At 39.8% G+C, this 144,179-nt stretch overlaps 2 protein-coding genes across 3 annotated transcripts in view; one reads left to right on the forward strand and one right to left on the reverse strand.

Moving 5' to 3' along the window:
- Positions 1–15,463, forward strand: part of PHF13 (PHD finger protein 13) — an 18,745-nt gene extending 3,282 nt beyond the window's left edge. The window contains exons 1-4 of one of the 2 annotated variants that reach the window (XM_072426273.1): positions 3,075–3,578; positions 5,142–5,243; positions 8,547–9,141; positions 11,052–15,463. In XM_072426273.1, the coding sequence (XP_072282374.1) occupies positions 3,426–3,578; positions 5,142–5,243; positions 8,547–9,141; positions 11,052–11,278 (1,077 nt within the window). In that variant the 5' untranslated portion in view covers positions 3,075–3,425 and the 3' untranslated portion in view covers positions 11,279–15,463. Of the gene's footprint in view, positions 1–3,074; positions 3,579–5,141; positions 5,244–8,546; positions 9,142–11,051 lie in introns of those variants that run through there. The other variant, XM_072426274.1, reaches the window with a different exon arrangement.
- Positions 15,464–28,812: 13,349 nt separating this feature from the next.
- DNAJC11 (DnaJ heat shock protein family (Hsp40) member C11) lies at positions 28,813–113,401 on the reverse strand. Its single transcript, XM_072425555.1, has 16 exons — positions 113,253–113,401; positions 88,583–88,712; positions 81,871–81,944; positions 77,241–77,342; positions 54,616–54,744; positions 53,269–53,391; positions 46,703–46,776; positions 41,655–41,844; positions 38,852–38,937; positions 36,409–36,525; positions 35,083–35,238; positions 34,191–34,260; positions 33,257–33,314; positions 32,431–32,573; positions 31,595–31,724; positions 28,813–31,049 (listed from the first exon to the last, which is right to left on the reverse strand). The coding sequence occupies exons 1-16, from the start codon at positions 113,322–113,324 to the stop codon at positions 31,024–31,026; spliced, it is 1,680 nt and encodes a 559-aa protein (XP_072281656.1). The 5' UTR covers positions 113,325–113,401; the 3' UTR covers positions 28,813–31,023.
- Between the last annotated feature and the right edge of the window lie 30,778 nt (positions 113,402–144,179).

The following is a 144,179-nucleotide window of genomic DNA, read 5'->3' on the forward strand; positions in this document are numbered from 1 at the left end:
TCATCACTTACTTATCAACCTTTAGGAAGAGAAAGGGTTAAAGTCGGATCGTCTTTGTGCATAACATTTCAATGTCCTATAGGATTGAAGTTATTGGGGTTCAGGACCCGCACGGGCCGGGGTGACTGACCAGGTTAGCAAGCAGGGGGCTCATTCTTGTAGTTTGTAAGCTTGTCCAGCGTCGCCATTGGCCGGCATTCTAAAACAGATTTCGGTTGATCCGATAAAAGTCCTAGCATCTGTTGCAAGTCAACCATTGAGCTCCGTCCTTTAAGAACCCAATGGCGCCGGGGATGCATGCGAATTGTTTGCATTTCGGCGGATGGGCAAATGCAATCTACAACCTCTAAATCCGAATGTAATAAATCCAGATCCCACGTATTGATAGGATCCGACCTGGGTGCCTTGCTATGGCATCGGCTGGCATTTTATTCTTAGATCTCTCCGTTTGGACAAACGCCTACCCGTATATTTGTTTAAAACTCGCTGGCACCATCCTACGTTTCCGCGCTGGTCTGACCATTCTGACTCCTCAAGCTGCTGGGTATTGAGTAGGTTTTCCTGCTTCCCTATTTAATGTACAGCGCTGTGTAATATGTTGGTGCTATTTAAATCCTGTATAATAATGATAATATGGCAGCCCCCCCCCCCCCCCCATTCGGTGCAGCAATCTTGGCAAACAAGGGCCAATCTGTCCTTTGTGAAAAGGTGTTGAAGATCTTCCTATGTAGAAGCTATACCATGCACAGGTTCTGCTGCGGTTGCGTGATCGCTCTTATAAAAAAAAATCACCCCTATAATATAAAGAAAGCAAACAATGGATCCCAAGGCTTTATTTTGCTCGCCAGTCCTGCTTATCATCATCCCGCTAACCCCCATTAGGTGCCATCGTCACATTAGGACCGTCGCAGGAAATTTGTTTTTTATTTTCCCATTGTTCCCCCCGACTTTGACCGATCTTCCAAGTTACCTTGTTTCCGCCCGGATTAAGGTATCCCACCATCTCCCCCGCTCTCTACGGGGTTGCTATTGTCTTTGGGTATTAATCTAGCTTGGTTCATGTGGGGGTCTTGAGGAATGAAGAGGCTTTTATTGTGTAGCCGTGTCACAATGGTGCCATTCTTCGCTCAGCTCTATGCACACCCAGTTACGGTCAGAGGGCCAATAAACATAATCGGTGGAAGGGGGGGTATGACCGAACCGTTGATAGGAGCCTTTAATTGCACTTCATAGGGGTATTTTCAGCAGATTGCCACCAGGGGGGTCATTGTGGTCGTCTGGCTGGGTCAGGACTGGATTTCTGGAAGGTTACTTATTCCTTTTTATTGCTGATCTGCTTGTTGCATGGATGAATGTCTTTACATCTGCATGATCTGTATCGCTGATTATACAAGGGGTGCAAATCTTGTGATATTTGGAGAGTTTATGGGACGGTATTTGGGTCAGCTGGAGGGCGGTTGCTCATTCAATACGCAGCATTGTGTGTTGGAAATAAATGCAGAGATAATCTCTTTGGGTAAACTTTCTTTGCATGTGAACAGAGGTCGCCGACCATTAGGGAATGATCACGGATGAAATAGATCGGTTAATGACTTCCTGTGGCCATCGGCCAGTTTGCTGCAGGCCACAGGTGCTGCGACATTTACAGATGAATGCGATTGGTTTGTAAAACCTCTCCAGTCGCTTTTCTTTCCCCCGTGGCCCATATGCTTATATTTTAATCTGAGCGTTCATGTTAATGGCAGACGCTCCAACAAAGCACACTATGGGGTGATTAGATTGCACATACACATCTGATCCCCAAGGGCGGCGATATCGGAGGGTGGTCGGGCACACAAGAACGATCTGACCTCCCTCTGGCTCTCCGGTCTCAGGCATGTGAGCAGGAACATTCTGCTTGACCAAACATTCCTGGTATTGTGTATAGAAGAGGAGGGGGAGCAGGCTGGAAGATAACGACACAGCCGCTTACCTTAGGGGGGAGCGATCATTTTACAAACCGTCCGTTTTCATTTCCATCGGTTGGGGATGTAAGTGGGTCGGGGTGGTTCACAGTATATATCCAGTATATAAATAAAGACCCCGATACATTTTTATTGTCACCATCCAGTTTGCTAAAAATACATTTTTGTTAGAATGGCTTTGCAAACTTTAAATTATTTCCACCCCCCTACTATTTACCCCTGGACTTTGTTCCCTGAATGCTGAAAAAAAAAAGGGCAACCTATTCAAAGATGGCTGCCTGTGTGCACCTATTTATAATCATTCCATCCTATTGGTCAGCCATTGCTGCTTCTTTATGCTATGAGGACGTCCTATAATTAAGGCACTCCCCCCCCCTCCGCTATGTCACTGCTCACCTGCCGCCTGGTATCCGGGTGCTGCAATATATAGGTGTGAGTAACTTTATTATTATTGAAGAATGTTCAGGTGTTTGGCAAAGGGCCCATCATGCAGATCTATAATTCTCAATGTGGCCCCGGCTTGTACATATTATTATAATTATTATTATTAAACTGTATTTATATAGCGCCAACATATTACGCAGCGCTGTACATTAAATAGGGGTTGCAAACAACAGACAGATACAGACGGTGACACAGGAGGAGAAGAAGAGCTTACAATCTAGGAGGTGAAGGAAGTAACACACAATCCTGGTTCTGTATGGTACATAGTGGGTGAACCTCTCCAAAGTGATTTTAGTTTTGAGTGAATGCTGATTGGTTAAAGATCTCTGTGCCGTCTCACTACTTCTGCTGCACTCTCTATGCCTTGCTTGATGGATCCTAAGTTATATCTGGAGTATTATATGGATGGGATTGGTATAGAGTTCATCTGAAGCCATACTTCTGTCTGGTGAACGAGAGCAGGACCTCTCATGGGGGAAGGTGAATGTCCCCTCCATGGGTTCTCCTCTAAAATAAGTGTAATTTGTGATTATTATTATTATTAATAAATAGGATTTATATAGCGCCAACATATTCCGCAGCGATGTACAATAAATGGATAATGGTGCCATATGATGGGCAGATCTTTGCAGGGACCTCAGGGTTTTCTCTATCCAGTGGTGGTGCCGCCATATTGTTGTAGATTCCTTCTGCCATTTTGGTGAAGCCTTCCCTTTGTCCCCAGGAGGAATTCCATTATTCGGAATTCTTTTGTCAATTGTAAACTGCGTAGCATAGACATGCTAATTGAGGAAGGAAAACCAACAGGAACAACTGAATATTAGAAGGGAGGGAGGGGGTGACTTGGCTGCTTGATCTGCTGTTATCTGTGCTCAGCATTCACAACCTCAAACCTCCCACCAAGCAAGAAAAACTATTTCAGCCTTCAGCAAAAATCTGACAAATATACAAAGTGCTGAGAAAGTTTATCTCAAAGTTGGAAACACTAGACCGAGCATTGGTTGCAATGAGGGGATCATGGTCATGTGCATTGGGGTAATGCCCCAGAATCCACCCTTGGTATTATATTTTTTGGAAAGTTTATGGAGAACCGTGAACGTCCTGTGTGATAGCTTCATATACAGATCTCCCCAGAAGAACCGAGCCATCTTTGTTCAGGCATCGTCCGAGGTTAGCATTTGGTTCTTGGATGGAGATATTGGCTCTGCAATGACTTTTATATACAGCCTGGTGACTGTGCAGTTTGTGTTCACAAACATGGCCCAAATAAGCCCCTGCTACCTCCTGATCTAATGTACAGTCCTTAGTTATCTAGCATTTCTCTATGAGAAAAATCATTGCCTACAGCAACCAATCACAATTGTCCTTGTGAATCCTTTTTTTTTTTGCTCTGCATGGAACCCAGTGTTTATTTTCATGGTCACAGTTTGTTTTGTGATGAGATCAGAGACTTTGCTAGAATTAGTTTTGTTCTGGTTTGGATTTCATGTTCCACAGTTCCAAATGTGACCACAAGAGGCACCACAGAGCTCTCATGACTGTAATTGTGATTGTGTATGGTCAATGTGTTTTGAGTGAATATAAATACATTCACATGGTAATGAGGGTGCCATTGTTTTATGTATTTAATTAGTATGCAGGCGCTTGGCACGTTTTTGTTGCTGTCTATGATCAATCATTGCTCACGCTCTTGATTTCCTTGTGTCAGGATACACAACATCATATATGCATTGAAGGCCAAATCTGTAAATCAAGTAACCCTGTAGGTAAATGAAACAACTGCAGATAAATGTATTAAATATTATAATGTTTTTTTCTTTACATTTTTTTAATTTATTTGCAGTCTGGCTTTGTGAGTTCCCAGGTCTGTACACCCGCAGTGCCTATTACAATGGGTGCCATGCTCTTTACAATCCATTTGACCATTGTCGTAGTTTATGGCATGGCAGAACTGCAGATTTATTTATTTTAGAGAACACCTAGATTCCTGTGTTGCATACTAAGGTATTTTAGGAGAATCTAATGCAATGCCTAAACTGAATTGAATTTTATAGGCGGTGATTTTGTTTTCTATTCTTGCATACGTCGCACTGTGTCATCATAAACGCAGCAATTGTTTCTTTTGCTTCTTCCTCTATACAAGGCCGGGGAAGATCAGTGACACGTTAAGCCTTTGGCACTGAAAGGGTAAATGTTGAACACTACTTGTGCACAGGGGCTCCCCTGGTGGTAATTCCCAGTATTGCACACAGCACAAGTCAGGTTCAGATTTCTCCACCACCTTCTTAATCCCTGAAATATTTCACAGTTCCAGTCCGGTGTCTCTAGGCATCTGCAGCTACAATTTTCTACAATGGTATCGGTGTCTAGAGAAAGCCGCAGCTTGCATTTGATTACTTATTTCCATATTTAGTAAGGTAGCTGTAGATCTCTAGAAAAGTAAAATAGCAAAATAAATAGTACAATAGTAAAACAAATGGTGCGTTGTGACTTGGGGTGATGTCAGATGATTAGCAATGGTTATAGATCACTTATCTTATTCCTATGGAGTAACTTCCTTTTGATAGATGAGCTAGCAAAGCAGTTCACCCCCCTCCGTCCCAATTCCCATAGTGATCACAGTGCAGTTGTAAAAGTTTTGTTTTTTGCTCCCGTCTTTACCAGCATGTATCATGTCAGAGCTCTCTATCCATGTACAATTGGATCTCACCATCTGACTTTGTTTCTTTGTAGGATGGAACGCCAAACTACCGGCGAAGAAGGACCGTGGAGGATTTCAATAAATTCTGCACTTTTGTATTGGCCTATGCGGGCTACATACCATACCCAGAAGAGGTAAGCATGGATAATGTTATTCCTAGACATTGTTCTGAGATATTTACTGTATATTGCTTCCATGCAAGGTGTCATTATTATTAATATTGACACCAACCTAATATGCAGCGCTGTACATTAAATAGGGGTTGCAAACAACAGACAGATACAGACAGCGACACGGGAGGAGGAGAGGACTCCGCCCCGAAGAGCTTACAATCTAGGAGATGGAGGAAGTAACACACAATAGGAGGATAGGGATAGATATGACTATAAAATCCTGGTTCTGTATTGTACATAGTGGGTGAACCTCTCCAAAGTGATTTTAGTTTTGGGTGAATGCTGATTGGTTGAAGATCTCTGTGCCGTCTCACTACTTCTGCTGCACTCTCTATACAGATAGAACGTTATAGCTATTGTTTTACCAAAGGCCTCCCTGAAACCAAAACCAGAAATGTTTAAGCCCGGTTAGGGACGGTACAGAGGAGGGGGGTTGCCCGGTTAGGGACCGTACGGAGGACGGGGGTTGCACGGTTACGGACGGTACAGGAGACGGGGGTTGCCCGGTTACAGACGGTACAGGAGACGGGGGTTGCCCGGTTACAGACGGTACAGGAGACGGGGGTTGCCCGGTGATTATTGCTAGAAAAATCATTGTGTAGAGCTGTCATTAGTCGATCAATCAGTCTTACTTATCTGTGCCTTTCCATATAATCCAATGATCACAGATAATACTCCTATATCTCCTGTACTTTGAAGCATTGTGCCTGATATGGTTGTAGGTTTGTTTTTCCAATCTGTTCCAGTTTGCTGGGGTTCCCCTGAACACACTCATAAACCTTTATCATTAGGAAGAGGAGAACGATTGCAGGTATTGGGCCTGTTTTATTAAAGCTCTCCAAGGCTGGAGAAGATACATAGTCATGGGTGAACCAAGGTGATCCAGCAAACCTGGAATGGATCTAGTCCAGGATTGAAAACATTTTCCAAATATCAGCAATAGCAAAGAAATCTTTTCCAGATTTGCTGAATCACCCTGGTTCTCCCATGATCGCTTATCTTCTCCAGTCTTGGGGAGCTTTAGTAAATCAGGCACCTAAAGAATCAGCAGATACACAGAGGAACCTGCAAGGTGCACTATAGATAATACATTCATGTCTCCTCTCTGCTGTTACTACAACATTAGTTTTACAAGTTCACTTCAAACAAGCCTGGTGTAACGAGATGCTGCCCCGACTCCTATTTGTAATGCAGAAAGATTACAGTAGAGTTGTAAAATAGCCGTCATTGACATTCTTGTGCGGTGAGGTGGCTGTGTAGCATTGATGAAATTACCGCGCTGTTGATTTCATTATCTCCGGCTCTTCACATTGGAGGGGGGGAGATAGGGGGAGGGTGGTATTCCATTTGTGGTGACCGATATACATTTTATGACACCCTGCTATAAATGGCTGTGCAGGGATTGATAACTGGGACTTAATGATTTCAGAATACTAGGAAAGTTTGTAGTTAATTAATCTCGGGGACTAAGGCTGCGTACACACGTCAGATGATTCTGATCCAATAATCGGCTCAGGGCTGATATCTGATGAGAATCTGGTGTGTGTACAGCGTTCATTGTTTATGCAGCGCAAGCTATGGATGACAAATGATCATAATGAAAGTGAAGGGGGAAGAGCAGAGCGGAGTGCTGCTCCGTCTCCCCCCATAGAGCAGAACGGCCCTGTATGTACATTGCATTGTTCAGTCTTTTGTCCCTTGAAGTATCCTTTCCAACGAGAATTATTGCACGTTTCTACGCAGCCTAAAACTGCCAGAATGCCCCTACATAGCCAATTTAATTTTGAATGAATCCAAAACTTATTTAATGTACAGCGCTGCGTAATATGTTGGCGCTATATAAATCCTGTTTAATAATAATAATAATAAAACTTGAAATTGTAAGAAGCCCACTTTATACATAGAGGTCAGATAACTGCAACTCCTTCATGCAACATTGTCCCAATGAAAAAGACACCACCATCAAAAAGAAAAATCAGATCCCACTTTTCCAAGTACAATCAAATATGATTGGGCGAGATCTTGCATGACCCTCTACAATGTAGTCGTGTCACAAGGCTGTTGGCACAAGAAATGATTTGCAGGAAGTAAGCTTCAGTCTTCTGACCCCATGTTTAGTAGAGGAATTGTTCTGCAAAGTTCTTTTGCAGGTCAGTATACCCGGTGTCCATACAAAAGCCCATTTCCTCTTTCATCCTTCTGAGCTATATTGCTACGTGAGTCTTATCTTATCTGAGGAAGTTCTGAAAATTCTGACGTAGGCTTATAGGAGTCCTTTCCATGTTGCAAGACATCAAGTCAGATATTGTTTGCCTCCTGTTTTAGTGTTTTAAAGCAGTTGATAAAACAAGATGGCTGCTATTGGGATAAGAGCCTTCAAAATGCAAAGTCTGACTTTTAGTGATAGAGAATCCAGTTTGTTCCAAGTCACTGACCTCCTTCATCCATCTGTACAACCTTCATAAGGTCCGGAGTTCTGAAGTCCTTATATACATGTGTCTTCTATTTAGTGGCCCAGATCCAAAAATAAAAGGGGCACAGATGGTTCGGAGGACGATAGGTAACCATAACGTGCTTCCCTATTGGATGATTTTACTCTATTATTATAGATATTGGAGGATTTCTCATCACTTGAGGAGACAGCAGTTTCCATGACCAATAAAAATCTTGATCCTAACTGAAATTTGATGTTTTTTGGAGGACAAAGCTCTTATATATGGATGTTAATCTGATAATCATAAACAAAGTGCATGCGATGACGCATCCGATAACCCGCCGCTCTCCCTGTTGTCCGCCATAACACAGCTGAAGATTTAGCTGCTTCGGTTGTTATCGGAGGGCTGTGATACCTCCACTGGGAGGTGTGAAGGAGTGAGGCGGTGAACGTGGGGCTTCTCGTATTTCTACATAAATTACCAAGCATGCGGCTTGCGAGGGAGAAGAAAAAAAATAGAGAATGTGTGCGGTTGAACCTTTCTGGCAGACGTGAATGTAATCATTCAACATGGGGAGTTATCCCACCGGGGAAATCTGCTCATATTTGCAGCTTGAGAACGAGAAATGTGTTTGTTTTGTGAAAAGAGAAGAGATTTGTTCTTTAAATATTTCTATACAAAGTGTTTTAGAAAGGAAACGTCTAAATATTTGGCTTTTGGGAAACACATTGTGGTAGAAGAGAATTTGTCATTTTCTTTATGCACATCGATCATGGCAAATATAAATTTTAAGCAATAATTTCTAATCTTTAATGTTTGTCTTTTCTAGGAGTCTCCACTCCGAGCTGGATCAAGCCCACCGAACAGCACTGGAAGCACCGTGGACAGTGACAGCTGGGATTCCAGGTACCAAGACCTTCCTAGTACGGAGGCTCTGCCTATCAAAAAGCGGAGAAGTTTTGGAGACATGAAACACGAACGCTCTTATCCTTCCATGCTGAAACGCTCCAAGCTCAGCAGCTTCCTCCTGGAACGAAAGAAACTCGACAAAATCAAGAAAAAGAAAAAGCAGAAGAAGAAAGAGCAGCAAGCGGTGAAGGAAGAGGAGGAATACCTGAAAACGGTCATAAAGCAGGAGCCCGAGGAGTTCTGTCTGGAAGAGCCCATGCCCGCTCCTATCATGGACCATGCACTGAATCTCAAGATGTCCCCTCCACACGAGCCAGCAGAACCAATATTCGAGAGTTGTAATAACAGTATGGACAGCGTATCCATGACTATGGCCTCTGATGATACAGAGGAGATAAAGACAGAGTACACAGAGGTGAACCTGGGCAAACGAACAGTCATACGGCAAGGAAAGCAGGTTGTGTTTCGGGATGAAGACAGCACAGGCAACGATGAAGACATCATGGTGGATTCAGGTAAATGTGGCTTCTTGGACAGCATGGCTGAAGGGGTGCAGAATTCTGGGAGTTGTTTGAAGGGCCAGCTTGGCCGATACGTCCATTTTGTGTGGTTACTGGTTGGGTAGATTTTACATTGGCCTTTTGGGGGTCCAAATGGTGAAATGTTTACCACCAGAACAACCAGTTTTGCCCAACTTCTACAGCAATGGTATCACACTAGCATTTTGGACATATTAGGCTATGATTGAGAGCCCGGTATTATGCTGTGTCAGAGGCAAGATGGCGGCTCCCAATGGGGGAATACCTGTAGTAATCAGAAGGTCATTGGCCACCCTTTGTGGCCAAGGCTATTGTTCCGAATACCTAAAAAAGCAGCAGCAGCCTCCCCAGTGTCTGTTTTCCATTATAAATAATGGTCTGCTTTGTAAAAAAATTCCTCCTGACCACAAAATGTGCTACCCAGCAATGCCGATTGGACTTTCCAAACCATGTAAAGTATATAAAAAGCAATTTTGTTACGGCCATCAACACCCAGAGGTGCTCTGATTGAAGAAAGACTTCAGGGCATGCTGGGGTTTGTAGTACCTATACAACGGAGGCGTTTGCTATTTTAATCTCTTATTACAAACAGATGTTCGCTTGGTGCAGGAAGTGTACTAGACGGCACTTTCATCCATCAGAATAAGCAGAAGTAAACTTATCGGAAATTGTGGCAAGATTTGTTGCCTAACTTTATTTTTTTTAGCTGCAGCATTGTATTCACTTTATTAGTCTGGAGTTGTTTAAAATCAATTGTAATGTCTAACCAAGTTATGTATGAAGGGGTCGTATGCAGTCCAATGTGTGACACCATGGAAAGTTTGGGTCACTTAACTCCTGTTTTTCTTCAGATGGCTGGCACACTTTAGCAGGTTGGCCCATTTGGTGAATAGATTTTTAATGGAATCAATCGATTTCTGATATATTTGGCGGGATCTGAATGCCAATGGCGAGTCAGGTCTTCTTGTCTTCCATCAGTACCCAACCTCACCATCGCTCATTTCCCACCAACAGTGGAGATCATTAGAACTACAAAGAATGGTGAAGGTGGTGCAACTTTCTATAATGGCCGTGGTTTTGGAATGGAATATCCAACAATGTTCAATGTTCTTACATGTGCTATATAATTTATATTTTACAAGATACAAGATTTATATTTTATGTTAATCTTCAAGGTTTACCATCGCTGTAGTTCTGCCTGTTTATTATTCCACAACTGCCCAGTATAATGCCCACTGGCATTGAACCAATCTACATTTATAGAAACTTCCCAGGGACCTGCCTTATCCCCCATTTTGCTCTCTTCAGCTAACTTTAGCAGCCACGGAAACCTTTTTTTATGGGAATGGTCAACCTTTCCCATCATCATCAGGTCGCCTCTCCCATTTATAGAATAAATATCAGTTTTCCTATCACTTGGTTAACACACCGTTAATGTGGACACGGTAACAGGGTGCACCATAGGTATTGGTGGAATGTATCGAGATTTCTGTTCCTTTTATGTCTGAGTAGATCCCAGGTGAGAAGGAATTCCCAATCGGCTTCTTCAATCAGGGAGGGCATGAGGGAAATATCCATCATCATCTTTGTATAATGCAGGCCTGGGCCAGAACACCATTCACCTTATTTATTAAAGTCTGATAAAATACTTTCCTAAAGCGTGGATATCTTGTTTCAGACCGGATAAACAAGGCCTGCAAGACGGCAGCCATTTTGTGACTTGGCTGTTTTGTCTCCATAGTGCATTTTAATGTTTTCACGGACTGTTGTAATATTATTATTAATAAACAGTATTTATATAGCGCCAACATATTATGCAGCACTGTACAATAAATCGGGACAACGACAACATTCCTAACCCCCTCCTCTTCCATTTTTTTTTCCAGATGATGAATCTTGGCATCTTGTCACATGCTTTTGCATGAAACCATTCGCGGGTCGGCCGATGATCGAGTGTAACGAATGCAACACCTGGATCCACCTCTCCTGTGCCAAAATCCGCAAGTCCAACGTTCCAGAGATTTACGTTTGCCAAAAGTGCCGAGACACCAAATTCGACATCCGACGATCCAACCGCTCGCGCATGGGTTGCAGGAAGTTATTCCTAGACTAAAAAAAAAATAAAAATTTATAAAGGGATACGGGCCGATCCGCGTGCACAGAAATGCTAAACCTCAACACAAGCACACGGGCCGATACAAAAACAAAGGACATTTAATGTTCCTCGGGCACACTTTACAGACAATGCTTCGTTTCCGGTTTATTTTTCACAGCCCAGACAGAAGTCCATGGCACCGGCTGCCTGTGCTGAAAAAACAGACGGCCAGGGGTCCTATTTTAAGCGGTTTCCGTTGTGCACTATGGGTTATATATTAGACTATAATAATCCCCCATATCACCATCGGGCCAGACCAAAATGATCCACGGATTTCAGTCTAACGGACGTAACGTGCTTGTCGCCGAGTAAAGTTTATTTTGGTAACCTTGCAGTTGAACTTTAGTTTTGTAGTCATATAAAAAGCCACAGTTGGCTGTAGAAGACCAGGTTATATGAAGAAAAAAAAGTTCTGATTGTGTGAATGTGTTTTTTTATGTTATTTTATTTGTTTTTGTTTTTTTGAACCTGCCCAGAAGACATTTCTTGCACATGGGACCGAAAGATAACAGCTTGTTGTAAATAAGGACAAAAGAAAAATCTATAATTTCACAATAAATGTTTATTTTCGCTCCCTCATGGGTGGTCGGTAACATTTTATATGGCTGTAGATTAAAGGGGACCGGTCACAAGGTGAGGGGTCATAGTCTTTATCCTATGCGCCGGGGACTGTTTGATTTTATATCTCATTAAGCAGACAGGATTAGTCAGGTAGAATGTGGATTTTGTTTTTTTTTTCAGAAGTCTTCCAGGAAAAAAGGGTAATTGGTACACTCCTGCACCCCTCCATTGCAATATCCTGCATGAAACTTTTCTCTTCTTCGAGTGATATTGAGTAGCTCCCAGGTCCTCATTTTCTGGGGTATCACTTCCCATTATCCATAGTCAGTTAGCTTTCCTTTAACGTCCACGTTAAGCAAACAAAAAGTAATTAAAAAGCTTAAGGGTGGCTAAGGATAACAGCAATGTTTGAACCTTTATTGGAAGGATTTCAAAGTGGAAGATTGCTGTTTATTGTGAAATATATTTCATTGCAACTGTGATATTGGAAACCCCTCAATGACCTGCCCAATATTTTGTGACATGGCTTCGCTTAGGTATATGTTCATGGCCGTCTGTTCTGAATAGGGATCCTAAGTGTATCCTAAGTGTAAGGGATCCTACTTGTATACTGTAACCTCCGCACATAGATATAAATATGAGGAATAATTAGAGCCCATTCATGAAATTGCTGCCATTCAGAAGGGTGAGTGGGCCATCCCTATACAAAGGCCTGCCTAATATTTGACTTCTTTGGTGCAAATAAATTTAAACTAAATAAAGAACATTCTTTTATCTCATTTTGATAGGTGCACTTTTAGACTTTACCAGTAATAAGATTTAAAGATCCAGCGTTTTTCTTATGCTTGATGGAGTATTGGGTTCATTAAACAAAAACCTTTCCTGTGCACTTCTGCTCCCTGGGATAGGTTGGTGCTGGTCACCTTCATACACCCCCATTCATATAAACCCATTAGAACCACACAATTCACCTTTTATATTCTTATAAAATCCCATATCTGACCTTGAAGGATGAGCTAATACACAAATGAATGACCGCTTAATAAGTCTATGGCTCTTTTAGAAGCTTTATATTGGCCATATAACAAAACCATTGCTTGGGCAGAACAACAACTGGGAAAGTAAGCATGTAGGAATAGTAAAGGTGCCCATGGCATCCCAGAAATGCAATTTAACTTTTAGCCCTGTGTTCATACACCAATTATGGGTCCAAAGCAGCTCCAACAGACACAAATATGAGAATATAGGACCTCTGAAGCCTATTTAGAAACATCAGTTCCAAACCAAGGGAATGAACCAGCCATAGAAGCTTCAATTATGTGTGCAAACCAAGCTGATATAATGGAGGTGATGGCACAGCTGGCATACAAAGCAGCCACCATAGAGGACATAAAGGTTGGGTCAGAACATCTTGTGTGCCCTAAAGAACCCAAACTATACATACTCCTCACATTGTAATTCTATTTCTTTTGATCATTAGGGGCTTTTTAATGCTCAAATCCTGACCCCAATGAGTCAGTTTGGGCCAATATGATGGAGGTGCAGTCAGCTTTTTAATTTTCCTCCATGCATGTTTATTAGGAACATGTACAAAGCCGGTCCTATAATTATGAAAATAAGGGTTTGGTTGGTTCTAAGGGATTGATAATTACCATGCAAATTTTGGGTCCTGAAGGAAAATGTTGAGCAGGGCCCAGTAATCAGCAATTAGCACCGGTTTAAAGTATTAGCCATTGTTAGAGCCGGAACAGATTCTGAAATTGGGAAGATGTGGCCAACATAAGAATGGGGCACAGATAATGGAGATCATAGAAGTAAATGTCTCTATGGTGCCCCATTGGGCTCTGGGATGGCTGAGGGAACATGGCGGGCTTGAGAACTCTGTACAGCTTTATATCTGGGATTGTTTGGCTTTCTGAGTGCACTGAACAAGCTTAATGTTACATTTATTGGAGCTGCCATTACTCTTTGGTATTTTAAATCAAAGATCTGGGCCAAGCACGTGAACCAGAAATCAGAGACCAATCCTTATTTACTGTATTTTGAATCAATATTATATGGGGTTCAGCTTCACTGAGAATATCAAAGGAAGAGGTTTTCGTGTTATTCTTGTGACAGGTTCACTTTAATTATGATTATACCTGAGCATGCTAGTGAGGCCCTTCCAAACACAGTAGGCTTCATTTAGGAGATAAATACCTAAAGCAGATTTGCTTACCATAGGCATCAATATAATGTCCTTAGACGTGGTAGGCTGCTATGGGCCTGGGTTGTAATTGGCTCCTGCTGCCCCTACCATTGACTCTTCTTTCTGTACTGGGAGCTTGGGGGTGGCAGCCCCTGTATTGTAACCCAACTCATCAGTAACCCAAAAACAGCCGGGTGGTGCGCCCAGCTAAAAGGGGCTAGGGAGAACACTGTTGATTACAATGCAAAGACCCCACTGCGTCCAAAACGGAAGCTGCTTGTGATTAGTTGCTGGGGCAGATTTGGGCTGTGTTTCCTTCGCTCCAGTTTCCAAGGCCTGTTATGTTTTAATATGGATAATGTTCAGGATAAATGCTTTATTGGTTCTGTAAACGTCATGACATATCCATTGGTTATAGAGACATTTCAAAGGAAGGCGACTAATTTTTTTTTCAGTCATTTTGGTACATTCAGTCCTCTCTGTTTTCAAGGGGAATGTCCAGTTTAGTCCCTGGGGACTTTTGCATTTTTGTAGTTGGCACATATGTAGTAAGGGTTTAATTCACCATGCAGAATGTTTTCAACAATCTGCTACAAAACCGGACGCCATTGTGCTAAACCAACAAGACTCCATGTGAGCGCAATTCATCCATTATTATGGCACTTCTACAATAATGATACACCATAGCCAGGTCACATGACATGGGTCACCATAGCCAGGTCACATGTGGGTGCTGCAATATATAAAGGCACTGCCGATAATAAATACCCTCTGAGTGCTCCTATGTGCTAAGTAAAAAAAAAAAAATGTCGATCTAACAATACAAAAGGCAACAATGAGAGCTTAGATTTGGTCAGGCTTTATGGGTTATCACGGAACCCTGCTAAGCACTTGTCGTTTGTATATATTAAGAATATAATGAACATCAAAATGTGCAAATTATATCACACCGATCTATAGATTCCCCCCTGCGTCTGAGCGCCCATTATTGAAACCACAAGAGTTTTTTCCTAAAGTTACATCACCCATTCATAGTTGTCGGCCTATCAGAGTGAGAAAGTTTTGTTTCGTTATTTTATTTTATTACGTTGAGTGAGTTTCTTATGACTTTTAGGATCTTTTGGTCTCACATTGTTTAAAGTTGTCCTGCATAAAATCCCGAAGTGTTCCTTGGACGTATGTGGGTGTAGTAATATATCTGCTGTATACACATTAATACATCTAATCGTGTGGGATTTTATTTTCCGTTGGTGAATGAGAGACGTTGAACACAATTTATAGAGCACAGACCAGGAAACATTATGTGATGTACAAGACTTGTGTATCTGCAAAAAGATGATGTTTCTGTGAAACTCTGTACATTTGTAAATAAAGATATTGATATTTTACCTTCACTTCTGGCCTTGGTTGGTTATTGGCTCGTCTGGGGGCAACTGGATCGATATGGCAATGGGTGGAAGTGATGGTGATGGCATCCACAATTTTTTTTATTATTGGTAAAATCTAAAAAGTCAAAGTTGGTGATATTGGAAAACCAACAACATTGGGTGATATATAAAGAATTGTATACACATGCAGAAGTGGGAATTGTCTACACGTCTATCGCGGTGGTACGCCACCATTCCAATGATAGGAAAAGGCACCACGGCATAGCGGGCCCCTATAAATACCATCATTTCCATGTGTTAAAGTGTCATATACATCAGTCAGCCATATCACTAACAGGTGCGTGGTTTATCACTAATTCTCATTACAATGCCACCCTTCAGGAGGTTGGGTATAGGAAGCAGCAAGTCAACAATCCGGTGTTTAGAGGCTATGACAAAGGCCAGTTAGTGATGAATGGATGACTAGGTGAGAACGTCTTCAAAAAAGCCGGCCATTAGGGCGTTTCTGATATGCAGGGGTTGATAGCCACCCAAAGTGGTCAAAAGAAGGACCACTGGTGCACAAAAATGGTTTTATGGGCAGCCAAGGCGTATTAATGTGATCTAGAAGAGCTACTGTGGTACAAATTGATTAAAAAAACCTCAACACTGGCCATGAGAGGGGATGTGAGAACACAACGGGCCTGATTTATTAACAATCACCTGGGAAGATAGACTATCATGAGAGAACCTGGGTGATCCAGCAAATCCGGAACTGATTTCTTAAAGATAATTTGATGTTAGTTTTGGAGAGCTTTATTTATCCAGGCCCAATGTGTAGCTAATGGAGCTGTGTAGCTACAGATCAATCAGAGACCCCATGCTGACCCCTGAAAGGGCCTACAATGGGCACATGAGTATCAGAACTGAACTATTGGGCAATAGAAGAAGAAGGCAGCCTGATCGGATGAATCAGATTTTCTTCTAGGTCTCATGAATGTCCAGGTGCTTAATTTTCCTGGGAAAGAGATGCATTAAGGGAAGAAATCGGGCTGGCGGAGGGAGTGTCTGATACCGGTGTTTTGGTGCTAGATACCACATCGGAGGTCAATGCCTTAATGGATAAGAAATGTTGTGATGATACATAGGGTACCTACATATTATTATGTTGGTGGTTTAAAGGTTTTGGCTATTCAAATTATTTGAATAGAAATTTAAAGAAAACCATAGGCCCGTGGCACCATTCACTTTAAAAAGCTCCCCAACACACGAGATGCAGATACATACTTTGCATTGCAGAGTAACCCTCAATAACACACTCAGACATGCAGCATTTGCAAAGAATGACTCGTGTGAGCATTGCAAAAATGGTGCATGTCTGATTTTTTAGATTCTTTGCTGGCTCGGCAGCCCATTCATTGCAATGGATAGGACAGGATAGTCCAATCCTAACACATTACACATCAGCATAATACACCGGAGTGCCCAGATATAAATTGGCCATAGCTGTTCTGGGTGATATTGCCAGATTCTCTACACATTTTTATAATAGGGGGGAACAATTTTACAATTCCTATAAAGCAAAAGAACTTCCAGTCTGTTAGTTCCAGGTGCACAGTTGGATTTATAGTGCAAGTTACACAGGACAAGAGTACATTTGGAGTTCATACACATAATAAAAACACCAGATTGAGCTAAAAATGCAAACTGTGCAACTATCATTTCTAAGCAAAAAATACCAACCCTTATGGTCTCTTTACTGGTAATAATATTGGCTATAAATTCCATTTTTACCAGCCAAGGGGCAACACTCTGTGTATTTAAATGGCTAAGCTATGGATAATAGCAAGTATATTTCTACCTGCTGGGATTTGCCAAAGTCTTATATATGCAAACAAGTTGGCCTGACAAAGCAGACAAACACAATATTTGGAGGAAGGAGTCATGGATTGCCAGGAGGGGAAGGACAAGAAGTAAAGTGAATTCCCAATATTCAAGCTGCATGCCATAGACTTGCAGTGTGCATAGCGCCATCTGGTGGTGGATAGGGAGATGTGCAGGCTATTCATTTTGGAGAGGTAGCAAGGGTCCTCTTGTATGGGGAGGGGTAGTTTAGGGTGCATAACGTAAAGCAACACAGACCCAAGGGGTAAGCAGGATCCCTGTTTTTTTTAATTTTTTTCATATACTATAGACTGCTAGAGCAACCTGGACTCAAAAAAGTGGCTGATTGATACATTTTTAGCAGAACTCGGATATCTGCAGCTTTTCTGCTTTATTTCCAAGTCCATTTAATCTATTAGACTGTAGACCATTTTTGGTTATATCAGATTGCAGCATAATAACAAAACATAACAATATCAGATTTGAAAATCTATTTCAACCCCATCAATATAGTTTTAGCCCAGCATTGTTTATGAGGAATCAAACTAGTAATTTAAAAAAATAGAATAAAGATGTTTTCCTTCCATTATTTTTCTGATAGTCTGTTTCTTAATCCTACTTTAAGACTTAAGGCTCCAGGGGATGATTTGACCCAAGCATGGGGTCCATAACCAAAAATCCCCAAAAGGGCGAATCATTTGATAAAAAAGAAAGAACTATAACAATGTTACCGGATGAATTCTCGTTCTTTTCCTTTGGTTTCATTTATGTGATTCCAGTGCAGCTCAGATCCTGGAGATCTCTTGGAAGATTCACTCTTTGCCCCCCAGCATGAACTTACCCCAACTCCATAACAAAAACAAGAACAAGACGCTTTCTTTTACCCATCCACCCAACAAAATGTTCACTCATGTGTGTAATGGGATAGCTGTGTGCTTTGTACCCCCTGGGTGCTTCCTTAATTAACATCAATAATCAGCAGCTTAACCATCAATTTCAAATCAGTTTATGGAAAAAAAAGTTTAACAATGGTCAGACTCTGTGTGAAGGTTCTCATTAGTGGAATTCATAGTATAGCTGCCCTGATACACTCCATGGCAATTTAATTAAAGGACAGCTCTCTATTTATATTATAAACCCTCCTGTAAATATATACAGGTAGTCCCTGGGTTAAATACAAGATAGGGACTGTAGGTTTGTTCTTAAGTTGAAATTGTATGTAAGTCGGAACAGGTTCATTATTTTAATAAATGCAATTAGGACAGATGTTCGTCTAAACATATTATTAGGCAGTGTGGTGTCAGTTACTGTATAAAATCCTCACTGAGAGTTAATCACAAACAAAGCATAAAAAAAAAAAATCTTTGTGAAGCCTAGACATTCATTAACTTTTTGAGCAAGCTGTGCTTTGATATGCAAAAAGAAACAGCTGCAGAGTTTGTCTTGTTCATTAAAGAGTTACAAGAGGTTGTAGAAAGAGCTCACTGCCCTAAGATCAACCACAACCTCAGCTGTGTTTAGCAAAAGATTTCTTCTGCAAGTCATGCAAACTGCCCCTTTCAAGCCTCCATCCTGCACACGAGTGAGCAGGGAAGCCCCATTGGTATCGGGGATTCATGCGTATGTGGGATGTCCTTAACTGCTCCCTCTGCTAATGACGTGAACACTCCAAGACTGCTGAGGATAGACTATCATGGGAGAACCTAGATGATCATGCAAACCTACAATGGATCTCATCCAGGATTGAAAATATTGGCCAATTCATAACAAATGATTTTTAAGAAATAGATTCTAGTTGTGTTGGATCACCCAGGTTTACCCATGATAGTCTATTTTCCCCAATCTTGTAGGCCCTCCATGCTTGCTTATGCTTGGTGTGCCAGTCCTGTCATTGCTTGGCATTCTATTGTCCTATAATTAGGGTGGCTACAATACCTCATAGAGTCCCATGGTCACTTCCAACATAGTCACCCTTCTGAGTCTGTTTCAGATTGGAGGTAAAGTAGAACCCATGTGCTGTCTCTAGCTGGCACTGCGGATGATGGGATTCATCAGGAATGCCGATGTGAATCTACTATGCAGTGCTTAGGGCTCCTGTCCCAGCTGAAAATTCATTGGCACATGTTCTTGGTTGCAAATTATACAATATTTATGAAGGTTCATCTTTTGTGAAACATGAAAACTTGGCACAATAATTCATCAAGTCTAAAGAGCCTGCACAAGCAAGGATTTTAATCTCATCTACCTTAGGCTCAGAGTGGTGGTAAGGTTACTGCTTCCTTATGCTGGAGAACTGCTGCCTGTACCTTCTACCCAGGGCAGCCCCATACAGAATGAATAGGGGTGGCAGTGAGTGGTATCAGTACTGGTGACTGTTAAATTTGTAGAGGCTAATGTGAGTGACGGAATGGCTGGAAAGGAACCGGCTCTGGTTCTGGCTCTGGATCCTGCTGCAGATCTGAACCTACCTCTAGGTTAGAGCTACATAAGCTGTGCCATCAGGATTAATATTGTCACATGACTATGGCAAAGTTTTCTGCAACTTTTGTTCAGATGATAGTTTTTACAGGCGGTCAGTGTTCCCCAGATTCTATTGTATACAAAATCACATAAAACACATTGCATTCTATTATTGTCGTTTTACTTACATTAGAAAAATGTTTTAGTGCACTTTTGGACATTAGCATAAACCAAGACAATGCCCAGTGTAGAGAAATGCAAAGCAACAAGTAAGAAAATGCAGTGTGAGTACTTATTCCGGTCTTGTGAGATGGTCGGGGAACTCCGCTGACACAGGTACAGCCACATGTTCTGTCTCCTGAGCAGACACAATGCAATGTGATGGAGTCATTCCCAACCAATGCCATACTCTATAATTACCCTGTAATCGGCGCGGAAACTTCTGCAGCTTGGAATGTATACATCATCTAGTATAAAGGCAAAATACACTCCCCTGCCACGCCTCAGGTTATGGGAACTATGGGGAACTACCCTGTTTCCCCGATTATAAGGCACTGTCTTATATTTTTTGAAATGCCAAAATATGCCCTAGGTCTTATTTTCAGGGGATGTCTTATTTTTCCATGAAGAAGACTACCGTACACATTTATTGTTGAAAGTCACTCATGATCACTCATGTTCCATTGATTGTTCCCTTCTGATCACTCATGTGCCATTGATTGTCCCCTTCTGATCACTCTATGCAATGATTGTCCCCTTCTGATCACTCTATGTAATGATTGTCCCCTTCTGATCACTCTATGCAATGATTGTCCCCTTCTGATCACTCTATGAAATGATTGTCCCCTTCTGATCACTCTATGCAATGATTGTCCCCTTCTGATCACTCTATGCAATGATTTGTCCCCTTCTGTTCACTTACCAGTAATTAAGTGTAGGGATCTCCGTTAGGGCAGGGATCAGCAGCTTGCTTCCTGGTGCAGAATGCCGGCTTGTTACTTTCAGTTTCACTCTGCACTGCAGCCAGGAGCAGACACGCGCTGCAGCCAGCATCAAGGAGACACACACAGGATCGGATATCAGGGGATGTCTTATTCACGGGTGAGTGTCTTATTTTAATTATTTTTTCAAAAATCGGGGGTGGCTTATTTAATGGGGATGTCTTAAAATCGTGGAAACACGATATGAAAAATGAATGCACACAAATGATTGGCTATAATCACAAGGGATTTTTTGCACCTCTGAAATGTAGGCAGGTCCATGACCCCCTGCATTCATAGTGGAATCCTCGGTGAGATTGGGTGTCATTCAACACATAGGACTGAGGACATCTTGTGGCGAAGAAGAATTGCAGTGGGAGGTTTGCCGTAAAAGTGTTTTTGCTGTCTGTGACCCTGTTGGAGATATTTCATCTAACTTCCTGACATCTGTCAGTGTGATGGCAGGGCAAGAAATGAAGAGATTGGTTGTCACTGGGATAGAGGTTCTAACTAAAAAAAAAATAGCATAAGTGTTAAAAGACACATGATGGGTTGGTTAGTGCTAAGGTCAGCCAAGGGTTCTCAGCATCCTATGGCTGGTTTTAAATTTTTCCTGATTTTCTTCCTCTGGTTAGGACTGGAAATGGTTAAATGAATACATAACAGCATGGAATGTCTTTGTTACATAGCGGTGTGTAATTCAGCATTCACATAGCTCAGCTCTTCCAGGATTCTCATCCTTGGAATGTGCCATTATGTCATCTGTATCCGCAGCAGCACATGATGGTGAGCACTGCACCCCGTGTGCCTTTATTACTAATACTATTAGTCACAAAGTGCTGGGTGTCCCTGTGACGTCACCATGTTATTTTGTTTTCTGACAATACCGGTTTATGTTTTATAATGATGGCTCTGACAGCAGCCAAAGGCAAAGAATTTGATGGCTCACCTGAGCCGTGCGCCCTGCGTGCTGTCATAAGGTTACGGTTCAGAGAGGTTCCTCAATGATGAGGCATGGTGAGCATGTGTCACGGCAATCATAATTGTCTTTGATCCACATTCATGTATTGTGTGGTATTTATAAGCATAGCGGTGGTAGGTACAGCTGGGTCAGGCGTTTATATTAGGTTTGGCTGATAAAATTCCACAGGGCCAAAAGTTTGTGGTCACCTGATCATCAGACCTACATGAGTGTGGTAGACATCCCATGAGCTCAACAACACCATGAGCTTGGTGGGCTCCCCATGAGCTGGACACCCCATGAGTTGGGTGCTTGGGTTTGGTTGATGAAAGTCTACAGGGCTAGAAGTTTGTGGTCACCTGATCATCACACCTACATGAGCTTGGTGGACATCCCATGAGCTCAACAACACCATGAGCTTTGTGGACACCCCATGAGTTGGGTTCTTGGGTGTGGTTGATGAAAGTCTACAGGGCAAGAAGTTTGTGGTCACCTGATCATCACACCTACATGAGCTTGGTGGACACCCCATGAGCTCAACACCACCATGAGCTTCGTGGGCTTCCCATGAGCTGGACACCCCATGAGTTGGGTACTTGGGTTTGGTTGATGAAAGTCTACAGGGCAAGAAGTTTGTGGTCACCTGATCATCACACCTACATGAGCTTGGTGGACACCCCATGAGCTCAACACCACCATGAGCTTAGTGGGCTTCCCATGAGCTGGACACCCCATGAGTTGGGTGCTTGGATTTGGCTGATGAACTCTACAGGGTCAGAGGTTTTTGGTCACCCAATCATCAAACCTACATGAGCTTGGTGGACACCCCATGAGTTTGACAGCATCATGAACGTGGTGAACATCCCATGAGCTCAACAAGACCATAAGCATGGTGGACGCCTCATGAGTTGGGTGCTTGGGTTTAGCTGATGAACTCTACAGGGCCAGAAGTTTTTGGTCACTCGATCATCACACCTACATAAGCTTGATGGACACCCCATGAGCTTGACAGCACAATGAACATGGTGGACATCCTATGAACTCGACAAATTATAAGTGTGGTGGACATCCCATGAGCTGGGTTGTTTGGGTTTGACTGATTAAACTCTACATGGCCAGACGGTTATGGTCACCTGATCATCATACCTACATGAGCTTGGTGGACATCTTATTCCAAAATCATGGAGTTGCTCCCTTGCCATATCCTGGTGGGTCACCATTGATCCTGCTGAAAAGACTGCACAGGATATTGGAGCGCATCTGGGGGAATTTGTGGCTTTTCATTCAAAAAGATTATTCACAAGTTGTTGAGGGGAAGACCTGGCTCAAAGTTGGCATCCAATTTATCCCAAAAAAAATTTGGAATGAGGTCATGGCTTTATGCAAGTTTCACCACCCCCAACTCATCAAACCATTTCTAATTGAAGAGGCCTGGATCATGGGTATGGTTAAGGTGGTGGCAATAAAAGATTAAAGAGAACCTAAACTTTTAAAACTGTTGTTTTGTATTGATCTTCCATCATATATATATCTTTGATTTACAGATCTTCATCTATAACAGGACAAAGAATTCCCAGAGCAGCGCAGGTTACCCAAAAGGTCAAGCACAGCAGAGCTACTTGCTTTACTGCTCCCTTTGTCCCATTAAAACCCCCACTGACCGATCTGATATAGGAGGAGTCATTATTTAGATGCTTGAGCTCTGTACAAGTTGCAAAGAAATCTGGCCAAACCTTTAAGGCAAGAGCAGACTTTTGAATTTGCAAATTGTAAAAATACGGTCACCCCAACCTCCTTTATAATAGTCTTGTTGCTCTTTTTTTTCTTTGTGCATTATGCTCTGAGCATAAATAAATATATTGAAAAAATATAGTGAAAGTAATGTGAAAAGAGATTGGAGCGCCCTCTGCTGCCTTGTCTGAAGATTACAAATATATGCAATTACCTATTTTTTTTAGTACTAACCATACTGAAGAAAACATATGAGCAAACCCATTACAAGGGAGGGTGAAGTGACCAGAGATATTTTTTTTATTTTAGATAAAGAAGTAAAGAACATAAAACTCATCACATTTTTGCAAAAAATAGGGAGATATCATAACTTCTTGTCTTATGCAACAGGAAATGAGGGAAAATCTATCTGAGGTGAGAGAAACCTTCTTAGACAAATCGGGGAATACCTAGAAATGTATTTCTGTTATATCATGTTCCATTATGGCTCTATTGGGTAAAGAATGCCCAAATAATGTACGTTTGCGCCATCTGGTGGACATTCATGAATATGACAGGCACATGTTTATAATGTGTTTTTTTAATTCCTTTTTATTTTGATGGAACAGCAGCAAACTCCAGCCAGATATGAAAATCAAAATAATTGTTATGCATGTACTTTTCAATGCAGGTGCAGAAAATACCTGAATATGCTTAGGTGTCCTCCTGCTGCAGTCTTTCCTGAAGCACTCAGATTGGAAGATGGAGTCAACACTAGAAGCCAATCGGGCCTTGCTGCACTTCACATGTGCTCATTGTAAATTGTATAGCAGGTGAGCATGAGGTTGACCCAATTCCTGCTGCTCCTTCATAGACCAATTAGCAGGCTGCAGCTGTGTTCTGTACATTACATGCATTTTTAAATAGCCAAGGCCACCTGAAATGTTTTTTAAAGGATCTTCAGTGGTTATAAATAGTTATGGAAGGCTGCACTAGTCTAATAGAGTCTTTACTCTACCCAAGCCAATCCTAGGAGTAGGCTCTTACCCCTAGTGTTAGTGCTTGCTTGTATGGTTAAGCGCGGGCATGCCGCCCAGTAACCCCAATTCCATACCTACATGTGATCAAAGCCTAGATGTGCAAACACAGACACTATGGGGCCAATTTATTTATGTTGCCCCTACATTCCAGTCTTCTTTAAGCAATGGGGGTTAATGTGCATAGTCACAGTAGTGACATGGCATTGCATTTGTGTGATTTAAAAGCCAAGTGGAAAAAAAAAAACACATCGACATCCATTTTACAAGTAGGTCTTATGATACCACACACACAACAGGTGTATCTTGTAAGAGCCCAGAGGAAGGCGATTATTATCTGTTATATAGAAGTCTGCAGGGAGCTAATATCTGAAATAACGGTCATATGGTGCCATCCAGTGGCCATTTATGATCACTACAAAAATAGCTTATTTATAGAAAAAATAAATAAATTACAGTACACGTTTTATCTTTTCAAAGTACAGAAAAATACTCATTTACTGAAAATACAGTTCTTCAGTGGGCTGGAAATAGACTGATGTTTTGAGGATTGAGTGCTGTAAGTCCTGGGCAGTGTTTATTTATTTAGTTTTACCAAAACACTCTGATTTCTGCAGATAAAGGATTATCATTCTGCAATCCCTAGACCAGGGGTGTCCACACTTTTTTGGCTTGCAAACTACTTTTAAAATGACCAAGTCAACAATAAAAACTAGGACTTATTAACTTCTGTGTGCGGTAGAGTTTATTTTGAAAGGCAGGGTTCGCGATCCACTCGCCTTGCCTTTGCGATCCACGTGTTGGGCACTGGTGTTGGTGTTCGAATTCGGGTTGTACTTATATTCCACCCGAATATGGCTGTTCAATATCAGATAGGCCCGACCCAAAAAACACGAGATTCGACTTTGCAAATCCGTGTGTAAAAAAATGTGTTAAAAAAAGAGGCTTTAATGTTAAAGTAATTTATTGAATGTAAGTGATTTGTGTAACTAACTTTTATTTTTCTGACAGGTTATCCCACAATGACAAGATGATTCCCACGGGTGCACAGCCATGGGAATTCTCCTGTCAGTATGGGATCCCTAGGCCCTAAAGGTTAAATGAGGACAAATCTCTCCATTCATCACCTCTAGTGCTCCGTGGTTGAGGAAAGATAAACCCTGATGATAGCTCAAGCATCATCGGGATTTTCCTTTCCCCAGCCAATCACACAGCACTAGAGGTGAATAAATGTGGAGACTTGTCCCCATTTAGCCTCTAGTGCCCGGGGATCCCATGGGACTCCTCTATCCAAGAACACATACTATAGCTACACTAGGGCTGCAAGAGAAAATAAGGAAACGGAGCTGTCAGCTTTGCTCCTCTTATTGCTCTTGCAGCCCTAGCAGAACTGTATGTGACTCCATGGCCTGTGACACAGGCACAGCCATGGGAATCCTCCTGTCAGTGTGGGATCCCCAGGCAATAGAGGATAAATGGGGACAAGTCTCCCTATTCATCACTGCTAGTGCCCTGTGATTGGCTGAGGAAAGGTAAAACCCTGATGACAGCTCAAGCGTCTTCAGAATTTTCCTTTCTGTGTGAATCCTCCTGTCAATGTGGGATCCTCTGGGACTAGAGGGGAAATGGGGACAAGTCTCCCCATTCATTATCTGTAGTGCTCTGTGATTGGGTAAGGTAAACCCTAATGACAGCTCAAGCGTCATCAAGATTTTCCTTTCCCCAGCCAATCACAGAGCACTGGAGGTGAATGAATGGGGAGACTTGCCCCCATTTAGCCTCTAGTGCCTTTGGATCCCGTGGGACTCCTGTGTTCTTGGATAGAGAATCCCTATCCAAGAACACATACTATAGTTACGCTAGTGCTGCAAGAGCAATCAGGAAATTCTGCGATGGCAAAGAGGCATTTTTTTTAATGAAGAGATATAACAAAACATTTTGGTAAATCTAAGTAGTTCTGATCACTTTCTCCCTGATTAGTGCAGAATCCTGTATACACGTGTGGAATGTTTTGGGGCATACAATAGATCACTGAATATCGATTAGACTGGTGAGATCTGCTCTTTTGTAATAGCTCCCAGTTCCAAAAACAAGAAAATAAAAATAGTGAAATGCTGATGTTTTCATGTGGTCACTGGTATTTGTATTACTATTCTTCCTCTCCAAATAGTGGTCGAGTTCTAGCATCCTACCCTATACAGTTAAAGAAAACTGCAGAATTTCCAAGCTTGGCAAGATGGATGTTGAGGTCATGGCCTCACCATTCACATTGATAGGGAAGCGTAGATCTAAGGATGGACAATGGAACTACCAATTCATCAGTGATCAGTACCAACCATACATAGGGAGGGCTTTATTCCAAACATCACTTGCAGAATCAACAGATAACTGTTATGTGTAGCATGAGCAGTTTAAATTAACTTACCAATCACTATGGTGTCATGAAATGTGTAAAATAGATTTGTTAGTGGAGCACTGAATCAGGATTGCTCTTTTAGGTAAAAGGCTGCTCTCTAAGATCTGATATGGCTGAAGACGGGGTCTCTGAACTACCAGTAGTCATTGTGGTACAGAGAAAAGTGTACAAGGATGTCCAGTTTTTATTACTAAAAATGGAGAGCCAGGGATGCGTAAACAACCCCCCTTTAAACAGGTGTGGGTGTAGGGGGAAAAGAAAAAGAGCTTAACTGATAGATATTCTGGAAAAGATATTTCTAGCATGGAATAAAAACTCTGGTCATTGATCTAGCGAGCTTTAATCGTCACAGCAGCCATATGATTATATATAGATTAGATTGTAAGCTCTTCTGGGCAAAAATTGACCTTAGACTACATATGACTATGGTCCGGACATTAGATTGTGAGCCCCTTTGAAGGACAGTTAGTGACAGGACTATGTACAGCGCTGCGAAAAATGTTGGTGCTAAATAAACACTATATAATAATATACAAATTGCTCCTTGCTCTACATTAACAAAAAAAAAAACAAACAAAAAAAAAACAAATAAGCATGATCAAATTGTCCTTCAAGGGATAAAGTGATTTTTGATCGAGAGGGGGAAGAATTAAGAGACTGCTTGTTGGGTACAAGTAGTGTATGTAATAAGTATAAAAGTGATCCAAAGAGACATTGTCCATCAAAACCATAAGCTTCTTAGATAAAGGCTCCGCATTCAAATATTTTACAAATATTTCCTCCACATGTGTACAGACATGTTAGGCAATATAAGAAAACAGACACGATGGGGTGAAGAGCAGGACTTAGCAAGCCAGAACAGAGTTCTAGAAAGGGCTTTTAACATATTGTCAGTTGGGTCCTTGGGTAGAAGGGTGCATGCTTTATCAGTACGGTAGTCACTTTGTTAAGGCAAGACACTGCCAGATCTATAGTGTTGGTGGACAAAAAACAAAATGTTCTTGAAATGCATACATGGATTGTAAGCATCACTGTTACCAGTCACTGTAAAAACTTGGATGAAATGCCTTTGTGGTGCTTTTAGGTGCAGAAAAGACTGAAGAAAGCATCACTTGGCATACTTAGGGCCCATGTAGTCAGGGTCTGATTAGGGCTTGCATGACTGTAGTAAACACCAGAGGAGACTCTAATGAGGGAATAGAGCCTATAAAGACAACATGATTCAAAGCTGTATAAGGCGGCAAATTGCAAGCAGCACCGGATCCATTAGAAGAACGTGAACTGAGGGGGACATAAATATAGCTGGACTCCCCCCCCCCCTTTGACACCCTCTTTCCACTCGATTCTTGACTCATATGTTGTAACCACCACGTAAAGCAAGGCCTTAGGTACTCGAGCATGGAAGATATTCCTTCAATGCTAAATCTAAAAAATCAGATCATGGGGAGCGTATTACACTCCAAACACACGCCAGAACTTTTTTTTTTCATGTTAATTCTTTCTGTCGTAAAATGTGACCAGCAACCCATTCTTCTAGGTCATAAACAAAAAACATGGTGAAAGGAGGGGTTATTTTTGGATGGCCTACAGGTTTGTTTCCCAGTGCCCGATCCTCTGGTAGAAGACTGTATAACTAGTAACTAGTACACTAGTGGCCAACATACTGCACCTGGTACATTGACTGTTAAGGTAAAATTAGCTCTGGTTGAGAAAGCATGGTGTTCATGCACTGACACAGGACCCTGCCAAGATATGAAAAAAAAAGATAAAGAATCCTTCAAAATTAAGGCAGTTTTTGTGCAACAATTGAATTTCTTACAAGCAATCATTAACGACTGGTTCTTTGCAAGCTAATCTCCCCAATAAGGAGCTCAATGTGTCCAAAGACATACCTTAACATATTAGAGTTTTCTTCAAATCAACACAACTTTGAAAAATATTTTTTTATTTCACATTGTATTTATTTGTGTGTGTGGCATAGTAGAAAATGAACCATTGCCATGCATATTCTGGTTTCCATTCCTCTGATGAACCTACATGAAGTACTTGCTTGGCGGAGTAACAAGGAGGAAGAAGGGGGGAAAAAAGAAAATAATGGAGCACAGATAGGCACGGAGCAGATAATGAAATGTATCGCATTGAAGGAAAAGCCCTGTGGTGGTATCTGGGGAGTCCTCCTCATATATACACACACAAAATATGACATCTTTAATCTACTCTTAGCCTGGAGGATCACAGCCAGCATAAACAGATCACAAGGGAGACCCCGAGGAAATGTTTCGCCTTGCATTCAACAAAACACAACAAGATGTTTGACGACACAGGGATAAAATATTGAAGAGGAATATAAAAAAAAAAAGAGCAAAATCAGTAATCTGAAGCTGCTGTCAGAGTAAATAGTTTTGACCGTCCCTGTATGTGAGGAAAAGAATATGGAATAACAAGACAGACGTAACCTGTTAACTGAGCAGCTATAAAATACAAATAAAACCCGTATGTGTTGTTTTTCTTAATAAATATGTACTGATGTTACGTCAAGTGATGCCTTGTTGCTGGGAATTCTGGGTGTGTAGCTCACTTGGAAAAAAGGAAAGATGAGGTCCAGTCAGTTCTTTGTAGTCAAATATCAAACTGACAGCAAAACACAGCTTGTGGGAATATGCATGGAGACCGGGCATTCCTTTAAACATAAAACATGGAGGATGGTCATTCCCCAACAATGCTAATCCCCTGACTATCATGATGATCCAACAGCAAGTCAATGAATAGGGACAAAAATGTAAATCACTTTGACTTTCTAATTTGCATGCTTGTTCAAAGAACTGAACCCAGACACAGCCAATCAATCAGCTTTCCGAAGGAACGCAGCAACGCAAGGTTATATATTTTAGGTTAAATTGAGTTGGAAAAAGTTAAAACCTATGTAAGGAATTTTTACTAATGTCTGTGTGCCCATTAAATGATTTGTATAAGCAGAACCCACAATTAACCTTATAAATACCTTTACCCACCTGTTCCAGCATTACATTTTGTTTTTTACTTTTATTGTCATGCCATAACTAGGCTTGCAATGTTCTTGCTGGGGTGGCTGCTGGAAATGCAGTTCCTTTTTAGGTAGTCAAGACTCCAGAACTACATCTTCCAAAAATCCTTTTGTTTGTTTCGGGAGAAAGAAATTAATGTATGGATGTGGAAAGGGACAGAGAAGGGTGCGGACAGGTTGAGTTCTGTAGTCCAGCAAGCAGGGCTGACAAAACTGATTTGGGTTTCAGTGCAGAAGGCACAATGTTAGCCCAAACAGAAAGTACTGAATTTATAGCAGAGGTATGTCTGTACTTTTTTAAAGAAATAAAACATGAGGATATAGCAGATGCACTTGTTATGTTGCTCCCACTTTGACATAAACTTTAAAGAGATGTGTCACCTGTTGGGTTTAGGTGACCACCTACAACACAGACAGCAACAAAAAACCCATAAAGGATCTAACTTATTCCACCTGTACAAAAAAAAGGAAAAATATTTATTAATCCTTTTCTGTCCTAGTGAGCACTTTTCACCAACACAGGGTACGAAGACAAACTGTCCAATAGGAACATAGATAGTGATAACTAATACTATTTCTCATCTGCATATTACCCGTCTTTTTGCCCCCCGTCACTCCATTTGACTGCTTGGACCTTAAGAAGATTTTACAATACAACATTTGGAACCAGAAAATCCAGCCCTAAAGTAAGCTGAGTGACCTAACATAACAATGGTTTCAAGACAAAAAGGCTCACAAATAATGCTGATGGGTTATCAGGGACATTCTCTGTTCAGTGCCTTCCAGCTTCAACCCAGGAAAAGGTAAAACCGGGAGACAAAATATTATATGGCTATAATGTTAAATTCGGAAAACTGAACTCATTTGTGACGCGTCCATTGATCAAGACTTAATTTGGCCATGATAAAACAAGAGTCATTTATATGCATATCGTTTTTAAGATATATTATATCTTGACATCCATTTAATATGTATAACCTTAAAAAAATGGGGGAAATTCTATTGGAACATTCAGACTCTGGTGAGGAGAATCCTGGGAACGTTTCTGGCCTGGCACAGTTTTAGCCCCATGTCTCTGATGAGTATCTGGAGAAGGCTAGCCATCCATATCGATCTTGTGAGCTAAAAGAGAAGAAAGGCACATTACCTGGATTGTTAGTTGATTGGCAGTTGTCTCAGGGGGGCACGTGCCTACCATCTCTCACACTGCCAGACGTGGCCTAATGTTTTAATGCTGTAGTTATGAAAGTGTAGGAGGGAGGTGGATCTAGAGTTGATTTCATTTATTATGTTTTTTAAGTGTTAGGATGAATCTACCCTGTGGATTGGGACAACTATGGTTAGACAGAAGTTGCCCACAGCATTGTAAGTGAATACAGGAAAGTATAATGAAAAAAATACAAGTACCGCGTCAGAGGTTTAGCAAATCTAAAGGAACAATCCTACACGTTTCAGGGGCAAAAATATGCCATTCTCGCTTCATCAGGGCTTCAAAACAGACCCTGTGTATAAAATTCACAAAATGATTACAGACACTTTCTGTGCCAGCATTCCAAACATTATCAAATAAAGGTGCTGTCCGGGGGTAGCACTTTTGCCATACATATAGGAGTCTAGGTGGTAACTCTGGTCTAAGGCATGCTTGGAAATATGAAGAGATGACTTACATTGCTTTGGTATCCTAAGTGGCTCATTGTCTGAGGACATGACCTGATGGAGCACTCCTCTAAACTGGTAGAGGATCTTCAAGCTTTTTTCTTCCCCAACACATGGATCGTAAAAGCCAGGTAGACCAGCCTGAGGGAGACATGCATACGGTGATTCAGAGATTGTAGGCAAAAACAGATACATTTGTAATGCTGGTAATTCATGTTGTTGAAATATTGACAAGGGCAAAAGGCAAGTGGCTAGTAACGGTTACAGTTTTAAATTTAGGGGTCCCTAGAAATGTTTTCATTTTTTTTTTTATTGCTGCCCTATCTCTTTGGAAGTCAAAGAACATACCCCAAAACATCCAGGTATAGAATATAAGTCACCCCTGTGACATTACTGGACAATCTATAGGGGAAGACCTTTCATACTGTGTGAGCTACTCTTAAGGCTCCCAGCCTATACACAGGGTATTCCTGATGGTTGAAGAGTGTCCCAGCTCAGGATATTTACCTATTCTAGACCTAGTGTACACAAGGAGACCCATTGCCAATTTTCCACTAAACAGACACCAAAAAAAACCAAAACAAAAAAAAAAGACCAAAAACAACAAAACAAATGAAAACCTTCAGATTCGTAAAAATTCATACATTTTGAGCTGTTACTAAAACAGCAATTGAGGGGCAATCCTCAAATGAACTAGTTGAAGTTCATTGAGAGACGTTCAGAAGAAGAACAAAAACATTTATCCACACTGGCCAGGAGGTGCTCATACACTGTTCACAATTTAAAAATCAGACACAGATTCTTTGTATCCCCTGTGTGGTGGAATTAGAGGTCGAAGTCTGCTCACCTTTGAAGCCTCTGTGAGGATTAACTTTGAGTCTTTCACCAAACACTGCAAGGGGACGGTCACATCAATAACCTTTACTCTCTCATTCCTCCGACTATTATCCGTGACAAATTTACCATACCAGGCGTTTAATATGATCAGTCCTGCAACACAGAAGAGTAAAATCAGAAAAAGACCATTAGTTTATTAGGTCTGTCCCTTTGATTTCTTTTTGTTTTAACCTTCTTGCCCAAGTATAGATCTAAGTTTGTCATGTAAAATAATGCTTCCTCGGGTTAAATTTTAAACATTCCCTCTGCTACTTGATCTCACTGAAAACACTGCCCTACTAAACTTTATTTAAGCGCTTTTTGTATTAAAGATTTAGAGTTCCCATGGCCTAACATATTTTCTTGGTCTTTCTTGAGATGCTTTATCCTTCCAAACGTTTTTTATTTTTATTGCCCACTCCTGAGCACAAACTCATTTGGTTAATATTTCCATATGAATAGCTTGAAAATTGTTATATCTGTGGACAAGCCTAAGGGTGGCTACAAATGAACAGATATCTTACCAGGGTAGGTGTTTAGACATGCAATGCTGACCAGGCAGGTCCTTGGCCAGTTACTTCTTCTCCTCTGGTTACTGAGGACAGGTAAAGGTTAATCCTTCCAGTATAAACATTAACTGGAATATCTCTGTATGTAGCAGAACCTCTGCTTTTTTTCATTCACTGTACCATAAAAGAGATCCTAAAGAGCCACTTAAGTACTGAACAATTCCAACAAAGCTGTAATATCATTGGGCTGATTATGGTCAAAGTGTTAAAAATAAATATTGGATTTACCCATTCGGGACTCTTCAGCCTCAATTATTCTCCGTACAGACTCTTGCATTAGACGCACCTGAAAAAAAAAAAAGGGGGGTGTGTAAGATTTAAATTTTACAACATAACATACTATCGTTTGTTAAAGAAGTGAAACGGGAAAATCTTTATTGGAAACACCATTTTAATATTTTCCCCCCACTTTTTGTATGTATACGAACATGAACAACAACGCACAATAATCTAGCCTACTGCTCCCAAAATGTAAAGTGGGAAGGTTCTTTGTCAAGCACCCAAACTTCCTAATAGGTAGATCTGTAAGGTCAGTACAAGATCCGGAAGACCTCCCGTGGTGGTGTAGTGATGGTGGATTCAGCGGGCTTAGGACGGCTTACGATGTGGTGCATTTTGTTGTATTGATACCAATAATGGGACACAATGGGATGTTATTCCTTTAAAGTTTTACTCCAACTGATAACCAAACTTTGGGCATTGTGTAATTCCTTTGATGCCAGGGCATTTTCTTCTCCAGCAGTCAAGCACCTCTAAATTCTGAATAACAGCAGTAGGCTAGAGTATTGTTGTTTGTGAGGTGTGTGGGTTCCCTGATTGGACTTTGATTTATAAGGTGCCAATCTACCCCATTTTATTGCTCTCAGCAAAGCCAAGCTTACAGATAACGTTCTCTCTCTCTTTTTTTTTTTACCACAAGCGTATACCTAAATAAACAGAGGTTATGCACTGAGTTTAAGACCATTTTCATTTAGGATTTAGTCCCACCATAAACACATGAAAGCTATTAACGGGCTGTATTTAAAGTGCTGGGCAGTGTGTTATAAAGCAGCAAAATTGCATTGGAGAGCTGTGTGGCAGGTACTCTTTAATGTCTTTTCCCCTGGCTTTTTATCACTGTAATATTTACATAGTAAAAAAATTATGTAAATGAAATACTCACAGCTGCCTCCGCCTCTTGCTTCTTCTGTAATATATCGGACGCCGAGCTTTCCCGCTGCTTCTCCAGCTCCCTAATTATTGAGATATAAACACATGGACACTTTTACCTGGGAGATCAGGCTGCTCATGGCAAATCATTCAAACATGTGCAGCAACATCCTCCAAACTCTAAGCCTCCTATTAGATTCAATCCCAGCTTAAATTCCCTCCAAATTCACTATTTATTTTCTTTAATTCTTTGTGTACATATATCTTTTCTTTAATTACATGGCTCCATAAAACATCATCCTCTGGTGGTGGATGATCCTAAATACTGCAAAGATCTCATATGACATAAATGCCATTCTACCCAGGAATATTGGAAGCTGTATTGTTCCATTAAAAGTCAAATATGGCTCTGATTGGAGCTATTGTGACCTTGGATCGGAGCACAGAAGTTCAGCAAATCAAGTGTACACCCCATAGTTTTCTACAGCCAGCAATTAGCATGATGACCCACTGGGTCCCCCAACAGTCCTGCTCTCTACTAAAGTATGTACATACTTCATGGCTATTAAGGAATATATGTATATTAAGGTTTTTTTGTCTGGAGTTAAGCTATAATTATTTGAAGGATAGAACACAAATATGTGCCTCAGCTTAAAGTTTTTAATTGGAATTCTACTTTAAGAAAGGATAAGATATACATATGGGTAAAACAGACTACAGAGAAGGCTGTCATATAAAATCTCCAAATCTCATTTGTTTTCTGGACGACACACAAACAAAACACTTTACATAAAATGATTTGGCCAGTTTGATAACAAATAACCAATAAATCAAAGCTTAATCCATGAAACGGGCCCGGCGCCTGTCTGGCTGAATTATTTGCGGAATGGCTGCGATGTACTCACTGCTCCTTCTGTGCCTTGAGGTACGGCTTGATAATAAGCCGGTGCATGGCCACATAGATAACGAGGGGCCCTATGGTGGCATAAAACACGGCGCTGGGAAGGAGCTGATCCGTCAGGTGGATAGGGAAGAAATATGTCTGACTGGCTCTATTCAACCTGGAACAAAGAAGAAGAAGAATAGATTAATGCAAGGAGTCTGCTGAAAGACCAGCGAGGAAAAACCCATTATTTATACATGCTGGATTTCATCTGACCCCGGAGTGCATCACTTGACACATCTATTATCTCCTAGCTTGTGATACGCTGCCATCTAATAAGCAGCCGCTGCCCAGCCTGCACAACACCACCGTTCACTTCATACGGATGGCCAGGCTGTGAATTCGGCCTTCTATTACAAACTTCTGACCAGCCTGAAGTAAGGAAAACCAACCAAGCAGAAAGCAACCAAGAAGAAATTCTTTAAATGCAAACTTGAGCTTTGCCTTATCAAAGCACAGCAACAGGTTCATTTTAACCCCCTTTTGACTTCTGCAGCAAACACACACCTTTTCTTTAATATCCCACTGCTGAAGGAAATACTCAATACTTCTAGATATGAAGGAACATGTAGTTCAATCCATATGGCAGCAGGGGGGCAATTCAATTGGAACGGGTCCATTTCCTATGCCATTGACCTAAAGCTTACACCAGGCTTTTGTTTTAAGCTGGCAGCTAAACTATAGAAAGGTATGTGCTGCTGGGGTGTGAAAAAATTCTAACCTTGTACACAATTAACTTACCATGGTGAACACAATAAAACCATTCATTTCCTTTAAAAGTAACCTCAAACCCATGCCCTGTCTCCTAAACGTTTCAAAATTAATTGTTTACATGCCAGGGTTAGTACAGCTCTATACTTTTAGGCCATTCCGATGTAAGCGCTGTGTTCTCACTGAAATGCTGCTCACGGACATTCAAAAAAATGAAGCCTAGGGCAATATGTTTTGCGAACGTCCAGGAGGCTACTATAGGGCAGCAGCACTGGGGTCTATGAGACCACCTGTGTTTACATCAGTGCCGCCCAAAAAATACATACAAAATGCAATTACATATGCATGCTGTGCTTGTTGGTTTATCTTATTTTCTATTATCCTGTTAATCACAAGAGTTATCTTTCTAAAAAAAAAAAAAAGACGAGATTTAAAAATCCAGTAGTACAAAATACAAAAAAAAACCAAAAAAAAACACAGAACAGCAGTTTCCACATTTAATCTATTATTACATTATATATCCCTATATGTGAGCTTGTCCACCCACTTCTGTGTCCCACCAGAAATGATGACTTACTTGACCTTTAGAGACACTCCCTGCGGCACGCCAATACTAACGGTAGCACCTAACACGCTGTGTCTGGAAATCTTCCTCTCTGCTCCATACTCAACCAAGGTCCCGAAAAACCCAGCCCTAAAATAAAAGGGAAAAAAAAAATAATTTTTAACAAAACTTTACTTAAATCAGTGGAGGACCAAGGCAAGGCAGATGTTCCGTTTTAGAAAGACACTTTTGCCATAGCATCACACCTGAAAAAGTTTTAACATGCAAAGATTGTGGAACCTTGTGGTATCTGGAAGCACTAGAGTTGGTCCTAGATTGATCTTAGGGTCCGTCCCTATCTTATTCTTTAGCCCAGCCCCATTCCAATAAAATGATATAAATACACAAAGTAAGTTGAGGCTTTATGTTATAGGACCAAATATACAAGAGGTGACCACAGGGATTGATGCACTTGTAAGCACATCAAGGTTTCTCATTTTACCTTAAATTAATGTCTTTGAAAATATAGAAGATCCACTACTGTTTGGACTGGATTGTATTTGACTATGTATCCCTTTATAAATATAACAAATATTAGCATAGAAAAATAAATTAAAAGGGTCTAACCCTTAGAGTAATCAAAACAAAAAAGTTCTTCCATTACAAACCCTTAAATAAAGGCTGTTTCCTTAATATTTCTCTTGAGTTTTCAAATGCATTTATTGAATAATATTCTTTTTTGTCTATTGTGAATGATATTTTTCAAAGTTTTTCTGACCAGAGTTCAGCTTCAAAAACATTTTTGAGGTTCGACCAAGTCATCTTGAGGACAAATAACATCTAAGACACTGGTAGAAAACTCATCAATTGAAAGTTGTTTTGCCTTTTGGGTCAGGTGATCTGCTCTAAATGCACCCAATCCCTCAGAGCTCCAATGGTTCAATACACAGTGTCCCAGGGGTCCGTGGCACCTGTCTGCTCTGCTCACCCTTCTGCCACCAAGATGATTAAGCAACAAATAAATCAATGGGTGTAGAGAGAAAATAATCAGAACATTATTAGTGGATCACCACAGGGTTAATCCTAATTGGATTGCAACAGGCTCATAACTCACTGTCAGAACATCGACTGCTGTACGGGGCGAGAAAGCAATGGGGGAAAAAAAAAATAGCGGCTTCCATTCTCGTTTTCACAGCCTTGACATGGTGTGATGAAGTGAGCAGTTTGATAGCACACTGCGAGCAAGAACTAATCCCCAGATGTCACGCTCATTCACTGCGGGTACGAGACTTCGAGGATAATGCCTGTTTGAATCTCGTATATCTGGCTCAACTACAGCAATGAAAGCTGGATAAATAAAAGGTCGGGAAATGCCATGTAACAAGGATGGGGGATAGATACTATATATCACAGATAAATCATACATTTGCTTTATTCCCACATCAGGGAATGCAAGGCTAGCCACTGAAATGGCAACCTTTGGGCTTGTCTATGAAACTGGGAGAAACTAACATTTTGCTCACAGCACCCAATTAGATTTTAGCTAAAATATTTCTGCTACAGGACTGGAGTAAATGAAACAACTGACTGAATATTTTAGATTTAGAAAATAAAGCTCATTTTTGGCTGCAACAAAGATAAACCCTATTAGTACAGTGAACTTGTAGACTAAACATTACTGCTAAAATGTAGCTCCCTCAGTGCCTGCTTACCAACAATGCTTGGGAATCTCCAAAACTTTTGAGCACAGACATTTATAAACTACAGTTTTTATGGTTGATCCCTGGAACATAACTACTGAATGTACTGGATAATCAAAATAAACCAAGCATGGGCAGGCATCTGAAAGTGTAATTTCCTTAGACACAGGACCCTTTATAAAAGTAATGAAGTCTAGATAAACAACTGATGCATTTAGGGGAATGAGTATAGCTGCCAAAATGTCCTCTTCTCCAGTCTTTAGATTTATACAGCTGTTCCGCACAGTAGAGACCTGTATGGCAAGATGGAGGACCAGGTATTTACATTTACAGGTGTAGTCCCACCTCCAAACTGTGACTTGACAGCAATAGGGGATGCAGCACACTAAAGAGCTCATGCCTCTGCTCTCTCCTTCCTCCTGTGTGTTCCTTCCAAAAGATTGCAACTACCATATCAAATTCTTACTTACATTGCTTGGAAAAAAAATTACAGAAATACATTCATTCATCTGTTTTTTTTATATTCGTCTGGAGTTTAGGATTAAAGGAAAATTTGGCCCAAATAGCTTGTTAAAAAAAAAATGAAAAACTACTGGCAGGTCTGGATTACATTTAAATCAGACCTGCAGATATAGTAAGGGAATCAGGCTGAAAGCTTCTATTGAGGCAATGACTGATTAGTATCATGTATATACCATGAAGTGCTGTTGACTTTGCTGGCATACACTGAAGAAGCGTAGTAAGGATGAAACGGTGTCAGAGAGCATTACACTTACTTTATGGATCCTTTCACTCGTGTCTGCTCTTCGTCCTGAAATTTGTGCTGGTAGCTGACCATTACAAAAGAGTGCGGAATACCAAGCTGAAAACAAAATACTCCGTTACTTAAATCAAACTTTGCAAATGTAACCAGTGATAGATAACATTGTTAACTGTTACTGCTTCACAGCCAACATACATAAAAAATAAAGGGGTCTTATAAATGATTTTGCCCAGGATTCAAAGAATCTTTAACCAAAATCCACACTTCTTTTTATATTACATTTCCTTCCTTGTTCAGGAGACATTGTGGGTCTTCGGTGTGTAGAGAAAATCAATGGGACAGTAAGAGAAGAAATTCTTTTGCAATATCAACACTGTACATCTAAGCTAGTTTATTGATTTGTAGTATTATATCTGGGATAAAAATTTGGGGGGACTGTAAGTTATAAAAGAATGCTATAAGATTAGATGTATAGGAAGAGTTACAGCTTTGTTTGCAAAGTAAAACCCCTGCAACAGAAACCATCAATGGGATGACCCTTGTGATTAGAACTAGCATGAACAAAAACCCAAGATGGTGGACAGTCAATTTTGAGCCAAAAATATTAGACACTTGCTTTATCCACCCCATTAACAGTTTGTGAACTATTATGCTTATATAGACTTTTGAGTATACTTTAATGGACAATCTGCCTAATGACAATTAGATAACAGCTTAACTGCTGAGCTTTTTATTTTCTGTACTGCAACAATAAATGTTCTTAATTAGGATCCACTATCTCATCTCTCACGGTCCGTTTGGAGACCCCCCTCAAAGAACCGGACAGATCCTATACTTTTTGTATGTGCAAAACCTTTAAGAAATGCCTTAAATCACATAGAAGAGGCATTCTACCCACTTAAGATGGTTTTTCATCAATGCAATGCAAATGTTTCTTTAATTTTTAAATCAGCAAGCATGAAATTCTAACATTCTACAGTTCTTTAGTTTTAGTATAACTACTTTGACTGAGCTGAGGTGGCATCCTAATGCGGCAGTGACAATTCTTTGGCTCATTCTTACTTGCGTCACCCCCACTAAAGGCTTATTTTCTCCCCCAGTGATCAAACTGTTAAGTGAGAGGCTTAAGTGTGAGGGGCTAATTTGCGTCTGATATCAGGGAAAACGCCTAAAAATGGCACAATCATTAGGATTTACTGTGACATCTCTGAGCCAGGATCTCAGTAAACGGTGTCCCTGGACATTACTGGAACCAAGATGATGGTTAATGACATCCTTTTTGAATGCAAAGCAAATTATTGCATTGTTAAGACCTCGGTGGGAGGTAAAATATATACATATATATGGACAACGCAATGGGGACATTGCAGTCAACTCCAAAGGGGGAAGTCGCAGTCATCCATTCTGCTGGAACCAGCTCAGGATTTGTACAAAGCCTACAGCCATATCACTGGCCATGGATGGCTTGCCGAAAGATCCCACTGAGGATGCTGAATAGCGTGTAATCCCCAAAAGGCCTATAAGTGCAACTTTTATTCCTTTCCTGTACACAGTTTCCACTTTTTGTTACTAGGTCACTTTGTGCTTTGTTTTGTTCTTTTTACATTAGATTGTGAGCTCTTTAGAATGACAGAACTTTAGACTCTGTAAAGTGTAGAATAATGTGACAGTGCTATATAAATCAAGAATAACCTATACACACATAACAAAATAGTTATGATGTTCAAAGTTCAAAGTCAAAGGGTCAGTTAACCTAGAATTTCCTTGGCTCTGATTTGTGGAAATCACTCTTTTAACAGCTAAGTATCGGTTAACTTTTCCTTGTTAAGGAAACTTAAATCTTTGATTCAGTGGATCTTTTTAAAACAGCCTCTAGCTAGTAACCATTTAGCAGTGAAACGAAGCAATGAAACCTCTGGCGGACATCTGTGCAGAGTATTCTGCATTAAGTATTTTTAATGTAGTGCACTTCTATATTTATGGTTTTGCAAAAGCTATGCATCAGCCAAAAGAGCCAAAAAAGGCATCGTAAAAAGTACATTTATTAAAAAGTATAATTGAATGGCATAAAACATTCATAGAATGGTTATAATGATTTGGGTTTTAATTATACCGGCCTCAAGAATTCAGCTTAAGTGGAGTGGAACGAGCTCTGTAAGATGAAATTTGGTGCGGAAGTAAAGTCTGGGGCATTTCCTGAAAGCCTCCAGTAAGTCATGGATGGTATGTATGGGCAAAACACAAACTTTTCTGTATAAGAATGAGCAATTAGGTGGTAATTTAGCCTTGTAAAATTTATAGGTTTATTGTAAAGGAACATTATAGACGATTCTGCTGATGCAGACTCCTGGTACACTGAGGATTATTAAATATGCACTCACCGCTTTCTTCAAGTTGTACATTAAAAAGTAAAAGAGGAAAGCTCACCTCTTTAATAATTTTAGTATTCTGCATTTCTTGTAGAAAGTTTAAATGTCAACCCAAGGTAAAAAAAAATGAAACAGTCGAAATACCTACTGTATATTGGAAACACTTAACCTGCCAAGGAACTTTTAATTTTGTTTAGCCAGTGAGACCCCCACTTCCAATCTGCTGATTGGACAGCAGCAAGAAAAGTGATGGGGTTGTCTTTCTAGACTATAAAAGTGAATAGCGACTGGTGTTTATGGTTTTACTTCTGAAAACTTGGAGCTTGTTTTTTTTATGCTGCTTTTTAATATCTCCTTGTCATTAGGTAGACCAGACCAGAGTCTAGTTCTCAAGATGGCCTTTGCATTGAGCCCCCAAGTTAGCCTAGAAAGGCATCAGTGCGTTACCTGTAGAGCCAATGTAAAATGGCTGGTTTTTGTGTCCCGCACAATACTGGTGTTCATGGCAGACTGGATACCCCATCGCCATTGCACGTAACCCATTGTGTTTTTGTCTAGATGCCGCGCCAACATTGTCGTGAGGCCGGGCCTGATGCCTCGTGAGGAGAACTGCAATATGCAGTTTGTAGTGAAGAAACTGAAAAAAAAAAAAAGAAAGAGATATTACAAATGGAAGCAAAAGCCTGTCAGATAGAAAATAATAAAATCCATGCTTAGCAAAACCCTGCTTATGGGCTACAAATGAGAACATTAATGAGGCTGGGGCATGGGGACACAATGAAAGTTCCTCCCACTCTGCAGTTCAGATGAAAGGAAACTCTGGACCTGGTGTATCACATGCCTGAAAATTTAGGTAAATGGAACTTTTAGTGTTGCTTTTGTAATAGGGGGATTAACTGAAAGGTTTTGTGTGGGTAAACTTGGAGCAGTGGAATTTAACTTCCAAACCCATTTTGAGCACATACACTCCAGGTGTATCAAAACAAAAGCTTTACGACTTTCTTTTTACAGCAGCCACAGCCTGAGTATAAAAGCCTCTTCCTTGCCAGCATGCTACAGAGGAAGAAATTGTGCTCTGTGTGAAAGCAGTGGTCTCTCTGCAAGGTTTAGTTAAACCAGTCAGTCTGCAGTCAGCAAAGCTCATGCTTTCTGCTGCGAAGAGCTCTAGCTTTGACTACGAAAAGGACGTATCTGATGTCTGCAGAGATCACCACTTAAAGACAGCAAGAGTCTTAAGCTACGTACACACGTCAGATTTTTATCGCCCGATAATCGGCATCGGCCAATTATCGGGCGAAAATCTGCCGTGTGTACAGTCGGTGTCGTCCATCGTCCGGACGACCGACCTGCCGGATCCACGGACGATGGACGACAGCCGATCGTAATGAAAGTGAAGGGGAGAGCGCGCAGCAGGGTGCCGCTCCGTCGCTCTCCCCCTCCCCTCTCCATAGAGCATGAACGGTGCTGTATGTACAGCACCGTTCATGCATCGTGCACTCCCTTGTCGTTGGAAAGGATCGTGAAAGATCCTTTCCAACGACAAAAATTGGCAGTGTGTACGCAGCTTAAGGGCTTGTGCAGAATAGTGGAATTTTACCTCTGTGTTTCCCACCCCTGGGCACCTACTGTCAAACACTAGGCACCCAGGAACAGCAACAAGCCACCATAAGTAGTATTTGCAGGCGACTGCAAAAGCCTAGCAGATTGGTTTCCTAATCCCCCTTTTGAAAAATGAAAAGGGGAATGAAAACAATTTGATAATGTAACAACTGTTTTTTCCCACTAAATCAAATGTATCAATATTTGTATGGCCATAAATAGCAGGTCTTTGTGCACCTCACATACAATCATAGAGGCCTGAACATACATTCAGCCTCCAGAAGTTAAAAAGCTGCTGGTATACAATTTTCCATGGAGTTACAGAATGACACTTCTCTGACACTTCTTCATGCATTTATATTTTTGTTTTGGTGTTTATTTCATCCGTTGCAATTTCCGCTCTGAAACAATATAATGCTCTTTAATCAACGGGCAGTCAGAAATGCAGAAGAAAACAGATATTTTATTCCAAGTCGATTTAAATAATTTCAATAATCGCCACATCCCTGGAGAGCTTACACATTAAATAATAAAAAAAAACGGCTAGATAACGACGCTGTCTGTCAAATATATCACAGATACGCGTCACTGCATAGAATTATATTGCCTCCTACAGACGGGAAGCTATATTCTCAAATCTGCTCAATTTGTCATTATTTTTATGTGGGGGGAAAAATGCTGCAAATACATTTATGGCTGGTAATTAGAGAGATACTTTCATAAGTATTTCTGTTTCCTTCTGTATTTAAAGTGCACTTATCACTTTATTACTTATCAGATTCAGACATCTAAAATGTTGAACAGAATATAAAAAAAAATTATATGTATGGACAAATATTCACCATTCCTATATAACCCATGCTGGAAATATTTAATTTCTATTTAGAGGTCCAGTATACCTTGTAACAATGGCAGTATTATATTATGCAGTGTTCCCCCCAGCCCCTTTTAGCTGGGTGCACTTTGACGCACTTTTCAGTAACCACCCGGCTGTTTTTTAGGTGGTTATTAAAATGTTGGATCACAATACATGGGCCACCACCTGCCTACAGCTTCTTCCCATCCAGATTAAAAAAAAAAAAAGAAACTTGGAAAGATACTGCAATATAGATAGAACTTTTAAGAATTCTGACTTCCATACTTCCCCTAATAGTAGCATAAGGCTCAAAGAAGTTTCAGGGACCCCAGTTGACCCTTTGTAACATGCGTGAGAAGAATGCAACACATTGAGGTGTCGGGGTGCAGCATTGTTCTTATTACACTAGCAATGGGTATTAAAGCAGTCAGAGATTCTAATCTATATATTTACTGCAACTGTCTGCTTTTGTATCTGCAAAACCAAAAAAGAAAAAAGTCTTCAACTTATCCCAACATTCTTAGGGCCTGTGTACATGGGATTTCATGAATTTATTTAATTTACATAATTGTCATTGGGGATTTATAACTTGACTGAAGAAGATGACATGCAAGTCAGAAGCAAGCCAACTTCATAGCTCCCTGAGATTCTCTGGACCTAATATATGGCTAATAGTGTCACCTCTTTGTATGGAAGGGCTGTTGGTTTAACTAAATTGTGTTCATTGGCCACTGTATATATATTCCAGTCTGCTGACGAGGAGCACCAAGTACATTTTAACCCTAATCATTAAAATCTACTAAAACCTTTAACATGTTGATGTAGCTTTAAAAAGACTTTTTAAAATTTTGAAATCTGCAGCTTTTTTTTAAATAGTCCCTTGGGATCTTGCTGCTAAGGTTTGTTAATGTACTTATGTGTTTGTTAATGCAACAGCTCTCAGTTCCTGTCTCCCATGCTTTCCTGCGTTGTCACCATGTCATAGAGCTCACAATGGAGTTTACAAGTGGTTGTGCTAACACAGATTGTGCAAGCATGGTCCACTGTAGTAAAGTAAAGAAGACCCGAAATGATGTACAATATTTGCTTGGGTGCATTTAGACAAAGTCACTGCAGAAGATCAGTAGTGCTAATATGCAACAAAGAAATAAAAATTTAAACAATATTTTATTACAAAACAATACTTGGTGAATGTCATTGAGAAAGGGTTTATGACTACTTTAACATAATTCAATTTCCCCTGATATAAAGCCACACTTTATAATATTTGTATGTGGAAGACTTGCTAGCATGAGAGCCTTGATGAAGATAAAAACGATTACAGAAGATGCAGGCCCTCCTCTGGCAACATATCGGTACTGCGTGTGGATCAGGCAGATCTGTACGACGTTGGTGTCCTACATAGGTCGCTGCAGGAGACGAGTATATTCAACTCGAATAATGCTGATGTTAAATAAACAGCGACCTAAATAACAGACTGTAACATTGACACCGTTTATGGGGTCACAGGCTTATTTTGCTATGGGAATAAATTATCTCTTGCAGATGCGAGCTACCTTAAAAAAAAGTTAATCTACTGTAACTTATTACAGCTGTGAAAAGGAGGCCTTACTTTTTCACTCCAGTGACCCTCACAGGTTTCAAAGCTGCAGTTTAGCACAGCTGATAATATGCTTATGTGCTGAGACCGGAAGCGTTAAAAGGATATAGTAGCATTAGAGTTAAAGGGGAACTCTGGTCTTTTAAAAGTTTTTATATATAAAGCTATTATCAGTGTCTAATGGAATTATGCATGCACAAAGTTCTTGGTAACTAGAGAACTTCTAGTAGGCTTTAGGCCAGTAGTTCTTCTATTTATAGTAAATCTGAGTTTTGGGAGGTTTTTATGTACCCAGGTCATGGAAAAACTAGTTTTAGGTAAATCCTATTGAATGGTTATACCATGGTCGGCAATGATGAAAAACATTGCAGACATGTTGGAAATGATTTTACTTAAGGTAAGAACACAGCATGTACTTTATAAATGGAAACTACTACAACATGCATATGATTGCCAGTTCTTTAAATAATTGAAATTCAACAAGGGAGATAAAAATAGGAATGTCAACAAAGATAATTAATAGTATTTTTATAAAATACAAAACCTTTATTTACCGTAAAATAAAACATCATATTTGCTGAATACATAGACAAGTAACTATGTGTACCAAGAGGTGGTAAGTTATAAAACCCCACAAAACAACAAAGCATTTGGGAGGTGACCATGAATCACATCTTTCGTAAGTTGGAAAGAAAAGTAGGTTGGGGACTAGTAAACAACTAGTAATCAACACGTTTCGCAGTACACAATTGCTTCTTTAGGGTGTTTGCTACAATACAGTCATCAAGAATTCCAAAGCATAATATCGCAATCATTGGAATACAGGAAGGTGTGGTAGGAGTAACCAGGAAAGTGTCTTAACTAGTTGAAATCAATGGGAAATATTGCCTGAAAGCAGCAGTCGCCAACCGCTGGTCCGCAGCTGTCACCCGTATGGACAGAACCCACCCACTCTTCCATGGCAGACTCAGACCTGCTTGCTAAAGGACAGTAGCACAGGGCTGTGGACACAACTTTTGTGGACGCTACTGTCCCCCCTGGAATTTAGCAAGCAGGTCTGAGCCTGTGATGGCAGAGTGGGTGGGTTCTGGCATCATGATTTCACTATGGGGGAAGTTTCTTCCCTTTTGAGTGACACGCGTCTCCCAGCGCATGAGTGGTCCGGATTCCGTAGATTTAGTGGTCCGTGAGGTCCAAAAGGTTGGCGACCACTGCTTAAAGGATATCAATACTTCCATAAAAAATAGAGGGGATTTTATTACAAGTACTCAAACTTTAAACCTGTTTTTTTTTCTAGTATGTGATAGTATAGTAAGATTACCATCTTGGCACAGCAAGAAGCAACATGGAGCAGGATGGTGGAATATGTTCATAAAAAATGGATACATCTTTTAAAGAATTAGCTTATGGCAAATGTAATAAACAGTCATTTTATACTACCATTTTGGAGTGAGATTCCGAAAAAACTTTAATCCAAAGAGAGGTCCCTGAAGGTCTCCAGCTCCAAACTCAACCTTAAACAAAGAAGAAAAATAAATCGCACATTTAACACATATTACCGTATATATGTTAACACAGATGCTATAGTCAAGGCATGAGTTTCCATGCCTTAAGTAATGTATGTTAAATATATACCCAATGTCTGGAATTGAATAAAGACAACTAGAGGAGTTTTTGGCATTAGGTATAGTGACAAGAAATAATTTTACTGTGTATTAATGGGATGCATAATGTACAATAATGAGGAGACCATAGTACAATAAAGTGTATCCTATTATCTATATTATTTGCTATGTACAAACTGAGATGAAAAAGTCCATTGGTAAACATCCAAATATAGGGATTGCAGCCCCTATACATGGATTCAAGCTGACGCGTTTTGCCAAAGAGCTTGGCTTCCTCAGGGTTAAGTAAGGGCTTCCAAAGTGTAAGGTGTACCAGGATTTACAAAGAAAGTTTACCGTCCAGACAAAAACAGCAAAAAGTGCTTGATTGACAAATATATGCAGCAGAGGGAGGCAACATACGTCTGTTTGATGTTGTCACCTAGTTGTCTAAGTACTATTGCATTAAAGCACTACTGTAATATTTCACTATTGTATCTCCTCACTATTGTACATTATGTATGCCATTAATACATAGTAATATTACTCTTTGTCACTATACCGAATGCTAAAAAAAACCCTCTAGTCTTCTTTATTCGATTCGTCACAAGTGGACATTATCACACCATAAAAGAGTATTCTCGCAAGATTTGGGATCCTGAAGTTACCCAAAAAAGTATTCACTGGCTACACCCTTTGCTTGGGCAGGATTGCTGGAATCTGAGAGTAAAGAAAGCATTTTTCCCCTTTCCTTTATGCAAAGTTTGCTGCACAGAACTTGGGTGAAATAGAAAGATAAACAGACCTTTGGTTTTAATGGAAGGGCCACTTAAACTGCAGCTTTCATTAAAGCGACACCTGGTGATTCTAACATTAGGGTTCTTGTTTAGGCTTTTCCTGTACAGGGTGACAGCGTTGTCAATGTCTTCAAATTAGGCGGTTGCAGTGTTCAACCCAGAAAGTTTTTTGAGCCAGGAGGCAGCCCCTGTATTGTGACCCAACTCTTCATTAACTACCCAAAAACGGCCGGCTAAAAGGGGCTAGGGAGAACACTGTGTTGTACTATCTATAGTGATACCACAACAGAAATTATTTGCTTTCAGATACACTCTCTCTAATTGAAATATTGAACAAAAACATACACACAAAAAGGGAAGTTAGGTAGAGGAGCTAACAATCTTTTGTTTAGCATTTTCATTTCCCTGGACTGTAGGAAGAAAGTGGAGAATGAACAGGAACCTAAAGCTTCAATTTCTGGTTTGTGTATATAATATTTTTACTCTTCTTTTTTCTTGATCATAATAAAGAAGACACATACAAAATCACTAAAACATTACTTTTAATAGCTAACATGGCATAGAAGTTTTTTTTTTTTTTTTGCATTCACAGTTTGAGTCACTTATTGCAAAACAGCACACTGACACAAATAAACAGATGAATTATGTACATGATAAACGATATATCATATGCTGAAATATGCACATCTATTAACCCAGCACAGAAAACACCAAGTGTCTTTGCTTTGTTTGCATCCTTATTTGAATAGTCTCAACAAAATATACATAAGCCAACCGCTGCTGGGAGCAAACGCGAAGAAAAGCAACGGCCTTCATAATAAGTCTCACCCAAATTTAGAAACTCGTAGTTGGATTTTATTCCTTGGCATAACAAGATTTATCAAAACTAGAATTTCTCTAATAGAACCAGATAGAATGTTAGTCTTTTTAAAGGGACAGGAGCTTGGCAAAGTCTCCTTTATGTATGTAACCCTAAGGGTGGCAAAAGCAGATCTGCCATCAATTTTAACTTGACTGATCAGTTGTAAACTGTCGATCTCTTACAATGGATTTTTCATATTTAATTGATTGGTTAATTATAACATTTAAAGTATCTTGCTTGTTGGTAACTTTTTGTGTATTCTGTCAGCTTTGCTGTCAGTAATAGAGGATTATAGAACCACACACTTTAATAGGATGGATACCATGAAATATAGATAGAATGGTGGTGTTTTTCTTTGTTCCTGCTGTCCAAATACAGAAGGGAAAAAAAGAATTGTTCTGCTAGGGTAGGTAATATGTTACTTGCTGGATCACCAGGTTGAACTAGGGTGGAAAAAAACTGAAGAAGAAAACAAATGCAGCTACCACAGGGCTGGGAACCGGTAATCTATTACATTTTTTATATTTTGGGTTTAGATTTTAAATAGATTTACAATGACCACTTGCCTGTTGTGCAAAGCCCTTTTCTTCACCATTACAGATATATGAAAATCCCATGGGAAGTAGTTAGGAGCTTTCACTGTTCTGTGAAAGCTTCAAACAGGATTTTGAAGTATCTGTGGGAGAGCATTTGTGAGATGGAGGTACTGATGTGGTAGGGGAAGATAGCTGGCAATGTCAATCCACCCCAAAGGAGTCCAGGGGTTGAGGTCAAAGCTCTGTGTAAGCCACTTGAGTTCCTCCACAGCAAACTCATCAGACCATGCCAATATGCTGCTGGCTTTGTACACAGGGGCATAGTCATGTGGGATAGAAAAGGGCCTTCACCAAACTGCTACCACAACGTTGCAAATGCACTGCTGTCTAAAAAGTTCTTCAATAGGACTACAATGCCAAGTGCCTGTTTATATGCAATTGATTTTGAAATATAAAGCCCAGCTCACAGCCGTGGTGTTTAGACATCCACCGAATTTTGGTTGTATAGTTAACATTACTCCACACACTTGGATCTAGGAGGTTGCACTTTAAAATTATTTCAGGAAAGCGCCCAGATCTCAGCTTTTTATACTATAAGTTTGTAATCTAAAACTTTATTATTTAAGCTTTGCATAATATATTGGTGTCTTATAAATAAAGAATAATAAATATTACAGAAATATTTCGAGTTATTCATTTGCAGCCCTTTATTATGTGATGTATTGTGCTGTGAAAAATGCCGGTGTTTTATTAAAAGAATAATAAAGAATAATAAGTGAAACAGCTACAAACACTTTTCATAAAGTGGTCTATAAAATTTCCTATTTGTACGATACCTAGGCTTTTTAGTATTTTATATACACTTATTATGTTTTAGTGGGTCTGCCTTTGTTTCACTATAAAAAACATAAAGCTGAACTCCGGGCACAAAAGGTTTTGAGCAAATATATTCCCCAGTAGCCACACAAGATATCAATTCACTTAGTACGTGATAAATGTCAATTATTATTTTGAAGTAGTGACATCATTATTGTGCTGCAAAAAGCCTGTGCAAAAGCAAAGCTGGGAGGGGGACTTAACAGGTCCACCCACTATAGGTAGAAGATTACAGGAGGGGACGGATACAAGACCAATCATAATGCACAAAGGAAAGGGAGCAGCAGCAACTAGTCCTAACGTAGTAACTCCTGCAAAGAAGCAAAGTTTCATGAAGAATATATCTGCATAAAGTACAGAAAGCACACCAAGGTTTGAGTTACCTCCCATCTGATTGGAAAGTCTGAAAAAAAAAAAAAAAAAGCCGATGTCTACACATCCAAGGGCAACCTTTCTCCTTCCCCTACAGATCTTGAGATTTTGCTTTCGAATAAGGCAATCAGTTAAACGTCTTCTGTTTTCACACTGAAATGAGACATCTTGGCTCAGGGCCACTGCCCCATTCAACCCTTAAATTATAACCGGTCTATCTGATTCAATCTCATCTCTGCAGCTGGCAGAAGTACCTCTGCTTCTCTCCTCTAGGCCTGGGACTCGGGAATAAAACAAGAGAGGTCTCTCCGGAGGAGACCAGGCTGTCTGATAACTGACTCTCCTCTCGGAATCTAATTAAGGGCCTTTTGGATGGATTGCTGCTTTTTTGCATTTCCATTTGGTTACACTCGGCTGTTTCTCAGGTCTCACAGGTGGCCGGGACTGCTCTCCAGAGTCTCATGTTAAGTCATGTCAGCAGTTATGCTTGAGAGCCGCCTTTGAAGTTAGAGAGAGAGCGAGAGAGAATCAAGTCTATGGTCTCGTTTTTCCGAGAGCGGGTGACTTTCATAGAGGCTTTTCAATGTTAATCTGACATTTTTCAGTCTCAGCACTACCTGCCGCTTGTAAAAGATGCAGTATTTATTTTCCCGATAAAATTTAGACAAGGCTGGGGGAAGGCTCTAGCTATGGAAACTGAACAGAGAATCTTTTTTTTTTTTTTTTCTTGTGCCTATAAAACCCTAAGTGAGATCTATCTCCGTTTAGGGAGCACAAGAAGGATTTTTAAATTACTATGATAGGGAATATTTTATGCGAATTTGCCTTTGGCTACAGCCAGTCTGGGTAATTAGCTGTGAGTGCATTCTCAGGAAACCACAGTTTATACCTGTAGCATTAAAAGGAGGAAATCGACAATTTAAATCAAAAGTCTTTGGATCTAGCCAATAGAGATATAATGCAAGACAGGTGACATGGTAAGCTTGGACCAGCCTTTGTTGATTCAGAGAGCAAACCTGTAGATGTAATATAGGTTGCTTCAAGCTTATCTGAAGCCAAAATAAGTTGAAAAGGGTTATATTCTATATCTATTTATTTTTGCCATCTGTGGCTTCACTTCTATTTACTTTTTACACTTCCTGTACCAGCAATACAACAGGAAGTGAGGAGGGAATTCTCCCATAGTCCAGCGGTTTCCAAACTGGGTGCTGCGGGTCATAAGCGGCAGCCTAATTGTTTATTATGGCAACTGTCGCTCTGAATACCCGCCATAGCTTGTAAGTCTCTTCTTTCTTACAATAGGATTGCCAGGCCTGCAGACATGACCAAGGTCCGAGTTATAAACAAAAATCAAGGTGGAACAGGAAATGAAGGTGGCAGTTTATTTCCACGGGTCGAGAAGATTAGTAGTGTCTAGCAGGCCCATATATATCAACATATGGATGTAACGGGGTTATTTGCAACTATGCTTACTTTTTTTAGTTTTCAAGACACCGTAGCAAAGAACTACTAGGTCAAGTAAAGAAAATGATAGTATATTAAACATTTTAGGGTTGTCAAAACAAGTGGTTGGGAAAAAAGTTAACAGGCTTCTTTCCATTTGCTTTCTTTCTCCTTAATTTTGATTCTGCAAAGACAATTAGCCCCCAGATAAACATATTGCAATAGAAAAATCCCTGACAGGAATTTTCACAACTCCATATGCTGTCCATATCAATGCCTTGCATCCCTAGTCAACCTAGGAAGGATCACAGAAATTGCATCACTGGACTATTTAAAAAAAAGTATCTCTACACCAATAATATGCACAGTACAGCCAATGGTGCATATGCACTTATGGTGGCCCGTAAACAGTTTTTATTGAATATTCTAAAGGAATGGTAAATTAACGAAGGCAGTGTTTTTTTTTTTTCTTTTCTTTGTAGGGCAAGGCAATAGGTTCACTTTAATGCTACAATGACACTACATTTAGTCATTACAAGAAAAGAAAAAAGCCCAAGTACTTTCCAAGTAAGAAGAACATGTGGTCCACTCCACTTTCTTCCATGTGACAGCATTGGTGTTTGAAAGTTGGCCATTTAGGCAGCTAGTGCCATCAAATGGGGGCAAGGATAGGCCTTGGAACTTCGAGAGTTGCACACGTTTGAGATTAGAGTCAGTGGGGTATGCTCACTCTGCTGCATAAATATTAAACCCTAAAAATATTGCACTAAATTTGTAAAATGTTTTGTCCTTAAGTTTTTTTAACCCTCTGTTGCATCCCAGTGCTTATCTCTATCCTCTTTTTATCTACATGCACTCCATCGAAGATATCTCTCAGGACAGAATACCTGATGGTGACAACAGTTGATTATGCTAGCGTAATGTGAGTGTAGAATGTCATGGTCATACCCCGAGGTGGTGTCACCAGAGTACCCTACACTTGCATATAATATTAATAAAAATGGTCTGGACAGACATTATGTCAGACCATGGAAAAAAAAACTGTAAAAGAAACATTGTACAGAATAGCAGAGATCCTTCGCTCTATGTATAAGGTGGCCATTTTGAGCTATTTGCTTTTACAGATTCTTTTTTCTCGATGAGACAATTTCTCTTCAGCAAGTTCAGCATATTTAGATACTAACTAGTAGCCTTGGGGACCTCGGTAATAATTGATACCCCTTAATCACCCACACAGGCACAGGCTGCCGTGCAATGCAAGAGAGGAAGACCGCGCGGCACAGGATCCCATTAGTGTTGTCCTTCACAGGCAGCCAGCGATGTAGAAAACCTTTTGTGTCTGACAGGATGGTTGACAGCCGTAATTACATAAACACCAGTTTGCAAACTACCTTGTTGTCCTGTTTTGCAATTTATACCTGTAATGTTCCGCATGTATGTGTTATTTTGCTTAGCTAACGTTTTTTCGGTCGGGTGCACGCGGCAAATGCTGGGGTTATATCTTCACGGTGCTTACCTCTCCCCATCCCTTGGCCGAGGTCACTCGTCTTAAAGCAAAGTTTATTGATCCACCGCCATTCCCGTTTTGAGTGGAGAGGCTCCCGGAAAGAATAGCAGTGTCTGTTGCTGTGAGGGGAGCCTGGTGGGGGAAAAAAAAAACATATTTTCAGATAACAAATATTAAATGGAATTTACACTTTTCAAAAAATATAGATAGTCAACAAGTTTTCCTAATGTTTTGAATAGAGTTGGAAGGTATAAAATTCCTATCAGGTTTACATAGCTGTATTCCTGCTGGAATTCATTCTCTTTTTTTTGTCATTGAGACAAAGTGATGTAAAACAGTGGACACCAGAAATAAAATGATAAGGAATCATCCTATTGGAACGTAAACCTTTTTTAAATCTAAACTTAAACACAGCTAACTGTAGAAGCGATGGGCCAACTACCAGAATATGACATGTGATAACATGCTGCTCCATACCCATACCCAGAAGTAGGGTCATCCTACTTTGAAATATCCTACAATGCAACAGGACCTCTCCCTATGATGCATACGAGCATGCAAGAAGACTTCTCCCTATGATGCCTCCCACCACACAAGAAGACCTCTCCCTACAATGCATCCGACCATGCAAGAGGACCTCTCCCTACGATGCATCCCCACACACAAAAGGACCTCTCCCTACAATGCATCCGACCACGCAAGAGGACTTCTCCCTTCGATGCCACCCACCACGCAAAAGGACCTCTCCCTACGATGCATCCGACCATGCAAGACGACCTCTCCCTAAGATGCATCCGACCAATCAAGAGGACCTCTCCCCTACAATGCATCCCACCATGTAAGAGAACTTCTCCCTATGATGGATCTGACCACGCAAAAGGACCTCTCCCTACGTTGCATCCCACCACGCAAAAGGACCTTTCCCTACGATGCATCCCGCCATGCAAAAGCAGCTACTTTTCCCTTTCCTCCCCCTACTTTGCATCTGATGATAAAACAAGACTTCCTCCACTCACTTTCCAATATTCAACAGGACCAATACTCTGGTCTACATAACCCACAAATAGGCGAGTGAGACAAATAGGCGAGTGATACATTTTAGGATGCATGTATGGAAATATCTTCTACTATCCTATTCAAAGGTTATAAAATAAACTCCCTCCCTGACCATAATTACTGATTTCAGCTCTTCATTTTATACCCTACTGCTTTGTCCATTAGACTGCAATTTTCTATTAATAAAGATGAGCTAATGGTAAATACAAATTGAATCACACTTAACATGGAGCAGATGCTCTTTGGCCTCTTTCACATTAAAAAATATTTAAGCATAGAACATTATCATTTGTGAAATACCTCAATAGACTGAGAGATGTGCATACGGTTTATTTCAATCTGGGGAAAGCCACTTCCCGGCAAGTCCTCAAATTCTTCATCGTAGTGATCAAACAGCTCTGTGGCATCAATTCCGACACTTATTGTTCCCTGTGAGAGAAGGCAAATAAAAGTTTGATTTTGCAATGGATAATCTAAATATATGCAGGAGCCTATTGATAAAATGGGCTCATTCCTTATACATAAGGACACCATTTTACAGGATAAATGACCATTCAGAAGCTTTCTCACAGTAGTATTCATTCTGTTGCTTCACAGAGGCTGCTTGGCCATTGAAACGAAGAGGACGATTGGCTGTCATGTTTTTTTTTTATTTTTTTTTTATTTTAACACTTTGAGGACATAAATTTGACTTACCTGGATTTTTCAAGGGTTCAAGAACAAAAAAATGAACATTTGGGTCAAAGCTGTGCAAACCATCAGAGCTACAATTGGCTCTGGATTGCTGATTTCCCTCCCTGATTTGCCCACCAGCAGTGTGGCAGATAGATTTAGAAAAGCTGATATTCAGGACAGGTTCAGATGTAGATTTTTATTTTTTTGGTTAGATCAAGTCTACATTTATGCAAAAAACCTAAAGCCTAATCAATGCTGAAATTGGTGATAGTTCCAGGGATGATCTTTCCTTTGATGATGTAAAGGTGTTCAAGGGTTAGCCCTGGAACGAGCAACAACTAAAGAAGTTGGGCAATGGCAACCTTAACTGAGACAGAATTGCTATCCTGACAAGTTTCCCTTTTAAAGCGAAGAAAGTCGGATAAGCAAGAGATGGATCAGCAAACTCAAAGCTATTAAAAGGAAATGAGGCGCACTAAATCCAGTCAACTGATTAACTTTGCAGTCGAGGGAATGTACACAACGCATTATGGTGCCATGCAGCTTAATGGCATTGCTTCCTTCACTTTTACAGTGGCTGTGGCCTTTTCCGATGACGTGCTCGGCTCTTAGCGTGGGAGGAGAGGCTCGCCATTTATCAGGCGTCCTGTCCCTCTGAGATTCAATTATGACAAATGCTGTACCCAAATTAATCCATGTGGCCTACTTCCTGTGATTAGCCTCGATATTTATAGGGCATTTTTCATTACGGGATCCTTAGGCTTGGGCCTTGCTTGGATTAAGCCTGCTCTATGTGAGGTTTACGAGCAACCATGAAAACACTAGCGGGAATACACATTTCAATTTGTATTCATTATATGTTTCAAGTGGGCAAAGCTGTTATTCACTAGAACTAGTTCAGCCGATCCTGAACTTTTCTGTGCTCAGAGGTAACATTAAGCTTACTGGGCCTTGCATGCATTACTTTTTTCTGAAAGCATGTTGGCAGCTCTAACCAATCAGACTTTTCCAAATCTAGGTGCAAGGCCTAAGGAGGGAAAAGCAAGGGACAATCTAATTGGTGACTGTAGTGCCAACAGATTCCCCTTCTAATTTTGATTTAAAAGAGTAAGCCACATAATAAAATATGCAAACAATATTCTGCATAGCAGACTATGTTAAAGAGATTATCTTGATTGGGCAAACAGATTAACAAGGGCAAATAATCCTCCATATGTTTCTCAGTGCCTTCACCCAGGGATCCAATGGAAAGTACAAGTTGCCATATCAATACCCATTACACTTTCATACTCTGCTGCCCCCCCCCAAAATGAAAATGCCATGTAGCCATTGTTGGAGTGAATGTAGACAGCAAGTACATCCAAACAGACTTCAGGAGATCAGCAGCACAAAGATGCAACAAAGGATGAAAATAAAAGTAAACATTTTAAAAAAGGACAACTGTTTAATTTACATTGCAAATACAAAAATTGTAATTAAATTGGGGTTTACATTTACTTTAGGTGAAGCCAAAAAGGCAACCAATGATAACCATCTATAAAGCCCTTTCCAAGATTTGCTTTGCCCCCGAGTGTCTATAGATCAGCAGCTGACTGAGAAGGAACACGTGAATGCATGTGTTCTTCAGACTGTTTGCTAAAGAGCATATGGGTTTTATGGTGTGAAAAAAAAAGCATTCAGAGAAAACAAAAAAAAAAAAAAAAAAAGCTTCTGTCAGACTGCTTGAAACTTTCCATCCACGTATTAAAGTAAAGACTGTTTACCTCCCTTTCAAAACCAAACCTACAAGGCATTAAAATACACATTTTGCTGCCTATGCCGTCCTTTTTACAAGGGTTTCAAGTTTAAAAATTGATCTTTTTTTTTCTTTTTTTGATATAAGGCTCTGGAGAATTCTCCTTGTAAATTCCCAATCGCTTTGAACTTCTTTTCCGAGTCCTAAGCGACAGTACCATGAAGTGACTCTTCAGAGGAAAGATGCGGCTCGTGTGATGTTCCACGCGTAGCACTAAGACCAGACAAAGCTGTAGCTGTACGGAAAGCTTATACTGTAAATTAGGAATTGAGCACTCCATTATCCCAGTTACACTGGAACTGGTGGGTCATTGTGAACTAGACCACCGTCCGTATGTAGGAAGCCAGTAAAATCTGTACAGCCCAGGAAAAATCAATGAAGATTCCTTTGAAGATGAGACAGGTGCGTATATATAAAAACGAATGTTTTTGTACAGCAAAATCATATTACATAGTGCTTTAGAGCAAAGGACCAAAATATTCTATTTGATGTTTTAAGATATGATGCATATAATAAAGTAACTGTTTATTGCGCCTTTACTGTATATATTCCAATATTAACCAAAGTACCTACTAGAATCTGAAAATAGGAAAACTACGAAGACTCGAATATAAACCTAGGGCGCAAAATTCAGCAGTCACTGTTAACAAAAAAATAATGCTAATAAAATTATTGTAAATAAAGACAACCATGCTGTGTAATTTTCAAAACATTTATTCAAAAGGGGTAAAAAGTAAAATCACATGGGCTCTGCCTGTATATCTTTTTTATCTACCTTTTTACAGGTAAAAATATTTTGTATTTTATATTTGGTTATAATGGGCCAATTGCTCTTTAATGACAGTGTTCTCCCTAGTCAATTTTTTAAGATGGGTGGGAAGAAGGTGTTGTTGCCAAAGGAATCTTGTAAACCTTATAATTCTGTCCGCTTTCTAACACCCCCTATACTTTGTTCTAACTTTCTAATGCACACTGCTTTTAGTATGCAGCATTTTTCCATCATCTTTGTATGCCACAACTGTCCAGTAACTCTGTATTGTTACCCAACTTTTCATTACCCACCTGAAAATAGCCGGGTGGTTACTGAAAAGTGATAGGTGGTGCATGCAGATAAAAGGGGTTTAAGAAAAACACTGCATTTAACAACATTCTTTTGTTCTTTATTATTGGCCACCAGTAGATGACGCCATGTCCCCGTGTAACATGTTACAAAATATCCCATTTGGTTTGTTATACAATTTATATAAGGAAACAACACTATCTTGTGGCTTCAATATAAAGCAAATTTTTTTTGCTAATGACATTTGCAGGTCAGTCATTGCCTGAAAATATCAGTTAGGACTACTTGGTCCATTACTCCCTAAAGAGTCCTCAAACAGAGTACATTAATGTGGTAACATTTGAAACTTCAGGAGATTCTGTTAGTTAGCTAGTGTTGCCACCTTGTAGTAAATGTACTCTCAGATAAGGTAGATTAGTCTTCATTTTCTAGTTCTCCCAAATAAAGAAACAAGGCCACTGAGGATGGAAGCCCACAGCACACAAGTATTAAAACTACTTTTGATCCTCTAGATCAGGGGTCAGGAAACTTTGGACTACTTGTCCAAGGAAAGGCTTTTTTCCAACGGTCACTGCAAGCAAGCAGGCTCAATATTCCACTCAACCGTGGTGTAGTGTCTGTACATGTGCGCGTGCTTGGCATCGAAATGCCCCTTGAGATGTGACCGCTTGAAAGCTGCTGCTGGTGTCGTTGCACACTTAACACAGGGCTTTGTTGGACCAAGGTTGGGCATTGGACGAATAATAATTTGTCAGTCTATTCGGGGTTGAAGACACGACGTTCGAGGTCAACCTTCCGGAGACTGGTAGCTGTGCGTTGCTTCTGCTCTTTAGGCATAGTAAGTTGGGATACTGTGCGGGAACTCAATATTATGGCGGGAACTCACGAAAACGCGACAATTCAATTAGGCCGGATACAACAATAAATAACAAGGGGGGCGTTAGGCCGGACTGGAATACTAGCTATTTTGCCTACCTGCGCTCTAGATAATTACTCTGAACCATCTACCTGATATTGTGCAACAACTCTGCAATGTGTGTTAGCAAAAGGCTGCCCATAGTAAATTTATATTATAATATATATATATATATATATATATATATATATATATATATATATATATATATAGTGATAGTTAGGTGGTTACTGAAAAGTGATAGGTGGAGCATCCAGATGAAAGGGTTTGAGAAGAACACTGAGCATTCTTTTGTTCAGTATTGTTGGCCCCAGTAGATGACGCCATGTCCCCAATGTAATGTGTTACAAATTATCTCATATGGCATGTGTTTGTTACTCTCACTTTACATGAGAAAACAACACCATCTTGTGGCTTCAATATAAAGCAAAATTCTTTTTCTGGTCCAAAAAAAATATTGATATATATACTACACATACATACACACATAATTCCTTCTTACCAGTGATGCACAATTAAAGTGCCATGCTGATCCTCTTTTTTATTACAAATCCACCAGACTGAAACACAATCTTAACCTCTAATAATGCAAAATATTCATATTCATAGAAAAACAGTAACCGTATTACTCCATGTGAATCAATCAAGTTTTCAATTCAACAAATAGCATTTATGAAACAAACTTTTTTCAACATTATGTTTATCATTCTAAAAAGGACCAAATAATACACTTATTTAAAAAAAAAACACTTTTAATAGCTGGGAGATCAACAGCCAATTATTATATAAATGTTATAATTTTAGTAAAGGCTACAAGATGAAAGCAAGATGCTGATTGGTTGTCCTAGGAATAGTGGTTAATTACACCTTCAGACCCTTAATTGTGATGCAGTAATGTGTCACAGAGTTGGCAGTCTGATTTACCATCCACATAGCCTCACTTCACAGCATGGCTGGTTTTACATCAAGGGCAACAGGACCCTTGGATACTACATTGGCTGCACCGCACATTAACTGGCTGAAGGTGGTGCCAGTAGCTTTGCCATCCAAGGCTACATCAAGAGCGAAGGAGAACTCCAGCTGCCATAAGTATCAGAAGTATGGTATGGAGAGTTGCCATTCAGAAGAATGCTATCCAAAGGAGATCTTTACTAGCTGAGCACTGTTTAGTTGTTAACCTAAGCCCACTATGCTTGGAATCTGCTCCAATAACCAATCTGGACACCAATCCTCCACCAGTGAGTTCCTACACAATGCACCTTGAAGAGAGAATACTACAAAAGCATATGACCAACTCAATCCAATTCTTCCAGCAGAGGACAGAACAAGAAGGCTATAAAAAATGCAGGATCACCAAAAGTGAAGATGGGAAAACCATCCACTTAAACAAATCTATTTCTGCGACATTCAAATGCCATTAAGAATTTGGGGCATGTAGAATGAATACATGGATCCGTCAGGCTGGCAGTGGCCATGTGATGAACGAAGGAATGATTTGTGAAACGTATTTAAGCAGATGTGAAAAAACAAGGTCAATTTGACAATCCTGAATCTTAAAAGAAGAACCTGGTGTACTCCTGGTGTTTTCACCCTTCCCAGTGTGGTAAATGTTTCTGTAGGTGACCATGGCACTGGTGTGAAGATTCATCATTTAAAGTATCCACTAGGTTTGCAAAAACAAGTTCTCGATGGCTCCTTGCTGACCCCCCTGCTACAAATGCACACACACAAAAAAAAATCAATGCCAATATAGTTCAATTGTCTATTTTCACTTTTTGTTAATAGTTGGGATAATCTATCAACTGGGGCGCCTGCTCCCCCTGCACTAGACAGGCCCGCTAACCCCGAATCTTCACAGAACCTTGGTTAAACCTCGACTCAAATCAACAGCTCTGTAATGGAGACAAACTGGTTAAATGCCATCTGGCTAAAACAATTCTGTTTAACCCTTTTAATGGAACCGAAACAGCACAGCTCAGTCACAATAAGTAGACATGAAGCGAGGACTGCTGGGAAGTCCCGATGTACAAGATGAAGCAATGAAGCTGAAACATTGTTGGCTTCGGATGACTTATATTTCACATAAAAACCAACACATGAAAATAGATCATCTCCCCCCAGATGCAGCCAGCTCCAGCGAGGCATTACAAGACCATTCACTTGGGTAACTGTGACAAATACGCAACTCATGTTCGCCGTGTTCTCATGAATCTTTACCACAGCATCAACTACAAGGCTTGTAACGCATTCCATCAAAAAGATGTGAGGGAGCCATGTCAATGAACTCCACAAGCTTTCCTCAAAGTGGAGCTGTTGCCTTGACGGTATGGCAGCCATTTTGTGTGCTGTAGAAAAAAAAAAAAAAAAAAGGACTCCCAGCAATCACGCTAGACCTTTCAAGGCTCAGTTTCCTTCACACTTTCTGAACCCTATTGTGAGAGCGCTTACTGTTTTTATAATGCGGAATGGGTTGAGCTTAGTAAACATGGGTGTGTTTTTGATTCAACTGAGGATACTGATGGATGCTTTGGCTAAGCTCCATTGAATATTGAAACTTCTACCTTTACCATCCCATGACTGCAATCTTCCATTAACATTTTTTGAAAAGTCAAAAGACGTCACACGTGGCCCTGCTGTGTGAATCCTCTTAAACATTAGCACTATCAGTGTTTCTACAACGAAAGTTTTTTGGCTGCATTTGTTTATCATTGCTTATAGGATGCTTGCAAATCTTCATAATTATTAATTAATTAATTCTGAACAACTACTCTATTTGAAAGTCTCTACCCATGTCTTGGGATTTCAATACTTTTACTTGCTTCAATAGATGCAACAGAAAATCAGTCTGAGATATCCCCGCCCCCATAATAAAAAAAAAAGATTATGCAAAACGCGTTGGGTTCAATTAAAATATATGATTGCTATATACTAAAATATTTAATCTATTTTAACATCAAATACTAGGAAGCTGTTTCTGGATTTGTCTCAAACATTGTGCGTCTGTATTGTTTGCATTTTTTGCAACCTGTCCTAATTGTGATGTACACTGAAAGAGTAATTGTTTTCATGAATTTTGAATTAATAAAAAGTTTGTATGATAATTTTATGATTAGTACAGCTGAAACTTCCTGTTTTTTCCAACCCCAACGTCTGGGTGTTTGAATGTTTTTGACTATTTATTACTGGGAGGTGCTCTAACCTAGCTAGAGTTTTTGTATATGGGGCCTTATGTTTATAATAGAAATTATTTTTTGAAAACATATTAAAAAGGTTTTTCTATATTCTACCTGTAAATGACCAGAGTGCACTTGTGTAGGCTGCAGTCTTAGAGACTGTGTAGTCCCTGACTTCAAACCAATATAGCCAGCCAAGGAGATAATGTCCAGTACAAAGGTGCGATTACATCTAATAAAAAGTGCAAATCGGCGGTGCTACATTTGGCCTAGGTATCTAGGCTATAATAAACTCTTATCAAGAAGGGCTTAAGGCAAAAATCTTTAACAATATTACCCATTATTTTCCTCTAACAGTGTTAAAAAAATTACATTAAGACCCAACTAGACCCCCTGCTAATGCACAAAGAGCTAAACCAATTTGAACAGGTGAAGGTACCTTGCCAACAAAGGGGTCCATATTGGAATCCAAGATCTCCAGTGAGCAGAAGCCGATGGGGGTTCTATACTGGATGCAAGCTGCATCCTCATAATCAAGGCACAAATTACAGGCGCTTTGCTAGTTAATTAAATGTTGAGGTTTCTGATCCTTTGTCAGGTTAATACTGTGGTTTGTTTGCCCCCCTTGGAGAGAATTTTCCTTGCTTTCTCCTCCTGGTGACCATACGGGACGTGAACGAACATATCTCCATCAGAAGGCAGTAAAAGATGTCAAAATGCACCAAACCCTATCTACTTTATCCAAAACTAAACAAAATATTGTCTCTAGTTCCACTTTACTCTACTTGTCTATGGTGGCTTTACATAATTCACCATTTAGCTACAGACCTAAATGTCTCTAAACTCACTGTAAATATTTGATTGCTGAAGAAGGAATTGGTAGTCCTAAAGTGAAATGGCACTCCAGCACAAGGGGGCAGCTCCAAGACCAACTTCACAGAGGCTACATAATAAACTGGTCCTGGGCATGTGAACTGAAGGAGGTTGTTACAGTTATATCATGGATAGACTTTTTAAAAATGTAAAGCTGATTTTTCCTATAGGGTTCATACCCTACCCAAAGCTCCCTTTACCGATCACATAGAAAACAACTGTGTGACTCTTCAGAAAATTAAAATTTTTGTGCAATCTTACATTTTATTTCAGATGACATCACCTTCACAGTGACAGTCCCTGGAAATAGAGGAGGAAAGGACTTTTTAGGATGGACTACATTAAAATGCAGACTGCCCAATATTTTGGCCCCACAGTGCTGCCTTGTTTTAATTGGCATGCAAGGCAGACAATACAACAAATGAGTGTTAAGCCATGGGCATAGAGTCAAGGGCTTGATGGTGCTTGCAGTCAACCAGCCGAGAAATAAGGCGGCTATCAAGGAGATCCAGGAAGATCCCAAAGTTTACCATGCAGAATCCATATTGTGCACCACCATCAGATTACAGAACAACAACTATGCATGGCTGGGCAACAAACTTAGAAATAGACACACAGAGGAGCAATAATATATTCTGTTATAGAGTAGCAAAAACAAGTTTGTGTGGATACAATCATTTTTAGACAATGGCGAGGTAAAGTGGTCCCTGTCCCATTTGTTAGTTTGGGATTTATTGTAACATAAAAGTAAACTAAAGTTCAAATACTTGACTTTTTATTTAGAGTCTATAGAAAAGTCTGGTGTTTCGAAGCACTTATTAGGAATGTCTTTGGTCTTGATACCCGACGCATTTCACCTTATTAGGCTTCCTCAGGGGTACGTTAGACATATAACTGATACTAGTGTGAGGAGCAATATTTAGAGATATAAGTAAGAAGTGAAGAAATATATTGTAAATCTAATATAGGAATGTTAGATATAGGTATGGGTATGAATGGGAGATGAATAGGTGTATAGTATGGACAGCTAGTTATGGATAATTGTCTGATATTTGTCAGAAATTAGGTAGGTACCAAGATAGTGCAGGAAGATCCCAAAGCTTATATATTGTGCACCACCATCAGATTTCAGAACAAGAGAGGACTATGTACTGTTGGGCTACAAATGTAGTAAGGCTGAAGTTTAGCGTAAAATAAAATATCTGCTTTCTCCTGGGCATGTTGAAGCTTTAATTCGATTTTTATTTTACATTTCAAAAGTAGCCATCGGCAGGAATGGAAGTCCATGGTCACAGTTTTTTAAAAAGTGGCTTTTGGTGGACCCCACACAAGTGGCTGGAGCTTCTGATAGCCAATTTAGGGTAAATACAGAATGGTGATCAAAAGCAATGATCACCATGTCATAAAATCTGTTTATAAATATGGTGTTAAAAATTGTTGATTAGAAAAAAATGAAACAAAAAAGGTTAACATAACATGTAGCAATATGCTATCTGATTGCCATTTCCATTGATGTCTATAAATGGCTGAGATGAGGCGAAAAGCACTATGCCAATGCCATTTACCTCCCTTGAACAAAATCGTTGTGCTACTCCCATGTCATAAGGGGTCGAATAAAACAAAAGATGGGAAGAAAGAGGGAAGATGGGAAAAAATGCTTAACAGAGGCTGGACATTCGACTGTTAAAGTAAACAAAAGCACAATTTGATTACAAAGACATTTTGCGGCAGTGAATTAAAATTTCAAATAAATGTAATGGTTATTGCCGATAATGCAAATGAATGATCTTGATAAAGACGGTGCAATTCGTGGAATTGGCACACTGGGGCCCATTTGCAGGAAGTCGCAGCAGGGGGAAAAACCTGCACATCAGCAGATCGAAGACTGAGGGAAATTGACAAAGTTGTGTTTAGCAATGCAAGCGGCAGGTGTTGTGTTACAAGGACAGGAAGGAAAGAGATGGAGAGAAGCACAAATAAAAAAAAAAAAGAAAAACAAGAAAACGGATGTGCTCGGATCCTACAGAGACGCGACGCCACACTGAGATCTCATCTGGAGCGGCGCAGATTATTATCAGCATAAGCTTCAACGTTTGGAAAATTATATGTAATAAAATAAAATAAAAATCAGCTAGGCACTATTTCACTAATATTTCAGCATTGGAAAAAAATGCTATCCTTTTATAGCATCTAATTGTTGTAGATGTGTGTGTGTGTGTGGGGGGGGGGGGGACAAAAACAAACCAGGCCCTTTATGAGACCACTCCTCTATCTCTGTTTACCAGAAGGGCAACCACAGGTCAAGAATGGCCATCACTCCAAAATACCGTACTCGTAATGAGGCAATATAGAGGTTGCTCCGATTTGAAGTACTTCTTTAAAATTACCTGGCTGACAAAGTGGTCATATATGTGAGACCACGTTTTATCCCCATTAGCCTTAACTTTCATCATACATGTGACAAAAAGAACTCTCTCAATAATTTGTTAGCATCACCACCAGAGTTTACCTGGGTTCCCCTGCATTCTATCCCATGTGAAATAGCTGTGAATGGCATCATTGCCACTAGATGGTGCTATGCACATAGGAAGCATGCGGCCAAATACCAATGAGAACAAATGTTTTGTAACAGATGCTGGGGATGCCATCATTTCTTCCTTCCACCCCTAGAGAACTACTTTGGAGGTAATAACTGTAGTTTTCAAGCTTGGTAGGGGAGCTTAGTATTTTAAAGGTTTTTTATGCAGATATAAAAAGTTAGGAAAATATATGATATGGGTCTCTGTAAGATTTCAGTTTTTTGTATATAATATGTTGGAAGAAAGCCTAAAAAAATAAAAAGCAATAAAACACACACACGTTATTGTTAACCCCTTACTGCCTGAGGAGCATAGTTCTTCCCTGCAAATCCCATCCCCACCCCAGTGAAAAGATCAACAGGGATTATTTAAATACATTTAAGGAACAGATGGCCATATTGAATACAATCTAAACAATTTTTCTATGATCTCCTTATCTATGTAATGAATTGGCCCAATTTCAATAAGGTAGGTCCTGATGCCACATTGCTGTTGTAAAATCCAAAGCTTACCACGCTTTGCAATATGAAAAGAAGATTGTACTTAGATCTACAACTATAAGAACCTTCCTTGCTGGATGCAAGCTCCGTGGGTAATGTAGTTAGGTCCTGATGTTTTGGTAAATCTGAAGTAGAATTGTACACAGATGTGCATGCAGATCACATATGTGATCAGTTTCAATCTTTATATGGAGAACAGACCACCACATTCTGCAGAAGAACAAAGTACCTTTTATTAAAGGGTTAAAGCAACAAATTGACACTGCTGTTAAAAAAAATCTTTAGAAAGGAGCATTAATGTTGTGATTTTTGTGAACACTCAGGAATGGCAACGAGGCAAAGAGTATAATGGAGCCATTCCCTTCAGCGTTGAGCGAGTCCTCAGGTCGCACCACCACCGTCTCCAAGACCGGCTTTCCAAGGCCTACACATTTATGAAACCTTCCCTGCAACAATATGTCTTACACAATTAGGCACGGCACGGCAATAGAATGGAGCGTTATGTATATTCCCCTTCTGGAGAGGTCACCAATTACATTTTCATTGAATGATGTCATCAGTTCCGCCAGGACTTCATCCAGTAATGGAATTTCAGCTCAATACTTGTGTATAGAATACGGAGAACCAGCAAAGCAAGACAATTACTTCCAAGAGAGATCTCCGTGTTTTCATATTCTACAGTCTATTCTAAGGAGGAAAATTAAAACGCAAATATACAATAAAATCTCTCTCAATTAAAGGGGCAGTGGCACCTCAGTTGCTAAAACAAGTTTGATACAAGAAGTTAAAATATAACACCAGTCAAAAAAAATGAAAAAATAATTAAAATTGCCGGCAGTTTTGCTGCAAACCCCATCTTTAACCCTATGCTGCTCCCTGCCATACATATTTTTTGCCACAAGATGTCATTAGTCTTCCACACTGAATGACAGTCATAAATATTCAAGCCACTTTCTCCAAGCCAAGGCTGTCATGGGCTTGTCCCTAAATGTGTCTGGACAGGGAAGTAGCAGCACAGTGATGAGCTTATCTCTCTCACGTTTTCTGTTAGCATGCTCTTTAACCTGAAGTGTATTAGTGTCTTTAATATTAGGATAATGGACTTGTCACCAGTATTACCTATAGGCTGCTTGCAGCTGATGCTTTTGCAATTACTGATTTACCATGCCATGAGCAGCCCCATGTGTCTGAAAGCAGAGGGGTCACTTCAGAAGTCCAGTCTCTGCTGAGTGACACATTCAGGATATTATCAGGCTGCTGATGGGAACAGAGGTTTCTGCAGGGCGACCAGCAGCTGGAATAAGTAGAGGTCCCGGGACGCAAGGAAGCAGTGACCACACCACAACCTCACCGTCAGTTGGATTTCACCTTAGCTCCATATTCAAGTTTATGCTCCCCATGAGCTGAAGTGCTCTAGGTTTACCTTTGGAAGGGAAGTCCAATGCAGAAGACAAAGTCTGCATTCCAAGGTAAAAAAAAACCCCAACAGGTTTAGTCACAAAATCTATCATCACAAGGGGGAGGGGGGGAGGTGTCCTTTTACAAACCGTATTAACAATAAAGAATTTAAAATTCATTTGATTTTATTTTGGAATGAGGCTATGGCTTTCTGCATTGAAAGCTTTTTGGGGAGTTAGACGTGTTCCATGGTGGGCACCAGCTACCAGAATATCGGGTCTACACCAGCAGTTTTGTGAACCCCTGTTTAAAAGGCGATAACAAGGTGTTGGATAACAATTTTCTCAAGAAGAGGGAATCCTTGAAATACATTTCATGTCTTAGGGAACCCCTGACAATAACACTATTCACAGCTCACAGTACAGGTAGACCCCAAGTTAAGGACATCCAACATGCGGACGATTCCTAGATTTGAATGGGGCTTCCCTGCTCGTTCGTGTGCAGGACAGAGGCTTGATGGGGGTAAGGGCGGTTTGCATGACTTGCAGAAGAAATCACAGCCGAGACTGAGCTCTTCTGAAACATCTTGTAACTGCAGTTGTTTCTTTTTGCATACCAAAGCACAGCTTGCTCCAGAAGTTATTGAATGTCTAGGCTTCATAAAGTTTTTTTTTTTTTTTTCTTGCTTTGTTTGTGATTAACTCACAGTGAGGATTTTATACAGTAACTGACACCACACTGCCTAATATTATGTTGAGACAAACATCTGTCCTAATTGAATTTATTAAAATAATGTACCTGTTTCGACTTACATACAAATTCAGCTTAAGAACAAACCAACAGTCCCCATCTCTTATGTAACCCAGGGACTACCTGTACAATACCATGGTGGTCAGAATGTCACCCCCACATATAGCCAAAAAGATCATTGGGGTCAATTAAACTAACCTGAATGGTCCAAATTGCTCATTACACAAGGATCCTCCAGCAACCTCTGAGGAATATTGGGATTCTGTGAAACCCTGGCCTAAACCCTTTTAAACACCTTTCATTTGATGCACCTGTAATGAGTTTGGCCGATTTAAAGTTGAAGTTTGGATGACTTTTAAAGCAGAAATGTAATCAGTTTATATGTTCATCTGCTTCTTCTGTTTCCCACTTTATCAACATGCTAATAAAATTATTGAATGATAAAAACTATTCGGTACATACCTTTTTTTGACACTGTGATAGATCATGGCTGGTAGGGGGGCTGACATGGTGCCCTACATAGCTTCCTGAAAGATGCTGTGCCTCCATGATTGAAAGAAATGAAACCCAATGAATTAAGGGGGAAGTCAGGGACTAAGGAGGACAAGACTAGATTATGTTGGACATCCAACTTGCCACAGCTTCTAATGCACATGGTGAGAAGTGTATGTTGTGTAATCTGTGGATGCTGTGAAATCACTGTAAGCAATTTTAGTCAGAGAGGAGCCAGTACAACAGTGCAAGGGGAGGGCAGTCCTAAAAAAAAAACCCTCCACCTTTTGTGAATTGACCCAGCATCTTATCAAAAGGAAATTTTTCGAAACAAATTGCCTTTAATACCAGGCGACTTTCATCAATCCCGTATAGGAAAAGAGGAAAACAAAAAGGACAAAACCTTATGAAGCAATCGAAGCCCCAAACAGCCAACAAAATACAGGAAACAAAAGCGGCGCGCAAATTGCTTCATAACGTGCATCTGTTTACGGCTAAACATTTCTGGTTAGAAATGTTTTATTTATCCAGAGCCGTTTTATTGAAACCAATAAAAGGTTGGAGATTTTCAACTAACTTCCATTCTAGTATGAAATCATAACAGCTGCCCCGACTAATTCCATGCGAGCATTGCCCGGAGAAACATTGCAATGGAATCCCAATAAGCAATTGCCATAAACACCCAGATGGCTAATTTTATCACAGGACACATCGTCTCTGTTTTCCAATCCCTGTTTTGCTTTTTTTTTTCCTTTTTTATTTTTACAGCTTGCAAACAGCAGAAAGAGTCGGGGGTGCTTAAAAAGGCACAGACAAAATGTCAAACCACTAAAACCAGCACCATGTTTTTTTTTCAAGTTGACGGTTTTATTTTACGCTCAGCAAAGATAACTGTTTGCTAAGATCTCCACTGGAGGGTTTTTATGGATAGGGCATATTTTGGAAAGGCCGTCTGGAGCGGTCAACAAGCCAAAACCAAGAAGATCTCCTAAAGAGATACAATTGGTTTGTTTTCCTCCATCCAATGAAAACATTTTAAAGTTTAATAAACCTAAGGACAAACATTTTATATACTGAAGATTACCAATCCAGAGATGTGTTGGCTGCAAGTTTCTCTTGATTTTCGGATGATTGGCTCATCCTCCCAGTAAAACAATTAATGTCCAAAGGTGACAACATTCACCGTACTATATCTTTAAAAACAATAATGCTGCCACCCTTGGAACAGAACTATACAACACCTTCCTCTCTATTCAGCTCTATAAAATGGGGGATCTGCAGCTCACAGTTAGCTGTATTCAATTACATTGTTACTATTCTATGTAACAAAATATGTCCAGAACTGCAGGCAGACAGCTAACCTGCTCTGTATCTATTTTCACCCAGGTTCTAGTGTTACACAGCTCTGCCATACAGGATAATCCTGTCTGGAAGGTCCCCCTTTTTTTCTTGGTAGTTTATTAGCACTGGTCTCGTCCCTCCCCAGCCTGTGACTGGATAAAGCAAGGAGAAGTAGCAGACAAGTGTGCTCATCTCTAACCCCTAGCTTTCTCCTATCCACATGTTTTGGCCATGTATACTAACATGATTCCTTGGTATCCTACTTCATTTCCCAGACTGAGCTTTATTTTATATAGGATTGCAAGGGGCTGATACCAAGTCAGACCCAGCAATTTTACTACTGGTATAAAAAAAAATATATTGTGTTATTGCATGCAGCTGAACTTACATAATAAAATCTTTATTATCTGCTTTACTATAAACTTAATGCGGAACTAAATGCCTGCTTTTAAGAATACATGAACAGGCAGGTCATAGCTGCAGAAAGGGACAGGTGATGTCCTATCTGAAATAATACCTGCCGGATTGCTCTGGGTTTCTGGCAAAAAAAGTTGAGCTGCCCATGTGCAGTTAGCCTTGGTTGCAAGGATACCCAGCATTCCCTAATTTCTCTGCACATGCCCGAAATAAATGAACTCCTGCATAGTTACGTCATCCAAGCCAATCAAAATGACCAAAGGTTGTCTACTGGAAAAGAAAAAAAAGAAGATGGCTGTGCCCTGCAAGGGGACGGAGACAGGTGAGTAACATAGGTTTAGTCCCACTTTAAAAAGATGAAAATTGTAAAGCATCTGTACATTTATAAGAGCATAAATTTTGAATCCCTTAAATGCGCCGAGAATGGTCAGAGGAACACAACTGCCCAATGAGTTAAATTATTTTTTCACATCACAGGTTCTCTAAAATTGATAATGGTATTGCTGGCCATGCGGCCACTTTGGAAGCAACCGGTGTTCAGTGAAGACATATAATAAGCAGTGAAAACGCTGAGCGTGAAAGAAATTCCCCGAGACAAAGAATAAGCAGCAAGAATAGGCAGCACAATCCGTCCCTGTGTGAGGCTTTGTGTCAGCTGCTATCGGGAAAACACGAAGGCGCAAGCTGCAGAACATCCAGGAAATTTTATTGCATGAGGGATGTGGCCGAGCCAGAGTGGTAATCCATGACAAATCTGTGTGAAGACGAGCTCTGGGTATAGCCAACCTACAGCTTACACAGTTTAAAGGGGGCCAATGATCATTGAAATCTTTCAGCCTATGTATGTGTCCTTATTTACCATGTGATAAAGATACTATATATTATAGATACTAGATATTTTTTTTAATTTCATCATATTGAACAGCAAAACTTGTCTACCTAGACAGCAACTTGGGACTGACAATCTTTAAAGTAAAAAACTTCAGCTTCAATTTGCTTTCAGGAAAAATCTATTGGCAATCCTCTGATTTTTCCAAAAGGCAAATAAATAGGTTTAAGTTAACCAAAACATATCCCATGTATTCACCTTTGCTTCACAGACCCATTGCTTTGTCCAGTATCGGGAGCCAAAGGAAATACTCTATACCCATGAATATGGAGGGGAATGTGATAGCATGATCACACAGGCAAGTCCATTAACCTGTGTAAGCGATGACTCTAGTGGCTTATCGAAAAAATTAAAGCTAAATCCCAGCCTTTTCTTTAGTCTTGCACAGCTGTACAGGTTCCTGTCCAAAATTGCTTGTTCTGATGTTACTGTACAATTTGAGCCACTCACAATGTGCATTAGAAGCTGAATCGAGTAAGAGATCCCACTTCGTTACCTGGCTGCAGTATGTCCAGCATCATCTAGCCCTTGCCTCACCACCCCGACTGTCCCTGGCTCACCCCTTTCATTCATAGGACTTCAGTTCTTTTAACCATAAAGGATCAGGTACATGTGGGTATCATTCATTGTGGTTTGCATAAAATTGCCATCTGCCTAGTAACCATTCCAGAAGACTGTCATTACCTATTAGGCATTTTAATATTATATATTATTATTATATAGCCAAAAGCTTGCATAAGCACTGAGGTCTTTTAAGAGGTGAACTGGGTGCAATGTTTTGGGAATCCCTCTAATGCACCCTTTGACCCAATGTGATAGCCCAGATTTGCCTGCACAAACAGAGACTCAATATTAATATTGTGTCCAATAAGCAAAAAAAAAATATTCAAAAAATGAAGCAGAATATTCTTCAGCTTCCTTGTGATGCTCTGTACATGGAGTGAATCTCACTGCAATTCTTGTTTTCTTCCTTTTCTTTACCAGGGACCCTCAATGACTTGTCAAAGGGAAGACAGCGTAAGCACTCTGGGGGTGTCTAGGGAGCCAAGTATTTTTTTCTTCAACAAGTATAACAAGCCGAGAACCACCAATACAAATGATAAAAAACAAAAAACAAACAGCAAGGACCCCATAAACAGGAGTTTTTCTCCTTCTTGTGTGTGTGTGTGTTTTTTTGCACAATGATAATAAAAAACATAAAACACCACTTATATGACTAATCATTAAATAACAAAAACATAACAATGTTTATGGAGGTCAAGGAGGGGTTAAAGCCGACCGCCTGCTTTTGCGCTTTTGTTCAATCATCTCCTCAGGCACTTTACACTTTTCCCTCGTTCCTCGTAATAAAGCGGAATGTATCACTGGCATGACACGGATGACTATAGATTTCAATTTACACTTTATGGCTGGCGTAGAGGCTTTTATTGTTAATGAAATTAAAAACCGTGATCGACTTAAAAAATGTTCATGGCTGGCAGTACAGTGAAGGGGCGTTTAAAGGGAAGATGCCAACCAATTATTTTTATAAAAATGTCTGTCAACCATCTGCCTAATAAATGTCTGTTTTAGGAAGAACTCTGGGGAGAACACAAGAAATCTCATAAAGAAGAGAAAAATAAAAAGTTCAGTAAATCTGTGTCCTTTCTGAAGAGCAGACTGCTTGTACAACCAGCCCAGTATTCTTCACCAGAAAATGTTTTTTAAATGGGTGGGAAAAAGCTGTTGGTGGGTGGTGGCCCCTGTATTGTGACAGAACTTTTCAGTAACCACCCAAAAACAGCCAGGTAGTTAATGGAGCACCCAGCTAAAAGGGCCTGGGGAAAACACTGCAGCCATTACTGACAATGAGGATGTAAACAGCCATATAGATCCAAGCAATGCCAAAACTTTGAAGCCTCTTTCCTACTATGTGCGCAGCAGTGCTGTTCATAGGACACATAGGGGTCTATTATTAAAGCAGGTAAAAAAAAAAATAAAGGATGGAGAATCATCCAGGTCCATGTGTTTCAATAGTAGTAATTGATTCTTGATCATGTTTTAAATGAATGCCAGATTCACCGCTTTAAAAACAGACCCCATAGGGGTGTATGTAGAGAGCAACGTCTGATGTGCCCACTCTTGCGATGCTTGGCTTTACATTTTGTTATTGCAATGCTGCATGCATTTCTGTCCTTGAAATACAAATGAAAGACAATGTGCACAAGCTGGGCACAAAGTTTTCATCCCCATGCTGATCTACTGTCAACATTTGCACAGTACAACCCCATTCACTTCTACAGTTCATAAATATTTGGACAGAGACAACTTTATTCTAATTTTGGTTCTGTACATTACCACAATTAATTGTAAATGAAACAACTCAGATGCAGTTGAGTGGCAGACTTTCAGCTTAAATTCAGTGGGTTTAACAAAAAGATTGCATACAAATGTGAGGAACTAAAGCCTTTTTTTTTTTTACACAATCACTTCATTTCAGGGGCTCAAAAGTAATTGGACAATTGACTCAAAGGCTATTTCATGGGTTGTGTGGGCAATTCCTTTGTTATGTCATTATAAATTAAGCAGATAAAAGGCCTGGAGTTGATTTGAGCGGGGTCCTTGCATGTGAAAGCTTTTGCTGTGAACAGACAACATGCGGTCAAAGGAGCTCTCCATGCAGGTGAAACAAGCCATCCATAAGCTAAAAAAACAGAAAAAACCCATCAGAGAAATTGCTACAATATTTGAAGTTGGCAAAATCTACAGTTTAGTACATCATGAGAAAGAAACAAAGCACTGGTGAACTCAGCAACGCCAAAAGACCTGGACGTCCACGGAAGACAACAGTGGTGGATAATCGCAGAATCATTTCCATGGTGAAGAGAAACCCCTTCACAACAGCCAACCAAGTGAACAACACTCTCCAGGAGATAGGCGTATCGATATCCAAGTCTACAATGAAGGTAAATACAGAGGGTGCCCTGCAAGGTGCAAGCCACTCATAAGCCTCAAGAATAGAAAGGCTAGATCAGACTTTGCTAAAAAAAACATCTAAAAATGCGAGCACAGTTCTGGAAAAACATTCTTTGGATAGATGAAAGCAAGATCAACCTTTACCAGAATGATAGCAAGAAAAAAGTATGAAGAAGGCTTGGAACAGCTCATGATCCAAAGCATAGCACATCATCTGTAAAACATGACGGAGGCGGTAAACACACTAGCGTTTATTAATGATGTGACACGGGACAGAAGGAGCCGAATGAATTCTGAGGTGTTAAAAGACATACGGTCTGCTCAAATCCAGCTAAATGCAGTCACATTGGACAATGACCCAAAACATACAGCCAAAGCAACCCAGGAGTTTATTAAAGCAAAGAAGTGGAAAATTCTTGAATGGCCAAGTCAGTCACCTGATCTGAACCCAGTTGAGCATGCATTTCACTTGTTGAAGACTAAACTTCGGACAGAAAGGCCCACAAACAACAACTGAAAGCCGCTGCAGTAAAGGCCTGGCGGAGCATTGAAAAGGAGGAAACCCGGCATCTGGTGATGTCCATGAGTTCAAGACTACAGGCTGTCATTGCCAGCAAAGGGTTTTCAACCAAGTATTGGAAATGAACATTTTATTTTCAGCTTTTAAATTTGTCCAATTACTTTTGAGCCCATGAAATGAAGTGATTGTGTAAAACAAAAGGGCTTTAGTTCCTCACATTTTTATGCATTTTATTTTGTTCAGCCCACTGAATTAAAGCTGAAAGTCTGCAGTTCAACTGCATCTGAGTTGTTTCACTTAAAATTACTTGTGGTAATGTAATAAGAATAATAATATTTATGGACCTAAGTGTATAAGAATAGAATTCCCTCTTGGACAGATGTGATTAGAAAATGTGTGACAATTGGGGGCAAAGAAAGCAAAAGAAACTGGACAGGGGCATTCTGTTTGAATTTTATACTTTAGAACAATAACACTTTAGGTGAAACACAGCCATGTAACTAGCAATTTTAAAGGAGCTTTCCATATAAGCCCTTCAGAACTTCTCCAATTAGGGAATAATTTTAAAGGTTCACCAAACAAAAATTACATTTTCAGACAGGAAAAACAAAACCTCTACCAAGAAGGTTTCAGTCACCTTGTTGTCTCCATCATTTATTTAACAAGACAAGGAATGGGTTTGGATCCTGCAACTTAGTTTCTGAGAAAGGCAGTGAACTGAAATAGTGGCCTGTCAAACTTTAAAAAAAAAACAAAAAAACACACACATAAAAAGTGAACAGAATAAAGAAAATGACGCTTTAGTCTATGAGAGAGCTTGAAGGGGCTCGGCTCCAGCAAAAGACGCTCGTTAGTGAAATAATCTCTCGCACGCGTATACTTACCCTGTACGCTGACAACAGAACAGATACAAAATTCTAATTAATGACTACTTACAAAAACAACTCATTGTCGAAGAGAGAGAAGAGGATCCTAATTAGGACCTCTGACGAGCCAGCGGCACCGGGCTCCACGAAGGGCATAATTAGCTGAAGGTATCACAGATCAGACGTTTGAATTATACCGTACTATGCTGTGATTTGTAATGCTGCCATAAAGCAGGTAGCCCACAAACCTGCACTGGGAGAGTCTTTGAACCGGGGTGAACAGATGGCTGCGCAGAGGAAGACAGCGGCGCGGTATAACGCTGGGGTTCGAGCCTGGTTATTGCAGCATATTTTCCATATGAAAACAGTGTGGTGACAGATACGACGGACAATAAAAAATATTTAGTAGGGTAAGCCATGAGCGGAGCCGTAAAATGCGGTACGCGCCATCATAAATTAAAGCGACAGTAATAGTAAAAATGTGGCTTGTGAAAACATATGTGGGGTTATTTATGAATGCCCCGCAACTCCAGGAAAAGTGTTGTCTTCTCCATGCATCTTACAGGGGAAATTTCAATGTGTTTGAAGCACCTTTTCATGATCGTTGTTACTGCTGTGGTATAATTTTTTTTTATTTTACACATTTCAATTCAAGAAGCGTCTTGTCCAATGAAAACAAGCTTGATGTTAATAGGCATGGCCTCTTTGCTTTTTGCACAGCCTGTCATTTGCCCTGACAGGCATCTTCAGGTTATATTGTGGCTTTCACATTTTTTTTGAGTTTAACAATTTAATTTTTTGTGCAAGTTGAATAAAAAATTAAATTTTTATATTAAACCAAGAAGGTGTACTTTAGAAAAGGCCATATCAGAATACATTGTCAGGGAAAACCTCAGAGGACATTCTGATTTAGCCAATCAACACTTTCATTACAACTGCTAGATTGTAAGCTCTTCTGGGCTGGGTCCTATCCTCCTCATGTGTCACGGTCTGTATTCATCTGTTATTTGCACCCCCTATTTAATGTACAGCGCTGCGTAAAATGTTGGCGCATTATAAACCCTGTTTATTATTATTATTATTAATAATTATAATAATAATAATAATAATAATAATAATAATATTAATATTACAGGTATCCACCCTCAGTAGGCTCTAGAACTTGTCAGAATTATCATGTCTTTGCCCCCTAGTGTGAAAGCGTCTGCCAACTGGCCCCTTATCCCAAACACTGTCACACAACCCCTGTATGTATGTATGTATGTATGTATGTATGTATGTATGTATGTATGTATGCATGCATGGCACAATAAGATTTATTCAAGGCAAAACAAATAAAAATAATAAAATAATAATTTATTAATTTGAATTTTAGGACAGGATGGATTATGCTGAGCCTGCAATTTGAGTCTGGTGGAGGTAAGCCAAAAAGCATATTCCATACCATAATTATATGGTGGTGGGGTCAGCTTTTAATGTACGCTCATGGGGTTGTGTTTAAAGCTCAGTGAAGCTCATTTAAAATTCTCTAAACAAAACTCACACGCACAGTCATAATAAAACAGAAAAGCTGCTTTTGCATATATACACATACAAATACCACCAGATATTAAGACTTTATTTTAGGTGGATTTACCCTTTAATGCACACTGATAACATTGACAAGGAGCCAATGACTTTCATTAGGAATAGAAAAAAAAATATTTTATCAGGTTTAATCATTTACCTTGGGGTTTGTCCGCTGCTGAAGTCGTCTTTCTTCCCTTTCCCTTTGTAACCTCTCAAACTCCTCCCTTATCTCTGCCGCGGTTCGTTTTCTCTCCACCACCTAAGGAAGAAAAACCCACAGGTCAATACTGCAGCCCAGGAGAGGGCTGGCAAGAGAAGCTATGACATAGCTTATATCATATCATTAAGACATCTGACAATATGGAAAAGCCATGGTGCAGTATGGTACCACCACTTGGCTTTTTATTAGCTGAGAAGGTGGGAATGACCTGGAAATTCTAAATGACTCCACATTGGAGCTGAATGGAAAAAAACTAGCATGCAATTGAACTGGTAATGTATAATGCCAACAGCAGCCTTTTTTTTTTTTTCTTTGAGGAGTTGGCCTAAGATCCTTATAACAATTTCATAATTGGACTGGAAAAAAGGACCCATGTCCATGATTCAACCTTTCAAAATTTGATTAGTTTTTTTTACCAAATGAGGAAAAATTGTCACAAGTAAGAAAAACATTACATCAACCCTAAAGAATTTAGGCATATAAATCTACATTGTATGCACTATTTGCATCAACAATGCAATGATGAACAAAGCAATTGCGATATAGCAAATTACATTTAGCTAATTAGGGTTTTTTTATCAAGACACCTGAAGCATATGCCTGGGCAAATTTCTGCAATACATGCCCATATCCCGTTGTTTTAAAATGTTATTAAAAACACCTGCTGATCTGCAAAAATCTAGAGAGTTTTCAACTTCACATCCAGTTTTATCTACCTTGGCAAGTTATTTCCCACTATGCTTTTGGACTGAGGACAGGGGGTGGTGTTCTGTAGTCCTGCCCTGACAACTCTATTCCTCCACAGGTATAGTAGAGTGTCTACCTAGGACAGAACTAGGACATACTGAACCTGGGACATATTGAAAACAGTTGAAAATTATGAACTGAAAAAAAAGTGTAATGTAGCAACCGACCAAGTGTGAAGTTGAACTGCACCTGTGATTTAGGTTTCATCGCAGGGTGCTGCCACCTTCTGTGCTTCCTAAAGATGCTCCTCGATTGGCTATGCAAGGATGACATAGGCGGGCGTTTATTCATCCTCGGCACATGCAGGGGAAGCTAGTATTTGAGGGATACCCAGAGCCATCAGGCAGGTAGGAGAAATTATTGCTGAAGGGACAACCTACCTGATCGTGGCTTCTTAAAATAGGAATTGTAGTTCTTCTTTAGGACTGGTAAGCTGCAATATTTAAAATTTTCATATCTGGGTTTTTCGGTATGATGCAATAAAGTATCTGCTCCCTTCTGAATTTTATTTCTAGTTGTCTTCAAAGTTCCAAAAAGGGTACGAAATTGTCCACAAAAAAGGAAATGAAACAAATTTCACAAAAAATGGTGCAATGACTGGCTACACTATCTCTTGATCACAATAAGTTGGACAGTATAAGAAGTTTCTCGGCTTTTATCACACGGCAGAACAGTCCAAAAATATACTAATTATTTACGTCTCATGGACACAGCGTCTTTTAAAATGTGAATCTGAAATCATTAGTCGATCTTTTAACAGAACGGCTATGAAGTTACTTTGAGAAAGATCTGTCGTTTTTTTTTTACTGTCCAGCCTAACTTTTTTTTTTCCAAAGGACAAAATAATAAAAAGACAATTGCGCAGGTAATTAATGCGAAGAAACCTAGCCGACTCCCCTTTGTCTAAATATCCCTTCTTATCTTCAGAAGACACTAATGAGTCTGATAGAAAAATGTCTGCAATAGGGCCTACAAATCTCCAACTGTACATTAAGCAGATTATATCTAAGCGATAGAGCAAACGTTTCGCACTTGGCCCGTTTCCCCCGTCATCTTTTTTCTGCCAAATCCGAGCAACAGAAGAGAAGATTCCTATTTTTAGAAGGACAATTTCTGAAAAATCATCCGCTCATAGATTTATCACCCGCCTGGTATTTCACTGGCAATGTTATCGCTTGCAAGACCAATAAAATAAAGGCCCGGCTTCAGAGTCAAATTATAGATAATCCGCTAACCTATTCGGTTAGCCTAAATCAATTTTACGGACTGCATTTACTAATGCTAAAATACAATTTACGACATACAGGATGGGAAAAACAGGCATGAGAGATGCACGCGTGTATTAAACATTCATTCAGACTGTTTGACTGTTTAGGAGGAAAATAATACCCAATAAAAGGGATTATTTCTTATAAAAAAAAAAAAAAAGGACTACAGCTTGTTGTGTGTGATAGGTATTCTTCAGCAGGAAGATGGTTGGTTGATCATTTAAAGCTCCAATTCTTTGCAATCCTGCAACAAGTGGGCTACCAGTGTTATCCCACAAACCGTGCAAAAAATAAACATCAAAGTTCATGTCATATACTGTAATCCTAATTGCCTGAAATGTCCTGTCAACTGCAAAGCCTAAAGGTTAGGTATGCACTTTCTGAAGTATGTATTGTACAAGTTTTATATATGTAAAAATCATATTTAGTGATCCAAAGCAGATTTTCGAGCAAAACCTTGAGGTATTGAATTTTTTTTTAGATTTAATTATTGTTGGCCCGTTTCAGAGTTCACAAGCAAACAAGAAGTGCGCACTGGTGCAATACAGCACAACCTGGATAAAGCACCAAAATAATGAACAGGTTGAATTGGCTCTTTGTATGGATCTCACATTTACTTTTCCTTTTTTGATAGGAATGGCTAACTGGTGTTCCGTCAGTAAGTTGATTTCTTACTGGAAAAATTAAATCAGCTCCATTTACTGTGTACCTGAACTCTGGACATCCTTTCAATGAAATGAGTTCTCCCCAGCCCCTTTTACTGGGTCACCACCCAGCATTTTTCAGTAACCACCCAGCTGTATTTGGCTACTAAAAAAGTTGAGTAACAATAGGAAAGGATTAGCTACATACCTTTACTTAGACTATGTGATATCCAATTCCTCAGATATTTCCCATTTCCTACCTGTCACCTTGACATGCATCACATCAACAGGCATTAGGTAGAAATGGACTTGGATAGCTCATTTAGACATATCTTCCTTCACAAAAAAGAGGGACAGGTTGTAGGGGGTGGGGGGAAAGTATAGAAATATATGATTTTTGCCTGGACAAGTGAAGGAGTGGTTAACCATGGAACTGGGTATCTCCTCTGGCATGGATAACTAACAGAATACAGTGGCAAAGACTTTTGCAAGTAAAGTATGTCACAACTGATTGTGCATTCCAGCCGCATGTCCATAATTCCACTTCAACAATCTTTCCCTAGTCCAAATAGGGGAACCAAGATATAGGAAGGGAATTACCCTTTACGGGAAGAAATTGGTTTAATAAAAGCACTCTCTTCTTTCACCTTCTAAATACTTTATTTTCTTAGCTCAATAAACAAAGGATAAGAGAGACAAGTACGGAAACAGGCAAAAGCTCCAGATAACGCAAGGCCAAAGATTTGTTGTATAGCAAAGTAAGAGTTTAACCTTTACAAGGCGGAATTAATAACTCTAAATTATGTTACACCTGACAGTTTCGGTGACATGCAGAAGAAAATAGAATAGAAAAAAAAGAAAAAAGAAAAAGGATGCTGGTCCTTTTCATTTGAAGTCATCAAATTGTAACATGATTTACAAATTTCGGAGGTGTTTTGAAGGGCTCGCCGCAAGGTGAAAATGTCTAGCACTCATAACTCCCATCAAATTCAAAAAGATGTATTGAGCAATGACTAAGGCGAGGGGGTGGATTATTTTATAAAAGGACGTAAACACTAGCTGTGTAGCTTATTGCCAAATTTTCCTGGCTATCTCTGCCTACCGTGCAACATATGCCGCGCAGATAATAGACCACAAACAAAATATTATTTAGAAGCAAACGGATAGCAGTTTTTTTTTTAACAAGGGTATTCAACAAAGCAGACTAGAACAGTGTTTCTCAACTATTTTAACATGGGGGAACCCTTGAAATAACTTTCAGGTCCTAAGGGAACCCCTGCTATATTTACTATATCCACAGCTCATAGTACATTAGTGTGATGGTCGGTGAGAAGAATGCCTCCTATATTCCTGGCTGTTAGGAAAACTGTCCCCCTTACAGATAGCTAAAGATATCATTGGTGCCATTTAATCTGACCTGAGAGGTACAAAGTGCTCATTGTTTAAGGAACCCCTAACAACCACTGGAGGTACTCTAAAGTTCAATGGAATGCTGAACTGAAAATATAAAGAATGTTTTCTTACATCCAAGCTTTCTGCCGTACAAAACAAATGTAACGAAGAAGGGGAGGGAACATGTTTGTAGTCCAAATTAGGAACATAGCCTTCAAAATACCCATGGCTTCCTCCATAAATACAATGTAGGGGTGAGCGTTGTCACTCAAGGAACTGAGTGTGTTATCTGCAAAATTACCAAAGTAAATAAATGATAATGGACTTCAAAAAGAAAACAAAAAGTAAGCACTGCATTAAAAGACTGGGATTCTAAATTTAGACAAAAAAATATCTGAAGTTCTATTAACATTTAATAAACTTTAAACTTTAAACCTAATTTCACCTTAATTGCTCATTGAAAATGGGCAATGGTTTGCAATGCCATCACTACAGAGTCCTAACAAGGCGGCTTACCTCCCATCCTTCCATGTCCAGTCCTTTCTTTCCATAGATGTCATAGATAGCTCTTGACTGTGGATCACTAAGCACTGCAAAATAAAATAAACAAATCAATAACTTACAAAGAAACAAACAAAAAAAAAACAAACCAAGGTTTTTTTTAGGTCAGTAAAAACACAGAACACTGGGTCAAGCAAAGCTTTGTGTCAGACATCGTTTTTGATAATTGAACAATACCCTCTTTGCACATTAGAGCTTTGTTCACATGGACATAAGATTGTATAAAGGAGTATAGAATAAGCATAAACCTTTTATGTTTTACTTCTTTTTGTGCAGAAAGTATCATCTGATCCCCAAAACCCAGGGCACACTTCATCACTGTGATCAATAGCATTACTGGCCAATGGTGAGATGTTAGGAGAGTGATGGCGTAAGCTATATCATGATGAGTACAGAGTTAGTCATTATTTTCCTTAATGATTGGGGCTTCCAATTGCTCTACATGTATCTCATTGGTTTCTGGTGGCATCCACTATGCCAATTTAAACTGATAAAGCCACAGGAACATATTACGTTGTCTTCGCTCGTATTCTTGGGTTGACACTTCTGTAGGTATTATGAGGTAAACACACCACCTCTGCTGGAATTTGTTTTTATTTAATATAAAGGATAATGTAACAGGAGGAGCTTAGATAAACAAAGGTGGACAGGAACATAGAAAACGCCCAGGTGGAAGAACAAAGATTAGTAACCTGGAGGAAAAGAAGTTTAATCTTCAGATAAGGAAGGGATTCTTCACTGTAAGGTATGTGAAAATATGGAATCGGCTCCCTCAGGAAGTAGTTTTAGCAAGTTCTATAGATTAGTTTAGGAAAATGCTGGATGCTTTTCTAGAAGCACAGAATATAACTGGGTATTATAGTTTTAAAGTAAGGACAACAGAGACTGTAGATCCAGGGAACATTTCATTGCTTCCTGGGACCAGGACAGAATTTTTTTCCCGTTGGAGCAAATTGATTGGGGTTTATAAGGGTTTTATTTTTTTAGCCTTCCTCTGAATCAACTATATCTATAGGGTTTTTTTCTGGAATATATTTATTTCTGTAGTGGTTGAACATATTTGTTTTTTTCAACTTATGAATTTTGGCATAATAGGGTATATCTAAGATATATATGAATCTGGAACAGACTTGGTCAACCAGGCTCTATTCATACCTAACATATTGCTATTGGGAAAATGGGAGCTAGAAAAACATAAATCTCTGCGTGTTTCTATCAACTACCATTCAGATCCCAGATGTCAATATGTAATGCACGCTTGAATATTAAATACATCTCCTTTGTTACGGGCAACAAAAACACTTCTTCCATCAATTTGGTTTTTCTATCCAAAGCACATAGCTTCCTGAAGAAGAAGCCTCCATCACAAGTGCATTTTTCTAATGCAGCAAAAACAAATAAATAAATAAAAGGTGGAAACAGGCCGACAATCAAAGATAGCAGCGTAATCAGAGAGCCCGTTAAGATCAAAAACGCTCTGCAAATTGATTTCTGTATATCTGTCGTGGATGGGTACATCACGTCCGATAAGCACGTATTGTCTTTAAATTCATTTATCATCCGCCGCATTCCAAGCCTCTGCGCCAGCCATTAAAAACACATTTCGAGGCAAGCTGGTAAGTGGCGCTTCTGATACACTTCTCCATGCTCTGAACTTCAGCTGTACAAGATCTTCGCCGATTTCTCTCGAGCTAATTACAAGAATACAGACTTGAGGGTTTCCACAACAGGCCAGCTACTGCTTACTGCCTGTCAGTTGTTGAGATAGAGGAAAAAAAAAAATCCCAGGATTCCCTTGACGACTCGGAATTGTGGCTATACAAGAGCTGAGGGGCTGCAGCTTGCCTAATTGTGTTAACTATTGTTTCTTACTTTGCCGGAGAGTCCAGACAGAGAAACTAATTTTTTTGGGGGTGGATAAGTAATATAGTGAATGAAGTATGCTGGCTCAGAGGTTAGCACTCTGGCTTTTGCAGTACTAGGTCCTAGGTTTGAATCTCGGCCAGGACACTATCTGCATGGAGTTTTCAGATTCACCCTGTGTTTGCATGGGTTTCTTCTGGGTACTCCTACATTCCCCATTGGCTTCCCCCCAAATTGACCTTAGACTATGGTAATGACATATGACTATAGTAGGCACATTATATTGTGAGCCCCTTTGAGGGACAGTTAGTGACACGACTATTGACTTTGAACACTGCTACGTAATATGTCAGCACTATATAAATACTGGATAATATTAATATATGGTTAGAGAGATAATCACTTTACATGTTCAGGGTAAAATGACAAGTCTCCTGAATGCCGACCGCAGTTAACCTAAAAAACCCTCAATATGCTTCTCTACTGCGTGAAACCCTATCTAAAGAGCTAGATATGAGCAGAATATGATTTCTTCCAGGCATTTAGTACTTGTAGGCCTGTGGGGCAACTTTTCAAGCACAAACATTGTCACAAGATCCGTGTAAACCTGCTGAGAACTTGTTCAACTACTTATGCCACTGGGTGGAGAGGGCCAAGGGGGAAGTGTGGCAAATTAAGTCGAAATTGGTCAGGTGATGGGCTATAAAGATATTATCACTTGGGCCAAAAAATTTTCTTTAAACTCCAAATGACACTGGCTTCCGACTGTAAAAGTCTAAACAGCAGTATTCTCCCCGGGAATTTTGTTAAGCTGGGTGGGAAGAAGCTGTAGGTGGGTGGCAGCCTCTGTATTGCGAACCAACTTTTCAGTAACTACCCAAAAATAGCCGAGTGGTTACTGAAAAGTGCTGGGTGGTACACCCAGCTAAAAGGGGCAGGGGAGAATGCAATGCACATGTTAAGTAAAAATTTCGAAAACTTTTTATAATTCACACAGCATTTGCAAAAATTAGATTAAGTTTGAATTATTTACAAATCAATGAGAGTATAAATTAATATAAAACAGTTTGAAAGCTGATTTTCTGTGAAAAAGTCCTGCTTTACTCACAGGCCCCATCACCAAGGTATTCTTATTTTTTTGAAGTGCCAGACCTAAGGCTGGGGAGTCTAATTCAACTTTTATAAAAGTAATAAAGTAAAATGGACAGCCAAAAGATGGTGATTTAAGATTGGTGGTTTAACCATTCACTTAGTATCAGGTGTATCTTTTAAGTATCTTTTAATAAAACCGGACTGAAAGGTAGTATCTTGGAATACATTGCTCTAGAATAGACTAAATTCTTTCCTTTCATGTTGGCATGAATAAAAATTAAACTGGACTGCCAGCCAAAAGCCTGGCGCGCTTCCTACTCTACCAAACCAACTCCTGTTAGTCTGAGGACCTTTTCTTTGGACCCAGCACTGCATCAGTGTTTCATATTTAAGTTTTGCTTTTTGCACTTTTGGTCCTATGCATTGTAAATAGCTTTTCAGATGAAATGCATATAAAGTGTTGGAGGCCTAAAGCCAGTATAAAAAGAACCAACTTCATACTGCTTCAAGTACAGCCCAAACTAGTCCTTTTTCTTCATATTCTTCCGATTCTTTATATATCTAGTTGTTCATGACTGGCTTCTGGTAACAAATTTACCATACAGGTAACGGTTTTGACAGGTGTCAGCCTCACCCTCGCTGTTGGTACCCACTTTACCCTCATGAACTTCTATGCACAACAATACAGCTCAAGCACACCGTCTCCAGCTGATAATTATTTTACACAACAAAAAACTGCCTTCTTCCCGCAAGCACCTGCGCCGGCTTGACAAAAACCAAACAATATTGATTCCTGCAAAGAATAGTACAAGAGCTTCAAGTATTTCCTTGGCACAAAACAATGACGTTAATTAGCGGCAAACAGGATTGTGCGTGTGTATCCAAAACACGAATGTGAAAGAAACAAAACAATACATAACAAGGTCGTTTTCAAAATATGACAGTTCTTCAGCATCCAGCTACCTACTGCAAAACAGCCGAAAATGAAAAAGGTGCACTCTGGTCAAATTTGGACTTATGGCTTTTAAAGTGATTCTGTCACTAAGAAACAGTGCACAAATGAATGTCAACGTGCAGCAAATAGCATAAAAGGTCTGAGAGGACTTCAGGATATCTAAAATCTCTGCCAAAGGGCCTCCAAACAGATATATGAGGAGTTTAGGCAAAAAGACAAAATGAAAAAAATTGCAGAATTAAAGATGGCTTCAATTTACTCTGCAATACCTGTACACAGCATTTGAAAACCCACCTCTTAGATTGTAAGCTCTTTTGGGCAGGGTCCTCTCCTCCTCCTGTGTCACAGTCTGTATCTGTCTGTCATTTGCAACCCCTATTTAATGTACAGCGCTGCATTATATGTAGGCGCTATAAAAATACAGTTTAATAACAATAATAACTGATGCAAGTCAAACAGACCCTGCCTCATTTCCTAGCTCATGGACATTCAGTATCACCAGCCCTTTTCTTCTCAGCCATACTGTCCCTGGCTTGCTCCTTTTATTTATTTCAACCATAGAGGTTCACAGATGTTCCTTTCATTAACTGGCAAAAATCAGCACGATTTGCCTGCATGGCAAAGAGAAACACAGAACCAAAGGTTCAATTTGAAAATATATTTGGTATGTTAATAAAGGGGGGGGGGGGAATCAAATTTTGTGTGGCACCTTCACTCACTGAGGTTTCTGCTGGTTCATACGTCAATAGAACACTTATAACCCAACAGGAGGAACCACAGATATAAAGCAGGCAACATCATCTGACCAGGGAATTTCTGAAGCAGACAGAAGTGAAGCTGTGGCTTTTCAAGAGATGGGTCACCAAAAATGCAAGTATATGGAGTCTTGTTTATTATCTAAGGTATACGTCTGTAAAACATTAGCATATTTTGTTTATCTTCAATTCTCATAAAAACAGTCAGGTTTGGCAAAAATGAATAGATTCTGCATGGTGAAGCCTTCATGTGAATATATCTGTCTCTTGGCAAGAAAAGTCAAAGATTTGCTTTTACTGGAAGTCATTGACAATCTACCTAATTACATGGGGAGAAGGAAGAGGGGGGTTCAGAGTTAGCTCCTATGAGGAAGCCAAAAATCCAGACTTTTCTTGAAAGTGAACCATTCTGCATTTTTTTCTAAATACTACGCCAAAAGAAAGCATCGTGGTTTTGGAATTGAAGAGGACAAATCTACCACAACTGCTGATGTAAAACCAACCAGTTGTCCTAGCTTCTGTTTCCAAATGCTAGCCCAGCCTTTCATACCTGTTTGAAATTTGCCAACTATAAAAGACTGTGTTATCTTCAGCCCTATTTAGCAACACTTAGAACATTTCAGTAATGATCCAACTGTTTTTTGAGTGGTTACTGAAGAGTTGGTTCACAATACAGGGGCTGCCAGCAACCTAGAAGTTCTTCCCTCCTGACTTAAAAAAATTGAGGGTTGAATATTGTAAGTGGTAGGTAATTAATTAAACACCCCACAATGACCAAACCTGCCTAAAAGTAATAGGCCCCAGGAATCAGAAGGCAAAAAAGAAGTCACAAGATCACCAACAGTTAGCCCCTGGCAAATAGGAACCCTCAAACACCTCCTAAGGTCTCTATTCTCCACCAATGATCACTCTGCACATTTGGAAGACCGATTATTGCAACCACTTGGCTGGTAACCATGTCACTTTCACGGACTCATTGGGAATTGCCATACATTTTTTTTGCTGAAATGTAATTCATGCATTACATGATGTCTTTGTACCTTTAAGACAGGAAGGCTTGCCATGATCTCCTTTGTTTTTGGATCAGTAAAATGGTTCTAGCATTTAAAGTATACAGTATAGTATTCCTAGGGATTACTAGTGTGTTATTATGCATTAATAAAAAAAATGTGTAGATGTAATACTTCTAGGTATTTGTAACCTTTTGACAGGGATCTCAGTATCGTACTTGACGATGCTTTCATTTGCTTCGCTTTCCAGATGGATGTTACCATCTATGTTCATGCATCATCCAGGGTTGGCATCTATTACCTTGACTGAGATACTGGCCCAGAGATTACAATTTTGTAAATCCTGTTGTGTGCGCAATTCTTGGCCATGTTCACAAATATCTGACATGGATCAGCCCTCTGCAGACTCTCACTCCTAAAACTTGCAAAAAGGAGAAAACACTCCTTTCTACATTACATGACATTGTAAAATCCCAAAAAGGTATTTAGCAGACCTGCATATATTAAAAGGAATACAATTTCCTAACTTCCCAAAACACCTGTAATTTACCCATGGAAGCACCTCAGCAGTCAGAAAGAAGGGCTTATCCTAGAGCAGTTTTAATCTGGTTAACAGGCTGATTTTGATTTTCAGCTTAACAACACATCAAAACTTCTTGGCTATGGAAGGGTTAACATACAACAATCAGCCTTAATATCTTTCTGGCCGCTGTTTCAATTTCCAATTCCGCGACCCAAACATTAGTGCCCTGTCACCGTTAAAAAATAATCATTTCAATAATTAGTCAGATTGCTAATTTCCAGCAGCAGATATTGATCGCAGGGACCTAGGTGAGACAAAGGTGCAAAACCAGCCGTCATCTTGAAAGGGCTCTCAGGAACGTCTTTCTCTCTCTCTTTCTCGTTCCTGCCAGACACACAATTCAATGGCTGCAAGAAAATTCAATATCTGCCACCCCGGCAGTTTTAGCCAATCTTAAATATCCACTGACCTTCATAGGCCTGGTGGACAAGGTTGAAGAGTTGCTCTGCTTGCTTTTTTAGTTCAGGGTCCCTGTGCTTGTCAGGGTGGTATAGCATGCACAGTCTGCGGTATGAAGCCTTTAATTCTTCCTGAGTAGCCTGAAAAATAGAAAATAAAAAGGAATCAGTGACAAGCACTTTCTTATAAAGGTCAGAGGGTCATAATGACAAATGCTTGAAAAAGAAAATCACAGCAAACGTTTACTTTAACATTTGCTACTTTTAAAACCTGGGGATCAAATAAATGTATTTATATTTTAGCAAACAAATACACAAAAATACATCACTAATAGAACAAGTGCATCTATAGATATTTGGGGATTTAATCAGGTAAACAATTTAGTGACTACAGGTAAATTTAGAATAACATCTGGGGCAGCAGAAATAACGCTTTAGAATCAACAGAGATGTCATCAATGGAACCCGTGCAGTTTTCTACCCAGCCCCTTTTAGCTGGGTGCACCACCATGCATCTTTAAGTAACTGCCTGGGTGTTTTTGGCGCTGCCACTGTCTACAATTTCTACCTACCCCGCTCAAAAAAATTTCTGTGTTGAACACTACTTTGCAAACCAGACTGTGGTTCTGCATTCCTTGTGGTGGGGTTTGTTGGATATTCCTTACTGTTAGCCCAAACATCCAAGGCCCACCTACCTGTACAGGTGGCATGGGCTTGGCACAGTGAAAAGCTTTCCAAATGATTAAAATAGGAAGAGGCAAAGGAACCTAATCTAGGAGTGCAAAGAACTTGAAGCGAAGAAGTGAGCAGGATGCGAAAAATAGTACCAAGAGGCTTGGAGTGGATAAGACAAGCAAAAGGCATTTTGAAGTTCCTGAGTTTGGCAACTTTCTGTTTACATGCACTCAATGTACATCAAGGCTCAGAAACAGCTACATGACAATAACAATGGTTAACCATGCCTGCGCTATATGTATTTCCATGGCCATACCAGGGACGCATGGGACATGCTATGAAAATGCCAAGCTACAAATGCTAAACAGATGTCACCCAGAGGTATTGTCATAACAAAGACCTACAAAAAAGTATTACCAGGTAATAATATAATGAAAGACGAGCCTAAAATGAGATGTCCGTAATTGGATTTGGATCGTTTTTAATAGCCTGGTCCTAAATAAACCAATTCAATGCAGAAAAACTTTCATGGCTGCATATAATGCAGTGTGCAGTGAGCACTTGAAAATGTTTTTAATCCTGTTGTATTAAAGGCTAAATGAAGGAACATAAAAATTCTGCAGATTAGACCATACAACCGGTTTTGCCCATCTGGGACACCAAGCTACAGTACGCGCCCAAGGTCATTGGGGAATATTATGTCCAACTTCACAGCCCAGTGCTCTAACAAGTAGGTCACTACATCAACGTCTGCAAAAACAGAAGCTGGAATAACATGGAGGCGCTCTGGTGCAAGTATGAAATGCCAATCACTTCCGACATGCAATCTACCGAGAATAAAATATGTTAAAAGCATGATTTGGGTTAACTGCTTCGTGACTGCCGCAGTTCATATCACCACGACCAGAACTTTAAAAGCTGAAAGAGAAAAACATAGTTCAAGTGAAAACAGAAACCCAAATTAAATGAAATTTTGGAGTAATGTTTTTAGGGTGGAGTTTAGGCATAATAAATGTTGGAACCACTGGTAATGCTGTGTTTGTGTTTACAAAGGGGGTAATTCTTGTTCCCTTACTTTCTGTCCGGTTGGTTATTGGTCACTGATACAAGAAGTAGGTGATGGATGAATCTTTTGAATGCCGACACAGACAATGATAAAAGTCAATCTGGGTTTAGTCAAATGTGAACCCAACATTACCTGTATTAGAATATGACCCAATATGCCTTTTGCATCCAATAAGCAGCAAAGGTAACGTAGCAGGGTCTAGGTTGAAAGTGTAGTGTCCATTGGAATCAAACAAATTAGTTTGCTTCCATTTTAGAAATACAAGGTAATGAGGCTTTAACAAAGAATTGTGCCTTAAAACTGGAGCAAAGCAAAGCTAAAGCCAACAAGTTCTTGTTAATAAAAGTTATGGAAGTGCATTTCAGAGGCTTCAAAAAAGTATGCAGTTTTAAAAGCCAATGCAGGCGAGGCCTTACCAAAACGAATTAATATCCCATATCTAAAATCATTACCTAAAGAGGAAAAAAATAAAGTAAAAAAGCAAAATAAAATTATTGTGGACCCCAATTTCTGGCCAACAGGACAATGACATCAAGCAACCTTCAGGCGAGAATCCAAATCTCAATCTCGCACACAACATATGGAGCAATACGATTGTACCAGTGACACTGAAACTGTAATACCTGATCTATAAACTTTATTTTCAAGGGATACTGGTCAGGCAAATATACAATACAAAACACAGCACATTGAATCAAATAATGGCGATGACAGGTTTAAATGTCTGCTCCTTCCAGAGAACTTTCTCATATCAGGAAATGAAGTGAAAGGACACATAACAAATCGCAAGAAAGGTTCTAACACTTTTGCCATTTTAGCCAAAATTAAATATAGGTGTTGGCTGGAGTTTGATTTAATGTCCTATAAATCTTGTGTTTTAAAACCAATCAACCCTTCCTGTAAAAACAAAATTCTCTGTTATGGCGTGCTGCCCTGCAAACCACACACAGATTTATTTCTTGTGCGGCTCCTCATTTCCATTCAATGTATCCTGGCTTAGGTCTAAACTAGATTAAAAAACCTCAACTGCAAGAATAAATTGAAAGTTTTCTCCATATAGTTCCCTGAAAGTTGTATTATCATATAGTGTTACATACCTGGCACAGTGACACATAACTTGTAAAGGGGTTTCGGTAATAGCCGGCTTGTTACCTTCCCTTTTACTAGAGCTGGTTATAATGTCAATTTCTAAGGAGCACAAGTTTGTGAATGCTTGATTTGAAAATGAGGAGCTGCATCTTCCTACCCCCAAAAAGGGTCAAACAGGTTGCTTGCAACATAAATGGTGTTATTTGTGTGTATAAATGACACCACTGATAACACCAAGATGGCAATCAGCTGTTAAGTTCATTTTTAGAAGACCACTATATTCCTAAAGTTGGCAATTGCAAAATTTACAAAGCAGCAACCGGACTAATTATGGCCTTATAGTTCGCCTTATCCACTTAAAAATTGATCGCCGCCCTAAACAAGACTTAATGGGATCACAGAACCTACCAGGATAACATGCATCCCGGGAGGATCTGGCTTCCTCCTAGGGGAAAGAGATGCTCATCTCATACATGCGCAGCGAGATCAGCTTTCTTTTTTTCCCCTTCGCAGTGGCAACGTCACCTGATCTCGCACCTGCTCTGTGCGGGATAGGGTGACAAAGAAAGAAGACCGAAGAAGAAGATGGCGGCACCCGGTGCTTCCTCTGCACCCAAACAAAGAGGAATTCCAGGACAACACGGGATTGGACCGGAGCAGTTTAGTTCCACTTCCACAGTTTACAAAGCTTTTAAATCACCAACTTAGGTTACTTATGGTAAAGTGCTTGATAAAGCAAACACAAAGTCTGCTCTGGAGATACTTAGCAGGGAGGATTCCCAATGGGATCTGCAAATGAGAATGGTGATGAAACTAAGCTATGAGGAGGTGAATGATTATAATTGGTGGAGAGGAGGAGGAGAAGGTTGATGATGATGATGATGATAATACTGTGCAGCGGTGTGATATGGTGGTCATTTGTATGGGTCAGATTTGTGTTTTGTGATGAAGCAGCCCGATATGTAGTTAAAATATACGGTAACAGAAGACAATACACTGACTGATTGTTTAGAATGCCTGAGCAGGGAGCTTGAAGAAGAAGGTCAGGAATGGATGGCAAAGTCAACTTGCCATACAAAAGATGGACGGTCGCCTCTATACATATAAGGAATGCTTAATTTTTATTGATGCAAGCCAACCGGGCTAGTGCCACATTGGGAGACTAGCATTTCTGTGCAAGTAACATAGAAAAGATATCTAATATTAGGTCTGATGTTGGTGTTTAGATCCACCTTAAGCAGCCCAGTACAGTCATGGACCAAAGTGATTTGTAGGAACCAGAAGTGGGTGGATCAAATCGCAACCTTCCAAACTCTGTTAGCTTTTAAAGAACACTTTGCTCTGTCCTGGGAACACCTAGGAAACACTTGGGAAAAAAAGCTGCTAGCTATATTTAGACACCCACTATCCTAAACATAGTCTACTGAGAGATGACTACACGCAGGCTATAACTGCATTTGTTTATTACTAGCTCTACTCCTTTTATTACTGAGCTGTGCAATGCCCATAATATGCCCCCATTAAACAAATAATTCAGATCTTGGATTGGCGCCTATGCTTAGCGTCTTAAGAGCCTCAGTCGTCAGATTTGTGCCAAGCATGAAGGTTGAACCAAAGATTACAGACAGCCTTTGTTGGAAAAGATGAAAAGTCTTCCTTCTGTACTGTCTGTCCTGGATCTACAGGACCGAGAACTTGATTTATCAGCGCCAGTAGCTTCCAAAACACAAGTTAAAATATAAATGAAGTCATAAAATCATCAGCCACTTTAGACACTTTTTTTATTTTATTTTAGAGGGTTAAAGTGACCAAACTGATATTCCAGTTATTGGCAGGGTATTAAAGTAACATTGCAGGAAGTAGCGGCTTCCTTGCCCATGCACAAACAGGCAACTTTTGGGTGACCCTGTTATATCTGTATTTTATGATTTATTATATCTGGTCTTATGATTTCAATCCCAGCACACAAGGAATAAGCCACATTTGGTGTGCTGTTGCTTTAACCAAAAATGACTTCCTTGTGCACCGAGCAGGTACATTTTAACTAAGCTGTCATGTAGAGATTGTGATTTGTGAACTTGCTTCCCTCACATAACAAGAGACAGTGATGAACAGTCAGGAAGTGGTAATTAGGTACATCTCTCTCAGCTGAGGGGGGAATGCTACGGAATTGACTGGCGACATGTGTTTATTACAGACGGAAACAAAGATAGCGGGAGAAAATCCTGAATCATGACCTGACAGACAGACCAATAAAACCAGGACAAAGCCTGGAAACTTCCACTCAGGTATACAGATGTACAAAAATGAACAGATAACACAAATATATGTACTGTATATATTTTTTAGGATATTCACACTAAAACACATATATAGAGTCTGTCAAATTCATGGTCCCCATTACCGTTCCTCCAGCCATGCACTGTTATAGGGTTTGGTGAATGGAACCACTAAAGTGCAGTGAGAAGAGCAGTACATGCAGTGTCTTAAAGACCTTCTTTGACATGTATTGCCCCAGAACCACCCCACTTCACCTGATGGTGACAGGGTTTTCTTAAAGAACTCAGAATCTAAGAAAATTCCCACCCTTATGTTTGCAAAACCAAGCACAGGTCTATCATCTAAGGTTTGCCCAATTACTGAACATGCAACCTGGCACCACTGATAAGTCCAAAAACTAGCCGTCTGCATCACTATCACGGGGTCTGCTCCTACTGGTTCCGCTGATCAGGAGTAGCCAAAGCTACAGGAGTAGCCAAACAGGGACATTAGAAGCACAGTCAACCTGTTGTAAAGGTGGCAAGGTAAGTGCGTTTTATACATTCTTCTATGCCCAAAGATGCTAAATTTCCAAACTTCACAGGGACTAGAAGCAAATATTTTTTCACACCAAGTATTTTTTCCTGTAAAAGAAAAATAATTATAGGGGAAATATTAATAGGGATTCCAGTGAAAAATGCAAACTGTAGCAGCTTATGGTCAAGTGACAATACTAAACTTGTAGGTATCAAGAAGCAATGGGAAAAAAGCACCTGGTCTATAAAGGGTTCCAAAATTTAGGTAAATGGAACCCCATATGAACAAACACATGACATATTACAGGCCTCAGCATGTTGAATGTTAAAGATCATGACAGTACAATTAGAAAAAGATTATCGGGTTTGCCAGGAGAAAGCCTCTTCTATTTAAAAAAGAACCTGGCAGCTTGGTCTTGGTTTTGGAAAGTTACATCTGAACAAACTGCAAGACTTCTGTGACCATGTCCTTTGGATAGACGAGACCAAAGTAGAGATATTTGGACATAATATACTGCATCATGTTTGGTAAAAAATAAATAAATATAAGCACAAATCCCTTGTACCAGCTGTCAACCACAGTGATGGAGGAGTGATGATTTGGACCTTTTTTGTAACCACAGGACCTGGGCAGCTTGTAATCAACCATGAACTTCTCCGGGTACCAAAGTATCTTAGAGCAGTGGTCACCAACCTTTTGGACCTTGCGGACCACTAAATCCACCGAATCCGGAACGCGCATAGTGCGGGGAGCTGTGTGTAACACAAAGGGGAAGAAACTTCCCCCAGAGTGATGTCATGATGCCATGTGCCCATACGGGGGACATGATCAGCGGGGTCAGGAGAAGGACCCCACTGGGGGTCACTGACCAGAGCCACGGACCACCAAAATTTTCTGGGTTTGAGAACGCTGTGTTAAGAGTCCATCTGAATGACAGTTTGGCAGAAACAGGGTCAGGCAACAGGACAATGGTCCTAATCGAAAAGCTAATCTATAAGAGAACAGTTAAAAAAATAAATTAACAAGGAATTGCAATTGCCTTGTCAACATAGTCCAGACCTCAGCCCAACTGAAATGCTGGGGCAGGGCCTTAAAATTGAGTGTACATTCATTTGGTGGATATACACCAACAAGCTCGATGGTTGATTTTCTGTGGATGGCCGCTAATTAAAAGTGGGAACAAAGTAGGTATTTAAAGTCCAATCTAGCCATGCGTATGCAGGACTGCTTTACACAAATGATAGGATTATACAGCAGCAGGTATGTAAGGATTGAGCACTGGGGCTTTGCTTTACTAACACCAAAAGTATGTACACGAGCATATGCTGCCTGCTCTTACATGATAGTGCTGCTTCATTTAATGTTTTATAAAGATAGGTTCACTTTAGGTACGCCGGTCTCTATCACACAGCCCATGAAAACCAACATTGCCACAGACAAGAGCTTAATGCTGCTTAACTCCTGCCTGTAAAACGCCTGCAGAGGAAGTAGATTGGCTTGAATATTTTATAAGGGAAATATTCCTCTATAAGCACAGTATGTTTCTTTGGAACACGGGACAGACAGCCGAACAAGTCATCAGCAATCTCATCAGAAAAGAAAAAAAAAAAATTCAACAACAATGCACAGACAGCTTTCACTTGAATAAAAGCCAGGGACCATTTGGAGCGCTGGAAAGTCCATTAAAAAGAGGGCCTGTCACATACACACAACGCGGCGCTACTGGGTGTATCAAAGTTTGATATCAATGAGTGTGACAAAGTGAAATGATTTACACATATTACAGCACCGTGGCTCAGTGATTAGCACTCTGACCTTTGCAGCACTGGGTCTCGGTTCGAATCTCGGCCAGGACACTATCTGCATGGAGTTTGCAGGTTTGCAGTTAGGTTAATTGGATTCCCCCCAAAAATTGACCTTGACTGAATTAAAGACATATGACTATGGTAGGGACAGCTAGTAACATGACTGGTCTTTGTACAGCGCTGCATAATATGTTGGCGCTATATAAACACTGTGTATTAGTAATAATAATAACAACAGTCTTACACCCTTCATTGTCCAAATATGATATCCTGATGTTATATGTGACTCCTCTCCAGACACGTGTCCAATTGGTTTCCCTACCATAGGTGCACGATATTGGGTTCCAATAGCCCCATTCTCACATCATCAAAGAAAGGGACAACAGTCATACTTGAGGATACAATACCTTCATAACCCTGATATGACCACAAACACAAACATTAAACTTTAAAAAGTTAAACTTAAAGTGTTCACAAGTTTTGATCACTTTCCAACTGGCTTCCAAAAAAGGTATCATAATTGGTGATCAGAAACAATTTTAAAGCAGATCTACAGTTAAATTTTTTTAAGACTTTGGATCAGGCAGGACATTATTGAAGAATGGGAGAGGCAAGGTCTTACATGTCTGATCGCTTCAGTTGCAAATATACCCGGGAAGACTTGGGACTTAGGTCACCACAGCCCAGCCAATCAAGATGGCTAAACATCACATAAAGGGATGAGAAGAAGAAGATGGCGTTATAAAAATGACAAGTTATAAAACTTTTTTAAAACTTTTAAAACAAGCACCTTTAAAGCGTACCTAAACTCAGAATTTTCACTTTACATAAAAGGGTAGATAAGACTTGTATGTAAGGTAAAAAAAAAAAAAAAAAAAAGTGCAGCATGGCCACTTAATTCTCAAACGCCAAGGTGGTCGAGAATGAATAGGAGCGCAAAGCCTCCCAGGATACCTAAGTCAGGCATCCTGGGAGGCTCTTGGGCGCTTCTTCTGCGCATGCTCGAGAATCTCGGGCATGCGCAGAAGGAGCCTTTTTGCACAAAGAGAAAAATTTGCCGATCTCACGCATGTGCAGTGAGATTGACAATTTTTTTTTCATTCTATGTCATACGATTTTGCACCTGGGTCAGGGTGAAAGGATGAAGAACAGGAAGAAGAGAAGATGGCGGCACCCGGAAAGCCAGCTCTGGGACCCGATGAGGGACACCCCCGGAGGGGTCAGACTGTCCTGTTGGCTTGAAGGTAAGTGTATTTATTTTTATTTGCAGTTTTGAGTTTAATTCCTCTTTAATCTCACATTCAAAGTGGTCATTACTATATGGTGACATTGAAGTGATGATTATGCAGTTCTTGGTAAATATGGAGATCGTAGCACTGAAAAATGGAAATATCATCACAAAAAAAAAAAAAAATCTGACATAGTAGTGTTTTCCCAGCTCCTCCTCCACCCGGCACTTTTCAGTAACCCCCCGGCTGTTTATGGGTGGTTCCTGATTGGCTTGAATGCTGCAGAGGCTTTTTACCATTCCGTAAGGTCAAGGTAAAATAGATGAAACGTCATAAAAGAACATTTTGCTTTCCAATCTTCACCCAGGAGGTGGCATTCTAGACTCCCTTTCAAACGAAGCCTTAATCCCTGAATCGGGAAAATTACAGTGTTTCTTTAAGAAAAGAATTATAATAAAACTGACCCAAAGCCATTACAGTAAACTTTAAACAAATGACTGCATTGCCAATGACATTTTCTGACAGCTATGCAGCATTTGGTCATCGTAGGAACCCAGGCATTACTGATGGAAGAAATATGTTCAAGTTTGGTAGCTTTTACCCTTAAAACATAGTAAAAACTCCACCAATTACACGTTCATGTGGTTGTAAAAAATTTTAGTGCAATCCTAGAAACATACGCCAAGATCCCACTGACTTATCAGATGTACAAAATCTGCGGCCAGATAGAGGCAAAAGGGGGATATTTTTAACGTCCCTTCTGATTAGATCACTGTCCAAATTTCACGGGTCACCGACATAATGGCCTCTGCAATCCTCATGCCTTCTGCTGTCTTAATGTTACCTTAAGGTTAGAGAGAGCGTAACGGTTATTTTATAGGCTGTATACTTCTTTTCCCTTAAGACTGGCCTTGTGTCAGCTTCAATTCAACACATTACCGTCTCTAAAAAACAAAATGGATCTTATCTCCGCGCAGAATCAAGTTACTCATCTTAACTCCATAACCTGCATGACAATACGCATTTCAATGTAGTGGGGATTTATAGCGATATAAAAACCGGCAGCAGCTGGGAAAATGGAATGTTTGTGTTCAGTGGACGGCTCGGTTTCATTTGCCCTTTTTTTATCTGCAGATATAAGTATTTATGCTACCCCTGAGTTTAAAGTGAACCGGTCATGAAAAAATATATTAACCATAGGGTGCCTGCAAACCTTCCCAGTTCTTAAAAATTTCTGCACTCTGAGAACCTCCAAATAATGGGTGCATTTGATGTGCAAATGGCAGCTTTGCCAAGTTCATGCTAGATGTATGCATTATACAAAGCAGATTGGGTGACCTTGGGATAAAAGAATCTGGTAAACTTGGGTGAAAGATTTTCATGCCAGTATATACAAGGGCTCCAAAGAGGTTTCTAGTAAAACAAACCTGTACTTTGCTATAATTTGTCCCCACTAGGAGGTATACATTTACTTTACAGTGATCTCCCCAGCCCATTTTAGCTGGGACACAACACCTGGCGCTTTTCAGTAACCACTAGGCTGTTTGTGTATGGTTACTGATAAGTATTGTTACAATACAGGGGCTGCCTCCCACCTACAATGTCCTCTCACCTGGCTTAAAAAAAAACTATGTTGAACATGACTTTAATTTCCAATTTTGTTGAGCACAAGGAGCAAAAAGGAAACACCTAGTACTTCTGGGTATGGAGAAGTAGGTGACTAAGTGATGGTGTTGGGCCAATCTGCTCCAACGTTCGCAAGTCTTTAGCACCATGTGAGCTTCCCCACTTCCTGTAAAATATTTTCAGATTCCTTACCAAAATGTCTTATCAGAGAAACCATTCTTCTCTAAATGGGAGTGTTCACAAGCCCAATCATACAGGGGTGGGCAAGGCACAAGATATCTAGGCGGTCATTTCAAGGCGTTGGCCCATTTTGCTTTCCTTTTAAAGTTTCTTTATCTTTACCTGCCAAACTGGCAATTCCAATGAAGTGTTCTACTATAAATATTTTGATTTAAGTTCTGCAAGCTGCTGGCGGTAAATAAATGTTTAACACCACAGCAGTTGCATCATTAAGAATTATCTACAGGTTTATCCAGTGTGTGGTAAAAGCCCAAACTACTACAGTAAACTCGAGAAACCAACCAGAACGTTTCATTACCAATCGCCTTTAACAACGTGCTGGTTGATAGGAGTTATTGCTCTGTGCACATTTCCAGCACTGAGTGATGTAATTACTCCAACCATGATGCTTTTCTAGAAAAAAGGATTTGAGTTTTTCACAGCAGAGAACACCTGGGGATAAACCTTTACTATCATATTTACGACATTATACGAATCGTAAAAAGTGCCTTTAACACATCAATCCCCAGAGCCGTCACCTGTGGGCTAGCCAAGCAAAGCACAGGGCTCGAAAAATGCAGCCATCCAACCGCGACATGGAGTTGTGCAGAATCCTTTAGGGGAAACATTGGGCCAACATATGTCATACATGATACCGCTCAGAAAACAACTGGGGAAACAGATCTATGATAAAATAGGTTGTGTACAAAAGATGATGTAGTGCAAAGGTTGCCCAAAGCAGAAATGCACCAACGCTTTTAGGACAATAGAATGCTGTTTTAAGACCCAAAAACCCAAATCTTAGCGATAGGCATCCAGTTTAACTCTCAACCCAAAAACTCAACTGTACCCATTTCATGAAAAAACAAAATCTAATTTGCCTCAACAGCCATGGCAATTTTCTTATAGACAAGAATTCTAATATCTTAAGGTTCTGTAAATGGTGTACAGTCTAATTACTCAATGGGTATCTTTTTGTTAACAATGATTTGCTGTAATACATCAGTCTACCATCACTAACCCCGTGAGATGTTTTTTGGGTTTGGCTAAGAGATAAGTTGTCACCTTCTGTACTCTCAATTGTTGAGTTGTATTAAATTCTAATGGGTTCCATTCTACTTTTTGAATCATTCTATTCTTTGAGTCACAACTTTTCGCTATGGTGTTTAGTGCATTGTATTTTCTCTACTAGTACTGCCGTAAACACTAAAATTTTGTTCACCAGCATCAACTTCATAGGTTTTGCATATTCCCAAAGTAAACGAATAACAATTCCCTGACATAGCAGGGTTAGTGGAGTGCTACCAAGGAGAAACTATAACAAATATGCAACATTTCCAAAATAATTTTGTTTTTATATGAACATTGGAGGGAGGGTTACCGTGAGACTGATTAGGATAATGGATAATGGAGTTGCCATAGCTTGGACCATCCTTTTCAACCATTTTAACATGGGGAAACCCTTGAACAGTTTTTTAGGTCCCTTTCTATAATTTTTATACCTAAAGATCACAGTATACAGATACCTTCACTTAACGACCAGGTTCGGTTCCAATGGCCTGGTCATTAAGCAAATTGGTCATTAAGAGAGGAGCATAGAAAATAGCCAGTCTGCAGAGCATTGAGCGAGCAGCATGTGTCAGTGACAAGTTCAATGATAGCCTGGAGACCTGGAACAAGGACAGGAAGGAAGATGAAGCCAAAAAGTAGAAAGAGGAGATTCTGTGCAGCTGTACTCTGTACAGTTCTTGTACAGTGTACTCATCAGAGCTGGTCGAAAGTGGGAGCAGTCAATAAACAGGTGAGGAATACCTGTAATAGCAAGGTTGTTCATTCTTACAAATAGCCAAAAATTATTGGGGTCACTTAAACCAACCTGAGAAGCACAAACTGTTTTAGGAAGTTGCTTTAGGAACCCCCAAGCAAGCTCTGAAAGAACCCTACGACTCCATGGAACCCTGATTGAGAAACACTGGCTTAGACAATCTGAAAGTTGGGTTTGTACAAATAATCAATCACTGGTTTACCTTTTCTGTTGAGACCCTTTAGATATAATGCATCCTCTGATGACCGAACGCCAATAGAATAAATTATTTGACTGTTAATGCAATATAAAAGTATGAGCCATGAATATTATATTTTTGAGATAAAATTTCTAATGTCGAACCTTTCATCTAAAAAACTGCATATATACATACATAAAAAAACAAAACACTTGGGCTTAGAACGACCACAACGCGCCAATCTGTCCAACAAGTAGCTCAGCAACCTCACTGCCTCGAAAAACTAGACTGCATCCCCAAATCATCAGGTCATATGGGCCAGCCCGGTCAACAACCACACAACGGTCAATAGAAAGCACCTCTTGATCTCAGCTGGATGCTAGGCAACGCTACTTAGCGAATCCTGGGCGAAGTCGGCATCTTGAAATATGGAACACAAACCAACGATGTGTCGACGCTGTTTGTTCTAGCTGGTCTATCAATTATTTAAATATCATGTAGAGCTCTTGCATCAACACCTCTTGCTGTTCAGCCTAGTAAACACAACGCAATTGTTATCAAGCCCCCGTATTGGTTGTACTGCTGTCTTTTCGTGGTAAACAGAAGGTAAAAAATTGATCTTTGCCCATGAATAATTTGTCTTTGGCCTTTCAACCTCACTTCTGATTCTGCACAACACAAAGGCTAGTTATTACATGAGCCTCTCCTATTCGAACTTAGCTCCCCTAGAGTTTGTCCTCTTGACAAGTCTGGGAAGCTAGTTTCCAAAGCCTTTTTCTTCTATTTTTCAAATTCCTTTTTTCCTCTCTCCCAATCAACACAAAAAAAAAAAAAAAAAAGATCCCCGCCATAAAGACTCATTACTTATTTCTTCACGCGGACGAGCCTTTCCAGAAAGCAAAGCGGAAAGTACAGCCAAATACATAAAAATGGATTACTTTAAACTTCATAATACCTCTACGTCTGAAATTGCTTTCAACATTCATAAACTTTGCTATCATTTCCCACAAATTCTCTCTTTTGAAGCATCATTTCCCACCAATTCAGCTTTCCCAGCAACTCCAAAAAAGAAGAGCAAGGGATAAAAAAAAAAAATACATCAACGTAGGTATGAAATCTTTATTTTAAACAGATTTTTGCTTTCTGCTTGGTAATGAAAAGACAATGGCAATAATTTGCATTTCAGCCGTGGCTGCTTCAATTTATACAGCAGCAACAAACTCTGTCAGGCGGATTACTGTAGGTTTGTCATTTTTTTTTAACCCCATAAAATCTGTTTGTACCTAACTAAATGCCAATAAATTCTTCACTGCAAAGCAAAACTGAAAATTCTTCTCATTGATAAATTTTTAGGGTATGGATTGTATTAAAGGCTCATATTGAGATTCTGCATTCTATTAGTGTGCATAACAAAAAAAATAACATAAAAATGGTACTTTTTCTTTTAGTTCACCCCCCCTCCCTAGACATCAGAGAGGTGACAATCCACCTGCAATGTACCCTCTGTTACAGCCCCATAAGCTTCTGTAAAAACCAAGTGCATCCAGTAACTCAAACACCAAAAACAACATTAAAATGATTGAGAGGCTGCTCCCCAGATAAGTGGAATCATTTGCTGCAACTTAGAGGATAAACACATCAACATTAGTCAGCCAGTGTAGATGGAGAGAGCCGGGGAAACTAGGCTAGACTTGTAAAAGCTCAGTCGGGTCATTATTTGTCCTGGCTTCACTATAACATATTAGTCTGAGCTCTTGAAGCACAATTAATGTTATGAAGGAAGCACAAACACATAGAATTTAAAGTGAACCTGTGGGTACAATTTATCTAGTAAGGCGAACACGAGTCTATGTAGAAGGTGCCCGTTCTACGATGCCAATAAAATCCTAATCACCCGAAGTTGATATTTGGCCTATTTTGGCATAGACCCATAAGGCTTCCTATATGTTTAGCATAGGGTGCATGGCAAGAGAATTGGTCCACTATAAAAGCCAACGTCAATAATTGCACAACAGAAGAAAGAATCCTTGAATGTGGGGCTTCTAAGTTGATCCCACAGTTTTACTGTAAAAGGATAAGCATGATCAATGCATATCTTAACCTAAACACCTACATTTATCATACTGCAGCTTCCAAGCTCAAAAGTGTGGTGGATGCATTGGTTTCTAAATGGAACTTGTGTATATGGATAGCCCCCCCTCTCATCTGCATCACAATTACTGGTGGGTTACCTGCTGCAGAGGAGTTGCTATACAGTAAAATAATATTACAAAAATCACAGTTCTGCAGAGATCCACAGGAGGTGAGTGGATGTAAGACCAGCCAAGAAGGGAGAGCTGCAGTGACTGGTCTTTACTGACATATAGATATAGAAATTGACATATAGAAATGACATATTACACAGCACTGTACAAAGTCCATAGTCCGGTCACTAGCTGTACCTCAAACGGGCTCACAATATTATGTCCCTTCCATAGTCATATGTCATTACCACATTCCAAGATCACTTTTTGAAGGAAGCCAATTAACATAACTGCACGTTTTTGGAATGTGTGAGGAAACCCACGCAAACGAGGGGAGAACTTGCAAACTTCAGGCAGAGAGTGTCCGAGATTTGAACCTGGGACCCAGAGCTGCAATGGCGCTAACTCTAGCGCTAACCTCTGAGCCACCATGCTGCCTGTCTCCCAAGAAGCTCCTGCATAAGAGCAAAGTGTTATTTTGCAGTGCAAAAAGACAGCCATTTGTATTTACTTAACCCAGAGTTTAGCCTTAAATAATGAGGTTACAATATGGGCACTGAAGATACAAGCCCTTTTAGACAAATTCTTACTCAAGTAATTACCTTCACAGTGGTTGCACATACCTATAGCACCAAATCAATAATGGAACCGATCACATTTTATGGGGTATCATGCAGGCTCCCAGGTAACTTTATTACATTAGTCACCTTTTGTTGCAACTTGTATAACGCAGTGTCCCATAACTAAAACGCCATCTCTAGGTTCAGCACGTATTTGTAAAAATATGCAAAAGAGACTTCCGCTTTTATTACACTTTTAACAGTTCTAAAGCTGACTAAACATATATTCTATGCATGCCGCAATTTCTGTTTATTTGCCCATCTCATATGTTAGTATTAATTTGAAGGGCTGACATTTTCTCTGCCTAAACAAAATGGACACAGCGCGGACTGACAGCTTACTAAACACAACGGCTTTGACAGGCTGGGAGAACATATGAAAGAATGGCTTGATTTTCAGCGTGTGACCTTGGGCGAGTTATTTTATCTGTCAGCGCCTCAGGCCAGAGAAATAAGATCAGAAACTGTGCCAGGCGCACACCGTGTGTGAGGCCAGTCCATGTACTCAAAGACACGGCTACATATCAAAGGCATTACTATGCTATCCATGCACAAACGCCACAGAACTTCCTTCAGCTACACACATACAATACACAAGGTGTCCATCATGCACAATGTGTCCAGGAGGGGGGACGGACCTATGTGTGGAGGTCATAAAACAGTGAACCATGATAGCAAGAAGCGATTCAGGTCCGAAATTGTTGCCACAGGATTAAGGGTGATACAGTGGTTTAAAAAAATATTGCATCCAGTAACGGTGAATTTTTTATTAATATTATTTTTTATCATTTTTTTATTATTAGCCAGTATTTATATAGAGCCAACATATTAGCAGAGCTTCACAAAGTCCACAGTCATATCACTAATTGTCCATCAAAGGGGCTCACAATCTAATGTAATGGTTATGTGTCATTAACGTAGTACAAGAGCAATTTTTGAGGGAAAGCCAAGTAACCTAACTGCATGTTTTTTTGGCATGGGGAGGAAACCCACGCAGACACAGTGAGAACATACAAACCCCTTGCAGATAGAGTCCTGGCCAGGATATAAACCTGTGATCTAGCGCTACAAGGCCAGAGTGCTAACCACTAAGCTTACCCTGCTGCCTGTATCAAGCAACCGTTAGGTTTTCCTTTTTAAACTTATTGTTTTTACCTTTTATGTTTCGTTTTATTTTCTATTGCATTTCAGTGTTGCTGATCTTTAGTATTAATTTCTAGTCTACCTGAACTCTACCAAAGACTGAATGGTGACGATTTGCTGGTGAATAAAGTGGTGAATAGGCCATTTGTAGTTTCTATCCGAAGCTCATATCACAACACAGGAACCCAAATTGGGAGAAAGGAATCATTGTTTTCCTTTTTAAACCTATTGTTTTTACCTTTTATGTTTCATTTTATTCTCTGTTGCATTTCAGTGCTTCGGATCTTTTGTAGTAATTTCCAGACTACCTGCACTCTATGAAAGACTGAATGGTGACGATTTGCAGATGGTGAATAAAGTGTGTTGAATCTGCCGTTTACATCTGAATCTCATATCACAGGAGAGGAGCCCAACCTGGGAGACGGGAGCCCAACCTGGGAGACGGGAGCCCAACCTGGGAGACGGGAGCCCAACCTGGGAGACGGGAGCCCAACCTGGGAGACGGGAACTGTTATGTATTTATTTTTAAATGTATTGCTTTTACCTTTTATGTTTCATTTTCTGTGTTGCATTTCAGTGCTTCGGATCTTTTGTAGTAATTTCCAGTCTACCTGTACTCAATTAAAGACTGAATGGTGACTATTTGCAGATGGTGAATAAAGTGTGTTGAATTGGCCATTTGCAGTTTCCATCTAAAGCTCATATCACGAGACGGGAGCCCAAACTGTGGGATGGGACTCCAGACTGGGAGACAGGAGCCTAAACTGGGAGACAGGAATCGTTGTTTTTCTTTTTAAACTTTTTGTTTTTACCTTTTATGTTTCATTTTATTCTCTGTTGCATTTCAGTGCTTTGGATCTTTTGTAGCAATTTCCAGTCTACCAAAGAATGAATGGTGACCATTTGCTGATGGTGAATAAAGGGTGTTGCGAGCCCACACTGGGAGACACGGAAAGGCAAAAAGTAAACAAGAAATATTTTAATAAAAGCTGCAGATTTTAAAGGTCTAAGATTACCTTTTGAAATATCATTACCATGTTACAGCTTTTACGAGCTTCATGTGACGGCATTTAGCTTCTCAAGGCCGGCAGAACATTAGTAAAAGGTAGGGTACGCCTGCATGGTCAACGGGGATTTTCTAGCGCCGGTCGCTATGGAGCATATAAAACAGACTTCAAACCCGGTAGTCTAAGAACTCCACCTTATTTCTAAGCTTTAAAAACCTTTTCAAGGAAGGGCACTTGTGAAAAGAAAAAAAAAAGCGGACCCAGAGGGCAGAGCTGGCAGCGGCACAGATCCTATCCTCCTGTCACCTCTCCATGTTTAATTCATCTTGACTTCTCCTGTTCTGTCACAGTGAAAGACTCCTCTTTATGTTGACCTCAGTACTTTTCACGTTAAATTACAACCTATTGATATTCCTGGCTCAATTCGCCCAGATATTATATCAACAGCTGTCAGCAGTCAGCCAAAACGTATATGTATTTCTCCCACAATGAAAAAAAAAAAAAAGGCAAAAAATATATTCGTCAACCAAAGACAAGCTTTGAAAACGCAGCGTTATCAGGGGCAGCGATATGCCTTAGTTAGCATTATCTGCCTCATTATGATGTATGGAACCTATTTTTTCACTTGACCTTCCAATGTGCTCTTTGTCAATTCCCTTTATGTCTCTAAATGCATAGATTGGCAACAAGAATAGCTTTATTTATAGCTACTAAAAAAGACAGACAGTTGCTGGGAACTTGGTCGACGGTATATATATTTTTTTTCCTTTTTTTAAAGGAAAGACATAGAAAAGACAAAAGGGAATGGTAATGACTTCTCCTGCTTTGACAAATGAAGTTTATGTTTTTTTCCAGCAGCTTTTCCATTTTTTTCCATATCAGCAAACAAGAAATGAGCAGGATTTAGAGGCACCTCCATTTCAAATGAATAATGTGCCATCGGTCAGAGTGAACATCTGACCGCCGGCGTCGGTTTATGACAAACTCATTACATAGGAATCTAAATTACCATATTGTATAAAAGAATGTGTGAACAATATTGCTTTTAAAATTTGATGTCTTCCTGTTGCTGTACGTTAAAAGCGGATATTTTACATTAATATTTTGTCTTCGCGGGTTACTCTTTGTCACCTTTTAGGCTTCGTACGCTTGCTGGATAATCATCGCCAGAGACAAATGAATCTGACATGTGTACAGCTGGCACCAGGCGTCGTCCATGGATGCCTTGTGACGGATCCATGGACAACTGCAGGGAACAACTGCTATGCAAGTCCAATGAGGAGAGCACAGTGGGGCATCCTCATCCTCCGTTTTCTATAGAACAAAATGGGCACTATGTGTACAGTGCTCCTTCATTCACCTGTCACCGGTAACAATCATGAAAAACCATTTCCAGAGACCAAATTCTAACGTGCGCACACAGTCCTAAAAACTTGCTGCAGCTTCTAATACACACCATAAGCTCACAATGTGCATTGAAATCAGAGTAAGCATTATGAGTAAAGAGTATCTACAACTAAAGGCAAGACTGGACGTCAGCCTAAAAAACAAATATCTAGTCCTGCTGTGGGTCTCCCTGTTGTTACTTCTCTTTATCTAGGGGATGATGGAAAAGAATATTACGTCATTTCAACACATATGCTTGTAGGTCAAAAATGGCTGGTATAAAACTGCAGGGTATCAGCAGAATGAAATGCACCAAAGATACAATGATAAGTTTTACAGCAAAGGCACAGGTACCTTTATCAGCCTTCTTCAGCATTCCAGGTGTTATAATAAGTACATTCCAACACTTCCAGAACTATTACTGGCCCAGCCCTTCACATGTACATTCATATTAGCCTATTATTAGGGTAGACAGTCATCTCGGCTTTGAAAAATTTTGCAAGAGATAAGAGAGGTCACAACAGCCTAGCCAATGTTTTTCTCAACCTGGGTTCCTCCAGAGGTTGCTGGGGGTTATCTGAGCAATGAGCAGTTTGTTTCCTAGGTCAGTTTAAATGACACCAATGATCTTTTTGGCTATCTGTAAGGGTGACATTCTTACCCCTCGCCAGTAATGTAAGAGGTATTCTTCCCACTGACCCCAACATAAATGTACTGTGAGCTGTGGATATAATATTTATGGCAGCGGCTCCCTGAAAACCTGAAAGTTATTTCAAGGGTTCCACCAAATGAAAAAGGCTGGTATTTTGGGTATGTGGAATGCTAAATAAATGTTCAGACAAAAGCTTAAATTTTGTAACCAATTCAGTATCATTATACATATATATAAAAAAAAAAAAAAAGTTGAATGTTGGGTGAGTTGGCTGTGTACATACGTTGAATAATTGTCATTGGAAAGGCTTATTCACGATCCTTTCTAACGACAAATGACTGAACGAGGGCGTTACATACAGTGTTGTTCAGCTCTATGGAGAGAGGAAGGAGGAAAATGATGGAGCAGCACCTCACTGCACTCTCTCCCCTTCACTATCATTATGATCGTTCGTCGTCCACGGATCCACCAGGACAGATCCAAGAACGACGAGTGCTGTACACGCACCAGATTCTTGTCCAATATCAGCCCTGGGATATTGAGAATCATCTGACGTGTGTACGTAGCCTTAGGCTGGGTACACACACGCTATTATTGTTGCTGGATCTTTAGTGATCCTTTCCAACGACAATTATTGCACGTGTGTACCCAGACTAGGGCTACAATGACAAAAGACTGCATGAGCGCTGTACATACAGCGCCATTCTGCTCTTTGGAGAGGAGAGGTGAGGGAGAATAATGGAGCGGCACCGCGCTGCGTTCTCTTCCCTTAACTTTCATTCGTCTGTGGATCCGCCAGAACGGTCTCCCGGATGACGAGTGCTCGTCTCATACTAGCCCTAAGGCGATTATCAGACAAGAATAATCTGATGTGTGAATGTAGCCTTACTCATTTTTGTTTAGGGCAACAAAGGTTTCCAGAAGTAAAAACAAATAAAACATACAGCAAAATATTTCTGTGTATATGTTTTCAGTATAACAAACTACTTGTCACGCTGTCCATTACAGGACCAGATCCCTCTATTTCATACCTTGCATCATTCTGACTTCACATAATCATTCAGAGGAACCATTATTGGAAAAATGATTGACAGAGGACACAGAATCTACTGACATGTCTCAGACAGCTACAAGGTCAGTGGTGCTAGACAGAAGGCCAAACACATATAAGCTGCCTTAAATAGTAAGAGGCCTTGTACTGAGCCCTCAGTGAAAATGAAAATGTTCTGTTACCATTAATAAAAAAGAAAAAGTGAAAGAAATGAGTGATTTCAAAGTGTCCAAAGCCAAAACCATTTTTCCAAATGGGAAAAGGTTTGTACCTATCAGATATTCGTCTTCGCCCCATTGCAAACATTTTTTAAGCTGTGTGGGAAGAAGCTGTAAGTGGGCTTGCCCCTGTATTGTGACCCAACTTTTCAGTATCCACCCAAAATCAGCCAGGTGGTTAATGAAAAGTGCAGGGTGGTGCGCCCGGCTAAAAGGGGCTGAAAAAACACTGCATTGAGAAATTCCTCTGTCCTGGGGGATGAGAGTAAGAAGGGGAAAACTTGACAAAGTGGACTGACAGTAGAACAGGGAGATTCACCCTCCCAATATGTACTGGCGTTATAAAAAAAAAAGGAACGGAGCTATTATGCAAAATATTGGCACAGAACAGGTAAAGGGAAAATTTTCAACAAAGACACCAAACTTTCCTCTCACTTCCTGTGACATTTCTGGGGTAGATGTGAAGGGTAATTTCTCTAATAGTACAGCAAAAATAAATATAACGGGGTAGGGTGTTTCTTTCTTATTTTACACAAAACTATAAAAAATCTGGCTAAACATATAATAATCTGCAGCCAGTGACAAATTTAAATATGACTTTTGGCATTTACAGTGATGGTGCAGAAGAAGGTCTAGAACAAAGTTTGACCTTGTAGTGTTTAGAGCTGACCTCCCTATTCATTATATAAATTAAGTTTTTGTAAATCTCTTCTATAATAAAGTTGTATAGCAGGCCTAATCAATTCTGAACTGTTTCAATTAAAATTGTCAGAACCAGGAAATTAGCAGGTTTCATGCAGTTTATTTAAATTAAATTTGTCATGACAGAAAAAATGGTGCAGCTCTTGAAAATGCAACTCCAACCTGGAATAAGTAAATATTTCAGGCAGGTTGGAGCAAAGTCATCTGCTCTTATTGGTATACTTGTTTCAAATCAAGACGACAGTGCCAGGCAACCAGCATTTCCAAAAAGAAGTTGGCAATGGCAGCTTCCAAGTTCCTCTCATAATAAAGATTCCTTTTAACAGGGATGATTTCAGACAAAATGAGGTCCACTATGTAGAAAGTTTAAGCTTCCTTCATCATTACCAATTCATCAATGGGGTAGTACGCTGGCTCAGTGGTTAGCACTCTGCCCTTTTTAGCGCTGGATCCCAGGTTCAAATCTTGGCCAGGACACTAATTGCATGGAGTTTGCAGGTTCTCCCCTTGTTTGCGTGGGTTTCCCCCTAGTACACTGCATTCTTCCCACATTCCAAAAACATGCAGTTAGGTAATTGGCTTCCCCACAAAATTGACCTTAGAATGAGTAATGACATAATTATGGTAGGGACATTGAATTGTGAGCCCCTTTGAGGGACAGCTAGTGACACGACTATGGACTTTGTACAGCGCTGCGTAATATGCTGGTGCTATATAAATACTGTGCAATAATAATAATGGGGCCTTGGACAGTTGGCCTAGTTTACTATAAAACTGTTCTTGTCCTTAAAGCAAAATAAAGTATGAGATCACTGCTAGATCACCTGGTTATAGAAAATTTCACATTTCCTTAAAAGAACAAGTATACAATGTATATGATCTATGGAAGGAAAACAAGTTCAGTCCCAGCTGTTCTGTAGAACAGTTTACATTCCAAAGCCTTTGTCTGGTTCCTTGTGCCTTCAGAAATCAGGAGGAAAGAAATCTGTTTAAGCTACAGAGAACCAAACCCTTATTTCCAGACACTCAAAGAGTGAATGCAAATGATGAAAATTTCAAGTCCAACATTATTCCACTGAAGATGAAGGCCTACCTAGGACCACAAGTTAAATTTACCTTTGGTAACCAGATACTGGAGACCAATTGCTGGATAAAACAAAATCAAGTGTTCATATAACAGCTCATGAATCTTCCCTCCCATTGTATGATACTTTTCCTACCTCTTAGATTGTAAGCTCTTCGAGGCAGGGTCCTCACTTCCTCCTGTGTCACTGTCTGTATCTGTCATCTGAAACCCCTATTTAATGTACAGCCCTGCGTAATATGTTGGTGCTATATAAATACTGTTTATTATTAAAATAATAATAATAATAATCACATCCTCCTCCTTCTGGTTGTTTCTCAAACAAAGGGTCCCTCCAGAGGTTGCTGGGGGTTGTGCCTCCCAGGTGAGTTTAGGCGACACCAATGATCTTTTTAGCTATGTGTAAAGGTGAAATATAGGAAAAATGCAGAGGGTTTTTATTTTTGGCAACAACATATATATTTTTGATTAATGATGACTTCCAGTTGTTCCTAATTACTGATTTGTTATGTATTATGAGAAGTCATCATTATTACAAAATATATATGTTGTTCCTAAAAAAAAAAAAACTTTTTTTTGCGTTTTTTTTTTATAATTGACTATGTTCAGGGTTGGCAAAAAGGTTCTTTTTTTAAATTTTTTAGGGCCTGTATACACATTTATTTCCACCAGATAAAAACGCTAATACTTTAGTTTCATTTATGTGTAAGGGTGACATTCTTCCTACTTACCATTAGACTAATGTACTGTGAGCTGTGGATATAGTAATTATTGTTTAGGGTTCCCTTGGACCTGAAAGTTATTTCAAGGGTTCTTCAATGTTAAAAAGATTGAAAAGTCTACTCTACACCACCCCTTTCTCTATTCTAACACCTGTTCAGTCTGTGGATGGGAGGATTGGAAGCCCTATGTAAGCTTTGAGTTGGAACTAGGAGCTTATACAGAGCTACGGACTGTCCTCGCCCCCCGTGACTGTTCTAAACCAATCACCAGCGCTGTAAAACTGAAGCGGCATCTGAACCACATAATCATTGATACCCTGAAATGCAGTGTATTCCTTCTCACTTCTAATTGTTGAACAGAATGGGCAAGAGGCACAGGTGTGACAATGGGACACTGGAAATAAAGTTGTGTTACTCTGCATGGGCACTGGTTAATTTTAAAGGGATTCTAAGTCAACTCCATATAAAACCAATCTTGATACTAAATACCCCATCCTTTGCCCAATCCACCCAACTGGTGTGATGCTGTGCCCTTCATCCTAAGGGGCATCCCAACACTGCTTCAATGTGGCACAATGTAATTTGTGGTGCTGCATGTGCAATTTTTAGTCCATTGTGATGCATTGGGCCACCCTAACACAGCCTTAGGGACTATTGCATACTGACCAGCATGTGTTTGATGCAGCACTGGGCTGGGATGATCGCTATAATAGCGAAAAGGCAGATGAAGTTGACATTTTTAGGAGCACCCATTTTTCACGCAGTGGCCCCTCGTCCTGAGGAAAAAGTAGTGTCCTTGGGGACCCTCCTACTACACCTGTCACCTGATCTAAGGCTCCTAAGTATGGTCTCTGGGCCCCCAGGTATGGTCTCAGGTCCCTATACAGAACTGAGTATAATGAAAAATGACACCAAGTGACATTTCCAAGGACAAAGCCAGGGACAGACCCCGGAAAAGGGTGATTTGATGGTATTAGGTCCTTCACACAGTGGTTACTATGGCCTCCAGAGACATATGGGGAACTCTAAGGCCATGTAAAGGGGACCTGTCATGCTCACAGTGGAGGTCACAGTAAAGTTTACTGTAAGTGCAGTAGGGGGCGCTGTGCTCCTTTCTGGCCCCTGTTAATGTGACCTCCTGGTGACACCCGAGGCCACTAGCCTGCCTTGACCATATGAAAGTCAGTGACAGCGCATTCTCTTCCAGTCGGTGCACACCGGCTGTCAGTACTCGGGGTCATGCGTCCATGCCGGCTCTCCTATCGGCCCCAGACACCCGCTCTTCGTCCTGCCCGTAGCCACAGCCCAGCCCAGCATCTATCATCCCCCAGCCGACCCGGCTCACCTCTCTCCTGACGTTTAGCAGCGCATAATAGTCATCGTTATCCACCTCTTCTTCCATAAAGGCGGCCGCCATCTTTCCAACCTTTCACCTCCGCCACCGAGTAACCCGGGAACATAGAACGGCATGCAGAACTGCGACTCTGCACAGCGACACCCACAGGACGGCGGAAGAACTGCACAGCGCTCTATAGGGCTGCTAAGGGCACAGGTGGATGTTCCTGCAGGTGCCTGGATGGGCGGGGCTTCAAGAGAACCTGTCACTGTCACCTATAGGTGGAAGAATACAGTTCCTATCAATAAAAAGTGCTGAGTATAACATAAATAAGAAGAACAATTACTATATGATTGCCTTCTTTATTGCCAGATCCCAGCTTGCCGTACCATGCTGCTATTTTCCTCTTGTAAATATAGACAGGTCTGAGCTAAAGTCAGAAAAATTTCATTTTTGGAGCTTGATACATAAAAATTACTCCCATGCTACATTATAGTATTCCCAATGCCATAATTCCCTGCTAATGCCCAATGCCAAAATCCCTCTAATACAAAATAAATCAGGAAAATAGATAAAATATAAATATAATATAAGAATTCATCCCTTAATCCAGGGGTGTCAAACTCAAATGCACAGTGGGCCAAAATCAAAAACTTAGACAAAGACCAAACTAGCACTGCTACTACAATTCTCTGCGTCTATAAAACAGTCCAATGCGGGGCCACGCATAGGAAGAGAGGCCGCTGGTCTATAGGCGCGAGTGATGCAGCAACAGGCCAGCTGCAAATCATATTTAGGTTTCCTTTGGGGGCCAAAAAAAGGACGACGTGGGCCAGATTTGGCCCCTGGGCCAGAGTTTGACACCCCCTGCCCTAATCAATGTAAACAAGGTGAACCCCTGACACATTTTTAGTGCCACCCTTGTTAGGAATAACCACTTCAATAGTTAGACTATCAGATCTCATTTTAAAGGTGGCAGGTATAAAATACATCAATTACCGCATTTCTGTAATCATGTATGCATTGCTACATTTATTGTTTTTACTGCAAGCAATGTAATATTTTGTGTTAGCCTCTTGCAAATTCTGCAAAGCAAAGCTCAGACTGGGGGAGGGAGAAGCAGCACACAGAGCCAATCATCTGTGCTACAGTGAACATGTGCAAACAGGAGCAATGCAGAGGTGAGTCTATGGCTTCTCTTTCACTATTACATGCTGGAGATGGGGCAGGACCAGTAAGAGATTTGTTTCTTGAATGCTGCAGAAAAAAATGTTTACACTGGACTATGTTGTGTGGCATAGCTGTGTAAATGTTACACTTAGATAGAAAAAAGTAAACCTTTGGCAAGTAAAACAGCTTGCCCAGGGTCTTCTCCTTCTCCCCTTGTGTCACTGTATGCAGATTTGCCATCTACAGCCCTTTATAATTGTACAATGCTACATAAAAGGCCTGATTTATTGAAGCTCTCCAAGGCTGGAGAGGATACACTTTCATCAGTGAAGCTGGGTGATCCAGCAAACCTGGTCCAGGATTGAAAACGTTTGCTAAAAAATAGCAAATTACTTTTAGGAAATGCATTCCAGGTTTGCTGGATCACCTAGCTTTACTAATGAAAGTGTATCCTCTCCAGCCTTGGAGAGCTTCAATAAATCAGGGCCAATATTTTAGGACTTTATACATGAACAGGTAAACATTTCTATCTCCACAGGTTCCCATAGATACCCAGTTGCCATTAGGATTTATATATGGGATGGATTGTATGGATGAGTTACCCTCTGACCCCCAGTTACCCCAGATGAACAGGACTTGGAGTTTGGGGTCCTTATATCCTCATTTATTGCTCTTCCTCTGCTAAACCCACCAGAATCAAGATTGGTGACTATTAGAGATAAAGTAAAGGGAATTTTAAAAAAAATACTAAAAGTGGGGAAACTTTATCGAAGGATTGGTGGTGGGATAGCATTTGTCCATGGCACCTAGGCAAGAGCTAATGCTTCAGACCTTCCAGTGTGATCCTGAGAATACTAATAATCCCAAATAGTCTAGAAACATGTCTGCATTGTTTGGAAGCACATAGAGCCCAGAAGCCCAGCATGGAGCCTGGGGGCCACAGATGGCCCTTTGGTACTTGTAATGTGGCAATTGGTAGTAGTAGTAGTTCATTGCCAAGGATATCTTATCAGTGGTCTCCAGCAGTCTCTTGCAATATGTTTCTAATGACACTTGTAGTATACCCTCCTTCTCAGATCATCTACTGTAATTGTGGACTGTTTTAGACAAAATAGGGCCCTGGGTAAATAAGAGGTGGTGGCCTCAGATACCCAGCTTCCTGCATTCCTGATATTCTGTCAATTGACGTCCTGGAAAAGGTGAAGGACAGTTTGCCTTACTCTAAAACCAACTGTAGTATGTCCACAACAGTCTGCCGTAGCATTTCATATACTAAACAATATACGTGGCTCCTTTTTGGGATATCAGGGGCCCACAATTAGAGCCTCCTAAACCTAGTAAGTTGACAACTCTTAAATATGAACACAGTCCCCAAAATTGAAGGTAATTTATATTAGTCTTAATCATTTCTGTTTGAAGGTTTTTTAACCAACGCATTTCGCAGAACTGGTCTGCTTCTTCAGGAATGTTGGTTGAGAGGTAACACCAATATGCAGGGTGTTAAATGGTCACACTTTGCCATGGATATACAGTAACAGACTTTGGCCAGGGAGATGGTCCATGGTGATAACAAGGCTCCTCAAGAAGACAAAGATGACTAATAACTAATAATCAATCTCAATTTTATGTCTTGACCTACTCGACACGTTTCGTGGAACAAGCCCCTTTCATTAGGAGTATATTGAGAGCTAAATCACACAGATACACATAGGACTGGTTATAATGCATCAATACAAAGTATTTTCAATATTAAATAAATCAATCCACTTACATTTAAGCATATAATCAGCCTTATGTATATATGGTCCCCTAAAGTTTAATATTTTGGCAAGGAACCCAAGTTCCATTTGATTGGTAAAATAAATTGTACATACCGTGTTTCCCCGAAAATAAGACAGTGTCTTATATTTATTTTACCTCTGAAAATCTCATTAGGGCTTATTTTCAGGGGATGTCTTATTTTTCTCACAAAAAATCTATATTTATTCATGTACAAAAATCTGTATTTACCAAAACCTGCAACCAATATTACTATAGAAAGATACCTCTGTGTTACCTGTGACCTGTCAAAATCACAGATTTCTTCTGTTATATACAAGAAGTCATGAATAGGAATTGACATAAATGAGTAATGAAAAAAAACACAGCTTCATAAGCAAACAAGTGCAACATAACAAGAAAATGTGCTGACAATTAACATGTGACTCATAGAGTTACATGTTAAATCTGAGTAAAAGCAAAAAAAAAAAAAAAAATCAATTAATAAATATGCATTGCTGCTATAAATAAAATACCAGCAAGGACCTTTTGAAAAGAGAATCCACCAACCTCTTAGTGCTAGTGTCACACCAGAGTACTGTAGGTTAATTAACCCTGCGATTTCTTCACCCCTTGCTCCAGTGCTTTTGAAATCTCCTGCTCTCTCTCTCTCTGCTCCCTCCTTCCTCTTGGTATCCCTCCGTATACCACGTGACCACACCCTCCGAAGAAGCCAATAGGGCTTACTTTCGGGGGAGGGCTTATATTTCACCCTTGCATGATTAGCATGCTGGGGCTTACTTTCGGGGTAGGTCTTATTTTCGGGGGAAACACGGTATTGGTATACTTCTTAGCTAACATTCCTGAAGAAGCAGATTAGTTCTGCGAAACGTGTCAAATGCAAAACCTTCAAAGAGAAAGGCTCGAGTTCCCTAAAAGTCACCTTAAACATAAGTTTGGGGACTGTGTTCATAATAAGGGGGACTCTGTGGAAAGCTACCTTTTTGCCAATGGATGGTTAATTCATTGCTATTGTTTGGTGCATAATCCTGAATCTTGTAATTATTTTTAAACATGTTTGTAATTTTAATATGCTCTGTTCACCTGATGGCTTTAAAGTCCCATTTGTAAATGTTTTGAACATTTATTACTTCCCAGTGATGCCCCCCTAAGATGAGAACGACAGAGAAACCTTTTATTATTATTGTTATTACTAAACAGCATTTATATATTGCCAACATATTATGCAGTGCTGTACATTAAATATAAAATGCAAATAACAGACAGTTACAGGAAATGGCCTGATTTATTAAAGCTCTCTAAGGCTGGAGAGGATTAATGTTTATCAGAGAAGCTGAGTGACCAAGCAAACCTGGAAGGGATTTATTTAATGTCAATTGCTATTTCAAATGTTTTTAATCCTGAACCAGATCCATTCCAGGTTTGCTGGATCACCCAGCTTCACTGATGAACGTGTATCCTCTCCAGAGGAGAGCTTTAAATAAACGAGCCCAATGATACAGGAAGAGGGGGCTTTGCTCAGAACAGCTTACAATCTATTTCTTTTATTTTTTTATTTTTTTATAACGCCAACATATCCAGCTCCTTGCAACGATTCAAGCAACAAACTGTTCTTCAGAGGGGCTCAAAATCTCGTGTCCCTACCATGATCAGTGTCCAATGCCTAGGGTCATTCACCTATAGAAGAAGCCAATTAACCTCCCAGTACGCTCCTCTTTGGCAGATTGGATGCTGCCCAAAAAAAGCCACTTTCCATTCAGCCACTCAGCTATGGGGAACAGGAGGCGAAAATAATGGCAGGCAATAAAGTTTCGGAACAAGCTGCGTACAGCTGTTTGTGCACGCCGTTTTCTGTTTCCTCTCCTTTTAGATACCAGGCCTTTCAAATCTGCAAGAAATTGGCACAAACACATATTTTATGAGAGGAGAGAAAAATGATAAATCTGACGCTTGCAGACAGCAGGGCTTGTCATGATTGTATCAGGGGCCGATCACAGGATGATATAGCTCTTTTCACTTTCAGAATGAAAGACGGCTTGCAAGGCCTAAATCAAATCGAGAAGTACAGACTTCCAAAGTACGTCAGGGAGAAGAGTGCTTTAAAAATGCATGTTTCCCCACTCTTAAAGGCATGGGATGTACTGTAAATATATCAAAGCTTCCTGGCTTTTACTTTTTTAGACCCAAATTTTCTTTAGTCATTTTGCTAGAACAAATGTCCCTTCTAAAAAAGCTGATGTCTGTAACTCTAAAAAAAATACATTATTTTAATTAAAAGCAATAGATTTCATGTGCACATATCCTGAATTATTATAGTGTTTTACAAAAATCAATAAATCATAAAAGTTTTAGTGTATAATTTTCAGAATTGGTTAGTTTTTTAAAATTATTATAATTTTTTTTTTAAATTAATATAATCATTTTTTTTATTAAGACATATCGTAAACATACATACATTGCCACAAGAATAAAAAGGAAACACGTGGTTGAACCTCAAATATCGTACATCATTGAATAACATAACAACATAATTATCATAAAGCGTACCTAAACTCAGAATTTTCACTCTACATAAAAGTGTAGACAACCCTCAAATTTGTGTTTGTTAGAATTAAAAAAAAAAAAAAAAAAAAAGGTGCAGCACCACCCCCCTAATTGTCGTTTGCCTAGGCGATCAAGAGAGAATAAGAGCGCAGAGCCTCCCGGGATACCTATATCACATATCCTGGGAGGCTCCTGGCTGCTCCTTCTGCGCATGCCTGAGCATCTTTCATCAATAGGGGAAAAAAATCCCGATCTCACGCATGTGCAGTGAGATCTGCAAGTTTTTTCCCAATCTACGTCACCCGATCTCGCGCCTGCACAGTGCACCAAACTGAAGACAAATAGAAGGACTCGATAGAAGAAACCTCCTGATGCATAGACTGATCTGCGGAATGGAAGGTAAGTGTGTTTATATTGTTTTGGGTTAGTTTTGGGTTTACTTCCGCTTTAACAACAGTCAAATAACTGGATCGTTGTGTCTCATAAATTGGAGATGTCTCAACATTTTTTTAGATATAGTTATATTACCATTAGAAAAAGAACAGATATACAGAATATATAGATCGATAGAAAAAAATAGAAAAAAAATGGGGTTGGGAGTGGAATGTTGGGGAAGGGGAATGGTATCTGTGTATGTAGTTGACTTTACTCTTTGTTGGCGTAATCATAATCATTTGCAGCTATGAAGACCATCATAATCATCTGCAGTTCCTCGTCCCCAGGTAGCGTGTTGTATTCTGTAGTGGTGCTGAACTGGATCCAGTAGAACCATGTCTGTGTGAATTTCTCTGTTTTGCTCTCTCCGGTCGCCATAATTTTTTTCAAATTACATACGTCGTCCACTTGACGTAGCCATTGGCCAACTGTTGGTGGGATTTCCAAGAATTATTTTTTCATTTGGAAATATAGTTCTGCAAAAAAAGAAATTGACTCATTATTGCAGAAGGGACTTTCCTGCCTGATCATTGTCATCTTTTAAGGAATTACTGAATCAGTGTACAATGCCAGGATGTACCAGGTATCCCGGCATTCCTCAGGACTTCTGGATACTGAATGAAATCCTGCATGCATGCACAGCATGAATGTCATCCCACATCGGCCAATTAAGGTAGCAGAGGTTCTAACTCTTGAAAGAGGAAGAAGATGGAGATGGCAATGACAGACTAGGGACAGGTAAAAAAAAATACTATCAGGTAGGAAAGTTTTTTTTATTGTAGAAGGAACATCACTTGTCCCTTCTGCAATAAAGAGTCTGCCTGATTGAAGTTTTTTCTAAAATTGCGATTTTTTTTTTCTTGTTTTGACAATTTCCAGTATGGGGTAAAACTGCCTGCTAATGTTGATGCAGGGTTGTCACCCCATCCAATGCATCCTAGGGGTAGACTCCGGGCAGCCTGGCTAACACACACAAAGAAGAAGAGAATAAAAAAAAGGCTGAAGTGGATGAGCAGCATTAAAAATTAGAAAAAAGAGGGAAAATGTGAAAACAGGAAAAAGTGGCATTTGTGTAAGATGAACAATTCTTTAACAAACTAAGGGGGCAAAATATAACAAAAAGTAGAAATTACTAATGACTTTCTTTTGTAAGATATTGGGTTACAAACTTTGTATATTGCATTTTATGGCCAATTCACATGATCTAGAGCCTGCCCCCAAGGAGCTTCTTCTGCATAATACTACAGAGATTGCTCTATGATTGGATAAGAACTCGTCATGTGATCATGTGATTCTCCTCCTGACATTTTTTTGTCTTATTTATCATTATTGGGTCAACTTTGTACTCTCAGAAAAGTTCAGTGCAAATTGAAGTGTTATCGGAGCACTTTAGGATTTGCAATGAGAATGCAACATCACAACAATGCAAATAAGTGTTCTTCTCTGGGTGGCAGTGTTATGTTTAGTGACTATATAATGTATTGTTCTTTCCAGTGGAACTACATCATGTAACTCTCCTGGTCATACCTGCACATAGACGTCTATGGGACTGTGTTGCAAGGCAATGCAGTGGCTGTTCCATAGAAGTCCCATGTGCAGGTGCCACCATAACAGGGCTGGATGTACAAAAACAGTGGTGATGGCAGAAGCTGTTTGGGGTGGGGATTCCTTTCTGACCCCTCAATACATTTAAAATACTGAAATACCGACCTAACATAACTAATGTTATATAAGAACAGTGATACATTTTCTCTTTGTGTTCCTTTAATATTATTTTTGCTCTAATTTAAATAAAAGAAAGCATACACTGTAATGCTTCGGTAACTGTTCATGCTCTCCTGCTTTCTATCCAGGCAGCACAGCGGTGCATGTACTATATACAAGGAGGCATCTCTGCTATTAATGAGGTTGTCTGTCTCCACCAGTTTGAGTGACTTGTAAATAAATGACAGAATTCATACAACATCTGCCGTTACCCAGTGGGAAGTTGTTTTCGCTGGATGTTCCAACTGGTGATCCGCTCTTGGTGGAGGTTGATATTATATAGTCATATTTTAAAGTTAATACCCCGCATTGGTAAAAAAAAGGATCCATGTATTGCTGATTTTGTAAAAATTACAAAGGAAGTGAAGGAAAATATAGAACTTATTATATAAGGTGTAGGAACATAGATTCATAGCCAAAATATGTAAATGTGAATTATTAAGACAGACGATCGCCTGCCATAAGTGCGTAACTTTATCAGCTAGATTTCTGGTCCTGACATCTGTAACAGACAGCATTGCCAGGCCTGACCTTTCTTTTCTCTGTTGCAGTTAAAGTAATATAACTTGGTCAAGCTCCACCCTGGTCTGTGATTGGATAATAAAGGATCAGCATCTTTCTGATGAGATCAACCCTGTTCTTTCACCTTCAGCCAGCTGCTTGTTTGCAGTATTAGCAAAGCCTGCTTGCCTTCAAATCTTCCCTTTACTCCATCATGTTGAACCAGAGATCTAAAAAAAGGCAGACTGACTATCTAAAAATATATTTAAGAAAAGAAAATGCTTTACTGAGTTAAACAGAAGATTTTTATATTCCTCTACACATTTACTTTAATGTAATATCCACAGGGCATAATCTTAGAACACATTTCTGAAAATTTTAAGGTGTAATTACTATTTTTTTAATTAAAAGAACCAAAAAAATTAAAATTAGGTGTAAAAATGTGGGCACATAGTAAGCTTGATTGATTGCAGAATAGATTTTGAGTACATTTATACATATTTAATGCATTATACACAGGTAATCAATTTTTAAGTTGAATTTATAATTTAATCCTAATAGGATAGCCATCTAAATAGATTGATTTAGAGAAAGGACCTGGATAAAATGTAATGTCCCCTTTAATGAAAGTTTCCCACTCCATACAATAAAACAAATAGCCAAAATAAGGGTTATACATGAAATAAATGACAAAAATACATACAAAGCCGGACTTCTGTTCACAAGAGAATCATACCAAGTCAATTTCTGCAGTGATATAAAATAATAGTATCACTGTTTTAAGGAAGTGAATACACCCCCCTCAATCTTTGCCTAGATCGGCTTAACATTGGGGAACCCTTGAAATAATTTTCAGGTTTTTGGGGAACCCCAGGTATGATTACTATATCCACAGCTCACAGTATACTAGTGTGGTGGTCAGTGGGAAGAATGCCTCCTACATTGCTGGCCATTGGGAAGAATGTCACCCTTATAGATAGGTAAAAAGATAATTTTTCCAGACTGATGCAAACTTTTGCTCAGTGTTTGAGCTAATACTAGCGCCAGGTTCCCCCTTCTGTAGTTTTCTTGTGCTCCCGTGACTTTGACTCTTCTGATCTCCACTGACCATCTATTGCCCTTTGACCATTTGTGCCTTCTTGTGGCTACAGCATCCCTTTGCATGCCAGTGACCCAGCAACCCTGTGATTCTGTGACCCTGAGCTCTTGGGACCTTGTCCTGTGCTTCTGAATTTTCTATCGATGATTCTTGCTTGTTCCTGACAAGTTTGTTTACTGCTCACTATGACATTTGACCCATTCCAAATAAAGACATTGACTGTCGTCTACGTACCTCGCTCTATGGCCTTCCGCAAAATCCATCAGTAAAGTCCATTATTCCAGGATGCTTTGGTAAAGTTCTGTTTGTGTGCATGGATATTAAACTTCAGCTCTAGGCATCACACTTCTCCATGCTATTTTACTTCTAAGATGAGCCTGCTTCTGACGGACTTGAATCCTTGTTCATGGGAAGAACAGAAATATCCCAAAACAGGACATATTTCAGAACGGCCAAACATGCAGCATTATCCAATGGTCTCCTTTAGACTTGTTTTTCTCCTAATGCCCATGCCATACAAAGCAGCATTGGTTAGATAGTATCATAATAAAGAGCACAACAGCAATCATAAAATATTTCCTATTTTTACCTGTAAGTTCAATATCCAAGAATGCATGTTTAGAGTTGTCATGAACTTTCCCATATACACCATTTCATTAAAATGTGGGCCCCTTTTAGACTTATGTATTGTGGTAGCATGTGGTAAAAAGATTTACAATCACTACATGGTGAGGTATGTACTTGTGTGGTTTGTTGTTGTACATACAATACACCACAGCACAATGTCTATAGAGTACTCTTAGGCAAGGGAACATTTGCACCATCATGAAATAATTTACCATTTTGGAATATGCATTGGGTCATCAGTTCACATCAATACCAATGGATCCACAAATAATCTGTACAGGGAGAAACAAATTTCATGGTTGGCTTGGCCAGATCACCAGCTAATCCTTATAAATTATTATGACATCAATCCAAACAAGGCTTTGTATAGTGCGAAGAAGGGCAACTAAATCATGTTGACGTTGACCACCAATAAGGAAAACTCATTGGGCTTATTTTACTAAAGCTCTCCAAGGCTGAAGAGGATACATTTTCATCAGTGAATCTGGGTGATCCAGCAAACCTTGAATGGATCTGGTCCAGGATTCAAAACATTTGCTAGCAAATAGCAAATGACTTTAAAGAAATTGATTCCAAGTTTGCTGGATCACCCAGCCTCACTGATGAAAATGTATTCTCCCCAGCCTTGGAGAGCTTTAGTAAATCAGGCCCATTGAGTGGAGGTCTGCAAGGGTTGATTGTAGACCCACATTACAATTTCAAATGTTAAAAATATTCAGGTAATGACCCCTTTACCAGTTTGCATCCACAAATATTCTGTACTGGGAGAAATAAATTTAATGGCTTGCTTGGCCAGATCACCAGCTAATCCTTATAAATTATCTCATACCTAAAAAATTACTAAAATCACACTCTGCAAATAACTTTAACAAATGCTCAGTAAATATACACAGATTAAATCAGGGTTTATTTAGATCCAAGTTCTGCTTTAACGGTAAACTTCTTGGCTGCTCTCTATTAACTCCAGGAATTAACGTGACGAAGGTGAAAAATGAAGGGGATTTGCGAAAACAGCCACACCAGAACTTTGCAGCAGTTGGAACAAAGCTTACATTCATTTTTTATGATGCTCAGAGTAGATTTCTGCTTTAAAATGTTTATTTTATAAGGTAAAGATATGTTTAATACCTTTTTCAAATGAAATCCTCCCCAAAAAAACGTAGAAAGCAGACAACAGGAAATATACACAGGCCAAAAGGAATTCTACACTAATAAATGTATCTTCCTGAGAAGCTGTTGTAATTAATATAGATTTAATATCAAGTTGGTTATGATTTTAAACTAATAAAATGTGTTTTTTGTTCACAAAAAATATTATACTTTAAATGAGGAGAGGAAAGCTGTTTTTTTAGGCAAAATAATAATAACTGTATTGAATAATTTTACAAAAGTGGACATAAAACGTAATACAGTATAATGCAGTATATGGTCATGCCTATTTAATTCTCATAGCCATAAAGACCAGTAACTATACAGAGATTATCCCTGACTGGGTAGCAATAGTAGGAGGTAAGTGTTATGTGTCTGCCAGGGAGCATTAGGAACTACCGGAGCTGGTGCTGCCTCCTTGCTGTTGCTCCCCTATTTACCGGCGTTGATATTCCGCTGCCACGGTAAATAGGGAACGCTTCCTGAAGGTAAATCCCTCTCCTTCCTAATGCATACGGAGTGGGGGGATTTCACTTTAGGGGACATTCCCTGGTGGTGGGCGGAGCCATCAGGGCGGGACTCAAAGTCCGGCCTAGTGTACTCCTGCTCACCCCTGAAATGGCCTAGTGGCCATAAAAGTTTGCCGACCCAAGGTTGAGAAACACCAGCTCAATATGTAAACACCAACTGCATGACAACAATAATCTTTCATGTTGTCTTAAGGGTGGTATTCAAACCAAAACTTTAGGAAGCTATTCTTTTCAATAGCCACCAATGTAAGAGGCTTTTTCCTTCCTAAAACATTGCAGCTAGTGTTCTTTAAGACCTTTTAGGGATTCTTGATGATAAAAAAGTCAAGAAAGCAAGAACTTGTAGATCTAAAACCAACTTGTATGATATATACCTACCCCATCTTCATTCCCTGTCACCATCCTTACAGGATGTCGAATGCAGATCAAGCAAATTCTTGCAACAAGAGCATCTTTCTTGAGTTTTTGGACGCTTTATTCCCCAGGATCTAGAGCAGTGTTTCCCAGCCAGGGTTCCATGATCACCCTGGGGTTTCACTGAGCACCATGCTAATGTACTATGAGCTGTGGATATAAAAGTTATAGAAAGGATTCCAGGAAACCTGAAAGTTATTTCAAGGCTTACCCCATGTTTAAAAGGGTGAGAAACATTTATCTATACAGTGACCCCACATACTTCTAGAAGCCATGGGGAAAAGCTGGAGATAATGTAGGTATAGATGGCAGTTTGCACAGTAGGCCCAGACAATTGTAAGGGAATGTTGCATTTTACCGCAAGGTCTGCTTTAACTGAGATCCTTTGCCAGTCAACAGAAAATATCAATTTGTTCATAGAATAAAAAGAACTAAAATAAACAATATGGATTAAAAAGGGAATTCTATTAATGGAAACCAAAGCCGGAATTCCCCTGGTTTAACAGAGCAATTTGCTACCCGTTTTTCACTAAGTGTTCATCAATTCTAATCAATTTTACTCCAAAGGAATTGAAACTCCACAAACCACTGAAACAGCCACAAAATGCTAATCAGCCTCCGGAATTTAAATCAGCTCTTAATAAAGGCTGCAGGGTCCTCAACGCACTCTCAGTATTGTTTTTTTTTTTCACCTTCTAAACTCATAATAGGAAATAATTGCAGTACAGGCCAGTTTCGTACCTGAATAGCACCGAGCTGCCTAATTCCTCGGAGATTGGCCTGTGACTACATTATTTATACGGGCTCTGGAGAAGCGGGAAGACCTGTCAGGCCTCGTGCTTTGAGCATGAAATGCACAGACAGCCTCATTCATGGGATGAAACTATACACTTGTGTCCCTGAGGGTGAATGGATGTCAGGTGCCCATTATCGCCAACTGTCGCTCATTACTTCTTCTCTCTTTTTTACTTTGCACTTTGGTATCCCCCAGAATCCTCTCTGCTCCATTCTACATTTATTGCTCCGCGAACGAACAGATTTATTCATTAAAAGGACAAGGCAGAGGGAAAATGAAAGGGGCATTTTTATCACCTATGTACTGCTTCCTCTACTTTTCAGCATTTCTCTATTAGCCCACACTGAAGCTATGTAGGTATGAGAGGTAGCTTCCACCCATAATTAAAGGGAAGTCCTGATTATTTAAAATTTTTGTTTTAGGTTATATGTCAGTGTGATCTAAATAAACAGCAATGTAAGAGGCATTCTTCCTATTGACCAACACACTAATTTACTGTGAGCTGTGTATATCATATTTATAGCAGGAGATCCCTGAGGACCCAAAAGTTATTTCAAGGGTTCCCCCATGTTGGAATAGTTAAGAAACACTACCTTATAGGAAACAAAAATGATGAGCGCCCCCTTGTATCTCCAGCCCAAGCACTCCTGGAAGTGGGAACAAATGTTCCTATGGTACATAAGTATGGAAAACATGAGAATGTTGCTTGCCGAAGTTTGAACAGGCAATGGGAGGAACCAGCAGGATGTGCAGGCAGGAGACCTGGGGGTTACAAAAAGCATCAGCAAAATTTAAAGAAAAATGTTTATGGGGTCAACCAATCAAAACTTCATAAAAAGGTCAATGTGCTGAAGAATTTAGGGATCCCTTTCCTAATGCATCAACCTCTCTGTATGTTAGAGACAGCAAGGAGACTGCAGTGGGCATTTCAGGGAATTTCTATTCTACATAATAAACAGGGGTTCCCAGGTCCAAGGTAATGGAGTAGATTGGTGCACTACATTAATTATACATAGGGTTAACGATGCTTCATATATGCATTTCAAGGTATTCTATGTTCAAGGCATACTATACTTTTTTACATTATGTCTGCAGACCTATTACCATCAATTAGGCATGCTCTCCTTATTATTAAAGTGAACCTGTCATAAAAAGTATTTTTGTAAGTGTATTTAGAGTAATAACCAGAATCTGACCAGGTATTTGTGTAGTTCCTGTGCAGAACATGGTAGGAAGGCTGCAGAAAGAGTTGAGCAGCCATGTAACAGTCATGAAACAATCACGTATATATGTATACCCTGAAGTCTTATAAAACAATATATAGAAATATTTTTAAAGTATCCGTAATATAAATATTCCTTTTCTGTATATAAGAATTTGGTTACATCTGAACCAAAGGGCTGCTTAGCAATGACTTGTTGTTACTGTCATGGTAATAGTCATTTAAAAAGTTTTTTAGTGCATGAGGAATTGTTTTGGATACAGTAAAAACCAGAACAAGAGTAGAGTAGAGAAAGCATGCACCTACTATCTGCAAAGTTGCTCCTACCCTCTTCAGCTTTTCCATATGACCTACAGAAGAAAGGTGGAGAAACTATATAAAGTGGCGCCATGTTCCACATACGCCTTTGAGAAAAGACAGCTATTTTTAAATGTGTGGAGGGTAGGGGGTGTAATAAAAAAATTAGGCCTAAGGAGATTCACAATATAACTTTATAGTCCCAGTAGCAGCGGTGCCAATAAAAATGTTATATGACTGCCGCAATAAGAACATAAGGATATATATCTGCTCCCTGTTTGTTAATTCATGATCACAGTTCCTCTTCATTTTTATGAGGATGGATCTAAAGGTAACATTTCATTACTTAAACAGTTTTATTCTGATTTTATTACGTTGATTGAAGTCCGGCTTGGAAATTGATAACAGGCAAAGTGTCTTGGAGTTAATAAATGTGCACCTTACCCTTCTCTTGTTGACGGGCAGCAAAGCGATGTAGGAAGCCGATGACACGACGGCCGCTGAAGTATAGCGACTCGTCTGCTTTATGTCCCAAGCGGGCTTATAGATAAACCTATATTGCCCTATCTTTAAAGAGAACAGAATAAAATCCATCTGAAGAGAGAAGAGATATTGAAGGTTTTTAAGACACTTCTAATCCCTGCTCGGAGTAAAGTTCAAAAAATGTGATGTGAGCATAAAACACACAGAGAGAGCTTCTTATATTGATAGGTTGGAATAATACAAAACTGCAAACTAAGGTGAAATACTCAATGGAAGTGTAAAGTAAATTCATGAAGAATAAAACAAATTCCACAAAACAAAATATATATTAGATTTACCTGGAACAACCAATGAGATAAATATAATAAAAATATTATTATTACATTATATTGACATTTGGCTGTCATACCTATATGGGTAACCATTCCAAAAAACAGGGATATTTATATAGAGTTTGTTCTAATTTTTCTGGGAAAGCTTTGTAGTGGGTCTGTGGTAGACTTTCTCACCCCTCCTACCCCTGACAAACCCTCAAAATAATTTTCAGGTTTTGGAAAATCCCAACTAAAACCTTTATTTATTTATTCTGTAGGAGAAAAAGCTCCTAAATTGGTGGCCTGTGGAAGGAATGCCCCTTATAGTGGTGGTTAGAATAACACTTTTAAAGACAATAAAAACATCATTGGAGTCATGTAGCTGGCTTTACCACTTGGCATTGGTCCCCAAAAGGCATTTTCAGATTTGAGATCAATTAGTTTGAGGAACCCTTACCAACCTTAGGAACCCTGCTTGAGGGTCCATGGGCATATTGGTCCATTCAACCAAAAGATCTCCGCAGTCAGGTTCTAATATTGAGTGAGAAGACCTGGCTTTTAATCTGTGTAAATGGTAAACAAAAGGTGTTTCGTAGAATTGAGGTTGGGGCTTTTTGCAGTACAGTAAAGTTTCTTCACACCACACTGGTCCAACAATGGGGCTGATTTATTAAAGCTCTCCAAGGCTGGAGAGGATACACTTTTCTCAGTGAACCTGGGTGATCCAGCAAACCTGTAAGGCAGTGGTCCCCAACCTTTTGCAGGTCACGGACCACTTAATGCACAAACTCTGGACTGCGCATACGTGGAGAGCCGTGTATCACCCAAAGGGAAGAAACTTTCCCCCAGAGTGATGTCATGATGCCAGAACCCGCCTACTCTCCCTGTGTTCAGAGACAGAACTCGTCCACCTCCCTGAGCCTGCAATGTCTCCGGGAGATGTGGTCCATGGCTCTGGCCGGTGTGCCCCCGCAAGCGAGGTACTTCTCTTGACCCCGTGGTGGGTGCACAGGACCACTTGTCAGACGGTTGGGGGTCTCTGCTGTAAGGGATCTGGTCCAGGACTGAAAACATTTGCTAACAAATAGCACATGACTATTGCAGGTTTGCTGGATCACCCAAGTTCACCGTTGAAAGTTTATCCTCTCCAGTCATGGAGAGCTTTAATAAATAAGGTCCAATGTCTTTATGGATAACTTTCTATAGTCACTACATTGCTCAAAAATCCTCAGAGCTGCAAAAAGAAAAAGAAACAATGAAGGGCAAAACGTCCAGTGAGGCTTGGGACCAAGAATCAAAAATTCGAAACATTATTACATCAAAAAACAGCATGGGATTTAACTAACCAGCAACCATGCAAAATGGAAATATCAGTTTTCAGTAAAGTTGGCTTTTAACTATTGCTCTATGCAATCTGTTTCTTCTCTTTTTTTCACTCTATTATTTTTTTTTACCACCACTTCAATAGTCAATATAAAAGTAAGATACTAATTTAATAACCCAAGCACCAGATTTAAATTAATTAGATTTTGCTATAAAACAGCGAGGTAGGAATTTACATGAAAATGACTCTCAGAATATAGGGATGGTGTCTCACAAACCTACCAGAACCAATTAAGCCGCGAAACAAAAGGCAATGCTGCCTCAGCATGCCGACTGCCTCGTAATGAAAAAGGTGTTTAGAAGAAAGTAACGTTGGAAATGATATTAAAAAAAAGTCAGATTATAAGGGATGCTTCAACCATCTGCAAGTAAATAAAATTGAAAGAATAATTATAGAATGTGGTAAAAGAAAGACGTTTTAATTGGATGGAGCAGACATTGGGGAGCCCATCTGAAATGAAGGCTTTTGCATGCCAGCGTTTTATGACCAAGGGCAACTAAAGTCACAGGCGTTTCAAGCGACAATGTTACACTGATGGCATAAGGAGGAAAAAAAAGAATTTGACGCTGCAATAAGTCCTCATTAATGAAGCATTAATAGTGCCCAGAACCCGAGATATTATCAACAAGAGAATTACGCAAGAAGCAGGCGAAAAGTCTTGATTAAAGGGAAAATCCAAATGAGTGTCCAGTTTTGGGCAAAATTAATAAAATGAGTATCATTGCTACACAGGCCACTTTTTTCAAAATTCTTTAAAGGACCCCCGTAGACTCCCAGTTCTGAATTTTGGGTTAATTTAGGTAATGATTAAATATATTTGGGTAAAAAAACAAAACAAAACAGGGAAAGCATCTTGGGAAACAGAATAATTGGACATCTTTCAAAGCATTCTCAATCTGATGTTCATGCACAAGAATGGTTGTTGCTTTGCCAAGCCAATTGGGATCCAAGACCAATGTCAAGTAAGTGATAACACTTACAATATTGTTTGCTTATTGATTTTTAAATCAATATATCCCAAAAATCAATAGAAGGTGTGCTAATTTTTTTAGTAAATAAAAAAAAAATCAATTTCCATTGGTTAACAATGCCAATATTGCATTGATTGCAATTAAGATGCCGTATGCACTATGCTTTTGTAATTAACCTATCCATTTCAAATTGTGTCCAGGTATGATATTTAGTTATCATGCCGCTGTTCCTGTAAGTAGCTTACTACCTCTCTTAGAACTACAGCAGAACGATCAAGGGGCCATCTTCTGGAATACTGTACAGAGAACTTACCCTAATCTCCCAAAGGTTTGCAAGGTTGTTCCTGCATGCACAGGTTACTTTGTAAACCCAGGGGCAGCCCTTAGATTGCCATATATAGGCAGATATTACCCTGAGAATGATGGATGGGGTCTGTCCATCCTCAAAAAAAAGCATTTAAAGGATTGGAATTCCAAGGGATTCCCACATGATGCTCATGGAGGTGCAACAAAAGTTCTTGGATCTACCCCACCAGAGAAAAGGATCTTTATTAGACACTGGTGGATGACTTGCATAATGACCATTGGAGGTACTTGTTGTATGCTCTAGGAAAGTGGTCACCAACCAGAAAATTTTGGTGGTCCGCGGCTCTGTCCCCCATATAGACACAACCTGCATTCATTGCAAGCTCAGACCTGCTTGCTAAACATCCTGGGAGGACAATAGCACAGGGCTGTGGACACAACTTTTGTTGCATCCACAGCCCTGCTCTACTGCCCTCCGGGAATTTAGCAAGCAGGTCTGAACCTGTGATGGGACAGTGGGTGGGTTCTGGCATCATGACGTCATTCTGGGGGAAGTTTCTTCCCCTTTGAGTGACACACGGCTCCCTGCACACGTGCTGCCCGGATTCTGTGGATTAAGTGGTTCGTGAGGTCTGAAAGGTTGGCGACCACTGCTCTAGGAGATGGGTACCTAAATTCTTTAGAATTCCTTGGGTGGTGTCCATGTCGTTGGCTTTCATTGCTTAGGAAATCATATAACACATTGCTGGCGCTCTTTGTTGTATTTTATTTTAGTAGTAGACATTTCCAAAAAGCACTTGGCCTTTTTCCTTTTTCATTGTACAATTTTGCCTGTTTCCCACTTCATATGCTCTCTAGGTCACCATACATGTCTGTTTTTTCACAGTCAACCAAAGATCTCACACTTGGACACAAAGTCAAGTGGTGACCCATCTCAAACAGGTCCTAGACCCAATTTGGATCCAGAACTATAGAATAGTTATTATTCCTTAGGGCAAAATTAGGTGAGCTCTTCAGTCTTCCACATCTAGTCACAGGTTGGGGGACAGACAAGATCTGAAAGAGTTACTTAAAGATCTGAAAGCGTACCTAAACTCAGAAATTTCATTTTACAGAAAAGGGTAGACAACACTTTTATGTAAAGTAAAAATTCATTTTTTTTTTGCAGTTCTTCCCCCCTAATGAATGGGAGCGCAAAGCCTCTTCAGTGCTCCTTCTGCCCGAGATGCTCGGGTATGCGCACAAGAAGCCTTGTCGCACAAAGTAAAAAATTTGCCCATCTCATGCATTGGCAGTGAGATCGGCAAGTTTTTTCGTTGCGCGAAAAGGCTCCTTCTGCACATGCCCAAGATGCTCGGATGAAGAACCCAGAAGAAGAGAAGAAGATGGCGGCACCCAAAGCGCCGGCTCTGGTACGGATGCCAGGACGATGCAGGACCTGATGCAGGATACCCCCAGATGGATTGGACTACCCTGAGGGATTGTTTATTTTTTTTTTTTTGGGGGGGGGGGGCTGTTGGCTGTTATCAGTTTAGTTCCTCTTTGAATGCAGTAAAGTAAAATCTGCCTCCTGTCCTGAGCAAAATGAGTGATCTTTGCAAATCTCAGAACTGGTACTGCGGAAATACAGATCTTTGTCCTTGACTATTGTAGTTTGTCTTTGTATGACTTTGCTAACATTTTGGTAAAAAAAATGTTATTCTTAGGTCTCTTAGGCATCATTGAATCATGGACCCCAAAATTGTCATTAAAGGTCTTTTCCTCTGGAATGGAGTAGATCCTAGAATTTCTTTTGCACCTTTATCAGCATTATCTGGAAATCCCTTGTGGGAGAGAACTATATATATAGTTGTTTACCCGATGATCACCAATAAACAATACAATTGGGAAGAAATGAGGGAACGGTGCATTGATGAGAAGGACATGTCTGCAGCAACTCTCTTCCCCGGCAACAAGCTTATTTATTTTTAGCCAGAAAGAAGTAAAACAAAAAACAAATCTGTGGACAACATAAGTTAAGTACAAAAACAAGATAAATAATCATGCTGGTAAAAACAAAATGTAGTTGATGCTGAACCTATTTGGGAAAAGACACACAGAGGTAGAATTATGCCTTTAAAATGTTTGTAAGGCGGGGAGCGCGTTCTCCGTGTTTTTTCAAATTCCGTCTAATAATATGTTCTTTTAAAGTTCAATCGATGCAGCTTGTGTATTATAAAAATATCAAAAGTAGCTTTATTTATTGCTCATAGTTTATGTGTGGCTGCGGATTTTCGGCTCAGCGCAAGTAAAACAAAATGCAGTGACCTAGATGAATGTTTGCCTCTAAAAAGATTTGAGTTTAATAGAATACCTAGGGCAAGAAAATAATGAATATTGTGGTTGTACTCAGCTGTATAAAGTCTTTACCTGCAGAAAGTAAAGTTTGTGGGGGCCACGAGGACTTCCTGTTTACAAAGTTACGGTCAATGGTTTAAAGAGACATCCATTGAAAGCTGGTTTTGGTGGATTATGATGTTCAGAGATAAATATGGAAAATTGTATAAAAGTATATCTACTCAAACGACATAAGTTGGGTAAACAGTGCAGCGTGGTCGCTCAGAGGTTAGCACTCCGGCCTTTGCAGCACTGAGTCTTGTGTTTGAATCCCGACCAGGACACTAACTGCATGAAGTTTGCAATTTCTCCCTGTGTTTGTGTAAGTTTCCTCGGGATGCTCTGCTTTCCCCCACATTCCAAAAACATGTAGTTAAGTTAATTGGCTTCCCCCCAAAATTGACCTTGGACTGTATTAAAGACATGACAATTGTAGGGACATTAGATTGTGAGCCCCTTTGAGGGACAGCTAGTGACATGACTATGGACTTTGTACAGGGCTGTTTGATATGTTGGTGCTATATGAATACTGTGTAATGATAATGTTATTATTATAAAATCATAATATCAAAATCTTACTGGCTGTACTACACTTAGATGAAATACTGAAACCCTTTGGGGGGTGCATTGTCTGCCTTGTATACCTTTGGTTCAAATTTAAAGAGGAACTAAACTTAAAACTTACCTTCAATCCCGCAGGGATACTCTGGGGATTCTCCTGAATCGGGTCCCGCGTCGTCCCAGCATCCGTCCCAGAGCCGGCGCTCTGGGCGCTGCCATCTTTTCTTCTGGGTTCTTCATCCTACATCCCCCGACCCAGGCGCGAGATCAGGTGATGTAGGATAAAAAAATATTATGGGCACTGAGCACTCGTGAGATCGGCAAATTTTTCTCTTTTCGCAGAAGGAGCACTAAAGAGCCTCCCGGGATGCCTGACGTAGGTTGCCTGGGAGGCTTTGCACTCCCTTTGCGCTCCCTAAGCGGCCGAGAATGCGTGCAGAGGGCAGTGCTGCACCTTTTTTTTTTAAAAAAAGGGTGTTGCACCTTAAAAAAAACAGAACTTTTACATTAAATAAAAGGGTTGTTGTTTTATGTAAATCAAAAATATTGAGTTTAGGTACGCTTTAAGTTATGACATGAGCACAACAAGACCAGGCCGGGTAGGGCAAACCAAGCAATTGTCCAGTTTGTTTATGGTGGATGTATAGTGCCCCTTTCCCACATATAATTTCTTGTTCCAAATTTTGTGATCAAATTTCCCATCAAAATTTCTCCTGAGAAAGCAGAGGAAGTAACTAGCGAAACACATCAAGTACAACATATGGGCTTTGATAAATGGAGAGGCACTTGGAACACCTCAAAGGTAACACAATTATTGACATCCAATACTCCTAAAAACATAATTTAGTCCTAATTAAATATAAAAAGCGGCGTATGATTTCTAGGTTGTGATGTTCATGCATTTAGCAAAGCTTAAGCGTCTTGACGCGTTTCGCAGTTACTTTCTCTGCTTCTTCAGAATACTTAAAAATGTATATCTAAAATCCAGCAAACCTTTCTGGGGGTTTACATGGTAAGCACCCAAGCAGGAGAATTGGTCGGATGTTTCCACCCACAATTGAAGTTTATATCTTGGAGTGTGTATATCTTGGAGTATGCCTCCAACCCAATTCTTATTTAGCTCTTCTAACTTCTCCCCACCTTCTCCAGTGTCCCAACCTATGAAGTTGCAGGGGTGCAGGGAGCTCTGCATTTGGGGGCCTCTTTTCCTATTTGCTCATTTTGTCCATGACTACAATTCATGTTAAGTATGTTGATAATTAAGAGGCCAAGTGTCCTGAAATTATTCATCCGTGTTCATTGTTTCTCTATAATTTTTGATTCAGGACAAGGCATTCCTCCTTCAGCTATCTCCTACACAAGTGTCTTATTGATCAGCTCTCGTGTCAGTGGTTTTGCTCTTCTCTCACCCTTGGGGTTTGATATACAGCCCTCATATACATCTCCATTAGTAAAGGTGTTAAATGTTTATCTATTTATCACAGAAAAAAAATACGGATTCTATTCTTAGCATTTTGTAGCTACAGTTAATCTTGGAGGGACGTCTTCCTTCCAGGCTAATGAGATGGAATAGATGACCTTGTAGTTTGTTGGAGAGAATAATGTCTGCATGGTCATGTGACCCAGCCCGCACAGAGAAGTCCAGCTGTCACAGTGCAACTGTCTCAACAAAAAGAAAAGTTTGAGTCAATCTGAGTTTTGGTATGCTAAAAATGTTGTCAAAATATAGGTGAAGTTTAGGTGACATTTCCATGTTCTAGCAAAAAAGCATTATGGTCAATGCTGGATTTTTGGTAAGGGCAAATTGGTCAATTGCCCAAATGCCTCCACCTTTTTCGTGGCCCAAAATAATAGAATGATAGGGGTGCAGGGAGCCTCGATTTTATATGTGACTAGGGCCCAATCAGCCACCCCTGAGTGTGGTAATTGAAAAGGTATAATTTACTCTCAGTGCTGCAGGACCCTGTAACATGACTTTCCAAAAGCCAATGGGCTGCATCCACATCGTCAGAAAGCAACTGGGGCACTGCAGACTGAACATAAAGTGATTTTATACAATTAACACAACAAACTAAACTCTATGTAGATATAAAAGATATAAATTAATGCTGTTTAGTAATCACTGAAATCATATATATGTATTTTTTTACTGTAAGTTCCTAACTTTGACCAGGTGTTAGCCTCTTGGAGCCTCTTTACAACAGAAATGGAGTAGGAGAGGAAGAAGCAGTACAAGGAGCCAATCATTTTATGCACTGATGAGATACATACTGATAGAAGGAGAAAGCAGAGCGACAGAAATTAGCTCATCATTTTTCTGCTTCTCCTTTTACTGCCCAGTCACTAGTTGGGGCTAGACCGGGATTTCCAGGACTCAAAAGAATAATAGTGACCAGTAGACCGAGGACATCTAGTGGCAGAAAATAAGTACTACAGAGAATATGCATTGATTTTATTTATTTTATCTGTAATATCTGATATATAATTACATAGGTTGGAGTTATGCTTTAAACTTGCCAATATACTCCCTCCCCGCCAAAAAAAAAAAACACACGCTTTATAAAAGGGCCTTTTTTAACATGGATATTGGCAAAATGGAGAGAGAGTTTCGCGGTGGATAAATTAATGGATTGCCTGGTGGGGCCACCAATAAAGTGCACCTGTTGCTTCACACTGCAATTGCATAAAGTACAGGCTCACTTCAAAATCTGACTGTGTATCAAAACTATACCCTATACCAGCTCTGTCATTTTTCACGAAGTGCAATGTCTCCTTATTTTTTTTCTCTTTTCTCAAATCAAATAACCGACACCTCTAAACCTTGAACATGAGTTTGTTTTGCCGGACCTCATATTCTCAGTCATCTTTTTTAATGTATTGCGACGGACGTCTCAGCCGAGGACCCAGGGGCAGTTGATACATTTGTCCTTTCATGTCTGCGCCGGTCATATAATTCTGCCATTTGATTGCTTCCTTACAATTTGATACATGAAGCCATCGAAGATTGCGGTATCACAAAAAGCGGTATAGGCCAGACATATTTATTTCACAATATTTTCTTTCTTTTCTTCAAGAAGACAGTCCATTCATTTGCTGCCTCTCAAGAAACCCAGGGTGTGATGTGAAAACTAATAGAAAAACACTTTTATATCACACAATAACCCTTAGACCAAAAACTTTGACACAGACTAAGATCAATATTTCAGTTTAGAGTCAGTTCCCCGTATTCTTTTCTGTAGACACAGCTGGGAAAAAAATAAAAAGCTGTTTATTAGCGTGATAAAAATGCTCACACAATTTTGTTACAAATGACTAAAATATTGAAGGGAACGTCCGCATCTTTATCAAGTGTTAATAGGATGCCGTACGCATTAAATTTTTTTTTTATGTGATTTTTAATTCTTTGCAGCTGCTTTTGGTAGTGGAATTGTATATTTTGTTAGAACTCATATAATGATGGTTCAATACAGAGGATTTTTTTGGCTGATAAAATATAAATGTAATTAAAGATCTAGTAGTTCCTAGACAAAGTTCTACTAACACAAGCAGAAATTTAACCCTATACAGATACATTTCTAAAAAAGGTCTGTTTATGAAATAATGAGACTGTGTTTCTTTATCAATCACAAAGTAGTGAGATGATTATGAGCACTTGCCATGAATGTTTAAATTTGTCCAAACATTCATGACATATGCAGGTACTCTCTGCTATTTAGATTGTTGTCAGTCAATATTTAATGCCTTGTGTTTCCCCTCATGTGGTGAAATCATGAGAAGATTAAAAGTGGAGCAACACGTCAATTTAAGGTTTTTGTAAAATTTCACACCAGAGCAAAAAAAGTGCCGTAAAAAATTTTGCGCCGACATTCTGGACTTTTTCAAAAAGCCATTTCTTGGAGCCGAAACCTGGATCTTCTAGTATGATCCTGAAACAAACCAGTTACTGGAAACACCTTCATCACCAAAATCAAAAAAGTCCAAATTCACAGTCATGCTTATAGTGTTTTGTGACATGAAGGGGGTCATTGTGGCAGAATGGGTTCCACAAGGCACAACAGTGACCCAACATTATTTTAAGGAAGTTCTGACAAAGCTGAGAGTCAGGAAAAGATGGCAGAAATGTGGGAAAATGCTTTCATTGTTCCTTTTCACAAAGCGCCTCCATATTCACCAGATTTGGCTTTTTTTCTGTTTCCTACATTGAAATCGGTGATTAAAGGGACACTCTTCAAGTCAATAGATGCACCAGTGGAAAACAAAAGGGCATTGGTGCTTAATTGTGAATGGCGAGAATATGGAATAAGCATTAGAATTGTCTGATACATAAATTAAAGTGAATTATAATATCAGTCTCCTTTTTATTAGATGATCTCATATATTCAATGTGGAACAAGGAGAAAATGTTGATCTCTGACGCGCTTCACCGCTCTGGCTTCTTCAGAGGAAAGCTACAGTAGATCTATAATCCTCAACATTCCAATGTTATTCAAGGGGCTTAGAGTGAACGCGACCCTGGAACTACAGCAGGCTTCCAAAAATGAACCCAAAACTTTAAAAAGTTAATTTTTCAACAATAATTTCCTGAAAAGATTGAAGATGCAAATCTTGTTTCATTCAGAAGCAGTAGCAGGAGTTAATGCAGCAGCCGTTATCTCCTTTAGTTAGCAGGAGGAAAAAGTTGACAAATATTCACATTTGATTAAACTTGCATTGAATGCAAGCAAGCAACTGTGCAAATTTGTGATCAGACAGGTCCTCTCAATAAAATATATTTTCCTGCCTGAAAATGTCTTTTTCTAAAAAACAAAGCTGAGCTGAGCATGTGCAGATCCACATATGATGCCTCAGTATAGCTTTTGTGAAAGCTACATTATGCCAGCCAATCAAGATAGCCAAAGACTGAAATGAAGAAAAGAAGAAAAAAGAATATTGCAATGTCCAGGGTAGAATAGGGATGGGTGAGGGTATTTAAAAAAACGGGAACAGACGGGTAAGGTTACTTTATTTCAGAAGGGACAGTCATTGAATAGCATTTAAATAGCCTTATCTACCTGTACACAATAAAGGACCTGCTTGGTCACAAATTGTTCTAGAGTTTGTTCCCCTTGAACACAATGGCCAGTTATTTATAAACCCTTAACGTAGTACTGTCATCAAAAGTGTTGGGGAAGTTGGGTGGGTGCTACATATGGGAACATGTCCCAAAAAAAATAAAACGTGGGGTGGAGTGTGTTTTTTTGTGTTTTACATAGGTGTCTATTTATATGGCATTGGATATGACATTCAATGAAATATTCTTGGGTGGGGGATCTTCCATGTCTATATGCTTCAATGGCAGTCATTGATTCTCTACTAGGTAATGTCAGACTCATTGCTTTATAAATAGACCTGTGCAATGTAAAGGAAAAATGTTGCATGGAAAAGCAATGCTCTTACTATTTGCAGTACAGTGCCTTGCATTCATTTCTGTGTTTCACCATGTAATGTAATGCAACGATCAGCATCATGGACAGCAGCTAATAACTTTCTCTGCACTGTTCACCATCAATAATTACCTTCTCAGTTCTCTCTGTGGACTACAGAACACAATATTTCTCCGCTAAGTTAAAGAGATGAGAAAAGGGGGAGGTGTTCTGTAATCCTGACCTGGGGTGACAAAGCTGCTCCTTTAGAACAGATTGTCACCCTAAGTGTTACTACTGAAACACTAGACGAAAATATAGAGGAAAAAAAGGATTAAAAAAAGCAAATACATAAACATACCATATAAGATGTCTTGCTTGTTTTTTGGGTGCATTCATATCTAATAGTCCACCAACATGCGTCCACAAAAAAAAAAAATACCCTAATACACCATAATCTATATACCTGCATGTTTTTAGATGCCTGGACATGTGTATGGGAACACACAAAAAAGATATACAGACCAAAACACATTGGTGCATTTAATCTATGCATAGATAGAGTTCATTGACACATAAGTGTTGCACACTCAATATTCATACACATGTAATTCATTGTTTTCAGTGATGCCAGGTGCATGGTGCATTTTTGATGCATCGACTCCCTTAAGGTGGTCAATGGATGACAAAGGCAACACATAAGAATGCAAAAACATGCAAAGGCGTTTCTATTTATTTTTTGACTGCGAGCTCAAACTCACCCCACACAGAAAATTCCCATCCCCGAGGACACAATACTAATCACATTTTGTGGATGGGTGAAGGTTCACTCCGGGCTGGACTTTTATTGTGTTTAACAGTAAGATGTCATCTAGCAGCAGGGTGATGTTTCAGTTCCTGCAGCGGATCCAAAAAGTTTATTTTCTCCATCCAAAAATGAAGAGCAGAACCCAGAAATTATCTTATCTAATTACCACTGATTTCCACATGTTGTTTAAATAGATCCCACAGCCATATCACCAATTGCCATAATTTATACCTTGACATAAGCAAGCGTAAGGGAAGGAGAGCGCAATTTGGAGCTTTGAGGAACATCTGTGCTGCGGTGCAGCTTCTCAGGTTTACATAACGAAATCCCGGAGTGGCCGAGTCAGCCTTTCATCCTTCTGTTGTGGAGGAGACAATGAGTACATAATATAATTGGGTCATAATAACGTTGTGTAACAAACCTATCAAGTGCACAAAGAGAACCTGTAGGTCATTTTCCCCCCTCAGTCTGCAATAGTTTCAAACAAACCTCCAAATCTTCAGACCATCTTCTTTTGTGTTCAGGATTAAAGTATAAATATACCCTCACAATTCTTTAAAGGATAACAAATTTTAATAAGTATCATGACCTCTATTTAAAACATTATAAACTTGCTTTGCACTAGATGGCTTGGCACATCACAGTCACGGTGCCCATCAATGTCCGGTATGGTTGCCTGCACCTTTAAGACTGCAAGGCCCACAATGCATAAGGCAGCATATTTCATGCACAAAGAGTTGATTTCCTTAAGGAATACAGGCTGTTCAGATAACAGAGTGAATTATCCACCTGCAAAAGATATATCACTTAGCTTAGTAAATGAGATGAAGCTCTGTTGACTTCAACCTTCCAATCATTTGCAAGAACAAATTTTTTAGATTTTCTTGCACATGATTTGGTATTGTGAACAATTACCACACTCATTAAATGAATCATCCTTTGCAAAGTGATAATTCACCATTGGAAGTGAACAACATAAATTCCTTTAGCCAATCACTGCCATTGTATTTTGGGAAAGGGTTAGCATTTGATCCAATGGTGACTTCAATATGACCTTCTGCCATTTGCAATTTCCACAAACATATCTGGAATTTCAAGCAGATGAACTTCAAAGAGGTTGGAAAGGTAACAATGGGGTCGCATTGATGTTTACCTTGTCGATTGGTGCACATCAACTAGAGGTTGTTCATGAATGTACACTGGTGATAATAAGGGGTGGTTCATGATATGCCCATTGTGTACTTACCAATTGCCTTTGTTCCAGCTTTGACGTTGGAAACTAGTAAACAGGTTTAGCAAACTACAAAGAACATTCAACAATCTTGGGACAAAGCACATCTGAGCATATTTACCCATCCCTAGTTGTATTGTTTCCATTGCACACCCTACAGGGTTGCTTGCAGTGCATGAGGGTGCTGTGATATATTGGTGGATGGCACCAGCATACAATCATAAAGAATAAGGGGTCTTCCTCAACTCTTAGAGATAGATGAGGGTTTGCTTAGGGTTATTGTTTTTAATTTTAAAGAAGAATATTTTTATGTGACTTCCACATCACATGCTTGCGGTACTTTTCCACCATTGTTATTCTATTTCTGCATTCTAGTGGTTATTTGTATTTCTCTGCTTTGGTCATCAACTGCTGGGATAAAACTATACCATTGAAAAAAAAAATGTTGGGCTTTAAATCATGATGTTTTCCCTTTAAAGTGAACCTGTCATGACTTTTTTTGCCCGCAATTGCATTATAAATGTATACTTTAGCTGTATCCCCTAGAGGATGTGACAGGTCTACTTTATAGATAATTATTCTTGCCGCGTGAGTGCTCTTTGTAAGGTCCGTGTTGTACAAGGGAACACATATTTCCCTATAAATAAAACATCAGTATGTATTTTTGAGTCCAGCATGAAATGTGCTTACCTAGTAGAAACTGGTCATCTAAATCACATTATTTCTTGCATTTAGGCAGAGAAGAGTGGCAATATTTAGTCGGGGTCCCCAGGGTGAAGTCCCCATGTTAATACTGCTCATGCTGCGAGATCTGAGTTGAACCCTCAGGGCGCTGTGTAAAGAAATCTGGCCTGAGGCTTTGCCCTCCAGCAGTGACATTCTCAGTGGAAATTGGCACCGTACATGTTTCCTAAATGATATGTCCCTCAGCTTGTCAATTTTTTTCAGCAAGAAGTGGAAGATAGTTAAAGTACAACTAAACCCTCCTGTAAGAAACTTTCCAAGTACCCAGCAAAGCACAATCGCCAACCATTTTTTATTCGCTCCTTTTTTAATTTGTCATAGCTATGCCCGCCACTCCTTTTTTTACATCAAATTAGAATATGTGCATTGTATTGTCAAGCTATGAGCAACCGCCAGTTTTCTGTAAGGATTATCATGTGCCGGATTTTTCCTTATCAATGCCAAAACTCTTGGACAAACCCATGCCAAGATTGCTCCTTTGCCAAACTGGCCAATTGATTATTGGCAAATATAAATTACAGTGGTGACCCTAAGGCCCCTTTCAGATGTCTGGTTGACTGCACTGGCTGCAGGCTCAACTGCAATGCCAAGATTCTTGCATTCCACGGAATGGGAATGGATGGGAATCATTTTTTGCACTTGGTTGAGGCTACAATCCTATCCACTTGCAATAAATGGAATGGGAACAGAGGCAATATTTTGTGCACTTGGTTGAGGTTGCAGTGGTGTGAGATGCAGTTCATGAAAGGCACAAATGGCTTTTGGCCACACAGTTGCTTTTCCTCTCTGGATGAAGAATGGCATTGCAACCACAAGGGCAACCATGAGCAAATGCATTAATCAACAGTGCCATTCCAGGGTGCATAACATAATTTTGCTATATGCCTGGTAACCGCTAACTGCATGGTTCGGGTCTCCATTGCAAACCTGAAAGGGGCCTTAGGCTTTGCTAGAGGATCTAACCACCTAGTTATATTCACAAGGAATATATTGTGTCTGAGAGCCACTCAAATATATAGATGCCACATCCCGAACAATAGATATATTAAAAAAAGAAACAAAAAGACATAGGCATCAAAATATCTTGTTCAACCCTTATGTATGATAGGCATGTGAATAGACAGCCATAAAATGCCAGCAAACTTTAGATATTGACGCATTTCATGAAGATACCACCTACTTATGTAGAAGACTTCTTTTTTATTACCAGGAAAAATAAATAATGGAAGAGAAAAACAGGCAGTAAAACATCAGACAGAATTCCTCTGCTGGAGAAATATGCTTCTCTCCTGATCCAGACATATCCTGGATAAGGTCACGGCATCCCTCCAACAAATGATATGCTAAATCAAGGCTCACTATGGAAAATGAAGGATCAGATCAGCAGAATGGCATTTTTCCCCCGCTAAGTACTACTGGGAGCCATCGCCGAACAACAAATGGCAGTCTAGCTTATAGAATAACCATATATTTTCCTTATAAATAACAAAGCAGTTCCCTTTGGTGGCGAGAGGTTAAACGCCAGAGAGAGAAAGTATATTATTCAAACTGCTATAGGCTTCTCTTGAAGAACAACTCAAAAGGAATTTGCACATTGTCACAGGGGACGAAGCCATAATATAGGTTATACCAATATTTGTGAATATATGTTAAAGGTTGGAAATGCGAAATCTATCTTCTCTGCTGCTCCTCATGTAAAAAAAAAAAGTGGACGAAAAAGAGAAAACAATACTCAGTTCCTGTATTTCAGCTAATTCATTCATAAAGGTGCCAGTGGCATTGCTGAGGTTTGTGGTGGGATACTGGAAAAGTTGAGGATCCCAAATCTTGTGATTCCAAAGCTTAAGATGTAAAATAGTGAAAATTATTATTGAAACAACATATTAAATCCTAAAGACTAGATTTTAATAATTGGATTCTTCAATTTCATCTTGTGGGGCTTATTGAACAGGGTTATATGATACTCAGGGCTGTGCTTGCCATAATGGCAAATATGCCAGGTGCAGAAAGAAGCTCTACAAATGGTAGT

The sequence above is a fragment of the Pyxicephalus adspersus genome, chromosome 11, assembly GCF_032062135.1.
Source record: "Pyxicephalus adspersus chromosome 11, UCB_Pads_2.0, whole genome shotgun sequence".
NCBI classification, from domain to species: domain Eukaryota; kingdom Metazoa; phylum Chordata; class Amphibia; order Anura; family Pyxicephalidae; genus Pyxicephalus; species Pyxicephalus adspersus.

Coding starts and splice junctions, on each gene's coding strand:
- DNAJC11 (XM_072425555.1), bottom strand. CDS start 113,324: ATGGCGGCCGCCTTTATGGAAGAAGAGGTGGATAACGATGACTATTAT. Junction 77,343..81,870: donor TGGACATGGAAGGATGGGAG/GTAAGCCGCCTT, acceptor TTTCTTCCTTAG/GTGGTGGAGAGAAAACGAAC. Junction 33,315..34,190: donor AGCAAGAGGCGGAGGCAGCT/GTGAGTATTTCA, acceptor TTTTTTTTTCAG/GTGCGTCTAATGCAAGAGTC.